Below are 123,252 nucleotides of genomic sequence, written 5' to 3'. Positions count from 1 at the left end.
GTCCAGGGTTTCGGGCAGGGGTCTCTCTCAGCCCTATATCTGGAGATTCTGGGGATTAAACCTGAGGCCTTCTGTATGTAAGGCTCTGCCACTGCACTACAGCCCTTGACCTAGCCATAACCAGATGTAAAGGTAAAGGGACCCCTGATCATTGGGTCCAGTTGTGGCCGACTCTGGGGTTGCGGCACTCATCTCACTTTATTGGCCGAGGGAGCCGGCGTACAGCTTCCAGGTCATGTGGCCAGCATGACTAAGCCGCTTCCGGCGAACCAGAGCAGCGCACAGAAACGCCGTTTACCTTCCCGCTGGAGCGGTACCTATTTATCTACTTGCACTTTGACGTGCTTTCGAACTGCTAGGTTGGCAGGAGCAGGGACCGAGCAACGGGAGCTCACCCCATTGCGGGGATTCGAACCGCCGACCTTCTGATCAGCAAGCCCTAGGCTCTGTGGTTTAACCCACAGCGCCACCCGCATCCCTATAACCAGATGTACCAGATGTTTACAGAGGGCAGCATTTGGCCTGCACATATGTCAGGATGCTGTCAGCGGCTCCTAGCTGGTTGCCCAGGAAAGTACAAAGACAAGGGAAAGTTTCTTACCGTTCTTTTTTTATTTCAATCTTTACAGCAGAGAGAGGCTATAGAGCCCAGCCTCTTGGATAATGGCATTGTCCTGAGTGAATCTCTGCTCTCCCACTTCCTCACTTGTCATTCTCATTGTCTTCTCTATGGGTGCTGCTATGTGCCCTGTCTTTGAGCTCTTTGCTCTCCTACTTTTAAAGCTCACCGGATTCTGAGAGATGGAGGGTCTGGAATGCCTTCTGAGGACAACGTTTCAGCTGAGTGTTGTTCTGGCTGTCCCATCATTTCCCAGCTTTCCCCCTCATGTGCCTCTGAGCTGCTACCTCCCTCAACCCCCTGTTTTAATTCTGAACTTCTTCTCTGGAAGGGTCAGGCTGGGGAGGCGGTCTCCACTATTCCTTCTCTGCCCAGTCCCTGACAACACCAGAGGTTCCCAGCCCCTCAGCTGCTCCTTGTGAGTGCAACCTGCTTCCCAAGCTTATTTGGAGTATAAAACGAGAGGCAGCCATCTTTGCTAACTTACTGACCTTTACGGGTACTAAGGGTGGGACAAAAAAATGAAATAAACACATAAATGTCTGTGGAGAGTCTGTTGGGTGTAGTGAAGGGTTAACCTTCTGTGTCTCGAGGCTGAGAGGAGGCGCTTACAAGGGAAGTAAGCCAGGATGTGACGAAAGCACCTTGGAATGCTGTGAGCTGAGTGAAAAGCGAAAGCAGTTTGTTCAGCTGCTGCACTGAGAGAGAAGGACGCAGAGAAAATGCAGCTACAATCTGATGGTCTTTATGAATTGTAAATATGCTACTTTTGAGCAAATAAAGAGATATTAGGACAGAAGAAACGTGTGGGGACTTAATTTACTGCTCTTTCGACACACACGACCGCTGTGCAACTTTGCTATTTGCTAATTGCTTTACGACCTGCAGAGGCTTGCAGGGGGAAGCGTGCTGGACGCCGAACAATAAAACAATAAATCTACCTAACAGAGTCCATTTGATTTTCTCTCCATCAACCCACATTTTGGAACTCTGAGCTCTTGTAAGCATACCATACACGAGGCGCTGCAACTCCTAGGGGACGAAGCAGTTTTGGCGCCCCCCCCCCAATATTTTTGGGAGGGGGCCAGGCCCCCTCAATCTTCAGAGGGTGCTTGGCGCCAGTCCCTGGCTCCTTGAACATCATCAGGACATCACGTGACGTGCGCTTGACATTGGGACATTGTGTTGGGCCTGCTCAATTGTCATGAGAAGATGGGGCCTCTGCCGTACCCAAACAGAAGAGTGTTTTACCATAACTGCACACGTGGACAGCACCAATGTCCTCATCTAGTGCTATTTTTATAGAAAAAGAGGTGTTGGAACTCTCCCTTGTCCTCTTACGATGGCAATGGAGCCCACCTGAGAGGTGCTGGAACTGAGATCTGGTGAGTTCTGGCTGAAATAAAGCCCTGCCTTCATCCGAGAGGAAATATAATCACTAACCGTAAGTCAGAGGAGCTGTGTGTGCCACCAACCCTGTGCTGTGAGCCAAAGACAACTCAGTCCATGCAAATTAACTGTCTGCAGACTGACAGTCAAGTGTTCCCTCCTATCAGCTTGTGGGAACTGGTGGGAGAGTATAAATTCCATCTCATTTAATGTTCCTCATTGCTTTTCTGCCTTCGTTCAGCAGCTCTCAGACGGAGCCTGCAAGAGGCAGTGGGTGCCTGCAGATTCCAGGAGCTTGGGTCTTCTGAAGCCAGAGCCCAGCCATGCTTGATGTGAACACGGTTGTGTCAGGGATATTGATCCTTCTCTACCACCTGGGGAAATTTTACAGCCCCTATTTTTGGCAGGACGTGGTCTCCTTCTTTCGCATCCTTCAATTAGGATACAAATGCCACAGGTGTGTCAGCCGCAAACCTCCCATCACCTTACTGGACTTCTTCTTGGCCAAAGTCCAGAAGCACCCAGAGAAGCCCCTGGTCCTCTTTGGAGACGAAAGCTATTCCTACCGAGATATCGACAGGCGCAGCAGTCAGCTGGCCAGAGTGCTCCTGGACCACGTGGGGCTGAAAGAAGGGGAAACGGTGGCTGTTTTCCTCAAGAACGTCCCTGCCTATCTCTGGGTCTGGATGGGACTGGAGAAGATTGGCAGTGTCATGGCGTGTATTAACTATAACATCCGAGCCAAGTCTCTCTTGCATGCCCTCAGCTCCTGCAAGGCCAAAGTGCTACTGACAACTCCAGGTGATGGTGACTGTTGGCTAGTGGGAAATAGCTGCACTTCAGGGGGAAATGAAAGCATGTCTGGACTGCACAGTTAGGCCAGTTTGACCACTGCTCTCCTCTGGGCAAGGAATCCTGGCAGCAGCCCCAGACAGCTGCTTTTGAGTGTCATGAAAGGGAGTGAATAGTTAAATTTGTTTAAATCGTATTTCTGCTTCCAGGGAAAGGGGTTTGTGTAGAATATGCTGCCTCAGGCGCCCCGAAAACTTGGCCAGTTTTCGGTGGGGAGCACCATTTGCAGCTCTTCTTCTTGCAGGAACATTTCTTGGGCTGGATCTGGAAGAGATTGCGACTAAGGGCTTGTCCACACTTACCTTTCCTTGGCTCTTTCCAGGCATGGTTGGTGATTTAAAGCTTCGTGTCTGGGTGCCCTTCTTTTTGCTCCAGGGTTTTCTCTGTGAAAACTTGCTCTTCAGTGCTCAATCTGAGCCAACGCCAATCCTGGGGAAATCTGAATTCAGCTTTAAAGAGGAGAAGGTTTTTGCAGGAAAATCTTGGGGGGGGGGGCGGGACGGCTCAATCACAGAGCCTGTAAACAGTGGGGCAAAAAGTACCGGTATATAAAGTGTATAAGCCCCTTTTATCCTCTCTTTCTTCCCTGCTCTCACTTTTGATGTTGCAGTCCCAGACAAAATGCATGGTCACATTGCTCGATTTTGCAAACTGTGCAAAAAAAAAAGGCTTGCTAACTTGGGGCTGATCCACACCCCCACCCCCACCAAGTCTTCCCTGCAAAAACCCATTCTTTAAAGCTGAATCAGAGCAAGCATCAATCAGGGTTTTCTGTGGGTTGACGTTTGCTCCCATTGAGCACTAAAGAGCAGGCTTTCACAGGAAAAGCTCTGGAGCAAAATGAATAAATAAATGGGGTGGGGAGGCACCTGGACACAGAGCTTCAAAGCACAGGCCTTGGCTGGAAAGAGTGGAGGAAAGGTAAGAGTGGATAAACCTTCAGCTGATGTTTGCAGAGCTCCCTGTTTTGTGCAAGTTCACTGACTGCCCAGGTGACTAGGGATCCACAGTGGCTTCTCAGCTCCAATTAGGTACATGGGTATACCTCAGGGGACCTTTGGCCTACAGATGTTCTGGACTCCAAATCCTATCTGCCCCAGACAGCATGGCCACTGATCAGAGATTATGGAATCTGTCATGGATGTTGGGAAGGGGTAAGAGACAAGGAGAAGCAGTTATCCTGTGGATGAACCATAATCCCAAGAGTCCATGCTTTCATTTTACAATAAAAAGTAAGTTTTGAGCATTTGTAGAACCTGAGAAATGAGGCCAGGCACTATACAGGCACTATTCTCATTTCTTTTGTGAGAAACTAGCGTGCCCCTGCCTTTCAATACAGTTTTCCGCTGAACAGTTACAGAAGTCATTGACATTTAGGAAAGGAGACCTAGCCAAGAAGACAAAGGGCACCTCCAGTCCATCAATATTTGGGGGGAGGAATTCAAGAACATACTGGAACTTTTAAGTTTGCACAATTAAAGTGGGTTAAAGGGCACTGTTCGCAAAGCGCAACAAATCAACTTTTAAAAAGATTCACGCTTTTTGCAGCTTGGAAAGCGATGGAGAAAAACATTGGAAAGTGTGGAATGAATTAGGGAATGGTTAAGGGGAAAATGTTAAAACACGTAACAAGAAAATCAGGATAAATGCAGAAGAACGCCATTGAAAACACAACTGGGAAAGCCCGCAAACACCCCATTCCGCCTCTTTTGGTGACCTTTTGGGTCACGTCCGGATGTGTGTATATATGGTTGCATGCATATTGAACATGCGTAAATGGGGAGTTGCCTGTATTTGAAGATATCCGTGCCTAAGGTTAGGAAGTAAGCGTCAATAAAAAACCTCACCTCTTTTCATGCTCTCTTGAAGATTTCAAGGCCACCATTGAGGATGTCCTTCCCGCTCTAAAGAATGAAGGAGTCCAAGTTTTCTGCCTAAGCGAAGACTCCCCAACCGAGGGTGTGGAAGCTTTGCTTGGGCAGATCCAATCCAGCTCAGCCGAGCCTGTGCCCATTTCCTTCAGAGCCAACGTAACTGCTGAATCTACATCCCTGTATATTTTCACCTCTGGGACTACAGGTGAGGAGAGAAAAGGTCACAGTGATGGGTGAGGGGGGCAATTATGTCTGGAAATCCCATCTTCCTTCTACCTGCCCTACTTGTGTATGGGGTCATTAAGGGAGGGGTAGTGCCTTTGATAAGGGACGCGGGTGGCGCTGTGGGTTAAACCACACAGCCTAGGACTTGCTGATCAGAAGGTCAGCAGTTCAAATCCCCGCAATGGGGTGAGCTCCCGTTGCTCGGTCTCAGCTCCTGCCAACCTAGCAGTTTGAAAGCACGTCAAAGTGCAAGTAGATAAATAGGTACTGCTCCGGCGGGAAGGTAAACTGCGTTTCCGTGCGCTGCTCTGGTTCGCCAGAAGCGGCTTAGTCATGCTGGCCACATGACCCAGAAGCTGTACGCCGGCTCCCTCGGCCAATAAAGCGAAATGAGCGCCGCAACCCCAGAGTCGGCCACGACTGGACCTAATGGTCAGGGGTCCCTTTACCTTTACCTTAGTGCCTGTGATGGGGAATCTGTTTGCTTCTTCTGGGGTAGTTTGTCCCACCTTTGGTCCCCATCTTGCACTCAGCTCTCACCTGTGGCTCCTAGAATCTGTCAACATGGGAAGGAATGTATTGGGATCCCAGCATGTTACGCTTTCCCACTGGATGGGAGGCGCAGATTGCAGCTATAACAAAGGCGGCATTTTTTCATCTCTGCCAAGCTAAGCAGTTGGCTCCTTACCTCTCTCGCCCTGACCTAGCCACTGTGATCCATGCGACGGTCACCTCCAGACTGGATTATTGTAACTCGCTCTACGTGGGGCTGCCCCTGAGACTGACCCAGAAACGCCAGCGGGTGCAGAATGCCGCAGCGAGACTCCTTACGGGGTCTTCGCTGCGGGATCACATTCATCCGGTGCTATACCAGCTGCACTGGCTCCCGGTGGAGTACAGGATCAGGTTTAAGGTGCTGGTTTTAACCTTCAAAGCCCTATACGGCCTAGGACCCTCGTACCTACAGGACCGCCTCTCCTGGTATGCCCCACAGAGGAACTTACGGTCTTCAAATAAAAACATCTTGACGGTCCCAGGCCTCAGAGAGGTTAGGCTGGCCTCAACTAGAGCCAGGGCTTTTTCGGCTGCGGCTCCATCCTGGTGGAACGCTCTGTCACAAGAGACAAGGGCCCTCCAGGACTTGACATCTTTCCGCAGGGCCTGCAAGACAGAGCTGTTCCACCAGGCCTTTGGTCAGGGCGCAGCCTGACTCCCTCCTTTGGCAATCTTTACAATACTTTAGTTTATGGTTGCCATCAATTTTGATTTTAATTAATTCTTTGATGTTTTTATAATGTTGCACTATTTTAGTGTTGTTAGCCGCCCTGAGCCCGGCTTCGGCTGGGGAGGGCGGGATATAAATAAAATTTATTATTATTATTATTATTATTATTTGTGGTTGTTAAATGAGCCCTTCTCTTTTTCCTCAAGGGCTACCGAAAGCTGCTATCCTTTCCCAGAGGAAGATGCTGATAGCATCCAACCTATCAGGCCACCTTGGGGCCGGCCCCAAGGACATCGTCTACATCCTGCTCCCTCTGTACCACTCAGTTGCACTCTTAGTTGGGGTTGGAGGATGCCTGGAAGCTGGTATGTATGGAATGTCCACTCACACGCCTCCTCTGCAAGAGGGTGATAGGCAGAGATGGGTTGATAAGTGCATAGACATACACACATCCATGAGTGCAGATGTACTCTCAAGTTAGACTGAGAGACTGGCCCAAGATCACCCAGTGATCTTCAGGGCGAGTGGGGACCAGAGCCCTGGTCTCCCGGGTCCTAGTCTGATGCTCTAACCACTACACAACGCAACCTCTCTCCACATAGGATCCTTCCTCACCACATATTTGGACTTTATACATTCAAAACACCTGCCACCATTTAATTCTGAACATTCTTTCATCCACCCATGGGAAGAAGCGGACCAGGAAACCTACGTGTGAAAGTCAAACATATTCAGGCTGTGTACATAACATGATTTTAAAGCGCACGGCTCCCCTGCGCCAAAGAACCATGAGAACTGTAGTTTACCCCTGACAGAGCTACAGTTCCCAACCTCCTTAACGAAATCCTCCAGCCCTGTTTCAGCTGCTGTCTGGCTCAAGAAGCAAGGAGGCTTTTGTATCTGTGAGGGTTCACTGCACATTTAGAGCAAATCCCTTAGTAGCTGCATTTTGCTCCAGCTGAAGTTTCCAGACACTTTCCAGAGGCAGCCCAACATATGACTTACATTGCAATAATATAATGCATGGCACTTAGAACTGCATCTGCCTATACCAGTGCTCACAACAAGGCCACACCTAAGCCACTCTCTCTTTATTCCCACAAGGGTCTACGTTTGTCTTGAAACCTAAGTTCTCCGTTTCTGAGTTCTGGAATGACTGCAGACGATATCGGGTCTCCCTGATCCTGTATGTGGGAGAAATGATGCGCTACCTGTGTAATGTGGAAAAGGTAATCGTTGACGAGAGAGGCCAGTTTTGTTGTTGCGGCAAAAATGTTGCCAAGTATTCAGATGGATTGTCCATTTGGATTCACAGCTGAATCCAAAAATATAGATGGGGGCTACACCTAGAGGTCAAAGTCAAGAGCCCCACACAGCCAGGAAGCTCGCAAATGACCACCTGGAGAGCAGCCATCTTCTTTTCTCATTGTTTTTAAAAAATCCATTTTATTGCAGAGGAACAGCTGGTGAAGCGGGTACACAGTTGCAGGCACGCATTTTATTATTATTATTATTATTATTATTATTATTATTATTATTTAACTTAAAAATATATTCCTCCTTTTCTAGGCAGCAGTGCCCCTGGTGAATGCCACCCCATCTCCAAAAAACAAACAAACAAACAAACAAAACCCTCAAATGCTCCAGAAGCTGCATCAATTTCCAGGGTAGTTTATGGCCCTGTCAGTTTTTTTTGCTTGGTTTTTAAAAGAAGGCCCATGGGCCCTGGCAGCTACCTGAGAACCAGAATTGGAAACCATGGTTTGGAAACCTTTGGTGACATTGGTTGCCTTCTATCTGTGGCACAGCACGTAAATTGTGAGATTTGTTCCTGCAAGAGCCAGTGAAGGCCGCCAACTTGGGTAGGCAAATTCTGCTGTTGCGTTCTCTTGCTGCTTGTTGGCTTCCCACAGGTATCTAACAGATCAAGATAATAATAATAATAATAATAATAATAATAATAATAATAATTTATTATTTATACCCCGCCCATCTGGCTGGGCCTCCCCAGCCACTCTGGGTGGCTTCCAAGAAAATATTAAAATACAGTAATGCATCAAACATTAAAAGCTTCCCTAAACAGGGGGTCTTCTAAAAGTCTGGTAGTTGTCGTTGTCTTTGACATCTGGTGGGAGGGCATTCCACAGGGCAGGTGCCACTACCGAGAAGGCCCTCTGCCTGGTTCCCTGTAACTTGGCTTCTCACAGTGAGGGAACCGCCAGAAGGCCCTCGGCACTGGACCTCAGTGTTTGGATAGAATGATGGGGGTGGAGACGCTCCTTCAGATATACTGGACTGAGGCCGTTTAGGTGTTGTACCAGGTGGGCCACTGCCCTGATTCAAGGCTATTATTATGGCATACTGTTTAAATAACAGCCCCTCAGCTGCAGTCTGAACCAGGTGAAGTTTCCAAAGAGCCTTCCTAGGAAGTCATTCACAGAGCACATTTCATTAACCTGACATGTTTGTTATCAGGAGGACAGGAAGCCGGCACTGGTCAGTGTGGCATCATTGTTAGAGTGTTGGACTATGACCTTGGAGACGGGGGTTCGAATCCTCACTCAGCCATGAAGCTAACTGGGTGACCTTGAGCCAGTCACGATCTCTTAGCCTAACCTACCCCACGAGGTTGTTGTGAAGATTAAATGGGGAGGAAGAGAACCATGTCCATCACCTTGAGATCCTTGGAAGATAAAGGTGGCATAGAAATGTATAATAATAATAAATACTAGCAAAGTTTATTTAGTTCAGCAGCGACCCCTCTGACATGCTGCTTTGCAGACAGACAGCGACCGAGACCACTGTGTGCGAATGGCAATAGGCAACGGCATGCGTGCGGAGGTCTGGAAGGAGTTCCTGCACCGATTTGGACCCATCCAAATCTATGAGATCTATGGAGCGACAGAGGGGAACATCGGGTTTTTTAACACCACAGGAAAAGTCGGAGCTGTGGGAAGGTCCCACTTCCTCTACAAGGTAATGAGAACTAAACTAGAATATCTCAGAAAACTCTGTTTAGATACACATTTTTATCTAGATTGGTTTCAGTGGGGAAAGAACCCTTCTCCTGGGTTTGGTACAGTCCAAATTTGTGCATTGCAGATGAAGCCATGAAGTCACTTCTTCAGAGTAGGCCTATGTTCATCACCGCTGTTTGTCCAGCCCTTTGCTGCCCGAAGCAGAGCTCAAATGATGCCCCCTCCCTGTGTGTTTTGGGGCTCTACGATCTTACATGAAATTGCAATTTCACACATGTTTGGGCACCATTCTGAGAGCACGGAGACCAAAACCAGGATATCCTGATTTAATCAAGGCAGTTGAGGCGTATGAAATAGGAGTCTCCTAACAACTCTCAGCACCCTTAATAAGCTAGAGTTTCTCCCAGGATTCTTTGGAAGTAAGCCATGTGTGTTCAAGTGGTATAATAATGCTTGAAATATATAAGGTAAAAGGTAAAGGTAAAGGACCCCTGGATGGTTAAGTCCAATCAAAGGCGACTATGGGGTGCAGCACTCACCGCGCTTTCCAGACTGAGGGAGACGCTGTTTCGGCTGCAGACAGCTTTCCAGGTCATGTGGTCAGCACGACTAAACCACTACTGGCACACAGATGAGTGCCAGTGCACAGGGAAATGCAGTTTACCCTCCCGCCACAGCGGTACCTATTTATCTACTCTCACTACTATGCTTTCAAACTGCTAGGTTGGCAGAAGCTGTGACAGAGCAATGGGAGCTCACCCCGTCGTGCAGATTCAAACTGCCAACTTTCCAATCGCAAGCTCAAGAGGCTCAGTGGCTTAGGCCACAGCGCCACCCACATCCCTCTCTTGAAATATATGGAGTGGATGTGGCCCAAGTCTTGCAGCACACAATCCAGAACTTGTTATTCCTGCTGCACTCTATTCACAGGGCATGTCAGGACTGACCACCTCTCCTCTCTCTCTCTCTTTTTTTTAAAAAAATGATATTTATTGAAAAATTTTTAGAATTACAAACGAAAACAAGATAGATAAAGAGAAAGAAAAAACAAAGAAAAAACAAATCACATCAAACAATACAAATTAATCAAAAGACAAAAATATACCACAAACATTTAAAAACAAATCCATTATTCTCAAATCCTTAACTGTCATTACCTTCTTTCTTTGACCTCCTCCTCCTCCCTTTTTTTGTATCCTAGTTATTAATTGTCGCAGCAAATCCTTTCCATATTTCATAATATTCTGTCATTACATTACCTTAATCTATTTTAACCTTATCTTACTATAGAAAACCTTAAAACCTAAAACTTAAATCTTATTTTTACCAACTTCTCATAACCATAATATTCTCACATAATTCTTTAAACATTTTTGCTAAAGCCAAATAATTTCGTTCCAACATTTTTCTAACATTCATCAGTTTTATAAAACAATCCTAATAATAAAAAAGAAATAAAAAGACAATCCAATCTTCATCCAGCGTCTCTTCCTCCTGGTCCCGGGTTTTCTCAGTCCTTTTTATCTCATCAATCTAGCCCATTAACCTGGTAATCTTATATCCGAGGCCCTTAAGTCCCTTCCATGTCCCTTCCGCGGCTCTTCTTCATATTTATAACTGTATTTTCCTTTGTCTCCTGCTCCTTTCACTCGTGGGAACTCCAGCTTAGCAATGTTTTTGACCCTTCTCGACAAATCAGCCCCTTTTCCATAGTCCACACTAAACTCAACATGTTTCAAAGTCTCTCCAAAATTAAGAGCCCCCACAACCCCAAACATCTCACGGCCCATTGCCAGACTTGAAAAGTTCAAACATCCCTGCATAGGGGGGTCTATCCAACCCCCCATTTCCAAACCAAACCAAACTTTATCTTTCCAAATCTGGCTTTTTCCAAGTTCATTTGTCAAATCCAAAAGCTCATGTTCCTGCTGGGCCACAGCTCCCTCCATCTCTGGCGCCTAAGATTCAGCAACATCCTCTTCCCTCATCTGTTCTGTCAGGGCACACTCCTGATTTAATTCCTGAGTGGGCTCCATGTAATTTCCCACTGCCTGTTCAAAATTTTTGATTGCATCAGTCATCAAGTCCGTCTTCTCATGTAGCTGTTCCAGTAGGGCACTTGTTTTACAGAGAGCACACAGCAGAGCTTCTGAATACATTGTCCTGCAAGGTCAGAAGTCTATTCCCAGGATCGTAATCTGTAACAGCTGCAAGCTCCCCGATTCAGAATTAGTTACAGTTTCACAGGCTCCCTCTAGGGGAAAAACTTCTATTTGTTCTTTTCTTTTAAAGACAAATCTAACAACAAAGTTTCCTTTTTCAGATATTTTGTCAATGTTTGTTCCTTTAAAATGCGAAGGGGAACAATGGAATCACGATGTTTCTCTTCTTTTAGCTATCTGTCAAAAACGTTTGTCTCTGGTCAATGAGCTTCAAAAAACGTCAGTCCTGACACCCCGCTCCAGGATCAAGACGGTGGAAAGTTACTTTACTTTACACTTACTTCTGCAGGTTTAGACAGTTCAGAAAAAATCCCCCCTCTTCTCCTGCTTCCGAAGGGGGCTCAGCAATCTTAAATGATGAAAGTTAGTCCTTTACAAGCAATTTTCTGAGCTCTAGTTTGCCATGTCTTTGCTTTAATCTATCTACAAAGAAACGGAAGGCTGACTTCCTGTTTAGACCTTCCCGTTTCAGTGCCAAATTGAAATAAACTTTTAAGTCCAATTTTCCTTTCTGCACGCAAGTCCTTATTTAGAGTCCAATTGTCCAAAATTTAAGTACTCACGGGTGATTGTTTTAGAAGCCAAATTGTCCCAGGAAAAAGGCAGCGCTCTCCGGCAACGGCTGTGTGGCTTCGCTCCACGGAAGAAGCAGTTGACTCTCAGCACCGTGCCACTTCCCCCTCTTCGCTCCGGAGCCCGTTAGTGGGTTCCTTTGTGGGTTGGGGGGGCGCTAAAGGTGCCCGCCGAGTCCCATGGTCACAGGCTTCATCCGCCTGTGATTTTTGAAAGGGTCCCCGCTTCGCCGTAGCGGAAAAGACCCGTTTCCCGTGGAGTTGGTCCCTCCAGATCAGAGGGAATCCGCCATTACCGATGGCGCCACCCCGGAAGTTTTGACCACCTCTCCTCTCAGACAGCTAGAAAGCAGTAGAGAGAATGCAACACGAAGGTGAAGCAAGATAAAAGCCCACAGCAGGGGAAAGTACAGGGAAAGGTACCAAGAATTTTGTCGACAACCCCCAAGCAAAAATGTAAGACTTGGAAAGATAGTTTGTTGGCATAGTGCAGCCTCCGCAGGTTGCCCACTGCCCAGCTGTTCTTGCTGAGGTTCAAGCCTGATCTCGTCCATTATGCCACTCAACGAATCAGTGGCAAAGAGGGGCATGGCTGCCAAGCCACACTGCCAACAGACAAAGAAGCAGCTCCAGTGGCACCTTGCTGCATTTCCTTACTGTGTGCCGAGAAAGGGAAACCCTTTTCTCAGAACTCCGCAAGGAAGCATGTCTGGTGAGGCATTTGGGCATATCTGGATTTGGGCCCGTCCACTTTGGGCTTTGCCCCCCAACAACAGCACATCATTAAACTCAAATGAGGCAATGCAGGCAAGAAAGGGGTTCTCTGCCCCTGAGCTTCAGCTGCTACCAGGGGAACTCTAACCAGTGAGGTACAGCAGCAATGTTGAGGGACCTTTGGCTCTCCAGATGTTGATGAAGTATAACTCCCATCAGTCCTGGCAAGCATGGTCAGTGGCCAGGGGTGATGGCTGCAGTTCATTCAGCGACACCTGGAGGACCAAAGGTTCTCGATACCTAGTTTAGATCAAGGAGACCAGACTAAAATCTCTGCTCAGCTGCAAAATATTAAATATTATTATTATTATTATTATTATTATTATTATTATTATTAGCTATAAGCTCCCTGTTCCCTTGGGTCATTCATAAAATATATTCCAGTCCATGTGTAGCCTTGAATTTCAGCCTTGTGGGATCATGTTTCCATTTCCTGCTTGTTCCACCTCAGAAACTGGCAAAGTACGAAATCATCAAATATGACGTTGAAAAGGATGAGCCTGTGAGAGACAAGAACGGACATTGCACCCCAGTGACTCCAGGTAAGCCAAAAAAGCTGGCATTCAGAGAGGAACTGGGCTTTGTATTGTCAGAGTCCTAACTCACAAGAAGGTACTGTACATGGCCTCTAGACTGTGGAAATTGCTCACATCTCTCCCAGCAAGAAAGATGGCAGAGTCCCTTCTTCACACATAGAACAGAAGAAGAATCATTGAAAGAGGAAGTGTGAGCCACTCCTGCTTTGTGTTAAATGTGAAGAGTCTTCATCCATCCCTTCAGGGGCACCAGAAGGGATGGATGCATCTGTCAGTTTCAACTTCAGTTTCTCATTTCTCCAGTCTTAGGTTGCTTCCTGTTTAATGAGTGTTCATCCAGTTTTGTTTGCAGGGAGATTAGATGCCATTGGTTATTTAATTCATCCTTATTTGTTTGCAGGGAGATTAGATGCCATTGGTTATTTAATTCATCCTTATTTATTTGCAGGGGTGTTAGATGACATTGCATCAAAGCCAGCTTAAATCTTCACTTTCTAGTCCATTTCCCCCATTCCTTTCCTTTGTGCAAAAAGTTCAATATTTGTGGAAAGCAGGTTTGTTGCACAAGACCTCCTATAATTCCACAGACTGAATTTGTTGGTATGTGATTGAATCCTACCTGAAAATAGGGTTCTATATCAGCTAAATTTTATTTTATTTTTCAAATTTTATTTTAATTTTAAAATTTTATTTTATTTTTTAAAAGCCGCACAAAAATTTGTTTCTTCTATTGTACACATGATTGTGTGGGATTTCCCCTAATATTCACATTTTGGAAAGTAATTTTTTGTAACATAATGAGTTTCTGGCCTGTCTTGAATCTACTGCTCAGGGATTTCACAGGGTGGCCCAACTGAGGCCAGCATCCTGCCAAATCAGTATATTCTGCAGCAATCAGGTGTGGCGATGTGCTTCACCCGATTTAGGGACTCATGCCTGAGGAAACAGTGTCCTAATGCAGAGTCACTCGCATGTGCTCCCTTGCTGTGCATTCTGACAGCTGCTAGAGATGCCAGCAGTGGCAGATATCAGTGGCAGCAAGGAGAACGGTAGGAAGGCTGGTCCCCAGTAGCATTGGCTGCCTCCCACCGGAAGCACCCAGAGGCAGTCGTCTTGCCCGTGGTTCTTTGTTGGAGGATGAATATTAGTTGGTTCAGCTTCATTTCCTTTTCTTTTCCCAGGTGAGACAGGCTTGTTTGTGTCCAAAATCACTGGGCTTGCCCCATTCTATGGCTACGCAGGAGACCGACAGAAGTCGGAGAAGAAGATTCTCCGGGATGTTTTCACCAAAGGAGACTGCTACTTCAATAGCGGCGACCTTCTGATGGAAGACCAAGAAGGCTTTCTATATTTCAAGGACCGGGTAGGAGATACTTTCCGGTGAGTCCCGCCACACAGGTTCTGCGGCTGATATTCTGACAAATGTAGAACAGGCAGTCAGCACCAGTGTTTCATTAGCATAGGTAGCATTCACAAATGCTGGCAAACACCTAAAGAGCTTGTGTAGGGCAGTGGCTCAGAGTGTCATGAAGCATCTAGTTCAAATCTCACCACCGTTGTCCCCAGGTGTAATTTGGGTATAATAAGGCTCACATATTTTATAGATGTTGTTGCAAGGTGGGGATGGGAAACCTGTAATCCTGCAGGTGTTGCTGTACTACAGTTCCCATCTTCCCTGACCACTGGCCACGCTGGTTGAGGTTGATGGGAGTTGAGGTCCAGCCAGATCTGGAAGGCCACAGGCTCCCTATTGTCGCCGTAAGGATCGCAACAAGATCTTGTAAGTGAAGAGCTCTGAATGAATGAAACCAGTATCCAAAAACTAGTAAGTAATTTTATCTCGTTATTGATAGCAAAACATCTAGCCCATCCTTCATCAATGGTTAGTCACTGCTTCAATGAATATGACTGGATCTACGTACTTTTGCTCTTTCTACTGATGCTTGTTCATTGTATTTTAGGGTTGGTTGTTTTGATACTGTTGTTAGTCGCCCAGGCTATTCTAAATAAATAGCAGGAAAGGAAGATGCACTTAAATAAGGAAGATCCCAGGGTGCGTTACAAGGCAATAATACAGTAAGGGCCCCTCTAGACCAGTGTTTCTTCGTGGATATATTCTGCACAATGCCATTGGTGTAATAATAGCGCATTAGTGGTGGATTTATACTGGACCATCCGCACATCATTTTGCTTTATGAGTTGTTCTGCGATGCTTCCCCGACATTAATGCATCACCTGGAAGGGATCCAGCAAAAAGCTGCACTCTGCCAAGCATTTGTGGCATTAAAGGTTACTGGATTAGAAGCAGGAAGTTACGGGAGCTTTAACAGTTGGGAACAAAGCCCTGTGTCCTCCCTGAAACTTTTGAAGGCACAAACAGTATTGAAAGAGGGAGCATGTATAACTGCCCTGATACCGTCATGAGCACAAAGTATGTATACAATTAAAAGGGTGTTTGGAGGGCCCCCAAAACAACCGCTATATCAAACCAACACAGCACAACTTACGGTATATAAGCAGGCAAGGAACCACAAACTGGCCTCCTCGCTTGCGCCAATGACAAAATTCCCGATTATGAACGAAAGGAGGGATGTTCACTTTTACCAAACCCATCTGGGAATAATCTGTTTTGTCCATGCAGCTGGAAAGGGGAAAACGTGGCCACTACAGAAGTGGAGAACACCCTGGCACCACTGAGATTCATCCAGGAAGTCAATGTCTATGGGGTACCAGTGCCAGGTGGGTCTGAAATTCCATTGGATCAAAACCCGTCTTTCTGCTGCCACATTTAGCGTCCAAATATATGGCAAGATTATCCGCTCACCAGCAACAAGGTTCAGTCGCTCACAAACGGCTGCAGCTCTTAGGTCATTTGGATTCTGTGAACCGATTTGTGAAAGGCTGGTAGCGGATATCCCCAGACTGCAACTGAATCACTCTTGCAAGATAGTGGTCACGCCCACAACATACATTTACAGAAGCCTATGTTTAAAGAGCCTGTGTGGTGTAGTGGCTAGAATGCTGGACTAGGAGCTGGGAGACCAGGGTTCAAATCCCCACTCAGTCATGAAGCTCACTGAAGTGACCTTGAGCCAGTCTCTCACTCTCAGCCTCACTTACCTCAAAGGGTTGCTGGGAGGATAAAATGGGGAGGAGGTGAAGCTTGTTCACCGCCTTGAGCTTCTTAGAGGAAAGGTGGGATAGAAATGAAACAAACAAAACATTTAACACACACTTAAAGCCCATGGCTTCCTCAAGGAATCCTGGGAAATGCAATCTCTTAGGGGTTCCAGGAATTGTAGTTCCCGGGATTCTTGGGAGGGGGAGGAATCATAGAATCAACAAATTGTAGAGTTGGAAGGGAACACGAGAGTCATCTAGTCCGACCCCCTGCAACGCAGGAAGCTTTTGCCCAACGTGGGGCTTGAACCCATGACCCTGAGATGAAGAGTCTCATGCTCTACCGAAGTGTGTTTTCAATGTACCGTGTGGGAATGTGACAATCTGGAGGCAGTCCTGCATTTCTGTGCTGGTTGTGAAGGAAAGGTTCTTGTTTTCCTCCACAGCTAGCTCAAAAACCAAAGTGGTCAATGTAGAAAATCCAAAAATTTTTTGGAAAAAGGAAAAGATCAGAAGAACAAGAAACTGGATCATTCATATGGCAGGGTAAGCCTGTGTGAATTGGAGTGTTTTTAGCTAGCCAGTCCACAGCTGTTCTAGGTGCATTCATTTACATGTGATATGGCTTTCCACACACACCGCCAACCGGTCCCTTCTGGTTTGTTCCAGGCCATGAAGGAAAGACTGGGATGGCTGCAATCTGCCTTAAGAAGGGGCACTCCTTTGATGGGCAGAAGCTGTATGCGCACGCCAAGGATTTCCTGCCAGCCTATGCCATACCTCGCTTCGTTCGCATCCAGGTACGATCCCTTCTTGTCACTTTCCTCTCTGTGCTTGCTGCCTTGAGAAACCCCATAGGTCAGCCTCCTACCCTGGGAATTCTTCCCTTCCCTGCCTCTCACACTTCATCAGCCATCCATCACCTTCTTGCTCAGCTGTTTCTCAATCAATGAAGCACCAGGGGGCTAGACTGTGCGGAGAGGAGGCTGGCTGGGTACAATATGTCTTTGTGAGCCTGTGCATGTGTGTTTGAGAGAGTGTGGGGCACGGATTCCTCTATAGTGTCCTTTCCTGACTTTTCGGCTGATTCCTAATCAGAGGAGCAGCAAGGGGAGGGGAAAGGGTGTGTGTGTGTGTTGCATGAATGTGTGAGTGTGAAAGGGTGTAGAATGACCTCATCCATGGCCAGCTCTGCATGCACACACACACACACACACACACACACACACACACACAAACAGCCAAGAGAATGAGACCCTCCAGCTGAAAATGCATTCCCTGCCTATAGACAAGCACTGACCCAGGGCAGGCCAAGTCAGAAGACATAGTCTCATCCAGACTTTCTTTTGTGCCACACTTTCCAAGTACAGGTCTGTGCTTTAAAACTCTGCGTCCAATAAGTTTTTTGTTTATTTTCTCTGGGGGCTCCCTCCCCCCCCCCGGGAAAACCTGTATTTTACCGCTGAATCAGAGCAAACATTAATCCATGGAAACAGGGGTGCTAATTTGAATAAAATATGGGGGGCAGGAATTGTATGAGAGGGAAGGACGCTGGCCCCTAGGAGTTGGCTCCTATGCTTGGAAGCCCCGATTGTCATTTCCTCCGAGCTTTCCCAGGGAAAGTGCCAGGATAAAAACAACAACAACACTCAAAGACAGACAGCACAAAAGGAAATCTGGATGAGCCCTGAGTCATAGATCCATGTTGTTTGGCCTTCAGCAACCGGGTGTAAATGAACAGAGTGAAATCCACTCTCTTTATCTCTAATGAGATGCTTAGGATGCCAGCTCCCCTAGCAGAGCTCAGAGCCTGTTCTTGTACATCTGTCTGCCACTGCTCAAAACACTGACTCCCTTGGCCTGCTCTAGGAATGTCTTGGAGCGGGGTGTCGTTGGTTGTTCTCTACTCACTGCACTGCTCTTTCCCATGCAGGACACCCTGGAGATCACGGGCACTTTCAAGCAGATCAAAAGCCAGTTGGTAAAGGAAGGATTTGACCCTGCTGTCATCAGTGACCCCCTCTTCTTCCTCGATGACTCTGAAGAATGTTACATGCCCTTGACTCCACAGATCTTCAGCACCATTGCAGAGAGGAAGCTGAAGCTGTGAAAAGGAGCAATTGTCTCTTTAACTGCCCTAGTGGCAACCTAGGAACAACTATAGTGTTGAGCTACTTGGCTTCTGCCTAGGAAAGAGGGGATAATCTATTGCCACTGCAAAGCTTTCCAAACTTTTCATGTTGGTGACACACTTTTTAGACATGCATCATTTCATGACACAGTAATTTAGTTCTACTAGCAAACCAGAGGTTAGCGAGGGAAGCATTCACGTGACATACCTACACACTGCAGCCGACACACAAATGTGTCACGACACATGGTTTGGAAAGCTCTGTGCCATGGTTCTCAAAGTGGGCAGTGAGCCATCCCGGGTTGTGGTGAAGGGATTACACAGTGGGTGCTAAGAGACAAGTGGGGGTGGCCCTGGAGGTGTAAATGACTATTGGATTTTGAACAAATGTGGGGGGGAAATTTCCCCAAAATTTTATTAGTTTTCCACATTTATGACAAATATAACATATGAAACACACAAAACACATTACAATACTAAAAAAAGGGGGGGGGGGACACATATTCTTTCTTATTTTAATTTCCATTGTTAAGTGACTTCCTCAAATCCCCCCAACTGAATTTCATTATATCACCTTGTAACAGTTCTCCCAAACATCTTTCTAGATAATTAGTTCCTTCAATTGACTATATTCAACTCTTTTCTTATTGTCTTAAATCCATATTGCTATGCCACATTCTTATTGTTATCTTAGGCCTGTTTAGTACTTTCAAGAACCTTCTCAATTATCTTATATTACAATATTATAGTCTTTAACTTCCATCCAGTCTTCTTGTTATTCCTCCTCTTTCTGTTCACGAATTCTTCCAGTCAGGTCAGCCAGCTCCAGAAACTCCAACATCTTCATCTGCCGTTCTTCTACCGTTGGTTTTTCTTGAGATTTCCAATTTTTTGCTAATAGCAGTCTTGCCGCTGTAGTGGCATACAAAAATAACCTAACATCTTTTTTGGGCAATTCCAATCCTATTATTCCAAGTAAAAAGGCTTCTGGTTTCTTTACAAATGTATATTTGAACATTTTAAAAAACTCATTATAAATCTTTTCCCAGAAGTCTTTAACCTTAGGACACGTCCACCACATATGGTAAAAGGTGCCTTCCTTTTCTTAACACTTCCAGCATGAGTTATCATACGTATGATAAATCTTTGCTAGTTTTACCAGGGTTAAGTACCACCTATAAATCATTTTCATAATATTTTGTTTTAGTACCGTACATGCCGTGAACTTAACCCCTTTCTTCCACAACCTTTCCCAATCTTCCAATATTATATTGTGTCCCACGTCTCTTGCCCAATCCATCATAACAGATTTGACTTGTTCATCCTTTGTATGCCACTCCAACAGCAAATTATACATTTTAGATGGATTTTTAACATCCATATCTAACAACTCTGTTTCCAATTTGTTTTTTTCCATTGCAAAACCATTTTTCTTATCAAACATATACAACTCATTGATCTGGTAATATTGTAACCAACCATCCAGTTTATCTTTAATTTGATCAAATGGTCTCAATTTAAATCCTTCATTATCTTCCAACAATAAATCAGCATATTTCAACCATTTAGTCTTCATATTTAGTTTTTTCTGGGCCTTAGCTTCCATTGGTGAAAGCCACATTTCCTTTCTAAGAGATCTTTATATCTTATTCAAACATTATACAGAGATTTTTTAATTACATGATTTTTAAAACCTTTGTGGGCCTTTATCTTGTTGTACTGTAGATATGCATGCCAACCAAATACATTGTCAAATCCCTCCAGATCCAGCACATCAACATTGTCTAATTGAATCCATTCCTTTATCCAGCAGAAAGCTGCAGCTTCAAAATATATCTTCAGGTCTGGCAGGGAGAATCCCCCTCTTTCTTTAGTCTCTGTTAGTAACTTATATTTAATTCTGGGTTTTTCCCCCTGCCAGATAAATTGAGACAATGCTTTCTGCCATTCTTTAAAACACTTAACATTATCAATAATTGGTATGGCTTGAAATAAGAACAACATCTTTGGCAATACATTCATCTTTACCACTGAAATTAATTGTTACCGTTTGGAATTTTATTGTGTTATTATCTTCCTTAGTGGGTGGTGCAGACTGCTATTCTGAATAATGCTTCTTATAGATTAGAAGGCACTGGGGATGAGTTTATGGAACCAAGGGGGCTGTGGCCCAAAATGGTTTGGGAGCCCCTGATCTAGTGTTTATTTCTTATCTGCTAACTCCAGGGTGTGAGCATGCATATATATGCATATGCTCTTGAGTGCATAGGATTAAAAAACAAAACAGCACCTTTTCCTTTAATGTCCTCAATCAGGCAATATCTTTATTAGGGCCAAGCAACATGCCACTAAAGAGTTGTAGGCTTTGGAGTGCTGCAGAACTCTTCATCAAGCAAGATATCATACAAAGCAAGTCATGGGGTGAGGAGTGAGGAGAAACAAAGAAGTAAAATATAGGCTTGATGTTGCAGTCACTAGGTCAGTTTCTAGATTTAGGGTGTGCACAAATTACCACTTTAGAGCACAGTGAAGTCCCATTTCACAACTCCCTTCTTGTATACACACTATGTGTAGTGTACTAGCAGCACACTGTCTTCTGACTAATAGCATATTGATGCTTCCCTTAAGAAATGCTGCATTGAGGCACACACACACACACCCCAACCAGACTGCAGTTTAAGTTACTAATGCATACACTGTCATAGAATGCCATGTTTCTATGTAGGAACGCTGCTACATTTAAATTGGTACAATGGAGTATTAAGAGCTTCACAATCATGGATCATGCATACTGAGGTGCAACATTACATGCTGATGATCGCAAATGTATGCATATGTAAATCTAGATATTACATACACATTAAATGCAAAACTCCAAAGGGAGATAAGAAAGTTTGAATTCTGTTTCTTCTTATTTGAATCAATTTCCCTTTTCTTTACAAGTGAAACTGTGGAAATAAATTTTGTTAGACGTTCATCTTTTTTCTTTTCTTTTCAAAAACCGTAATTACAGCAACAATCGCTGGGTGAGCAGGACTTTTGATCGTGAAATGACTTCCTGATGTCCCAAGAAGTTCAGAAACCACCTCATATGTTGCTGGCACATGGAAACCCAACAGTCCTTCTGATCACATCTCTGATTTCTTTGTTTCTCAGAGAATAGATGATGGGGTTGAAGAGAGGGATAAAAAAGGCGTAGATGACTGCAACGATCTTGTCATAATGTCCCGATCCCATCCATGTCAAGTGCATGTACATGAAGCCAGTCGTTCCAAAAAAAGTAAAGACCGCAATGAGGTGGGAGGCGCAGGTGGAAAAAGCCTTCTGGCGCCCCTCCGAGCTATTGATCTTAACAATGACTTTCAATATCTTCATGTATGAGAGGAGGATGAGGAAGATGAGGGCCAGGATGGCGATGGTGTGGAGGGCAAAATCCAACATGATGCTGGTTGATATGTCTGTGCAAGCAAGACTGATCACCTGGGGGAAGTCACAGAATATATGATCTATATGACTAGGCCCACAGAAGGGCAACCTGGAAGTCAGAACAATCTCCGGCAAAGGACATGCAAAACCACATGCACAGCATCCCAGCACAAGCTGAATGCAAAGTTGGGGCGTCATCTTGGTCATATAGTTTAACGGGGCACAGATGGCTAAGTACCGGTCGTAAGCCATCACTGCGAGCAAGCAGGCCTCTGAGATACCCACACTGTGGAAGAAATAGATTTGCAGAAGACAGCTCCTGAAGGAAATGGACTTCTTGCTCCTCAGAAGGTCCACGAGCACCCTGGGCATGGTAACGGTGGTATAGAACACCTCCAAGGTGTCCAGCACAGCAATGAAGAAATACATGGGGACGTGAAGGCGAGGAGTGGCAGAGATGAGGCTTAAGATGAGAGCATTGGCACTGAGGATGAGCAGGTAGGTCACCAAGAAGATGGCAAAGAGGAGTATGCCGTAGTCGCCCAAGTTGAGGAACCCATCAAGCTCAAACTCAGACACTGAAGTGCCATTGATAGATTCTACCTGCATCATAGGTAGGCTAATCTAGAATAGGAAATAAAATCTATGAAGATGAGAGGCTGGCGAATAGAAGGTCATGGAGTTCATGTCTGCCTCATACTTTCACAGCATTTCCCTGTAACTTGAAAGATACCATTCCCTGAAGTTTGCAAGGATTATTATGACCACACAAATAGTATAGTACAGTTCAATCTTTTTAACAAAAGCTCCAGAATTTTTTTGGGAATCTGTGTGTCAATTACATAAAACCACATACTTCCATTCTCAGATATGATTGGAAAAAACAGTGGGTTGGGGGTGGGAGGGGAAAAGGAACATTTCTTTTACTTGGTGCTTTCTGGGTCATGTGGCCAGCAGGACTAAACCAAGAGGTTCAGTGGTTTAGACCCCAGTGCCACCAGTGTCCTAGTATTAGAAGCGATGGTTAATAAAGGCTGTGCACTGCTGTGCTCCCTCCCTGCTGAAAGTGATGGGCACAGTCACTGAAGGCAAACGTAGTGCACAATAATAGAATGGGGTGCAGCTGGCCAGCTCCCACCAATCACAAGAGACAGGAAAGTAGAAATTGCACATGGTACCTAGGACTGAAATGGGTTCATCTCTTTTCTACAAAGGGAGCTGTGTGTTTACTCTGCTTTCCATGCCAGGACTCTATAGCATCTGGGGAGTGATGACAGTGCCTCTGAGTGTATACAGCTTGTCTTTCTTTCCACCTCTAACAAACCACAGCCAGTTCTCAAACAGTCAAGATTAAGAAGAAGAGACTGGAGGCCAGATGAATTATTTCCTCAACGCTTTCAGAAGATATAATAATAATAATAATAATAATAGTAATACTAATAATAATAATAATAACATCTCACCCATGAATTGCATCCCATGAGGCACCCCAAAGTGATTTACAATGTAATAAAAACATACATAAAATAATGTATATATAAATTATTGTGTGTGTGTGGATACATAGATAGATAATTAGGTAAGTTGAAAATTTAAAACAGCAGCAGGACATACGTAACATACCAATTATATCCAATACAGATACCAACATTAACAAATACCTTAATTTAGAAGACTTGTTGAAAGAAGAACATCTTTGGCTGGTGACGAGAAAACAACAGTGATGCTGCCTCTCTGATGTTTAATGGGAGTTCCAAGGAGTAGATGCTCCAATGGCAAAGGCTCAATTCTGATATTGTGCAGAATGTTCAAACAGTACCTACAGGGTGCCTTCTCCTGCAGAATGCAGTGATTTTGGTTCGGCGTGTACAGAAGTGAGACAATCTTTTAGATGTATCAATCCCCTCGTCCACAATGGGAAAATATAATTCATATCCAAGACCCCTGTGGACATCCCTTGTTTATTATTCCTCAGACTATAGCTCTTGAGAACAAAACCGTTTCCCCAGGAAATCAACATACCCTATTGAGTATAAATATAAATATATCCTAAAGTCCAACTATACCTAGAAGATTTTTGACTGCAAGAAATTGGATCCAAAAACTCTGGAGGCACCAAACATTAGGCTGACTCTTTTTCACACACCACAGGAGCCTCTGGGCTGCAATTCACACAACACACCCATCAGGGAGCAGTAATTCCCACTGAGTTTATTTGTGAGTAAATGCGCTGAAGAGTTCAGAGAAAAGAAATGCCATGGTGCACCTGTTGTCTCTCCCATATTGGTCTCTACAGCCACAGCTGGCGCTGTAGCTCTCCAATGGTTTGACTTTATCCCAGAAGGCACACTATTCACTTGTCTCCCGAGATGCCAACACAAAAATCAAGTTAGGAGTGGGCTGCATATCACTTGAAAGGGAAGGAATGTCTCTCATCCGAAAAGGTTTGCTCTTATAATTAATGAGGGAGCTTTAAAAATAGTCAATTTGGGTAGTTGTCATGCACCTTACTTTAAGGATGTTTTTTAAAAAGCAAAGAAAGCAGGAAACAAATGAATAATCAAAACAAATATCCCAAAAGAGCAATGTAAGCTAATGTTTCCTACCCCACCCCTTCCAATAGATCAGCATCCACTTAAGTCTGGGTGTTAAAAGCAATCCTCCTTTAACAAACACACACACACTACATAATTTTCATAATTTTAAGAACATCAAGCTTCCACCTTACTAAGCATTATGGATGGATAGTCCATAACTAGACTGCTTCTCTTGAATACCCACAGCAAAGACTCCACACTTCCCTGGCCTTTTCGACTAGCATTGCTATAATCCAAAAATATATCCTGATGTTGATAATCATAGACCCTTGTTTGGAGCCTCCAAGAGGGAAGAGGAAACTGTTCCCCCCCATAGGGCCAACTAGTCCGAATCAAACAGCCAATCCAGCAGCCTTGAACTCATCCCACATTGCCACACCTGGAGGATTTTTGACTGCAAGAAATTGGATCCAAAAACTCGGGAGGCACCAAACGTTAGGCTGACTCTTTTTCACACACCACAGGAGCCTCTGGGCTGCAATTCACACAACACACCCATCAGGGAGCAGTAATTCCCACTGAGTTTATTTGTGAGTAAATGCACTGAAGAGTTCAGAGAAAAGAAACGCAATGGTGCACCTGTATGGTGCACACTACGTAATTTTCATAATTTTCAGATCTTAGGATTTCTCCTTACTAAGCACTGTGGATGAATATTCCATAACTAGACTGGTTCTCTTGAATACCCACAGAAAAGACTCCACACCTCCCTGGCCTTTTCGCCTAGGATTGCTGTAATCCAAAAATATATCCTGATGTTGATAATCAGGGACCCTTGTTTGGAGCTTCTGAGAGGGAAGAGGAAACTGTTGCCCCCCATAGGGCCAACTAGTCCTTATCATACAGCTAATCCAGCTGCCTTGAATTCATCCCACATTGCCATGCCTTCAACCAGTCCTGTTTCCTGCTAGGACTTGATGCTCAATTGAGTACCATAAGGGAGAACAGAAAGATCTTATTTCAAAAATCCTCATTGGCTACCAGTCCGTTTCCAGGCACCATTCAAAGCTTTGGTTATGATCTACAAAGCCCTATACAGCTTGTGTTCAGGCTATCTGAAAGACCATCTCTCCCTATATGATTCTCCTCGGCTTTGAGATATTCCAAGGAAGTCTTTCTCTCAGTCCCATCTCACTCACAGGCACGTTTGGTGAAGATAAGAGGGGGCCTTCTTGGTGGCTGCTCCCAGATTGTGGAACTACCTTCGAAGGGAGACTAGACTGGCCCTAGTCAGCTTTCCTGTCACCAGCAAGCAAACTTTTTTGTTCTGACAGGCCTTTTTCTTTGGCCACTAACTGGCTGTTGTGGCAGCATTGGTGTTGTTGTTCTCTCTCTCTCTCTCTTTTTGTGTGTGTGTTTTCAAATGATTTTCAGAGATTCTCTGTGCTGTATCTATAATACCAACTCACAAAACAGAGAAATTAAATTCTTATTTTTAATAATAAATAAATAATATAAGCCAATCATTAAAAACATTTTATATTTATTATTTAATATCTCTCCTTTGTTAGTCAATGTAATAAATGCAGGGTTTTAATGATTTCGCATCTTATTACATTCCACATGTACATTATTACATGTCTTTGTGAGCCTGTGAATAAAGGGGCATGTGTGTTTGAGAAGGGTGTGTGTCATGACACACAGTTTGGAAAGCTCTTTGGCATGGTTCTCAAAGTGGGCACTTAACCACCCCGGGTTGTGGTGATGGGATTACACAGTGGGTGCTAAGAGACAAGTTGGGGTGGCATTGGAGGTGTAAATGACTATCAGACTTTGAAAAGCTGGTATCACTGGATTGAGTCCGTCAAATTGGTTTAATCAGTTGAACTAAATATTTTAATTGTTTTTGAACAAATGTGAAATTAATTGTTACCCTTTTGAATTTTATTGTGTTATTATCTTCCTTAGTGGGTGGTGCAGACTGCTATTCTGAATAATGCTTTTTTATAGATTAGAAGGCACTGTGGATGAGTTTATGGAACCAAGAGGGCTGTGGCCCAAAAAGGTTTGGGAGCCACCGATCTAATGTTTATTTCTTATCTGCTAATTCCAGGGTGTGAGCATGCATATATATATATATGCTCTTGAGTGCATTGGGATTTAAAAACAATGGGCCAATAAATCATGGCATATGCCCACTACGCTCAGCAGACGGTATCACTCTTCTGAAAGATAAAGAAGCTATTGCACTGCGCTGGAAAGAACATTACCAACATCTCCTTAACCACAACTCCCCCAGAGCTGCTGAGGTCCTCTCACAAATTCTGCAAAAACAGGTTCAAGAAGAGCTTGCATTACCTCCAAATCTGGGAGAGTTGTGTACAGCTATTAACCAAATTAAAAACAACAAAACCAGTGGACCTGATGGGATACCTGCCGAAATCTTCAAAGTCGGTAGAATTGAACTTGTACAACAACTTCACAAGCTCATCGAAAAAGTTTGGGAAAGAGAAGAAATCCCAGTAGACTTTAGGGATGCCAAAATTATCAATCTCTTTAAAAAGGTGACAGAAATGATTGTGGAAACTATCTAGGCATCTCTCTATTAGCTGCGGCCGGCAAAATTCTTGCAAGGATCCTGGCAAACCGTCTCGTAACAACATCCGAGCTGACCCTTCCTGAATCCCAAAATGGTTTTCGGTCTTCTAGGGGGACAGTGGACATGATTTTCACCGCTTGACAGCTTCAAGAAAAATGAATAGAGCAAAACCGACCCCTGTATATGGCATTTATTGACCTGACTAAGGCTTTCGACACTGTAAATCATAATGCCCTGTGGACTGTCCTTCTATAATTGGCTGTCCAGATAAATTTGTAAACATCATTCGGCTCCTCCATGATAATATGACAGCAACAATCTCAGGTAACAATCGCTCTCAAAGTGAACCATTCACAGTGGGAGCAGGTGTTAAACAGGGTTTTGTTATTGCCACAACTCTATTCATTATTTTCCTTGCCATAATCCTACACTTTGTCGAAGGGAAACTCCCCACCAGAGTAGAAATCATATATCGAACAGATGCAAAGCTCTTCAATCTGAGCAGGCTGAAAGCAAAGAGTAAGGTTACCATAACTTCCGTCATAGAGCTTCAGTATGCTGATGACAACGTAGTATGCGCAAGCTCAGAAGATGACCTCCAAACCATCCTAAACATCTTTGCAGAAGCTTACAAAAAGCTTGGCCTATCACTCAACATCCAAAAAACATGGTGTAATGTTGTAAAATGTTGATCGCTTCTCCTACCTAGGCAGTTATCTTTCCACAAGGGCCAACATTGATACCGAAATCCAGCATTGCCTGAGCTCTGCAACTGCGGCTTTCTCCCGATTGAAATGCAGAGTGTCTGAGGAGTGGGACATTCGCAGGGAAACCAAAATGCTTGTTTACAAAGCTATTGTACTGCCAACCTTAATATATGCTTGTGAAACATGGACCACTTATAAACGCCATATCCAACTCCTCGAAAGATTCAGTCAACGGTGTTTCCGAAAATTTTTACACATCACTTGGGAAGACAGGCAAACTAATATCAGTCTACTGGAAGAAGCAAAGTGTTGAAGCAATGATTCTCCAACATCAACTTCGTTGGATTGGTCATGTTGTGTGGATGCCTGATGATCGTCTTCCAAAGCAACTACTCTATACCAAACTTAAAAATGGAAAGTGTAATGCTGGTGGTCAACAAAAGAGGTTTAAAGACTGTCTCAAGGCAAATATAAACAATGTAGTATAAACACTGACAACTGGGAAACACTGGCCTGCGAGCGCTCCAGTTGGAGAACAGCCTTTACTAAAGGTGTCATGGGCTTTGAAGACACTCAAGCTCAGGACGCAAGGGAGAAATGTGCTAAGGGGAAGGCACACCGTGATCAACTCCCACCCGGAAACCAATGTCCCCACTGTGGAAGGACATGTTGATCCAGAATTGGCCTCCACAGTCACCTACGGACTCACTGTTAAAACCGTGTCTATGGAAGACAATCTTACTCGGCTACGAGTGATCGCCAAAGAAGAGGAAGAAGGCATTTAAAAACAAAACAGCACTTTTTCCTTTAAAGTCCTCAATCGGGTAATACAGTGGTGCCTCGCAAGACGAAATTAATCCGTTCCGCGAGTCTCTTCGATTGCGGTTTTTTCGTCTTGCGAAGCACGGCTATTAGCGGCTTAGCGGCTATTAGCGGCTTAGCGGCTTAGCGGCTATTAACGGCTTAGCGGCTATTAACGGCTTAGCGGCTTAGCAGCTTTAAGAAAAAGGAAACAAACTCGCAAGAACTCACAAGACGTTTCATCTTGCAAAGCAAGCCCATAGGGAAATTCGTCTTGCGGAACGACTCAAAAAACGGAAAACTCTTTCGTCTTGCGCGTTTTTCGTCTTGCGAGGCATTCGTCTTGCGAGGCACCACTGTACCTTTATTAGGACCAAGCAATGTGTCATTAAAGAGTTGCAGGCTTTTCAGTGTCTTATAAAACTTTTGCAGGTCCAAACAGTAATGAAGGCGGAATCACTTTCTTTCTTTCTCCCCCACCCCTCCCCAAACAGGATGCACAATTGCCTTGAGGTCTAAGTTTTCTGTTTCCCATTTCTGGGACGACTGCAGGCGAGACGGCGTCACTGTGATCCAATATGTTGGAGAAATGATGCGCTACCTCTGTAATGCACCAAAGGTAAATGAGAGACAGGTTGGGGGGGGAGGATGAATGTTGCCAAGAAGCAAAATGGGTTCTCCTGCTCAGTACTGAATCCCTTGCAGCAGGTGGGTGCATGTCCACCTGCCGTACACCTGATGCTGCAGAAAGCAGGGGGTTCAATGCTTCTCAGTTTAGATGTGTCAATCAGTTGCCATGCTTAGTTTTTGGTGAGCCAAAACCCTGCAGAAAGTGTCAGTTGGTGTGGTATTTGTGCATTGAGTTACAAGGCTATTGAGACCAAAAGGTTTCTTTTTTTTTTTTATAAGATATTTATTAGGATTTTTTTTTAAATATTACAATAAAAAATGAAAAAAAACCCCAAAATAAAAATGATTAAAAACACTCAAATTTTCCATTGCTTATTTTTCCTTAGCTTGTTTCCCGGACCTCGCCATACCTCCCTTTTTTGTATTCCAGTTCAGTAAATCCTTACCCTCTTTATTTATCCTAATCTTTGGTCTTAAAATAGTAACATTAGTTTTTACCTCTTAACAACCCCTTTTTCATATTCCCTTAAAGCATTACAGCTAGAAACCACTTAATTTCTATCCAACATCGTCCTAACATTCATTAATTTTACAATATTTCTGTAGATAATCTTTGAACTTCTTCCAATCTTCTTCCACCGACTCTTCTCCCTGGTCTCGGATTCTGCCAGTCATTTCTGCCAGTTCCATATAGTCCATCAGAGACCAAAAGGTTTCATGGACTTCCAGGTATAGGGCGGTATATAAATCTAATAATAATAATAATAATAATAATAATAATAATGGAGGGTGATTGTAATTTAAAGTATGTTGCTTTTGGACTCTGTTATACAGCTGCAAATATAACATTTAAGCTCATTTTGAGTTCACTTTACAATTATGACACTAGATGGCGATGGTGAGCTTATGTCAAATTGTTCTGCAGCCGTGCTTTGCAAAAAAAAAAATACTGAATCTTATCTGGTGAATTGAAGTTCGGTTAAGCAAAATCTCTCTTCAGATTTTCTGCACATCTAATGAAATTCATTGGGTAGGATTGGAGGCACAACCATGGATCAGTGAGAAAAGCTCTCCAACCCGGGGAAATTAACCGGTACACAATATGATCAAACTATAGCTCAGTCGAAAGTGTGGGTGAGCCCTTTGTCCTATTCTCTACAAGTTGCAGCCTCTCCGTTGTATCTTCTGAACCGGCTGAAGTTTCTGAACCGTCTTCCTAGGCAGCCCCACATTGCAGCAATCTAGTCAGAAACTTACAGGGCATGACAAGTTGTTCTTTTTTGTGAAAGTTCGTTAGTGTAACCACTTGGAACAATTCCTACTCATTGCCAGTGAAATGGCTATCCATACAGCTTATTTCGAACCGCAATGATCACCTCGATGTGTTTCTTTGCAGATGGACAGCGACCGAGACCACTGCGTGCGACTGGCAATAGGCAACGGCATGCGTGTGGAAGTCTGGAAGGAGTTCCTGCGTCAATTCAAACCTATCCAAATCCACGAATTCTATGGTGCCACAGAGGGGAATGTTGGATTTATTAACTACATCGGGAAGGTTGGAGCCATGGGAAAGACAAACTTCCTCCACAAGGTAATAAGGGCTAAGCAGGAATTTCCAGGGTGTGTTGATCACAAATGTCTAAATAAATAATGTCTTATCTTCTTCTTCTTTGGCGATCACTTGTAGCAGAGTAGGATTGTCTTCCATAAACACAGTTTTAACAGTGAGTCCGTAAGTGACTGTGGAGGCCAATTCTGGACCCACACGTCCTTCCACAGTGTTGGGTTGGGTTTTTGGAAGACGCCTGTGCGTGAATTTGTTTTATGTGTGTAGATCAGTGTACGCTGATCAACGCACAGTCTTCGCAGTAGGGCTCTGTTCCAATGGCATGAGTAGTCACGATGAACCGGTAGATCCTATCTGCTGCAGCCTTCATCCGCCTTCACAGCCATGATAACCGCTTGTTATCACCTGCCTGTTCTACCGTTGAGGACTTCTTGGGTCATTCTTTGTCTCACTTGCTGGATCATCACCTTGTGGCGGTGAGTGGGTTTGCACATTCCTATGACCCTTGTGAGCGAAGCCGTCAGGAATCTCGTACTTGCAACAGGGTCACCCAAGGCGGTAAGATCAAAGGGAAGGAGCTAGACAAAGAATGTCTTATATAATTCCAAGGTCCCAGTTAAACATCCCCAAACACTCCACTCTAATTTCACACCTCATCTTCTGGTCTCTTAAAGCTGCCTTCAGTTCTCTCTTCAATAGCCACCTTTTCTGTGTAGACTTTGGCCCTATACTTCAGTCTAGGAATAACCAAAGTGGTATTCTCCAGATATTGGACTGGATTCCTGACTAGGGCTGAGCGATAGCTGGTTTTCAACATTGTTATATATCGACAGCTAAACAAATAGCGAAATACCGATATATCACAATGTCCGAAATAAGGATGGAACTATTTAGAGGCATTTGCTTCACGGTTTTGCCTGCATCGTGATTTTTGCTGGCACCTGCTCTTGTGATTCGCTGCCTCCTGCATGAGGTGGGGGAGAGTTGAGTTAACTGAGTTAACAGGAGCTGTAGGAATCAAGAGAAGCATTGGCTGGCTTCACTGTTTTGCCCACATTGTGATTCTTGCATAGCACACACACACACACCCGTGCTCTCCCCGCTGGTGTCCGGTGAAGAGTCCTGGAGCCCTCTCGCCGATTCCCCCATCTGCCCCCCTTTATCCCTGGTGTTGCGCTGATTTGCTTCCCCATCTGCTGAGCTGCCTCTCTCCCTGCTGGGCCCTTCTCCAGCATCATTTGAGAGCCTTCCCTCCGCCTCTAGCTCCGATGTCAGTTCCCTGACAGCGAGATATGGGTATTTTTTAAATGGGGGGTGGGGGTTGCTTCTAGAAACCTTTGACCTTTGCCTGGCTGGAATGCAGCCTCGTGTGCAAAGGTAAGAGTCCCATGAGATATTCCGAGATGAGGGCTTTTGTCCTTTGAAGAGTTGTGCAGTAAACAAGAACCCTGGAGGTGAAGCTGTTCTTGGCATGTCTGACGCAGGGATGGGAATAACGTCACCCCATGCCATGTCTGTTTGAGATGCAGGGCTTAAGTCACAGGAGTCCTATGAGAAAGAGAGAGAGAGAGAGAGAGAGAGAGAGAGAGAGAGAGAAGAAAATAACCATTGAGCCGAACTTGGCCCTGCATCATGATGTTGTTAAATCATGTTTTGGCACCTGGGATTTCTAAGTGCGTTTAAAAAAAAAATTTGATCAAGCACATTTCACAATAAAGCGTTTCAAAGTGTGCCAGTAAATATTCCTAATTAATACAGTCATACTTCATGTTATGTTTGCTTCATGACATGTTTCTTCAGGTTGCATCCTGCGGCAACCCGGAAGTACCGGAAAGGGTAGTTCCAGGTTTCGCCACTCGTGCATGCATAGACGCGCAAAATGATGTCACGTGCATGCACAGAAGTGGTGAATCGCAACCTGCATGTGTGCAGACGCGCCGCTGCGGATTGCGTTCTATTAATGTTGTGAATGGGCCTCCGGAACGGATCCCGTTTGCAACCAGAGGTACCACTGTATATGAATTTAGCAACAGGAAAACGCCAGCCAATTCAATATGGATGGATCAAGGGTGGGGGGGAGATAATGCAAGACAGCTGCAAAGTTAGCGAACTCCTTTCTCTGTTACATTATATCATGTCTTGTAAATGCTGCCATCATAATTCCCTCTATTGTTGATGTTCAGGCTGCCAGTGCCATTGGTTATGTTGCTAAAATGTCACCCCTCACATAGAAGAGGGAAGGTGTCACTATCTTGGGGAAATGGAGAGCAGTGACTGGAATCCTGAACAGGGAGCAACCCGTGCTGCAAGATTTTGTTATGGATCCTACTTGTCTACACAGTCGTACCTTGGTTTTCAAACAGCTTAGTTCTCGAACATTTTGGCTCCCAAACGACGCATATCCGGAAGTGACTGTTCCGGTTTGCGAACAATTTTTGGAAGGCGAATATCCGACGGGACTTCCACAGCTTCTGATTGGAGCTTCCTGCAGCCAATTGGAAGCCGTGCCTTGGTTTCCGTTCCGGAATGGATTCCGTTCGACTTCCAGGGTACGACTGTAGTAATAGTAAACTCAATTTTCTAAGTGTGGTTCCTTCTGAAGCCAAAGTGGCAGTACTCACACAAACAAGGAAGATGTATCAGCAGGTACCCAGGAACTCCAAGGTTTGTAGAAGTACAAAAAAAAAAGAGAAACATTTTTTGGGGGGGAAAGAGTCCAATGAGGGCTCTGCATACACTTCGGGCAGAGAATTATGACAGGTTGTTTTTGAGAGTGGAGTGGGGAGAATCGTAAACCAGCAGGGAGAGGGAATGGAATGGAATGCCCTGAAAAAGGGCATGGCTGGCTGGAGTCCTAAACTTCACGTTGCAACATTTTGCTGGAGCGCCCGCTCAGATAAACTAAAATCAAAGAGCAGGTTCCAAAGTCCAGGTCAACAAAATGAAAAATCTGCTGACACCCACAAGCTTTATATAACTGTGTAAAGTTAATCCATTCAGTCCTGAACTTTGAACTATTTTCAATTGAAAACCTTACAACCTTACAGTGATTTATTACCTCGATTGAAAGGCAAATAAATGTGCATAAGGTGACTTAGTTTAATAATCACCCCTCCCAAGAGGAACTCTGGGAACTGTAGTTCTGTGAGTGGTGGAATGCGGCTAGGTTCCTCTTAACAAATAAACCCCAGCACTCTCACCAAACTACAATTCCCAGAATTCCGGGGGGGGGAGTCATGATAGCTAAAGTGACGTAGGCTTGTAGAAAGATCCAAGAGCTTTCCCAGGTGACATCTTGAGGGATGTTTTTGAGAGAAGGGCAGAAAATGCAGCTTTACCCAACACCGGCCAAAGATGTTGAGCACACCTTTGCCCAGTTTACCAGAACCAGTTACTCTCCCTCTGGCCTCTTGGTTTCAGAAAATAATGCCAACATACCATATTTTTCTGTGTATGACATGCCCCTGTGTATAAGACACTATTTTGGGGGACTCAAAATTAAGAAAATGGGGGGAGATGGTCCAGAGTTGTTGAGGTTTTTTTGGGGGGGAGGATTGACCAGAGTTGTGGAGATTTTTAGGGGGTGGGGATTGCAGTAAATCACTAACCCAGAAATTCGCTCACATCGCAGAAACCTGCAAGCGTCTGCCCAAGCCACGCCCTTCCACCCTGTTTGCTGCTCGCAAACAGCAGCCAGCATTCAAACGCCGAATTGCCGCAGCGGCAGCCAATCCACAGCAGCCCTTGCCGCAGCAACCAATCTCCCGCCCAATTAACGCAGCACCAGCCAAACCAAAGCCACCCTTGCCGCAGCCACCAATCACCCACCAAATTGCCACTGACAAGCTGCAGCTCACGGCTGCAACCAATCGCTCATCCCCCCTATGCACTATCCGTTTATGAGACGCACCCCGTTTTTACACCTTATTTTACAGAACGAAAAGTCTTATACATGGGAAAGTACGGTGTTTCACATCTGGCAACCGATATGCCCTTTTGGTTTCAGAAAGTTCATAGGTAGATGAGTCTAAAAAGCGCAGGACACAAACTAAGCTCTCTTACCACACTCTTTGGGGGAAGTTGGTGTTGCTGGTCGAAGGAGCTTGAGGTGGCTCTGTCCGGATCTGTGCAACCCTCGCTTTCCAGGGGCAGTGCTGAGGAGAGCAGCGGTGCCAAGGAGGAGAAGCCACAGTCCAGGTGCCAAGGAACTGGCTCTGGCCTGGGGGCCACTGGTTATCTTTGCTTGAGGTCAATGATCCTAGCTGTGGTTACGGCACTGCAGGGCGTTGGACTCAATGACCCTTTGAGGCAATGACCCTGTAGAGTAGTTCTATGGTTCCATCAAATGCTTTATGATCCTGGTGTTATAACATGCTTGCCTTGAATTTACGCCTTATCCTCTCATGCTTCCCTTTCTATCTGTTCCACTTTAGAAACTGGCAAAATTCGAACTGGTTCAATATAACGTTGACCAGGATGAGCCGGTGAGGGACGAGAAAGGATATTGCATCCCAGTGGCCACAGGTAATAAAACAAGCATACATTTACATCCACACCATAGGTTTAAAGCACTCTTATGCCACGGCTTGCCCCCAAAGAATTGCAGGAACTGTAGTTTTGCAAGGGTGCAAAACTGTAGCTCTGTATGGGGTCTCCTAACATCTCTCAGCACTCTTGACTTGAGAATTTTGGTTTCTCACTTCAGCATGCGTGTGTGTTTGGGTCCAGCATCACATACAAGCACTAATTTTACATATGAATTGCCCAGTCCACAAAACTCTTAGGCGCATTACGGGAAGATTTTTTTTTTTAAGATTGTCTATAGAATTTCTGGAATGTCTTTTTCCCAAGAGAACTCAAGGTCAATTACAAATGATTAAATATAAAATACATGGGGCTACCTTTGAAAGTGACCCGGAAACTACAATTAATCCAGAATGAAGCAGCTAGACTGGTGACTGGGAGTGGCTGCTGAGGCCATATAACACCGGTCCTGAAAGACCTACATTGGCTCCCAGAACGTTTCTGAACACAATTCAAAGTGTTGGTGCTGACCTTTAATGCCCTAAACAGCCTTGGCCCAGTATACCTGAAGGAACATCTCCACCCTTATCACTCAGCCTGGACACTGAGGTCCTTCTTCAAGGGTCTTCTGGTGGTTCCCTCACTGCGAGAAGTAAGGTTACAGGGAACCAGGCAGAGAGCCTTCTTGGTAGTGGCACCTGCCCTGTGGAATGCCCTCTCAGCACATGTCAAGGAAATAAACCACTGTCTGACTTTTAGAAGAAATCTGAAGGCAGCCCTGTTTAGGGAAGTTTTTAATGTTTGATGTTTGATTGTGTTTTTAATATTCTGTTGGGAACCGCCCAGAGTGGCTGGGGAAACCCACCCACCTAGATGGGTGGGGTATAAATTATTTATTATTATTATTATTATTATTATTATTCTGAAATAACTCAGAAATAAATTAAGATTTAAAGGGTTTTGTTCTTTTTAAGGAACTATCCAGTTTATTTTAAGACCAGTAATGTTCCAAAGGGGTAAAAGCACCTTTGTGTATGCACTATACTTTTAAAGAACATTCAAAATGCATTCCTTCCCTAAAATAATTCTAGGTATTGTAGTTAGTTGGGGGATGCTGGGAATGGTAGCTCTGTGAGGGGTAAACTTCAAGGGGAAGGCATGCAAAGCTACCTTTTCCATTCAGCTCCTGTACTCTAAAAGCATTGTCCTTTATGAGTGAAATTGTTTAGAGTAGTCTGGTCCAGTCAATTTCACCACTGTGTTGGTTTGTTATGGGGCATGGGGAAATAGAACAGAATTACCAAGGTTCTCCTTCCTTCCCTTCCAAGGCGAGACAGGATTACTGGTGGCCAAGATCACTAGCCATACCCCGTTCTCTGGCTATGCAGGAGACCAACAGAAGTCGGAGAAGAAGATTCTCCGGGATGTTTTTACCAAAGGAGACTGCTACTTCAACAGTGGTGACCTCCTGATGCAAGACCATGATGGCTTTCTATATTTTCAGGACCGGGTAGGAGACACTTTCCGGTGAGTCCCACCTCTCCAGGTGAGGTGGGATCTGCTGCACTTGGTCTGCCAAGGTTGCAATTTCAGATGATATACACCGTATTTTTCCGTGTATAAGACGCTCCCATGTCTAAGATGCCCCCTTTTTGGGGGGGACTCCAAATTAAGAAAACACCCCTCAGCACTACCCGTGTATGAGACGAGCCCCAATTTTAAACCCAATTTTTTAGTTAAAAACCCCTAGTCTTATACACGGAAAAATACGGTATATCTGTTGTTGGCATTATGCCAGGTATAGCATATAACACAGTGCAAATTTATGCAAGGTATATTTAGAAGCAGGGGTAGTAAAATGTCTCGGGGACAGGCCCCTGACAGAAGCCTGCATGAGATTTGCATTTGCTCATTTATATTCATAGATGCAAATTTCTGCTTGGCTGCAGTCTCACTGCCCCTTTGCTTTGCAATATACCCAGCAGCCCTCAAAGCAAATGGTTGAGGGGGAAACAACAGGAGATCTGGCTGTCGATGCAAAAAGACCCACAATTAGATTTTCAGGGTTTGTCCTTGCCTCTGTTTGCCCCGCTTCTGTCTGCTTCTACCCCTTGCAGAAACTCGCTATTTAGCACCAAATGCAACTGGATTTTCCATGATTGCTGTTTATTCCAATTTATCACTAAAGAGTGGGTTTTCCAGGAGGAAATGACAGGGCAAAGGCAAAATCACTCAAACCCATGCCCAGAAAGCATGACAGAAGTTGAAAACTGCTGAGCCCTGTGCTTTCAAGTGGAAGTGTGGACGAGCCCTTAGCAAACACCTCAGGAAGAAAGATGACAGAAACTCATGTACTGTAAATGTCCTTATTCTGTACAGAGATCATTCGTATTGTGATGTTGAAAGGAGGCAGGAAAACAAGCAATGTGCCAGGAAGTTTCTGGTTTTGCTCTGCAATGAACACTATCAGATTGTTGCTGAGACCCACACCTCATGTAAAGCCCCATTGCCGATCCTGGTAGCATCCTTAGTGGGGTAGGAGAGCTGAAAAGAATGCCAGTATATTTCACATCTGGCCACCAATGAACCCCTTTGGTTTCAGATAGTACATGGGTAGACAAATCTAAAATGCCTGGGACACAAATTTTCACGGCCCTCTAGCAGCTATTACCAGAGGTAATGTATTTAGCGTTAGCAAAATACACACCAGGAGATTTATTTTGGTCAGAATCGAGTATAAACTTCCAGAGTGAACATTAAATATATTACTTCTGGTAAATGAGCCTCTGCAGCCACAAGAGGGCTGTGGAAATTTGGGTCCTGGCTTTTTAGACTCTCCTGCCCATGTCGTATCTGAAACCAAAGGGGCACATTGGTTGCCGGATGTGAATTCCTCCCCCCAGCTCTCCTACCCCACTACCTGGTCCTATTCTTCCTCCTTCTTGCTGTTGCTGCTTGCTCTCTTGCTGACTCTGAGGTAGCAGAAGGTTAGGAAGAAGCAGGAATGTGTTCCTGCTTTGGTTTATTCTGATGTTTTATTATGGGGTGTAAATGGACAGACATTGAGGGGCGAGCACACAGGAGTGTGCCAACTCTGCCCCCACCTTCCTGCCACCCTCCACAGATTTAAAGACTATGGCACAATATTGTACACAAAGCACTTTGAACACTCAAGAGCGGCAAAGAAATGCTGTGGTAGTTGCTCTTAACATAATAGGCATGCTCTTCTCCCCAAACGGTAACTGTTCCCCTCTCTCTGCAGCTGGAAAGGGGAGAATGTGGCCACCACGGAGGTTGAGACGACCTTGGCAATGCTGGAGTCGGTTCAGGAAGCCAGTGTCTATGGTGTGCCGGTGCCAGGTGGGTCCTGAAGTGCCATTCTTAAATGCAACTTTGGGCAGCCAGAGTTAGCATCTGTGGCAGCAGAAGATCTGCTCCACAGCAGCAGGCTAAGGGAAGAGGTATTGAGGATAGTCCATTGTACCCACCATCTTTGCACACTGGCACCATTTCCAGTCACGGTTTGAAGTGCCTGTGAGTCCCACGGTCTATAGAGCACAAGGTGCCTAAACCAGAGGTGGGGAACCTATGCTGCCCCAAATGTCACTGGACTCCAGCTCCCATCTGCCCCGGAAGGTATGGCCGGCAGCTCACTCCCATTCCCCCTCCACTGAAAAAATGTCCTTCACCCACAATGCTTCCATACTGGGCATTCATTGTGGAATAGCCGCACTTCGTTCTCTCTCCTTATGATGGATCTGCAGAACGTGCTGAACAGAGATTTAGAATCGCAGAGTTGGAAAGGACCCCAGCGGTCATCTAGTCCAAACCTCTGCAATGCAGGAATCACAGTTAGATCCATTAGGTCAACAGTGTTTATTTTGAAATGCTGCTTTATTTTTATATGCTGCTTCTCCACTGAAGAGATACAAGACAGTGAATGTAATATGCAACACTTTCACATCGATAGATTGCATCAGCTTGTAACACGAACAGAAAACCTATCCTGGCCACAAACTATACCACTTCTTCTTCCTTTTCCTAATGGCCCTTCTCCCTTTCTATTAGTCCCACATTAATGCCGTCAGTGGCGCAAACAGTGCAAGAGAAGCTGGAAGGCAGGTCTCTGGTGACATGTGTAAAATGCGTTTTGCTAGCTACAGTGGGAAGGAAAGCTGGAAAAAACACACATCTGGCAACCAATGGGCCCCTTGGGTTTCAGATAGCACATGGTAGACAAATCTACAAAGCCCGCAACACAAATTTTCATGGCCCTCTAGCGGCTATGGTGGCTCATTTGCCAGAAGTAGTGTATTTTGCGTTAACTCTGGAAGCGTAGACTTGATTCTGACCAAACTAAGCCTCCTAGGGCAAAATATAGATCAGAAGGCTTAGTCTGGTCAGAATTGAGTCTACTCTTCCAGAGTTAACATGAAATACCGTATTTTTTGCACCATAACACTCACTTTTTTCCTCCTAGAAAGTAAGGGGAAATGTCTGTGCGTGTTATGGAGGGAATGCCTATGGGTGGCGGGGAAGATCTGCTGCAGTCGTGAGCAGAGGATCCATGGTTCCCCTTCCTTCCCTCCTCTGTGGCTCGCTTTGAAACAGCAAAGCGGGAGAAGAGCCGCTGCCGGGGATGAGTGGGGAGGAGGGAGAAAAGCAGAGCCTGCTTGCTTTAAAGGAGCAAAGTGGGAGAGGAGAGGAGCCTTCTCCCCTTATACCCCTCTTCTTCATTATTAGCAGCATCCTTCTCCACACACCCCACACGTGCTCCTTCTCCCCTTATACCCCTCTTCTTCATTATTAGCAGCATCCTTCTCCACACACCCCGCACGTGCTCCTTGTCCCTTGAGTGCTTTTCCTTCCCTCCCCACTTAAAACGTGGTTACAAAGCATGGATCCACATGGATCCTCAGGATTTTTGCATTGGGCTACTCCAAACTCACTGTCAGATCACATGTCTGTGGCCACAGCATGAACCACAAAAATCATACATCCACTGTTTCATTTAGAATATTTTTTTTCTTGTTTTCCTCCTCTAAAAACTATGTGTGTGTTATGGTCGGGTGCGTGTTATAGAGCGAAAAATACGGGTACCTCACTTCTGGTAAATGAGCCACCATAGCCACTAGAGGGCTGTGAAAATTTGTGTCCTGGGCTTTTTAGATTCATCTACCCCTGTAATATCTGAAACCAAAGGGGTGCATTGGTTGCCAGATATGAAATACGTTGGCACTATTTCCAGCTTTCCTACTCCACTACTTAGAAGGGCTCCCACAACGATCAGAGCAAAGTCACAAACCATGACATTGCACCACTGTCTCCGGCAAATATGCTAGCACAAATATTTGAGATCAAGATGCCAGTTAGGTTAATCTTTCTCTCTAGTCCACACACTGCCTTGTGCTACAGGCAGACATATTCAAATGCAACCCTTTTATCTATTCTGAGTTGTACTGTGGACAATGAAAATGTTTGCGGGAGCAAAAATCCATTCACCTCCTAGGGTGCAAGATGGACTGATCATTTCCCCTCTAATGTAGAGAATGTGGTTATTTGTGACATAGCTAAAAGCCAGAAAGACCAGAACCAACTTCTTTGCTATTTACAACATGATCTCTACTTGGTTGCCAACAAGCAATTTTTACTGTCCCACCGGCAAGCCCAGGCCAGTGGCTATTTACAAGCCTATTTAATTAATTATTTCATGGCATGTATATTGTGCTTTTAAAAAAATCATTTCTAAGCGGTGTATGTAAAGATCAGCCATACAAAGTACAATGAAAAATTCATCATAAAACTGAACATGAATCCCAAGCCTACGATGCAAACCATAACTTCCAGGCTCCCTCTAAATACAATAAAAGAAAAGCAGCCTGGAAAGCAGGTGTCTAAGCTAGCTTCTGAAATAGCAGAAGGAGATGATAGTAATAATTTCACAACTACAAAATCTATATGCCTAAGGGAGGGTGGAAACATATGAAGAAGGAGAAAAGCAATCTGAAAAAGAAAATTCACTTGGCAAGAAAAAGAATGAGCCACACTGGGTTCTCCATATAGTCTAGGAGTAGGTCAAGGAACAATATTCACAGAATACAATTTCCCCAAAGCGACATTAACATGTTTTATTATTTACTGCTGAAGGAGGGTCCATCCATTTGCACATCCAGGTACAGGACAAATGTCTGCAACTGTTATACGTCTAGAGCAGTTAGTTGTGACAAGTGAAGCACCAGGACACAAGCACTTTTTTTAATGTGATAAGTTTTATATTGCAGCTTCCTGCAACACCCACCCTCTTGTTTGTTCCCTGTCCAGCTTCCATTTTTCTTTCAAATCTCAGAAAATCTGACTTAAAAACAAATAAGAAAATTCCATAGAATAGCTGTGCAGGAGAGAAGAAACTGAGAGCAAAACCAAAGTCACAGGAGATTCTGAAAGAGATAAAGTTATATCAAGTACAGTGGTATCTCGCAAGACAAATGCCTCGCAAGACGAAAAACGCGCAAGACGAAAGAGTTTTTCGTTTTTTGAGTTGCTTCACAAGACGAATTTCCCTATGGGCTTGCTTCGCAAGACGAAAAATGAAAACGTCTTGCAAGTTTGTTTCCTTTTTCTTAAAACCGTTAATACCCTATGGGAAACCGTGCTTCGCAAGACGAAAAAACTCACAGAACGAATTAATTTCATCTTGCGAGGCACCACTGTACAATACGTGAAGCTGATGAATCAGGAAATAGAATGGAAGATTAAACAGATGAGGCAAAAGACATTTGAATTGGCAAATAAGTGTGGAAAATTGTTGGCCTGGCAAATGAAAAAAAGACAAAAACTTAATACTATTACGAATTTGGAAGTGGAAGGAAAGAATATACAGAACCCAGTGGAGATCAGGAAGTGCTTCCAGAGGTATTTTAAACAACTTTATACACAGGAGAAGCAGAAAGAAATGGACATTGATCGATTTTTGAAAATAAATGGATTACACAAAATTTCTCAGGAAAAACAGCTAATGTTGAATCACAAAATAACGGATCAGGAGGTGGAAGGGGCCATCCAGAATATGCAATTAGGTAAATCTCCAGGGCCAGATGGTTTGACTTCAAGATATTACAGATCCTTGAAAGAATGGTTAATACAACCATTGAAGGAAGTCTGCAACGAAATATTGGAAGGGAGAAAGGCACCAGAGTCGTGGAAAGAAGCCTACATAACACTTATACCAAAAACAGAGACTGAAAAGACACAGCTTAAGAACTACCGCCCCATATCGCTGCTTAATGTGGATTACAAAATTTTTGCAGATATTTTGGCTAAAAGATTAAAAAAGGTGTTGGCAGAAGAAATTCATAAAGACCAAGCGGGCTTTCTCCCGGGCAGACATTTGTCTGATAACATGAGGAATATAATTAATATTCTATAAAAACTACAAGTGAATATCAACACTAAGGCAGTTTTGATATTTGTGGATGCAGAGAAAGCCTTTGACAATATTTCTTGGAGTTTTATGAAGAAGAATCTACAGGGGATGGGGGTAGGTCAAGGGTCTGAAAACGGTATAGGTGCAATTTATTCAGAACAAAAGGCAAAATTAATTGTGAACAATGTAGTGACAGAAGAGTTTAAGATTGAGAAAGGGACACGGCAAGGCTGCCCAATTTCTCCATTGCTCTTTATATCGGTCCTTGAGGTTTTGTTAAACATGATAAGGAAGGACCAAGAGGTTAAAGGTATACAAGTGGGAGCTAAACAGTACAAATTGAAAGCATTTGCTGATGATTTAGTATTGACTTTACAGGAGCCAGAATCCAGTACTAAAAGGGTATTGGAACTGATTCAGGAATTCGGACAGATAGCAGGTTTTAAGCTGAATAAAATGAAAACTAAGGTTTTAGAGAAAAACTTAACTGTGAATGAGAGAGAGAAGTTTCAGGAGGAGACAGGATTAACACTGGTTAAGAAAGTGAAATATTTAGGGGTTAACATGACTGCCAAAAATGTGAATTTATTTAAGGATAATTATGAAAAATGTTGGATTGAAGTGAAAAAGGATTTAGAAATATGGACAAATTTGAAGTTATCATTGTTAGGTCGAATTGCTGCGATAAAAATGAATGTGCTGCCAAGGATGTTGTTTCTGTTCCAAACATTACAAATTTTGGATAAGATGGATTGGTTCAAGAAGTGGCAGAAAGATATTTCTAGATTTGTCTGGCAGGGCAAGAAGCCTCGAATAAAATTTAAGATATTAACTGATGCTAAAGAAAGAGGCGGATGTGCCCTGCCAGACCTTAAACTTTACTATGAATCAGCTGCTTTTTGTTGGCTGAGAGAATGGCTGCTACTTGAAAACACTGACGTGTTGGACCTAGAAGGTTTCAATAATGTATTTGGTTGGCATGCATATTTGTGGTACGATAAGGTAAAAGTACATAAAGCGTTTAAAAATCATATTGTTAGAAAAGCATTGTTTAATGTTTGGATAAGATATAAAGATTTGCTAGAAAAGAAAACCCCAAGATGGTTGTCACCGATGGAAGCGAAGGCACAGAAAAAACTCAATATGGAGGCCAAATGGCCAAAATATTGGGAAATTCTGGAACAAGATGGAGACAGACTAAAACTGCAGAGTTTTGAAAAACTGAAAAATAAAGTGCGAGATTGGCTCCATTATTACCAAATAATGGAGGCATACAATTTGGACAAAAAAAATGGTTTCTAGGTGGAAAAATCAAAATTGGAAACAGAACTGTTAGATCCAAAAATCAAGAATTTGTCAAGAATGTATAACTTGCTGTTGAAATGGAACACTCAGGATGAAACGGTGAAATCAGCTATGATTAAATGGGCACAAGATGTTGGACATAATATAATGATGGCTGGCTGGGAACAGTTATGGACCACAGGTATGAAATTCACGGCATGTAATGCCTTAAGAGAAAATTTAATGAAAATGATTTATAGGTGGTACATGACACCAGCCAAGCTTGCAAAAATTTATCATTTGCCCGACAATAAATGTTGGAAATGTAATGAGACTGAAGGTACATTCTTTCACCTTTGGTGGACATGCCCAAGGATTAAGACATACTGGGAGATGATTTATAATGAAATGAAAAAGGTACTTAAATATACCTTCCTGAAGAAACCAGAGGCCTTTCTCCTGGGCATGGTCAGCCAACTGGTGCCAAAGAAGGATAGAACCTTTTTTATGTATGCAACAACAGCAGCAAGAATACTCATCGCGAAGTATTGGAAGACGCAAGATTTACCCACCCGGGAAGAATGGCAGATGAAGTTGATGGACTATATGGAACTGGCAGAAATGACTGGCAGAATCCGAGACCAGGGAGAAGAGTTGGTGGAAGAAGACTGGAAAAAGTTTAAAGACTATTTACAGAAACACTGTAAAATTAATGAATGTTAGAAAAATGTTGGAATGAAATTATATGGCTTTAGTAGAAATGTTACAAGGAATTAAGTATAAATAGATTAATAGAGTATTAAAGGAAAAAATAAGGTTAGAATGTGTTAAGATAATTATAGGATAGAAAACAGAGGAAGATGGAAAGGAATTGCTTAAACAATTAACAGAAGTGGAATACAAAAAGGGAGGTGGGAGGAGGTCGTGGAAATAAGTGAATGAAAGATAAGATATTGAAATTGTTTGATTTATTTTAAACTGTCTTTGTTTTGTTTTGTTAGTTTAATGTATTTAATGTGTTTTATGTATTAATGTTATGTAGTGTTTTTCTATTGTGTTGTATTGTGTTGTATTGTTTTTGTAGGGTTTAAATTGTCAGAAAAGTAATAAATATTAATTAAAAAAAAAAAGAATAGCTGTGCAATTTTCCCCAGGTGTAGATGGCCTGTAATGCTGCTGTTCTACCGGGTTATGGCTTGCATAGATTGTTGTAGCCATTTCCTGGCTTATGCCACTCTCCAGTGGGTGCCCAGTCCTAGAAGATATCAAATAGCAAAGCACTCACCAGCAGGGACAGGGTTGCAGATGGCGCACAGTGCAAACAAACCAAGGTCAAGCATGGAGAGTCAGCCAAGGTCCAAGGTATAAACCAGAAGCAACATCAGGCAACAATCCAAGACTAATAGCGCAGGGAGTTCAGGCAAGCTGCAGGAACTAGAATCAGGAGCCAGAGACCTGTGCTGTTGCGTGGCGAATTCCCGTCCCCCCCAAGTGGAAATAATGACACAATTATTAAGGTTAATGGGCTAAAAAAGGCCACAACTTTATTGGTTACAGGTGATGAGTGGTATTGGCTTAGGCATTCGTCCTAACCGCCTATATCTGACTTCAGCCCGTCCGCTTGAAGTACGAGAAGGGTTAACCAACAGTAGAGGGAGTCCTGCTGAGGCACATCAACTAGGAACTTCCCCGGGGTCACCGATAGGGGGCGTGCCTTAGGCCCTCACCTCCCCAGGCTTCGGACAGGGCCACGCCCCTCGGAATCCTTTATTGGACTACCCTTCAATATGCGGGGCAGGTGATGGCATTACCTCCCCTTCCATCTACAGAAATATACCAATGCCTAACCGCCAGTACCCAGAAACTTATGACGATTTGCCACGAGGTAGGCAAAAACCAAGTGGCTGGTGCCAATTTGCCAAGTGGAAAAATTCCTACCAGGCTCCTCAATGGCAACCAACCAAGGTCCATAGCAAGGTCAAAGAACAAAACCTTATAGGGCGGGAGGGTGGGAAAACCGAACAGCTGATGAGCGTCAAAGAGGGAGATCCCCGGCCGCGTCCTGCCTTTATAGTGCAGGCCACGTCCCCTGAACCAGCCGATTGGCCGGCCAGGGGGTGACACAGCCAGGAATCCCCCCCAATCGTGTGGGGGCTGGCCTCCACCCACCGCGCTCATGGTGGGGCCGTGAAGCCCACAACCCCACCTCCTCCGAAGGGTGGAAGTGGCTTTTCCGGCAACTGAAAGGCTCGGGAGACTCTTTACTCATGAGCTGTGTGTTGACTCTGAGTCTGTAGCAGAGGTGCATTTAGGGGAGCGAGACTGGTTCGCCCGCACTGGGCACTGAATCAAGAGGGTGCCTGTAGGGGGCACCACAACAACAACAAACAACAGAAGTGGAGAGGTGAAGGGGTGCTGAATTTTTATGTCACACACATGCTACGTCATTGCTCTTCAGCCACAGACCTGGATCTTACACACACACACACACACACACACAATTTTTCTGTTTTACAATTTAAAGTACTCATTTATATATCCTTAACATACCAATGACTTCCCTTCCTCTCTTTCCATGGTTCATTTTACATATGATAAATTCCTGCATATTTTACAGAAACTATACCATTCAGTATTCCATTATTACATGCATCATAACTTATTTACACTGTTGAATTTATCTTAATGCTGCCAGTGTTTTCAGCTGTACACAGTTATTTCCCATATATTCAATAAAAGTTTTCCAGTCTTCTCTATGTTCTTCTTGTTCGCTTCTTCTGTATGTTAAATCTGCAAGCTGCGCATATTCTGTCAACTTAAGCTGCCACTCTTCTTTAGTTGGGACTTTGCTCATTTTCCATTTTTGGGCTAACAAAACATGGGCCGCAGTACTGGCCTACATAAATAACCTTTTTTGACACCTGGGAATTTCAGTCTGAATTATCCCCAACAGAAAGGACTTGGGGGGGTTCTTGGGGGGGGGAGTACTTTTAAACATATTTTTCAGTTTGTTATGGATCATTTCCCAATACACTTTTACTCTTTTACAAGTCCACCAAAAATGTTCCCTCAGACCCAGATCTTTCAATGCTGGTGTTCTTGAGGACTGGGGTGGTGGTGGCTCCCACCCTTCCTTTGATACCACCAAGGGTTTTTCAGCAGGCCCTCCCTGAGAAGACCCCTCAAGGGGATCCTCAGTGCTAGTTCTAAGAGACCCTGTGTGCTCCTCAAAGTCCTTGGAGTTCACCCTCTGAGGACTCTACATTTACCAGGTCAGGGCTAGGCATGGCAGTAGAACCATTTCCTTCTCTATTGTCTATTTCCTCTCTAGGAATTAATTCTACTGCTTTCATCCTGAGATGGTGAACCTGCAGCCCTCCAGATTCTATTGGACTCTAACCCATCAGCCCCAGTCAGCATGGCCAGTGATCAGGGATGATAGGAGCAGCAGCCCCCTGCCCCTACTTTAGCCCTCTTCTTTAACACTGCCTTTGGATCCTTTCTTTTTCTCCCTCCGCACGCAAAAATAATTGTGTGCGCGTGTGTGAAGTGCAGTGGGGGCAGGGAGACGTAGTATTTCACCCTTTTTCACACAAATAATGGTCCCAGTGAAAACTGTCCCCCTCCAACATTTGGGGCAGAGGAAATGAAGGCTGCACACTTGGCCACAGAGTGTTAGTTTTCTGGAAGCAGAGCTCTGCTTCCGCTTCCAGTTTAAGACAGAACAGCTGTGATGGGGATGCTGCCACATCTGGAAGCCCCCCTAGAAGAAGCCCCCATTGGGGTTGTCTTTTATCCTCGTTTGTGTGCAACGTGTGGCAATGCCCTTAAAACATTCCTCTTTTTGGTTTGTTCCAGGACACGAAGGAAAGATCGGGATGGCATCCATATGCCTGAAGGATGGGCTGCCCTTTGATGGGAAGGAGGTCTATGCCCATGCCAAGGACTGCTTGCCAAACTATGCTATACCTCGCTTCATTCGCATCCGGGTAAGGTGCTGCTCTTTAGTCTGTATTATTAATGTTGTTAGCTGTCAGGAGTGAGCCTTCAGTAAATCACATGGAGTATGTGAAGTTAACTCTTTGGTACAAAAAACAGGATCTGCGCAGGAGCGCCAGGCCTAATAAGCACACCAACTCTTCTTCAGTAGGTCTTGCCTCCGTGAGGCAGTGGCGGAGAATGAAGGTCCCTGCCTTCCCACAGCTGTCTATGTCACCTCCTCTTCCAGCAAGCAATATGAGACTGTGCCTGCCTGCCTGTCTCTGCTCCTCCCGCTTCATGCCTCTCCTGGTTCTGAGATACTAGTGAGGAAAGGAACGGGTCGCAGCAGGAGGGGGAGACACCTGTGCTTCTTCACCAGCCTGTCCCATCTCTGCTTCTTGGCCTCCCTCCTCTCCTGCTTCTGATTCCGGACTTCTCTCCCGCCGCCTCTTCCTGCTCACTAAACCCTGTTACCTGTTAGCTCTCAAGAAGCAGGAGAGTTAGGAGGCAGCCAGAGTGTTGCTAGGCAATCAGCAGATAAGCAGAGGACTGAGAGTGTGTTGAGTGGAAGGGGGAAGGCCAGCCTCTCATTCCCTGTTCTAGGAGAATGGATAAGGTCAGAGGACAACGGATGGGCAAGAGGGGAAGGGCTGGAATTTGACGTCCTTCCTGCTGTGAAAGGGGCGGAGATTCAGACTGACCAACTATCATCAATGCGAGCAGGCGAGAAGCCGTGCTCTGCATGTGTTTTTTATAAATAAACGTAACATAAAACTGCCGGAGAGTCATTACTTCTTATCAGGACTTGCCTGCCTGCCTGAGATGATTACAGGTGGGGCGTCATTCATGCTTCTGTACTCACCCCAGTGCCCCTTTTCACACAGGACATGCTGGAGACCACAGGCACTTTTAAGCAGCTCAAAAGTCAACTGGTGAAGGAAGGATTTGACCCTGTCATCATCAGGGACCCTCTCTTCTTCCTAGATGACTTGGAAAAAAGTTACGTGCCAATGACTCAGCAGATCTTCAGTGCCATTGCAGAGAAGAAACTGAAGCTGTGAATGCCTCTTTAGCTGTCCTTAGTAGCACAGGAAACCCAAGAACAACTAGAGCACTGAACACTTTGGCTTTTGTCTGGGAAGGGCATGCATGCATCTCCATGAATTCTTGTGAATCCTGCACAAGTTAGTTCGGAGGACCTTTTTTTTTTAACATTAGTTTGTGTTCTCCTTTTGTATTTTTATGTTATGAACCACCTTGTGAACGTCGAATGGATTTAATAAATAATATTAATGATACGACCAGATCATTGCGCATCTGGAATAACAAAAGAACTAGGATCGGTGCTTCATTTCAGTAGGGTTCCAGACATGGCATGGTCTTGGAATGTGGTCCAAAAGTGATGGTTTTCCAGAGATGCTGGAAAAGGCCACTGTCATCTCAGAGCATTCTTCTGAGTCAGTGCACAGAGGATTTCAGCCACACCCAGTCATCGGTAGATAGAGCTAGATAGATATAGGATGGGTGTAAAAACGTAGGCTGGAGGGCTTTAGGAAGAAAGGGCAGGGGGATGAAGGAATATACTGAAAGGGGGACTGGGTGGTTTTTTTTCAGGGGGTGTACATGTGACAGGAGCTGTAGCTGGGGCTGCTGCACTGAGCTGGAGCTTGCAAGGAGCAGATCAGAAGCTGCTTTATACCAAATCAGACAACTGGTCCATCTAGCTCAATATTGCCTACCATACACAGACTGCAGGAGCTGTCCAGGATTTTGGGCAGGTGTCTCTCACAGCCGTATATCTGGAGATTTTGGGGAATAAACCTGAGGCCTTCTGTATGTAAGGCTCTGCCACTGCACTACAGCCCTTGACCTAGCCATAACCAGATGTAAAGGTAAAGGGACCCCTGATCATTGGGTCCAGTTGTGGCCCACTCTGGGGTTGTGGCACTCATCTCACTTTATTGGCCGAGGGAGCCGGCGTACAGCTTCCAGGTCATGTGGCCAGCATGACTAAGCTGCTTCTGGCGAACCAGAGCAGCGCACAGAAATGCCGTTTACCTTCCCGCTGGAGCGGTACCTATTTATCTACTTGCACTTTGACGTGCTTTCGAACTGCTAGGTTGGCAGGAGCAGGGACCGAGCAACGGGAGCTCACCCCATTGCGGGGATTCGAACCGCCGACCTTCTGATCAGCAAGCCCTAGGCTCTGTGGTTTAACCCACAGCGCCACCCGCATCCCTATAACCAGATGTACCAGATGTTTACAGAGGGCAGCATTTGGCCTGCACATATGTCAGGATGCTGTCAGCGGCTCCTAGCTGGTTGCCCAGGAAAGTACAAAGACAAGGGAAAGTTTCTTACTGTTCTTTTTTTATTTCAATCTTTACAGCAGAGAGAGGCTATAGAGCCCAGCCTCTTGGATAATGGCATTGTCCTGAGTGAATCTCTGCCCCCCCCCCGTCTCTCCCACTTCCTCACTCGTCATTCTCATTGTCTTCTCTACGGGTGCTGCTACGTGCCCTCTGTCTTTGAGCTCTTTGCTATGCTACTTTGAAAGCTCACCGGATTCTGAGAGATGGAGGGTCTGGAATGCCTTCTGAGGACGTTTCAGCTGGGTGTTGTTCTGGCTGTCCCATGATTTCCCAGCTTTCCCCCTCATGTGCCTCTGAGCTGCTACCTCCCTCAACCCCCTGTTTTAATTCTGAACTTCTTCTCTGGAAGGGTCAGGCTGGGGAGGCGGTCCCCACTATTCCTTCTCTGCCCAGTCCCTGACAACACCAGAGGTTCCCAGCCCCTCAGCTGCTCCTTGTGAGTGCAGCCTGCTCCCCAAGCTTATTGGAGTATAAAACGAGAGGCAGCCATCTTTGCTAACTTACTGACCTTCACGGGTACCAAGGGTGGGACAAAAAATTGAAATAAATGCATAAATGTCTGTGGAGAGTCCATTTGATTTTCTCTCCATCAACCCACATTTTGGAACACAGAGCTCTTGTAAGCATACCATACACGAGGCGCTGCAACTCCTGGGGGACGAAGCAGTTTTGGCGCCCCCCCCAATATTTTTGGGAGGGGGCCAGGCCCTCTCAATCTTCAGAGGGTGCTTGGCTTCACTCCTTGGCTCCTTGAACATCATCAGGACATCACGTGACGTGCGCTTGACATTGGGACATTGCGTTGGGCCTGCTCAATTGTCTTGAGAAGATGGCGCCTCTGCCGTATCCAAACAGAAAAGTGTTTTACCATAACTGCACATGTGGACAGAACCAATGTCCTCATCTAGTGCTATTTTTATAGAAAAAGAGGTGTTGGAACTCTCCCTCGTCCTCTTACGATGGCAATGGAGCCCACCTGAGAGGTGCTAGAACTGAGATCTGGTGAGTTCTGGCTGAAATAAAGCCCTGCCTTCATCCGAGAGGAAATATAATCACTAACCGTAAGTCAGAGGAGCTGTGTGTGCCACCAACCCTGTGCTGTGAGCCAAAGACAACTCAGTCCATGCAAATTAACTGTCTGCAGACTGACAGTCAAGTGTTCCCTCCTATCAGCTTGTGGGAACTGGTGGGAGAGTATAAATTCCATCTCATTTAATGTTCCTCATTGCTTTTCTGCCTTCGTTCAGCAGCTCTCAGACGGAGCCTGCAAGAGGCAGTGGGTGCCTGCAGCTTCCAGGAGCTTGGGTCTTCTGAAGCCAGACCCCAGCCATGCTTGATGTGAGCGTGGTTGTGGCAGGGATATTGATCCTTCTCTACCACCTGGGGAAATTTTACAGCCCCTATTTTTGGCAGGACGTGGTCTCCTTCTTTCGCATCCTTCAATTAGGATACAAATGCCACATGTGTCTCTGGCGCAAACCTCCCATCACCTTACTGGAATTCTTCTTGGCCAAAGTCCAGAAGCACCCAGAGAAGCCCCTGGTCCTCTTTGGAGACGAAACCTATTCCTACCGAGATATCGACAGGCGCAGCAGTCAGCTGGCCAGAGTGCTCCTGGACCACGTGGGGCTGAAAGAAGGGGAAACGGTGGCTGTTTTCCTCAAGAACGTCCCTGCCTATCTCTGGGTCTGGATGGGACTGGAGAAGATTGGCAGTGTCATGGCGTGTATCAACTATAACATCCGAGCCAAGTCTCTCTTGCATGCCCTCAGCTCCTGCAAGGCCAAAGTGCTACTGACAACTCCAGGTGATGGTGACTGTTGGCTAGTGGGAAATAGCTGCACCTCAGGGGGGAAATGAAAGCATGTCTGGACTGCACAGTTAGGCGAGTTTGACCACTGCTCTCCTCTGGGCAAGGAATCCTGGCAGCAGCCCCAGACAGCTGCTTTTGAGTGTCATGAGTGAATAGTTAAATTTGTTTAAATCACATTTCTGCTTCCAGGGAAAGGGGTTTGTGTAGAAAGGGGTTTGTGGCCAGTTTTCGGTGGGGAGCACCATTTGCAACTCTTCTTCTTGCAGCGACGTTTCTTGGGCTGGATCCGGAAGAGATTGCGACTAAGAGCTTGTCCACACTTACCTTTCCTCGGCTCTTTCCAGGCATGGTTGGTGATTTAAAGCTTCGTGTCTGGGTGCCCTTCTTTTTGCTCCAGGGCTTTCTCTGTGAAAACTTGCTCTTCAGTGCTCAATCTGAGCCAACGCCAATCCAGGGAAAATCTGAATTCAGCTTTAAAGAGGAGAAGGTTTTTGCAGGAAAATCTTGGGGGGGGGGGGACGGCTCAAACACAGAGCCTGTAAAGAGTGAGGCAAAAGGTATCTAAAGTGTATAAGGCCCTTTTATCCTCTCTTTCTTCCCCGCTCTCACTTTTGATGTTGCAGTCCCAGACAAAATGCATGGTCACATTGCTTGATTTTGCAAATTGTGCAAAAAACAAACAAACAAAAAGGCTTGCTAACTTGGGGCTGATCCACACACTCCCATCCTCACCAAGTCTTCCCTGCAAAAACCTGTTCTTTAAAGCTGAATCAGAACAAGCATCAATCAGGGTTTTCTGTGGGTTGACGTTTGCTCCCATTGAGCACTAAAGACCAGGTTTTCACAGGAAAAGCTCTAGAGCAAAATAAATAAATAAATGGGGTGGGGAGGCACCTGGACACAGAGCTTCAAAGCACAGGCCATGGCTGGAAAGAGTGGAGGAAAGGTAAGAGTGGATAAACCTTCAGCTGATGTTTGCAGAGCTCCCTGTTTTGTGCCAGTTCACTGACTGCTCAGGTGACTAGGGATCCACAGTGGCTTCTCAGCTCCAATTAGGTACATGGCTATACCTCAGGGCTGGGGGAGCTCTGGCCTACAGATGTTCTGGACTCCAAATCCCATCTGCCCCAGACAGCATGGCCACTGATCAGAGATTATGGAATCTGTCATGGATGTCGGGAAGGGGTAAGAGGCAAGGAGAAGCAGTTATCCTGTGGATGAACCTTAATCCCAAGAGTCCATGTTTTCATTTAACAATAAAAAGTAAGTTTTGAGCATTTGTAGAACCTGAGATATGAGGTCAGGCACTATGCAGGCACTATTCTCATTTCTTTTGTGAGAAACTAGCGTGCCCCTGCCTTTCAATACAGTTTTCCGCTGAACAGTTACAGAAGTCATTGACATTTAGGAAAGGAGACCTAGCCAAGAAGACAAAGGGCACCTCCAGTCCATCAATATTTGGGGGGAGGAATTCAAGAACATACTGGAACTTTTAAGTTTGCACAATTAAAGTGGGTTAAAGGGCGCTGCTCGCAAAGCGCAACAAATCAACTTTTAAAAAGATTCACGCTTTTTGCAGCTTGGAAAGCAATGGAGAAAAACATTGGAAAGTGTGGAATGAATTAGGGAATGGTTAATGGGAAAATGTTAAAACACGTAACAAGAAAATCAGGATAAATGCAGAAGAACACCTTTGAAAACACAACTGGGAAAGCCTGCAAACACCCCATGCCGCCTCTTTTGGTGACCTTTTGGGTAACGTCTGGATTTGACACAATGTGTGTATATACGGTTGCATGCATATTGAACATGCGTAAATGGGGAGTTGCCTGTATTTGAAGATATCCGTGCCTAAGGTTAGGAAGTAAGCGTCAATAAAAAACCTCACCTCTTTTCATGCTCTCTTGAAGATTTCAAGGCCGCCATTGAGGATGTCCTTCCCGCTCTAAAGAATGAAGGAGTCCAAGTTTTCTTCCTAAGCGAAGACTCCCCAACCGAGGGTGTGGAAGCTTTGCTTGGGCAGATCCAATCCAGCTCAGCCGAGCCTGTGCCCATTTCCTTCAGAGCCAACGTAACTGCTGAATCTACATCCCTATATATTTTCACCTCTGGGACTACAGGTGAGGAGGGGAAAGGTCACAGTGATGGGTGAGGGGGGCAATTATGTCTGGAAATCCCATCTTCCTTCTACCTGCCCTACTTGTGTATGGGGTCATTAAGGGAGGGGTAGTGCCTTTGATAAGGGACGCGGGTGGCGCTGTGGGTTAAACCACACAGCCTAGGACTTGCTGATCAGACGGTTGGCAGTTCGAATCCCTGCAATGGGGTGAGCTCCCCTTGCTCAGTCTCAGCTCCTGCCAACCTAGCAGTTTGAAAGCACGTCAAAGTAGATAAATAGGTACTGCTCCGGCGGAAAGGTAAACGGTGTTTCCGTGCGCTGCTCTGGTTCGCCAGAAGCGGCTTAGTCATGCTGGCCACATGACCCGGAAGCTGTACGCCGGCTCCCTCGGCCAATAAAGCGAAATGAGCGCCGCAACCCCAGAGTCGGCCACAACTGGACCTAATGGTCAGGGGTCCCTTTACCTTTACCTTAGTGCCTGTGATGGGGAATCTGTTTGCTTCTTCTGGGGTAGTTTGTCCCACCTTTGGTCCCCATCTTGCACTCAGCTCTCACCTGTGGCTCCTAGAATCTGTCAACATGGGAAGGAATGTATTGGGATCCCAGCATGTTACGTTTTCCCACTGGACGGAGTCATTTGTGGTTGTTAAATGAGCCCTTCCCTTTTTCCTCAAGGGCTACCGAAAGCTGCTATCCTTTCCCAGAGGAAGATGCTGATAGCATCCAACCTATCAGGCCACCTTGGGGCCGGCCCCAAGGACATCGTCTACATCCTGCTCCCTCTGTACCACTCAGTTGCACTCTTAGTTGGGGTTGGAGGATGCCTGGAAGCTGGTATGTATGGAATGTCCACTCACACGCCTCCTCTGCAAGAGGGTGATAGGCAGAGATGGGTTGATAAGTGCATAGACATACACACATCCATGAGTGCAGATATACTCTCAAGTTAGACTGAGAGACTGGCCCAAGATCACCCAGTGATCTTCAGGGCGAGTGGGGACCAGAGCCCTGGTCTCCCGGGTCCTAGTCTGATGCTCTAACCACTACACAACGCAACCTCTCTCCACATAGGATCCTTCCTCACCACATATTTGGACTTTATACATTGAAAACACCTGCCGCCATTTAATTCTGAACATTCTTTCATCCACCCATGGGAAGAAGCGGACCAGGAAACCTACATGTGAAAGTCAAACATATTCAGGCTGTGTACATAACATGATTTTAAAGCGCACTGCTCCCCTGCGCCAAAGAACCATGAGAACTGTAGTTTACCCCTGACAGAGCTACAGTTCCCAACCTCCTTAACGAAATCCTCCAGCCCTGTTTCAGCTGCTGTCTGGCTCAAGAAGCAAGGAGGCTTTTGTATCTGTGAGGGTTCACTGCACATTTAGAGCAAATCCCTTAGTAGCTGCATTTTGCTCCAGCTGAAGTTTCCAGACACTTTCCAGAGGCAGCCCAACATATGACTTACATTGCAATAATATAATGCATGGCACTTAGAACTGCATCTGCCTATACCAGTGCTCACAACAAGGCCACACCTAAGCCACTCTCTCTTTATTCCCACAAGGGTCTACGTTTGTCTTGAAACCTAAGTTCTCCGTTTCTGAGTTCTGGAATGACTGCAGACGATATCGGGTCTCCCTGATCCTGTATGTGGGAGAAATGATGCGCTACCTGTGTAATGTGGAAAAGGTAATCGTTGACGAGAGAGGCCAGTTTTGTTGTTGCGGCAAAAATGTTGCCAAGTATTCAGATGGATTGTCCATTTGGATTCACAGCTGAATCCAAAAATATAGATGGGGGCTGCACCTAGAGGTCAAAGTCAAGAGCCCCACACAGCCAGGAAGCTCGCAAATGACCACCTGGAGAGCAGCCATCTTCTTTTCTCATTGTTTTTTAAAAATCCATTTTATTGCAGAGGAACAGCTGGTGAAGCGGGTACACAGTTGCAGGCACGCATTTTATTTTTATTATTATTATTATTATTATTATTATTATTATTATTTAACTTAAAAATATATTCCTCCTTTTCTAGGCAGCAGTGCCCTTGGTGAATGCCACCCCATCTCCAAAAAACAAACAAACAAACAAACAAAACCCTCAAATGCTCCAGAAGCTGCATCAATTTCCAGGGTAGTTTATGGCCCTGTCAGTTTCTTTTGCTTGGTTTTTAAAAGAAGGCCCATGGGCCCTGGCAGCTACCTGAGAACCAGAATTGGAAACCATGGTTTGGAAACCTTTGGTGACATTGGTTGCCTTCTATCTGTGGCACAGCATGTAAATTGTGAGATTTGTTCCTGCAAGAGCCAGTGAAGGCCGCCAACTTGGGTAGGCAAATTCTGCTGTTGTGCTCTGTTGCTGCTTGTTGGCTTCCCACAGGTATCTAACAGATCAAGATAATAATCATAATAATCATAATAATAATTTATTATTTATACCCTGCCCATCTGGCTGGGCCTCCCCAGCCACTCTGGGTGGCTTCCAAGAAAATATTAAAATACAGTAATGCATCAAACATTAAAAGCTTCCTTAAACAGGGCTGCCTTCAGATGTCTTCTAAAAGTCTGGAAGTTGTCGTTCTCTTTGACATCTGGTGGGAGGGCATTCCACAGGGCAGGTGCCACTACCGAGAAGGCCCTTTGCCTGGTTCCCTGTAACTTGGCTTCTCACAGTGAGGGAACCGCCAGAAGGCCCTCGGCACTGGACCTCAGTGTCCGGATAGAATTATGGGGATGGAGACGCTCCTTCAGATATACTGGACTGAGGCCGTTTAGGTGTTGTACCAGGTGGGCCACTGCCCTGATTCAAGGCTATTATTATGGCATACTGTTTAAATAACAGCCCCTCAGCTGCAGTCTGAACCAGGTGAAGTTTCCAAAGAGCCTTCCTAGGAAGCCATTCACAGAGCACATTTCATTAACCTGACATGTTTGTTATCAGGAGGACAGGAAGCCGGCACTGGTCAGTGTGGCATCATTGTTAGAGTGTTGGACTATGACCTTGGGACGGGGGTTCGAATCCTCACTCAGCCATGAAGCTAACTGGGTGACCTTGAGCCAGTCACGATCTCTTAGCCTAACCTACCCCACGAGGTTGTTGTGAAGATTAAATGGGGAGGAAGAGAACCATGTCCATCACCTTGAGATCCTTGGAAGATAAAGGTGGCATAGAAATGTATAATAATAATAAATACTAGCAAAGTTTATTTAGTTCAGCAGCGACCCCTCTGACATGCTGCTTTGCAGACAGACAGCGACCGAGACCACTGTGTGCGAATGGCAATAGGCAACGGCATGCGTGCGGAGGTCTGGAAGGAGTTCCTGCACCGATTTGGACCCATCCAAATCTATGAGATCTATGGAGCGACAGAGGGGAACATCGGGTTTTTTAACACCACAGGAAAAGTCGGAGCTGTGGGAAGGTCCCACTTCCTCTACAAGGTAATGAGAACTAAACTAGAATATCTCAGCAAACCCATAGCTACCTGAAACCCTGTTTATATATACATTCTTATCTAGATATACATTCTTATCTAGATCTTACCTAACCCCTGGATGGTTAAGTCCAATCAAAGGTGACTATGGGGTGCAGCACTCACCTCGCTTTCCAGACTGAGGGAGACGCTGTTTCGGCTGCAGACAGCTTTCCAGGTCATGTGGTCAGCATGACTAAACCACTACTGGCACACAGATGTGTGCCAGTGCACAGGGAAATGCAGTTTACCCTCCCACCACAGTGGTACCTATTTATCTACTCGTACTGCTATGCTTTCAAACTGCTAGGTTGGCAGAAGCTGCGACAGAGCAATGGGAGCTCACCCTGTCGTGCAGATTCAAACTGCCAACTTTCCGATCGCAAGCCCAAGAGGCTCAGTGGCTTAGGCCACAGCGCCACCCACATCCCTCTCTTGAAATATATGGAGTGGACGTGGCCCAAGTCTTACTGCACACAATCCAGAACTTGTTATTCCTGCTGCACTCTATTCACAGGGCATGTCAGGACTGACCACCTCTCCTCTCAGACAGCTAGAAAGCAGCAGAGAGAATGCAACACGAAGGTGAAGCAAGATAAAAGCCCACAGCAGGGGAAAGTACAGGGAAAGGTACCAAGAATTTTGTCGACAACCCCCAAGCAAAAATGTAAGACTTGGAAAGATAGTTTGTTGGCATAGTGCAGCCTCCGCAGGTTGCCCACTGCCTAGCTGTTCTTGCTGAGGTTCAAGCCTGATCTCGTCCATTATGCCACTCAACGAATCAGTGGCAAAGAGGGGCATGGCTGCCAAGCCACACTGCCAACAGACAAAGAAGCAGCTCCCTTCTTCCAGTGGCACCTTGCTGCATTTCCTTACTATGTGCCGAGAAAGGGAAACCCTTTTCTCAGAACTCCGCAAGGAAGCATGTCTGGTGAGGCATTTGGGCATATCTGGATTTGGGCCCGTCCACTTTGGGCTTTGCCCCCCAACAACAGCACATCATTAAACTCAAATGAGGCAATGCAGGCAAGAAAGGGGTTCTCTGCCCCTGAGCTTCAGCTGCTACTAGGGGAACTCTAACCAGTGAGGTACAGCAGCAATGTTGAGGGACCTTTGGCTCTCCAGATGTTGATGAAGTATAACTCCCATCAGTCCTGGCAAACATGGTCAGTGGCCAGGGGTGATGGCTGCAGTTCATTCAGCGACACCTGGAGGACCAAAGGTTCTCGATACCTAGTTTAGATCAAGGAGACCAGACTAAAATCTCTGCTCAGCTGCAAAATATTAAATATTATTATTATTATTATTATTATTATTATTATTATTATTATTAGCTATAAGCTCCCTGTTCCCTTGGGTCATTCATAAAATATATTCCAGTCCATGTGTAGCCTTGAATTTCAGCCTTGTGGGATCATGTTTCCATTTCCTGCTTGTTCCACCTCAGAAACTGGCAAAGTACGAAATCATCAAATATGACGTTGAAAAGGATGAGCCTGTGAGAGACAAGAACGGACATTGCATCCCAGTGACTCCAGGTAAGCCAAAAAAGCTGGCATTCAGAGAGGAACTGGGCTTTGTATTGTCAGAGTCCTAACTCACAAGAAGGTACTGTACATGGCCTCTAGACTGTGGAAATTGCTCACATCTCTCCCAGCAAGAAAGATGGCAGAGTCCCTTCTTCACACATAGAACAGAAGAAGAATCATTGAAAGAGGAAGTGTGAGCTACTCCTGCTTTGTGTTAAATGTGAAGAGTCTTCATCCATCCCTTCAGGGGCACCAGAAGGGATGGATTCATCTGTCAGTTTCAACTTCAGTTTCTCATTTCTCCAGTCTTAGGTTGCTTCCTGTTTAATGAGCGTTCATCCAGTTTTGTTTGCAGGGAAATTAGATGTCATTGGTTGTTTAATTCATCCTGATTTATTTGCAGGGACGTTAGACGACATTGATTCAAAGCAAGCTTTAATCTTCACTTTCTAGTCCATTTCCCCCATTCCATTCCTTTGTGCAAAAAGTTCAATATTTGGGGGAAGGTTTGTTGCACAGGACCTCCTATAATTCCACAGACTGAATTTGTTGGTATGTGATTGAATCCTACCTGAAAATAGGATTCTATATCAGCTAATTTTTATTTAATTTATTTAATTTAATTTAATTTAATTTTTTTAATTTAATTTAATTTTTTAATTTAATTTTATTTTTTTAATTTTAATTTTATTTTTTAATTTTTTTAATTTAATTTAATTTTTTTAATTTAATTTTATTTTTTTTAAAGCCACACAAAAATTTGTTTCTTCTATTGTACACATGATCCTGTGGGATTTTCCCTAATATTCGCATTTTGGAAAGTAATTTTTTGTAAAATAATGTGTTTCTGGCCTGTCTTGAATCTACTGCTCAGGGATTTCACAGGGTGGCCCAACTGAGGCCAGCATCCTGCCAAATCAGCACTGTCTGCAGCAATCAGGTGTGGTGATGTGCTTCACCCAATTTAGGGACGAATGCCTGAGGAAACAGTGTCCTAAAGCAGAGTCACTCGCATGTGCTCCCTTGCTGTGCATTCTGACAGCTGCTAGAGATGCCAGCAGTGGCAGATGTCAGTGGCAGCAAGGAGAACGGTAGGAAGGCTGGTCCCCAGTAGCATTGGCTGCCTCCCACCGGAAGCACCAGAGGCAGTCGTCTTGCCCGTGGTTCTTTGTTGGAGGATGAGTATTAGTTGGTTCAGCTTCATTTCCTTTTCTTTTCCCAGGTGAGACAGGCTTGTTTGTGTCCAAAATCACTGGGCTTGCCCCATTCTATGGCTACGCAGGAGACCGACAGAAGTCGGAGAAGAAGATTCTCCGGGATGTTTTCACCAAAGGAGACTGCTACTTCAATAGCGGCGACCTTCTGATGGAAGACCAAGAAGGCTTTCTATATTTCAAGGACCGGGTAGGAGATACTTTCCGGTGAGTCCCGCCACACAGGTTCTGCGGCTGATATTCTGACAAATGTAGAACAGGCAGTCAGCACCAGTGTTTCATTAGCATAGGTAGCATTCACAAATGCTGGCAAACACCTAAAGAGCTTGTGTAGGGCAGTGGCTCAGAGTGTCATGAAGCATCTAGTTCAAATCTCACCACCGTTGTCCCCAGGTGTAATTTGGGTATAATAAGGCTCACATATTTTATAGATGTTGTTGCAAGGTGGGGATGGGAAACCTGTAATCCTGCAGGTGTTGCTGTACTACAGTTCCCATCTTCCCTGACCACTGGCCACGCTGGTTGAGGTTGATGGGAGCTGAGGTCCAGCCAGATCTGGAAGGCCACAGGCTCCCTATTGTCGCCGTAAGGATCGCAACAAGATCTTGTAAGTGAAGAGCTCTGAATGATTACCGTAAAACCAGTATCCAAATACTAATAAGTAATTTTATCTCATTACTGATAACAAAACATCTAGCCCATCCTTTGTCAATGGTTAGTCACTGCTTCAATGAATATGACTGGATCTACGTACTTTTGCTCTTTCTACTGATCGTTCATTGGTTTTTTTAGATGCTTGTTCATTGTATTTTAGGGTTGGTTGTTTTGATACTGTTGTTAGTCGCCCAGGCTATTCTAAATAAATAGCAGGAAAGGAAGATGCACTTAAATAAGGAAGATCCCAGGGTGCGTTACAAGGCAATAATACAGTAAGGGCCCCTCTAGACCGGTGTTTCTTCGTGGATATATTCTGCACAATGCCATTGGTGTAATAATAGCGCATTAGTGGTGGATTTATACTGGACCATCCGCACATCATTTTGCTTTATGAGTTGTTCTGCGATGCTTCCCCGACGTTAATGCATCATCTGGAAGGGATCCAGCAAAAGCTGCACTCTGCCAAGCATTTGTGGCATTAAAGGTTACTGGAATAGAAGCAGGAAGTTACGGGAGCTTTAACAGTTGGGAACAAAGCCCTGTGTCCTCCCTGAAACTTTTGAAGGCACAAACAGTATTGAAAGAGGGAGCATGTATAACTGCCCTGATACCGTCATGAGCACAAAGTATGTATACAATTAAAAGGGTGTTTGGAGGGCCCCCAAAACAACCGCTATATCAAACCAACACAGCACAACTTACGGTATATAAGCAGGCAAGGAACCACAAACTGGCCTCCTCGCTTGCGCCAATGACAAAATTCCCGATTATGAACGAAAGGAGGGATGTTCACTTTTACCAAACCCATCTGGGAATAATCTGTTTTGTCCATGCAGCTGGAAAGGGGAAAACGTGGCCACTACAGAAGTGGAGAACACCCTGGCACCACTGAGATTCATCCAGGAAGTCAATGTCTATGGGGTACCAGTGCCAGGTGGGTCTGAAATTCCATTGGATCAAAACCCATCTTTCTGCTGCCACATTTAGCGTCCAAATATATGGCAAGATTATCCGCTCACCAGCAACAAGGTTCAGTCGCTCACGAACGGCTGCAACTCTTGGCTCATTTGGATTCTGTGAACCGATTTGTGAAAGGCTGGTAGCGGATATCCCCAGACTGCAACTGAATCACTCTTGCAAGATAGTGGTCACGCCCACAACATACATTTACAGAAGCCTATGTTTAAAGAGTCCGTGTGGTGTAGTGGCTAGAATGCTGGACTAGGAGCTGGGAGACCAGGGTTCAAATCCCCACTCAGTCATGAAGCTCACTGAAGTGACCTTGAGCCAGTCTCTCACTCTCAGCCTCACTTACCTCAAAGGGTTGCTGGGAGGATAAAATGGGGAGGAGGTGAAGCTTGTTCACCGCCTTGAGCTTCTTAGAGGAAAGGTGGGCTAAAAATGAAACAAACAAAACATTTAACACACACTTAAAGCCCATGGCTTCCTCAAGGAATCCTGGGAAATGCAATCTGTTAGGGGTTCTAGGAATTGTAGTTCCCGGGATTTTTGGGAGGGGGAGGAATCATAGAATCAACAAATTGTCTCATGCTCTACCGAAGTGTGTTTTCAATGTACCGTGTGGGAATGTGACAATCTGGAGGCAGTCCTACATTTCTGTGCTGGTTGTGAAGGAAAGGTTCTTGTTTTCCTCCACGGCTAGCTCAAAAACCAAAATGGTCAATGTAGAAAATCCAAAAAAAAAATTGGAAAAAGGAAAAGATCAGAAGAACAAGAAACTGGATCATTCATATGGCAGGGTAAGCCTGTGTGAATTGGAGTGTTTTTAGCTAGCCAGTCCACAGCTGTTCTAGGTGCATTCATTTACATGTGACATGGCTTTCCACACACACCGCCAACCGGTCCCTTCTGGTTTGTTCCAGGCCATGAAGGAAAGACTGGGATGGCTGCAATCTGCCTTAAGAAGGGGCACTCCTTTGATGGGCAGAAGCTGTATGCGCACGCCAAGGATTTCCTGCCAGCCTATGCCATACCTCGCTTCGTTCGCATCCAGGTAAGATCCCTTCTTGTCACTTTCCTCTCTGTGCTTGCTGCCTTGAGAAACCCCATAGGTCAGCCTCCTACCCTGGGAATTCTTCCCTTCCCTGCCTCTCACACTTCATCAGCCATCCATCACCTTCTTGCTCAGCTGTTTCTCAATCAATGAAGCACCAGCGGGCAAGACCATGCGGAGAGGAGGCTGGCTGGGTACAATATGTCTTTGTGAGCCTGTGCATGAATGGGCATGTGTGTTTGAGAGAGTGTGGGGCACGGATTCCGCTCTAGTGTCCTTTCCTGACTTTTCGGCTGATTCCTAATCAGAGGAGCAGCAAGGGGAGGGGAAAGGTTGTGTGTGTGTGTTGCATGAATGTGTGAGTGTGAAAGGGTGTAGAATGACCTCATCCATGGCCAGCTCTGCATGCACGCGCACACACACACACACACACACACACAGCCAAAAGAATGACACCCTCAAGCTGAAAATGCATTCCCTGCCTATAGACAAGCACTGACCCAGGGCAGGCCAAGTCAGAAGACATAGTCTCATCCAGACTTTCTTTTGTGCCACACTTTCCAAGTACAGGTCTGTGCTTTAAAACTCTGCGTCCAATAAGTTTTTTGTTTATTTGTTTATTTTCTCTGGGGGCTCCCTCCCCCCCCCCGGGAAAACCTGTATTTTACCGCTGAATCAGAGCAAACATTAATCCATGGAAACAGGGGTGCTAATTTGAATAAAATATGGGGGGCAGGAATTGTATGAGAGGGAAGGACGTTGGCCCCTAGGAGTTGGCTCCTATGCTTGGAAGCCCCGATTGTCATTTCCTCCGAGCTTTCCCAGGGAAAGTGCCAGGATAAAAACAACAACAACACTCAAAGACAGACAGCACAAAAGGAAGTCTGGATGAGCCCTGAGTCATAGATCCATGTTGTTTGGCCTTCAGCAACCGGGTGTAAATGAACAGAGTGAAATCCACTCTCGTTATCTCTAATGAGATGCTTAGGATGCCAGCTCCCCTAGCAGAGTTCAGAGCCTGTTCTTGTACATCTGTCTGCCACTGCTCAAAACACTGACTCCCTTGGCCTGCTCTAGGAATGTCTTGGAGCGGGGTGTCGTTGGTTGTTCTCTACTCACTGCACTGCTCTTTCCCATGCAGGACACCCTGGAGATCACAGGCACTTTCAAGCAGATCAAAAGCCAGTTGGTAAAGGAAGGATTTGACCCTGCTGTCATCAGTGACCCCCTCTTCTTCCTTGATGACTCTGAAGAATGTTACATGCCCTTGACTCCACAGATCTTCAGCACCATTGCAGAGAGGAAGCTGAAGCTGTGAAAAGGAGCAATTGTCTCTTTAACGGCCCTAGTGGCAACCTAGGAACAACTATAGTGTTGAGCTACTTGGCTTCTGCCTGGGAAAGGGGGGGGGTAATCTATTGCTACGGCAGAGCTTTCCAAACTTTTCATGTTGGTTGATGGGAAGTTCTGCTTCTGCACATGAGTCTGGCAAACCGCTCTAAGCTGAAGCATTCCTTCCTCACCCACCCTAGAATGTTTAGTTCACATTGAGTTCATGAAACATCGTACCCTGACCTGTTCTTAATGCATGGTTGACCACATCTACGGAATGCGATAGTTATGCTCTTTTAATTTTTGCAATATCAATCACTAGTAATAGTTTAATAAGGAGGTTTTCATACCTGTCCAACCATGTGTTCCCTTTCCCAACCTTTAATCTATTGATGATTAATGCCTATATGCAACCCTTGCATTGTATTTGTGTTAACCAATCAGCAACAAGCACATATGTGGCAATGCTGTAATATTCAATAAAAGGGACTCCCCGAGACATGCTCAAGAGATGCCTCCCATATGACACTTGTCATTCGTCTGTCGTTTATTTCAACCCAACAGTTGGTGACACACTTTTTAGACATACATCATTTCATGACACGGTAATTTAGTTCTACTAGCAAACCAGAGGTTAAACGAGCCCTTTCCAGCCCCGGGAGGAGCGAGGGGAGCATTCACGTGACATACCTACACTGCAGCCGACACACAAATGTGTCACGACACATGGTTTGGAAAGCTCTGTGCCATGGTTCTCAAAGTGGGCAGTTAGCCACCCCGGGTTGTGGTGAAGGGATTACACGGTGGGTGCTAAGAGACAAGTGGGGGTGGCACTGAAGGTGTAAATGACTATTGGATTTTGAACAAATGTGAAAAAAAATTCCCCAAAAATTTTATTAGTTTTCCACATTTATGACAAATATAACATATGAAACAAAACACATTACAATACTAAAAAAAGGGAAAAAAACATATTCTTTCTTATTTTCATTTTAATTTCCATTGTTAAGTGACTTCCTCAAATCCCCCCTAACTGAATTTCATTATATAACCTTGTAACAGTTCTCCCAAACATCTTTCTAGATAATTAGTTCCTTCAATTGACTATATTCAACTCTTTTCTTATTGTCTTAAATCCATATTGCTATGCCACATTCTTATTGTTATCTTAGGCCTGTTTAGTAATTTCAAGAACCTTCTCAATTATCTTATATTACAATATCATAGTCTTTAACTTTCATCCAGTCTTCTTGGTTTTCCTCCTCTTTCTGTTTACGAATTCTTCCAGTCAGGTCAGCCAGCTCCAGAAACTCCAACATCTTCATCTGCCGTTCTTCTACCATTGTTTTTTCTTGAGATTTCCAATTTTCTGCTAATAGCAGTCTTGCCGCTGTAGTGGCATACAAAAATGACCTAACATCTTTTTTGGGCAATTCCAATCCTATTATTCCCAGTAAAAAGGCTTCTGGTTTCTTTACAAATGTATATTTCAACATTTTAACTCATTATAAATCTTTTCCCAGAAGTCCTTAACCTTAGGACACGTCCATCACATATGGTAAAAGGTGCCTTCCTTTTCTTAACACTTCCAGCATGAGTTATCATACGTATGATAAATCTTTGCTAGTTTTACCAGGTTTAAGTACCACCTATACATCATTTTCATATTTTCTTTTAGTACCGTAGATGCCGTGAACTTAACCCCTTTCTTTCACAACCTTTCCCAATCTTCCAACATTATATTGTATCCCACGTCTCTTGCCCAATCTATCATAACAGATTTGACTTATTCATCCTTTGTATGCCAATCCAACAGCAACTTATACATTTTAGATAGATTTTTAACATCCGTATCTAACAACACCGTTTCCAATTTGGTTTTTTCCGTTGCAAAACCATTTTTCTTATCAAGCTTATACAACTCATTGATCTGGTAATATTGTAACCAACCATCCAGTTTATCTTTAATTTGATCAAATGGTCTCAATTTAAATCCTTCATTATCTTCCAACAATAAATCAGCATATTTCAACCATTTAGTCTCCATGTTTAGTTTTTTCTGGGCCTTAGCTTCCATTGGTGAAAGCTACCTGGGTGTTTTCCTTCTAAGAGATCTTTGTATCTTATCCAAACATTATATAGAGATTATCTAATTACATGATTTTTAAAAATTTTGTGGGCCTTTACCTTGTCGTACCATAGATATGCATGCCAACCAAATACATTGTCAAATCCCTCCAGAATCAACACATCAACATTGTCTAATTGTATCCATTCCTTTATCCGGCAGAAAGCTGCAGCTTCAAAATATATCTTCAGGTCTGGCAGGGATAATCCCCCTCTTTCTTTAGTATCTGTTAGTAACTTACTGGTATATTTAATTCTGGGTTTTCCGCCCTGCCAGATAAATTTAGACAATGCTTTCTGCCATTCTTTAAAACACAACATTATCAATAATTGGTATGGCTTGAAATAAGAACAACATATTTGGAAATACATTCAACTTTACCACTGAAATTAATTGTTACCGTTTTGAATTTTATTGTGTTATTATCTTCCTTAGTGGGTGGTGCAGACTGCTATTCTGAATAATGCTTTTTATAGATTAGAAGGCACTGGGGATGAGTATATGGAACTATGGGGGCTGTGGCCCAAAAAGGTTTGGGAGCCACTGATCTAATGTTTATTTCTTATCTGCTAACTCCAGGGTGTGAGCATGCATATATATGTATATGCTTTTGAGTGCATAGGGATTAAAAAACAAAACAGCACCTTTTCCTTTAACGTCCTCAATCGGGCAATACCTTTATTAGGGCCAAGCAACATGCCACTAAAGAGTTGCAGGCTTTGGAGTGCTGCAGAACTCTTCGTCAAGCAAGATATCATACAAAGCAAGTCACGGGGTGGGGAGTGAGGACAAACAAAGAAGTAAAATATAGGCTTGAGTTGCAGACATGTAGTCAGTTTCTAGATTTAGGGTGTGCACAAATTATCACTTTAGAACGCAGTGAAGTCCTATACCCCCTTGCAATTCATAACTCCGTCCCCTTCAGCTGTTCACACCAGCACAACTTTGTTAAGTCTTCAGATTTGTTTCTGCTTGTATACACACTATGTGTAGTGTACTAACTAACAGCACACTGTCTTCTGACTAATAGCGTATTGATGCTTCCCTTAAGAAATGATGCATTTTGAGGCATCCCCCCCCCACACACATACACACACACACACACCGCAGCGAGCTTGCATCCAGACTGCATTTTAAGCTGGTAATGCATACCGTGTCATAGAATGCCATGTTTCTTTGTAGGAACGGTGCTACATTTAAATTGGTACAATAGAGTATTAAGAGCTTCACAATTGTGGACCATGCATGCTGAGGTGCAACATTACATGCTGACGTTCGCAAATGTATGCATATGTAAATCTAGATATTACATACATGTTACATGCAAAATTCCAAAGGGAGATAAGAAAGTTTGAATTCTGTTTCTTCTTATTTGAATCGCTCTCCCTTTTCCTTACAAGTGAAACTGTGGAAATATATTTTGTTAGACATTCATCTTTTTTCTTTTATTTTCAAAAATAGTAATTACAGCAACAATCGCTGGGTGAGCAGGGCTTTTGATCGTGAAATGACTTCCTGATGTCCCAAGAAGTTCAGAAACCACCTCATATGTTGCTGGCACATGGAAACCCAACAGTCTTTCTGATCACATCTCTGATTTCTTTGTTTCTCAGAGAATAGATGATGGGGTTGAAGAGAGGGATAAAAAAGGCGTAGATGACTGCAACGATCTTGTCATAACGTCCCGATCCCATCCATGTCAAGTGCATGTACATGAAGCCAGTCCTTCCAAAAAAAGTAAAGACCACAATGAGGTGGGAGGCACAGGTGGAAAAAGCCTTCTGGCACCCCTCCGAGCTATTGATCTTAACAATGACTTTCAGTATCTTCATGTATGAGAGGAGGATGAGGAAGATGAGGGCCAGGATGGCGATGGTGTGGAGGGCAAAATCCAACATGATGCTGGTTGATATGTCTGTGCAAGCAAGACTGATCACCTGGGGGAAGTCACAGAATATATGATCTATATGACTAGGCCCACAGAAGGGCAACTTGGAAGTCAGAACAATCTCCGGCAAAGGGCATGCAAAACCACACGCACAGCATCCCAGCACAAGCTGAATGCAAAGTTGGGGCGTCATCTTGGTCATATAGTTTAACGGGGCACAGATGGCTAAGTACCTGTCGTAAGCCATCACTGCGAGCAAGCAGGCCTCTGAGATACCCACACTGTGGAAGAAATAGATTTGCAGAAGGCAGCTCCTGAAGGAAATGGACTTCTTGCTCCTCAGAAGGTCCACCAGCACCCTGGGCATGGTAATGGTAGTATAGAACACCTCCAAGGTGGCCAGGACAGCAATGAAGAAATACATGGGGACATGAAGGCGAGGAGTGGCAGAGATGAGGCATAAGATAAGAGTATTGGCACTGAGGATGAGCAGGTAGGTCACCAAGAAGATGGCAAAGAGGAGTATGCCGTAGTCGCCCAAGTTGAGGAACCCATCAAGCTCAAACTCAGACACTGAAGTGCCATTCATAGCTTCGAACTGCATCATAGGTAGGCTAATCTAGAATAGGAAATAAAATCTATGAAGATGAGAGGCTGGCGAATAGAAGGGCATGGAGTTCATGTCTGCCTCAGACTTTCACAGCATTTCCCTGTAACTTGAAAGATACCATTCCCTGAAGTTTGCAAGGATTATTATGACCACACAAATAGTATAGTACAGTTCAATCTTTTTAACAAAAGCTCCAGAATCTTTTGGGGGATCTGTGTGTCAATTACATAAAACCACATACTTCTATTCTCAGATATGATTGGAAAAAACAGTGGGTTGGGGGTGGGAGGGGAAAAGGAACATTTCTTTTACTTGGTGCTTTCCGGGTCATGTGGCCAGCAGGACTAAACCAAGAGGTTCAGTGGTTTAGACCCCAGTGCCACCAGTGTCCTAGTATTAGAAGCGATGGTTAATAAAGGCTGTGCACTGCTGTGCTCCCTCCCTGCTGAAAGTGATGGGCACAGTCACTGAAGGCAAACGTAGTGCACAAGAATAGGATGGGGTGCAGCTGGCCACCTCCCACCAATCACAAGAGACAGGAAAGTAGAAATTGCACATGGTACCTGGGACTGAAATGGGTTCATCTCTTTTCTACAAAGGGAGCTGTGTGTTTACTCTGCTTTCCATGCCAGGACTCTATAGCATCTGGGGAGTGATAACAGTGCCTCTGAGTGTATACAGCTTGTCTTTCTTTCCACCTCTAACAAACCACAGCCAGTTCTCAAACAGTCAAGATTAAGAAGCAGAGACTGGAGGCCAGATGAATTATTTCCTAAACGCTTTCAGAAGATATAATAATAATAATAATAATAATAATAATAATAATGTCTCACCCATGAATTGCATCCCATGAGGCACCCCAAAGTGATTTACAATGTAATAAAAACATACATAAAATAATGTATATATAAATTATTGTGTGTGTGTGGATACATAGATAGATAATTAGGTAAGTTGAAAATTTAAAACAGCAACAGGACATACATAACATACCAATTATATCCAATACAGATACCAACATTGACAAATACCTTAATTTAGAAGACTTGTTGAAAGAAGAACATCTTTGGCTGGTGACGAGAAAACAACAGTGATGCTGCCTCTCTGATGTTTAATGGGAGTTCCAAGGAGTAGATGCTCCAATGGCAAAGGCTCAATTCTGATATTGTGCAGAATGTTCAGACAGTACCTACAGGGTGCCTTCTCCTGCAGAATGCAGTGATTTTGGTTCGGCGTGTACAGAAGTGAGACAATCTTTTAGGTGTACCAATCCCCTCGTCCACAATGGTAAAATATAATTCATATCCAAGACCCCTGTGGACATCCCTTGTTTATTATTCCTCAGACTATAGCTCTTGAGAACAAAACCATTTCCCCAGGAAATCAACATACCCTATTGAGTATAAAAATAAATAAATAAATAAATAAATAAATAAATAAATAAATAAATAAATATCTCCTAAAATGCAACTATACCTTGAGGATTTTTGACTGCAAGAAATTGGATCCAAAAACTCTGGAGGCACCAAACATTAGGCTGACTCTTTTTCACACACCACAGGAGCCTCTGGGCTGCAATTCACACAACAGACTCATCAGGGAGTAGTAAATCCCATTGAGTTTATTTGTGAGTAAATGCGCTGAAGAGTTCAGAGAAAAGAAATGCCATGGTGCACCTTTTGTCTCTCCCATATTGGTCTCTACAGCCACAACTGGCGCTGTAACTCTCCATTGGTTTGACTTTATCCCAGAAGGCACACTATTCACTTGTCTCCCGAGATGCCAACACAAAAATTTACTTAGGAGTGGGCTGCTAATCACTTGAAAGGAATGTCTCTCATCCGAAAAGGTTTGCTCTTATAATTAATGAGGGAGCTTTAAAAATAGTCAATTTGGGTAGTTGTCATGCACCTTACTTGAAGGATGTTTTTTAAAAAGCAAAGAAAGCAGGAAACAAATGAATAATCAAAACAAATATCCCAAAAGAGCAATGTAAGCTAATGTTTCCTACCCCACCCCTTCCAATAGATCAGCATCAACTTAAGTCTGGGTGTTAAAAACGATCCTCCTTTAACAAACACACACACTACGTAATTTTCATAACTTTCAGAACTTCAATCTTCCCCCTTACTAAGCATTATGGATGGATATTCCATAACTAGACTGCTTCTCTTGAATACTCACAGCAAAGATTCCACACTTCCTTGGTTTTTTCAACTAGCATTGCTGAAATCAAAAAATATATCCTGATGTTGAATCAGAGACCCTTTTTTGGAGCTTCCGAGAGGGGAGAGGAAACTGTTCCCCTCCACAGGGCCAACTCCTTATCATACAGCCAATCCAGCAGCCTTGAACTCATCCCACATTGCCATGCCTCCAGCCTGTCCTGTTTCCTGCTAGGACTTGATGCTCAATTGAGTACCATAATGGAGAACAGAAAGCTCTTGTTTCAAAAATCTCCACTGGCTTCTGGTCCATTTCCAGGCACCATTCAACGCTTTGGTTATAACCTACAAAGCCCTATACAGATTGAGTTCAGGCTGTCTGAATGAGCATCTCTCTCTCTATATGATTCTGCTCGGCTTTGAGAGAGTTACATTGGGGAGTTACAGCGCCAGCATCAGAGAGTTACAGCGCCAGCTGTGGCTGTAGAGACCAATATGGGAGAGACTTTCTCTCAGTCCCATCTCACTCACAGGTACTTTTGGTGAAGATAAGAGGGGGCCTTCTTGGTGGCTGTTCCCAGATTGTGGAACTACCTTCCAAGGGAGACTAGACTGGCCCTAGTCTGCTTTCCTGTCACCAGCAAGCAATTTTTTTTGTTCTGACAGGCCTTTTTCTTTGGCCACTAAATGGATGTTGTGGCAGCATTGATGTTGTTCTCTCTCTCTCTCTCTCTCTCTCTCTGTGTGTGTGTGTGTGTGTGTGTGTGTGTGTTTGTGTGTATGTTTTCAAATGATTTTCAGAGATTCTCTGTGCTGTATCTATAATACCAACTAACAAAACAGACATTAAATTCTTATTTTAAATAATAAACAAATATGAGCCAATCAATAAAAAACATTTTATATTTATAATTTAATATCTCTCCTTTGTTAGTCACTGTAATAAATACAGGGTTTTAGTGATTTCGCCAGTGTGGTGTAGTGGTTAAGAGCGGTAGTCTCGTAATCTGGGGAACCGGGTTCGCGTCTCCGCTCCTCCACATGCAGCTGCTGGGTGACCTTCGGCCAGTCACACTTCTTTGAAGTCTCTCAGCCTCACTCACCTCACAGAGTGTTTGTTGTGGGGGAGGAAGGGAAAGGAGAATGTTAGCCGCTTTGAGACTCCTGAAGGGGAGTGAAAGGCGGGATATCAAATCCAAACTCTTCTTCTTCTTCTTACATTCCACATGTACATTGTTACATGTCTTTGTGAGCCTGTGCATGAATGGGCATGTGTGTTTGAGATGGGTTTGTGTGTCATGACACACGGTTTGGAAAGCTCTTTGCCATGCTTCTCAAAGTGGGCACTTATCCACCCCAGGTTGTGGTGATGGGATTACACAGTGGGTGCTACGAGACAAGTGGGGGTGGCATTGGAGGTGTAAATGACTATCAGACTTCGAAAAGCTGGTATCACTAGACTGAGTCCATCAAATTGGTTTAATCAGTTGAACGAAATATTTTAATTGGATTTTGAACAAATGTGAAATTAATTGTTACCGTGGTGCAAACCGCTATTCTGAATAATGCTTTTTATAGATTAGAAGGCACTGGGGATGAGTTTATGGGACCAAGGGGGCTGTGGCCCAAAGTGGTTTGGGAGCCCCTGATCTAGTGTTTATTTCTTATCTGCTAACTCCAGGGTGTGAGCATGCATATATATGCATATGCTCTTGAGTGCATAGGGATTAAAAAACAAAACAGCACCTTTTCCTTTAACGTCCTCAATCGGGCAATACCTTTATTAGGACCAAGCAACATGCCACTAAAGAGTTGCAGGCTTTGGAGTGCTGCAGAACTCTTCGTCAAGCAAGATATCATACAAAGCAAGTCACGGGGTGGGGAGTGAGGACAAACAAAGAAGTAAAATATAGGCTTGAGTTGCAGACATGTAGTCAGTTTCTAGATTTAGGGTGTGCACAAATTACCACTTTAGAACGCAGTGAAGTCCTATACCCCCTTGCAATTCATAACTCCGTCCCCTTCAGCTGTTCACACCAGCACAACTTTGTTAAGTGTTCAGATTTGTTTCTGCTTGTATACACACTATGTGTAGTGTACTAACTAACAGCACACTGTCTTCTGACTAATAGCGTATTGATGCTTCCCTTAAGAAATGATGCATTTTGAGGCATCCCCCCCCCCCCACACACCGCAGCGAGCTTGCATCCAGACTGCATTTTAAGCTGGTAATGCATACCGTGTCATAGAATGCCATGTTTCTTTGTAGGAACGGTGCTACATTTAAATTGGTACAATAGAGTATTAAGAGCTTCACAATTGTGGACCATGCATGCTGAGGTGCAACATTACATGCTGACGTTCGCAAATGTATGCATATGTAAATCTAGATATTACATACATGTTACATGCAAAATTCCAAAGGGAGATAAGAAAGTTTGAATTCTGTTTCTTCTTATTTGAATCGCTCTCCCTTTTCCTTACAAGTGAAACTGTGGAAATATATTTTGTTAGACATTCATCTTTTTTCTTTTATTTTCAAAAATAGTAATTACAGCAACAATCGCTGGGTGAGCAGGGCTTTTGATCGTGAAATGACTTCCTGATGTCCCAAGAAGTTCAGAAACCACCTCATATGTTGCTGGCACATGGAAACCCAACAGTCTTTCTGATCACATCTCTGATTTCTTTGTTTCTCAGAGAATAGATGATGGGGTTGAAGAGAGGGATAAAAAAGGCGCAGATGACTGCAACGATCTTGTCATAACGTCCCGATCCCATCCATGTCAAGTGCATGTACATGAAGCCAGTCGTTCCAAAAAAAGTAAAGACCACAATGAGGTGGGAGGCACAGGTGGAAAAAGCCTTCTGGCGCCCCTCCGAGCTATTGATCTTAACAATGACTTTCAGTATCTTCATGTATGAGAGGAGGATGAGGAAGATGAGGGCCAGGATGGCGATGGTGTGGAGGGCAAAATCCAACATGATGCTGGTTGATATGTCTGTGCAAGCAAGACTGATCACCTGGGGGAAGTCACAGAATATATGATCTATATGACTAGGCCCACAGAAGGGCAACTTGGAAGTCAGAACAATCTCCGGCAAAGGGCATGCAAAACCACACGCACAGCATCCCAGCACAAGCTGAATGCAAAGTTGGGGCGTCATCTTGGTCAAATAGTTTAACGGGGCACAGATGGCTAAGTACCTGTCGTAAGCCATCACTGCGAGCAAGCAGGCCTCTGAGATACCCACACCGTGGAAGAAATAGATTTGCAGAAGGCAGCTCCTGAAGGAAATGGACTTCTTGCTCCTCAGAAGGTCCACCAGCACCCTGGGCATGGTAATGGTAGTATAGAACACCTCCAAGGTGGCCAGGACAGCAATGAAGAAATACATGGGGACATGAAGGCGAGGAGTGGCAGAGATGAGGCTTAAGATAAGAGTATTGGCACTGAGGATGAGCAGGTAGGTCACCAAGAAGATGGCAAAGAGGTGTATGCCGTAGTCGCCCAAGTTGAGGAACCCATCAAGCTCAAACTCAGACACTGAAGTGCCATTCATAGCTTCGAACTGCATCATAGGTAGGCTAATCTAGAATAGGAAATAAAATCTATGAAGATGAGAGGCTGGCGAATAGAAGGGCATGGAGTTCATGTCTGCCTCAGACTTTCACAGCATTTCCCTGTAACTTGAAAGATACCATTCCCTGAAGTTTGCAAGGATTATTATGACCACACAAATAGTATAGTACAGTTCAATCTTTTTAACAAAAGCTCCAGAATCTTTTGGGGGATCTGTGTGTCAATTACATAAAACCACATACTTCCATTCTCAGATATGATTGGAAAAAACAGTGGGTTGGGGGTGGGAGGGGAAAAGGAACATTTCTTTTACTTGGTGCTTTCCGGGTCATGTGGCCAGCAGGACTAAACCAAGAGGTTCAGTGGTTTAGACCGCAGTGCCACCAGTGTCCTAGTATTAGAAGCGATGGTTAATAAAGGCTGTGCACTGCTGTGCTCCCTCCCTGCTGAAAGTGATGGGCACAGTCACTGAAGGCAAACGTAGTGCACAAGAATAGGATGGGGTGCAGCTGGCCACCTCCCACCAATCACAAGAGACAGGAAAGTAGAAATTGCACATGGTACCTGGGACTGAAATGGGTTCATCTCTTTTCTACAAAGGGAGCTGTGTGTTTACTCTGCTTTCAGTGCCAGGACTCTATAGCATCTGGGGAGTGATAACAGTGCCTCTGAGTGTATACAGCTTGTCTTTCTTTCCACCTCTAACAAACCACAGCCAGTTCTCAAACATTCCAGATTAAGAAGCAGAGACTGGAGGCCAGATGAATTATTTCCTAAACGCTTTCAGAAGATATAATAATAATAATGGTAATAATAATAATAATAATAATAATGTCTCACCCATGAATTGCATCCCATGAGGCACCCCAAAGTGATTTACAATGTAATAAAAACATACATAAAATAATGTAAATATAAAATATTGTGTGTGTGTGGATACATAGATAGATAATTAGGTAAGTTGAAAATTTAAAACAGCAACAGGACATACATAACATACCAATTATATCCAATACAGATACCAACATTGACAAATACCTTAATTTAGAAGACTTGTTGAAAGAAGAACATCTTTGGATGGTGACGAGAAAACAACAGTGATGCTGCCTCTCTGATGTTTAATGGGAGTTCCAAGGAGTAGATGCTCCAATGGCAAAGGCTCAATTCTGATATTGTGCAGAATGTTCAAACAGTACCTACAGGGTGCCTTCTCCTGCAGAATGCAGTGATTTTGGTTCGGCGTGTACAGAAGTGAGACAATCTTTTAGGTGTACCAATCCCCTCGTCCACAATGGGAAAATATAATTCATATCCAAGACCCCTGTGGACATCCCTTGTTTATTATTCCTCAGACTATAGCTCTTGAGAACAAAACCGTTTCCCCAGGAAATCAACATACCCTATTGAGTATAAAAATAAATAAATAAATAAATAAATAAATAAATAAATAAATAAATAAATATCTCCTAAAATGCAACTATACCTTGAGGATTTTTGACTGCAAGAAATTGGATCCAAAAACTCTGGAGGCACCAAACATTAGGCTGACTCTTTTTCACACACCACAGGAGCCTCTGGGCTGCAATTCACACAACAGACTCATCAGGGAGTAGTAAATCCCATTGAGTTTATTTGTGAGTAAATGCGCTGAAGAGTTCAGAGAAAAGAAATGCCATGGTGCACCTTTTGTCTCTCCCATATTGGTCTCTACAGCCACAACTGGCGCTGTAACTCTCCATTGGTTTGACTTTATCCCAGAAGGCACACTATTCACTTGTCTCCCGAGATGCCAACACAAAAATTTACTTAGGAGTGGGCTGCTAATCACTTGAAAGGAATGTCTCTCATCCGAAAAGGTTTGCTCTTATAATTAATGAGGGAGCTTTAAAAATAGTCAATTTGGGTAGTTGTCATGCACCTTACTTGAAGGATGTTTTTTAAAAAGCAAAGAAAGCAGGAAACAAATGAATAATCAAAACAAATATCCCAAAAGAGCAATGTAAGCTAATGTTTCCTACCCCACCCCTTCCAATAGATCAGCATCAACTTAAGTCTGGGTGTTAAAAACGATCCTCCTTTAACAAACACACACACTACGTAATTTTCATAACTTTCAGAACTTCAATCTTCCCCCTTACTAAGCATTATGGATGGATATTCCATAACTAGACTGCTTCTCTTGAATACTCACAGCAAAGATTCCACACTTCCCTGGTCTTTTCAACTAGCATTGCTGAAATCAAAAAATATATCCTGATGTTGAATCAGAGACCCTTTTTTGGAGCTTCCGAGAGGGGAGAGGAAACTGTTCCCCTCCACAGGGCCAACTCCTTATCATACAGCCAATCCAGCAGCCTTGAACTCATCCCACATTGCCATGCCTCCAGCCTGTCCTGTTTCCTGCTAGGACTTGATGCTCAATTGAGTACCATAATGGAGAACAGAAAGCTCTTGTTTCAAAAATCTCCACTGGCTTCTGGTCCATTTCCAGGCACCATTCAACGCTTTGGTTATAACCTACAAAGCCCTATACAGATTGAGTTCAGGCTGTCTGAATGAGCATCTCTCTCTCTATATGATTCTGCTCGGCTTTGAGAGAGTTACATTGGGGAGTTACAGCGCCAGCATCAGAGAGTTACAGCGCCAGCTGTGGCTGTAGAGACCAATATGGGAGAGACTTTCTCTCAGTCCCATCTCACTCACAGGTACTTTTGGTGAAGATAAGAGGGGGCCTTCTTGGTGGCTGTTCCCAGATTGTGGAACTACCTTCCAAGGGAGACTAGACTGGCCCTAGTCTGCTTTCCTGTCACCAGCAAGCAATTTTTTTTGTTCTGACAGGCCTTTTTCTTTGGCCACTAAATGGATGTTGTGGCAGCATTGATGTTGTTCTCTCTCTCTCTCTCTCTCTCTCTCTCTCTCTCTGTGTGTGTGTGTGTTTGTGTGTATGTTTTCAAATGATTTTCAGAGATTCTCTGTGCTGTATCTATAATACCAACTAACAAAACAGACATTAAATTCTTATTTTAAATAATAAACAAATATGAGCCAATCAATAAAAAACATTTTATATTTATAATTTAATATCTCTCCTTTGTTAGTCACTGTAATAAATACAGGGTTTTAGTGATTTCACCAGTGTGGTGTAGTGGTTAAGAGCGGTAGTCTCGTAATCTGGGGAACCGGGTTCGCGTCTCCGCTCCTCCACATGCAGCTGCTGGGTGACCTTCGGCCAGTCACACTTCTTTGAAGTCTCTCAGCCTCACTCACCTCACAGAGTGTTTGTTGTGGGGGAGGAAGGGAAAGGAGAATGTTAGCCGCTTTGAGACTCCTGAAGGGGAGTGAAAGGCGGGATATCAAATCCAAACTCTTCTTCTTCTTCTTACATTCCACATGTACATTGTTACATGTCTTTGTGAGCCTGTGCATGAATGGGCATGTGTGTTTGAGATGGGTTTGTGTGTCATGACACACGGTTTGGAAAGCTCTTTGCCATGCTTCTCAAAGTGGGCACTTATCCACCCCGGGTTGTGGTGATGGGATTACACAGTGGGTGCTACGAGACAAGTGGGGGTGGCATTGGAGGTGTAAATGACTATCAGACTTCGAAAAGCTGGTATCACTAGACTGAGTCCATCAAATTGGTTTAATCAGTTGAACGAAATATTTTAATTGGATTTTGAACAAATGTGAAATTAATTGTTACCGTGGTGCAAACCGCTATTCTGAATAATGCTTTTTATAGATTAGAAGGCACTGGGGATGAGTTTATGGGACCAAGGGGGCTGTGGCCCAAAGTGGTTTGGGAGCCCCTGATCTAGTGTTTATTTCTTATCTGCTAACTCCAGGGTGTGAGCATGCATATATATGCATATGCTCTTGAGTGCATAGGGATTAAAAAACAAAACAGCACCTTTTCCTTTAACGTCCTCAATCGGGCAATACCTTTATTAGGACCAAGCAACATGCCACTAAAGAGTTGCAGGCTTTGGAGTGCTGCAGAACTCTTCGTCAAGCAAGATATCATACAAAGCAAGTCACGGGGTGGGGAGTGAGGACAAACAAAGAAGTAAAATATAGGCTTGAGTTGCAGACATGTAGTCAGTTTCTAGACTTAGGGTGTGCACAAATTATCACTTTAGAACGCAGTGAAGTCCTATACCCCCTTGCAATTCATAACTCCGTCCCCTTCAGCTGTTCACACCAGCACAACTTTGTTAAGTGTTCAGATTTGTTTCTGCTTGTATACACACTATGTGTAGTGTACTAACTAACAGCACACTGTCTTCTGACTAATAGCGTATTGATGCTTCCCTTAAGAAATGATGCATTTTGAGGCATCCCCCCCCCCCCCACACACCGCAGCGAGCTTGCATCCAGACTGCATTTTAAGCTGGTAATGCATACCGTGTCATAGAATGCCATGTTTCTTTGTAGGAACGGTGCTACATTTAAATTGGTACAATAGAGTATTAAGAGCTTCACAATTGTGGACCATGCATGCTGAGGTGCAACATTACATGCTGACGTTCACAAATGTATGCATATGTAAATCTAGATATTACATACATGTTACATGCAAAATTCCAAAGGGAGATAAGAAAGTTTGAATTCTGTTTCTTCTTATTTGAATCGCTCTCCCTTTTCCTTACAAGTGAAACTGTGGAAATATATTTTGTTAGACATTCATCTTTTTTCTTTTATTTTCAAAAATAGGAATTACAGCAACAATCGCTGGGTGAGCAGGACTTTTGATCGTGGATGACTTCCTGATGTCCCAGGAAGTTCATATACCAACTCACATGTTGCTGATGCATGCCAAAGCAGGGAAACTAACAATCTTTCTGATCACATCCCTGATTTCTTTGTTTCTCAGAGAGTAGATGATGGGGTTGAAGAGAGGAATAATAAAGGCATAGATGACTGCAACGATCTTGTCATAACGTCCCGATCCCATCCATGTCAAGTGCATGTACATGAAGCCAGTCGTTCCAAAAAAAGTAAGGACCACAATGAGGTGGGAGGCACAGGTGGAAAAAGCCTTCTGGCGCCCCTCCGAGCTATTGATCTTAACAATGACTTTCAGTATCTTCATGTATGAGAGGAGGATGAGGAAGATGGGGCCCAGGATGACAATGGCATGGAGGGAGAAATCCAACACAATGCTGGTTGATATGTCTGTGCAAGCAAGACTAATCACCTGGGGGAAGTCACAGAATATATGATCTATATGACTAGGCCCACAGAAGGGCAATCTGGAAGTCAGAACAATCTCCGGCAAAGGACACACAAAACCACACGCACAGCATCCCAGCATGAGCTGAACACAAAGTTTGGGCGTCATCTTGGTCATATAAGTTAATGGGGCACAGATGGCTAAGAACCGGTCGTAAGCCATCACTGCAAGCAAGCAGGCCTCTGAGATACCCAAGCTGTGGAAGAAATAGATTTGCAGAAGACAGCTGCTCAAGGAAATGGACTTCTTGCTCCTCAGAAAGTCCACCAGCACCCTGGGCATGGTAACGGTGGTATAGAATATCTCCAAGGTGGCCAGGACAGCAATGAAGAAATACATGGGGACGTGAAGACGAGGAGTGGCAGAGATGAGGCTTAAGATGAGAGCATTGGCACTGAGGATGAGCAGGTAGGTCACCAAGAAGATGGCAAAGAAGAGTATGCCATAGTCGCCCAAGTTGAGGAACCCATCAAGCTCAAACTCAGACACTGAAGTGCCATTCATAGCTTCGACCTGCATCATAGGTAGGCTAATCTAGAATAGGAAATAAAATCTATGAAGACGGGAGGCTGGCAAATGGAAGGTCATGGAGTTCTTGTATGCCTCAGACTTTCACTGCATTTCCCTGTAACTTGAAAGATACCATTCCCCGAAGCTTGCAAGGATCATTATGACCACACAAATAGTATAGTACGGGTCAATCTTTTTAACAAAAGTTCCAGAATTTTGGGGGGGATCTGTGTGTCAATTACATAAAACCACATACTTCCATTCTCAGATACGATTGGAAAGAACAGTGGGTTGGGGATAGGAGGAGAAAAGGAACATTTCTTTTACTTGGTGCTTTCCGGGTCATGTGGCCAGCAGGACTAAACAACTGTGACAGAAACCAGAGTGCATGGAAACGCCGTTTACCTTTCCGCCACACTTGCAATGGCGTGCTTTCGAACCGCTAGGTTGGCAGGAGCTGGGACAGAGCAACGTGAGCTCACCCCGTCACAGGGATTTGAACCGCCGACCTTCTTATTAGCAAACCCAAGAAGCTCAGTGGTTTACACCGCAGTGCCACCAGTGTCCTAGTATTAGAAGCGATGGTTAATAAAGGCTGTGCACTGCTGTGCTCCCTCCCTGCTGAAAGTGATGGGCACAGTCACTGAAGGCAAACGTAGTGCACAAGAATAGGATGGGGCGCAGCTGGCCACCTCCCACCAATCACAAGAGACAGGAAAGTAGAAATTGCACATGGTACCTGGAACTGAAATGGGTTCATCTCTTTTCTTCAAAGGGAGCTGTGTGTTTACTCTGCTTTCAATGCCAGGACTCTATAGCATCTGGGGAGTGATGACAGTGCCTCTGAGTGTATACAGCTTGTCTTTCTTTCCACCTCTAACAAACCACAGCCAGTTCTCAAACATTCCAGATTAAGAAGCAGAGACTGGAGGCCTGATGAATTATTTCCTCAATGCTTTCAGAAGATATAATACTAATAATGTCTCACCCATAAATTGCATCCCAACGTGCTTTACAATGTTACAAAAACATACATAAAATAATGTAAATATAAAATATTGTGTGTGTGGATATATAGGTAGATAATTAGGTAAGTTGAAAATTTAAAACAGCAACAGGACTTACGTAACATACCAATTACATCCAATACAGATACCAACATTGACAAATACCTTAATTTAGAAGAGTTGTTGAAAGAAGAACATCTTTGGCAGGTGCCGAGAAAACAACAGTGATGGTGCCTCTCTGATGTTTAATGTTTAATGTTCCAAGGAGTAGATGCTCCAATGGCAAAGGCTCAATTCTGATATTGTGCAGAAAGTTCAGACAGTGCTGCAGGATAACATCTCCTGCAGAATGCAGTGATTTTGATTCGGCGTGTAGAGAAGTAAGACAATCCTTTAGGTGTACCAATCCCCTCGTCCACAATGGGAAAATATTATACCTTTCCAAGACCCCTGTGGCCATCCCTTGTTTATTATTACTCCCTTGTTTTTTATTATTCTTCAGAACAAAACTGTTTCCCCAGGAAATAAACATACCCTATTGAGTATAAATTTAAATATCTCCTAAAGTCCAACTATACCTGGAGGATTTTTGACTGCAAGAAATTGGATCCAAAAACTCTGGAGGCACCAAACATTAGGCTGACTCTTTTTCACACACCACAGGAGCCTCTGGGCTGCAATTCACACAACACAAACATCAGGGAGTAGTAATTCCCACTGAGTTTGTGAGTAAATGCGCTGAAGAGTTCAGAGAAAAGAAATGCCATGGTGCACCTGTAGTCTCTCCCATATTGGTCTCTACAGCCACAGCTGGCGCTGTAACTCTCCAATGGTTTGACAAGTAGATCAGTATCAACTTAAGTCTGGGTGTTAAAAAGCGATCCTCCTTCAACAAACAAATACACACTACGTAATTTTTATAATTTTCAGAACTTCAAGCTTCCACCTTACTAAGCATTGTGGATGGATATTCCATAACTAAACTTCTCTTGAATACCCACAGCAAAGACTCCATACTTCCCTGGCCTTTTCGCCTAGCATTGCTGTAATCCAAAAATATATCCTGATGTTGATAATCAGAGACCCTGTGGCCTCCAAGAGGGAAGAGGAAACTGTCCCCCCCCCCATAGGGCCAACTAGTCCTTATCATACAGCTAATCCAGCTGCCTTGAACTCATCCCACATTGCCATGCCTTCAACCAGTCCTGTTTCCTGCTAGGACTTGATGCTCAATTGAGTACCATAAGGGAGAACAGAAACACCTTGTTTCAAAAACCCCACTGGCTACCAGTCCGTTTCCAGGTGCCATTCAAAGCTTTGGTTATGACCTACAAAGCTCTATACAAATTGCGTTCATGCTATCTGAATGACCATCTCTCTCTGTATGATTCTTCTCGGCTTTGAGATATTCTGGGAAAGTCTTTCTCTCAGTCCCATCTCACTCACAGGTACTTTTGGTGAAGATAAGAGGGGGCCTTCTTGGTGGCTGTTCCCAGATTGTGGAACTACCTTCCAAGGGAGACTAGACTGGCCCTAGTCTGCTTTCCTGTCACCAGCAAGCAAACTTTTTTGTTCTGACAGGCCTTTTTCTTTGGCCACTAAATGGCTGTCGGGGCAGCATTGGTGTTGCGCTGTCTCTCTCTCTCTCTCTCTCTCTCTCTCTCTCTCTCTCCCCCTCTCTCTGTTTTCACCAGCAAGCAAACTTTTTTTTTCTTCCAACAGGCTTTTTTCTTTGGCAGGCTTCCTCAAACTCGGCCCTTCAGATGTTTTTGCCCTACAACTCCCATGATCCCTAGCTAGCAGGACCAGTGGTCAGGGATGATTAGAACTGTAGTCTCAAAACATCTGGAGGGCCGAGTTTGAGGGTAGGTGCTATGTACGGAGTTGAATAGGATCCAAAATGCAGCAGTCTGATTGGTCCTAGAACAATAGGATCCAAAATACAGCAGTCTGATTGGTCCCAGAACAATAGGATTCAGAATGCAGCAGTCTGATTGGTCCTAGAACAATGCAGCAGTACGATTGGTCTGCAGGAGCCACCCAATCCAGCTCCAGATGGAAGTGTATCCACAACCTGATTGGCCTACAGGAGAATTCCGGAATTAGCCAATCACGTGCAGCCCATTGTGTAAATAATAATAATAATAATAATAATAATAATTTTTATTTATACCCCGCCCTCCCCAGCCAAGGCCGGGCTCAGAGCGGCTTACAAGCAATAATAAAAACAAGATGAATGATTACAACTTAAAAACAAAAATAAAATACAACATTAAAATAATGGAACATTAAAATATTAAAATGAAGCCTCATTGCAGGAGGAGAAGGAAAAGAAAAAAGAGAGGGAGGGAGGGAATCAAACTGGCTCCAAGCCAAAGGCCAGACGGAACAACTCTGTCTTACAGGCCCTGCGGAAAGAAATCAGATCCTGCAGGGCCCTGGTCTCATGAGGCAGAGCGTTCCACCAGGCCGGAGCCAGAGTTGAAAAGGCCCTGGCTCTGGTTGAAGCCAATCTAACTTCCTTAGGGCCTGGGACCACTAGGGTGTTGTTATTTATGGACCTTGAGGCTCTCCGTGGGGCATACCAGGAGAGGCGGTCCCGTAGGTACGAGGGTCCTAGGCCGTGAAGGGCTTTAAAGGTCAAAAGCAGCACCTTAAATCTGACCCTGTACTCCACCGGGAGCCAGTGCAGCTTGAAAAGCACTGGGTGAATATGCTCCCATGGCAGAGACCCCGTGAGGAGCCTCGCTGCAGCATTCTGTACCCGCTGGAGTTTCTGGGACAGCTTCAAGGGCAGCCCCGCGTAGAGCGAATTACAGTAGTCAAGTCTGGAGATGACCGTCGCATGGATCACTGTGGCCAGGTCGGGGCAGGAAAGGTAAGGGACCAACTGCTTGATGCGGCGAAGGTGGAAAAAAGTTGCCATGGCTGTTGCTGTAACTTGCGCCTCCATGGAAAGGGAGGCGTCAAGGATTACACCCGAACTCTTAACGGAAGGCAATGGCACTAATTGGGCCTCCACAAGAGAAGGGAGTTGGTCCCTCATCCCCATGCCATCCCGACCTAGCCATAGGACCTCTGTCTTCGAAGGATTTAGTTTCAATCGGCTCCCACGAAACCATCAGCCACAGCTTCCAAGCATCTGGTCAGTGTGTTCGGGGCCGAGTCGGTGTGGCCATCCATCAGCAGGTAGAGCTGAGTGTCATCAGCATATTGGGGGGACTTTCATTTTCCTCCTCACCACTATGAGCTGAATAAAGAGCATGAAATCCACTCTCGACTCTGAGTATATTTCAGTAGGTGTTGTTCTTTGTGTTTGGAGACCATGTTGGCCCTAGTCTGCTTTCCTGTCACCAGCAAGCAAACTTTCTTCTTTGGCCTTTTTCTTTGGCCACTAACTGGCTGTCGTGGAAGCATAGGTGTTGTTCTGTGTGTGTGTGTGTGTGTGTGTGTGTGTGTGTTTCAAATGATTTTCAGATATTCTCAGTGCTGTATTTATCATAGCAACTAACAAAACAGATACATTAATTTATTATTTGTAATAATAAATAAATATAATCCAATCAATAAAAACATTTTATATTTATAATTTAATATCTCTTGTTAGTCACTGTAATAAAAACAGGGTTTAAGTGATTTGGTATTTTATTACATTCCACAGAAAACTTGTCTGAAACGCTGTTTGATGCTCCAAAACCTGTCTCTCTATTTGTACATCCTTGTGTGGAATCTCTTAATTAAAATAACAATGGGGGAAATAAACCGAAAGTTAACTTTCCTAAATATTTCTGTTGTTTTCTGCTCACCTGAAGCAACCTAACAGACAAGTAAATGGTGAAGCAAGGTAAAGAAAACACCAGGTAGGCTACCCGCCTAGGTGGACCAGGGTGCCCTGTCCCCACTAAAGACCTTCTGTGGGTTTTCACTTTGCTTCCCCATTTGAAGAAGGCTTGGTTCAGAAAAGCCAGGAATCTGCACTGCAAAAGTAAAAAATAACAAATCGCTGGCCTAGATCATGTTTACATCTCTTGATGAGATTAGCTCGGCAAACGGTTCAGAAGATCACAATCCAATTAGGGTACGAGAGTGACCGAAAAAGAAAAAGGAACCCCGGCAACGACCCTAAGCAAGGGAGCATGGGGAGGAATCCCCACCCCACGCCCTCATTGAGCAAAGCACGCAGATCGCAAAGCGGCGCCTTTCGGGAGAAGGAGGAGGGATCGCGCTTGCGCACTTCCCTCGGAACGCAGGTAAGGAAAGGGGGGATCTCCTTGAACCCGCGAATCCTTCGGCGGGATTAGGTGAAGGCGAGCCTTGGTTAGAGAAGAGCCCAAATTTCAAAGGTCCTCCGGAAGACCCGCCCTTCGCCGCGGCAGTCTGGGGCGTTGAGCGGGATCCGCTGTGATGCTTCTGTCTGGGGTGCTTTTTTGGGGTTGTCGCCATCCCGTTTTTCGAGCTGGGGCGGGGTAAAGTGGTGCCTGCTGTCCAAAAGAGAAATGGATCCCGATATTGGGGGATGAGAGAAGCGGGGAGGGGGCGTGCCGGATCCTTGAAGCGATCCTTACCCAATGCATTAAAAAAGAAATAACTTTTGCAAGCGTTTGTGTGTGCAGACAAATGCTCCCTCGTTGGATCAGCAACAGCGATGGCAGACGCAGGCGGAAGAGCAGTGCAGATTTGGAGGGGGGGAGTGTGGGGAGTCAGGCAGCTGCCTCCCTCCCTCCAAGCCTAACAGTGAGTGTGGGGAGGGGGGGTCTGATCTCGATCTCTCTTTCTCCCGCCTCCCTTCCAATTTATTATGATGGAGGAGAGTGGGAAGGTCAAGCCGCGGTTGCCACTGAACTGGGAAGAAAGTTGCCGCGCAGCAGCAGAAAAGGGCGCCGGGGTAGCGCTGGTCCAAAGAGCCAAAATCCTGTGTTTTGGTATTTTTCTTATTTACACACACACACACACACACACACAAATAAAAAAAAACATGGGCGTAGCCAGGATTTATTTAAGGGTGGGTGGGCAGGGTTTATGTTGGGCGGGGGGCAGAACCAAGCTATTTGCGATGCAATTGGTCAGTTAAGCACTTTTATTTATTTACTTGATTTAGGCTGGGAGCCGCTGATCCCCACCCACCCCCAACTACGCCCATGCACACAAACCCAGTCCTGGAACTTGGTATTGCTTCTTGATCACAAGACAGCAGGGGTTGAGGAGTCCCTCTCTGGGGACAGGATCAATTCCTCACCTTCCCCCCTGGCAGCTCTTTAAACGGCCTAAGGTCCTGCCAGCGCTGAGGGAGATTGTAGCCTACCCACCGCCTGCCTTGACACACTCCTGGAGAAATAGGAAGGGGAGGTTTCCCGCTTCCTGTTCCTTCTGGAATCATCGCTCCATCCCCTGTACTCTATATGTTGTAACTGAGCCAAAAAGTAGGCATAGCGGAAATAATCACGCAATCTTCCTCTTCCTGCTTCTTATAACCAACTTGCTGGCTCCCATTTCCTCTGTTGATGGCCGTGTCTGTATTTAAGTGCCTCCAGACTCTCTGTGTGTCACAGGAGGGGTTCCTGCGTAAATTTAGGTACACTGTTGTCCTAGTGCAAGAAACCCCGCTTAAAAATGAATAAAAATGGATCTTCTGCAGTTAGGGAACTGACAGTGTAATGCACAGAGAAGTGTGGGGTGAGCAAATGATGAATGGGAAGGCATGTAAACACACCAGGAGTAAATCAGGATGAATGCTCTTTGTTGTGTAAGTGCCCCATAAGTAAATCCAAAGGAAAGCACAGTAAATAGTTAGCCGCAGGGTAAAGCAAATCAGGAAGGATGCTGAATTGTCCACAGGAAGCGTTAGACTGTAAGCCTCTTCTGCAAGTGCAGCTAACTTGATGTTGCTAGGCTACGGTTCTCATCACTCCCAGCCAGCATGCCCAGTGGTCAGGGGTTATGGGAATCCAACAACATCTGGAGGAGACAGTGCTACATAAGGCCTCATTCTCCTTGTCATCAGTGTGTAGAAGGCGTCAGTCTGGTTCACACATAACACTAAACCTTAATTTGTGGAACTGTGTTTTATTACATGATGGTGTGGCATTACATGTGAACCATGTCCTATGGCTTAACTATGGTTTCTTTATTGCCATCAAGCCATCATCTGAAGCCACAGCTTGTTGGCTTATAAATCTTGGCTTGTTTTAATTATGACTTGATGCATGTTTGTTTTTGGTTTTTTGGTTGTAATTCAGAAAAGTGAACAAGGAATAAAAAAAAATTAAGAAAGCAAAGGTATGGGGCAAGAGTAGCTGGAAAATAAAGCAAACTGGAGAAGCAAACTGGTTTGTTTGATCATCTGTGAGACAACTTGTGGTTTGTGAAACAAACCGTGGCTTAGCATTAAGACAGACCGATATGCTCCTTTATAATGTGTTTTTGCTAACATTTTACCATATGCTATCCACACCAGTGGGCAAAGTTGGATGAGAAGTAGCCAGGTTTCACCTTGATATACCATTGCCCACATAATTTGTTTTACAGCAGAAGTGTGCAATTCTTAGACTCACAGAATTGTAGAGTTGGGTCATCTAGGACTCATCTACATTAGTAAAAAAAACTGCTATGAATGCGTTATAAACATGCAACACTAGATGGTGCTGTAGAGCAAAAAATTATCTTCGCGATTTTCCATTGCGAGGTCCCCCCCTTTTTTTTTGTTATAATGATTTAATTTCTGACATATATTGCGGGGGGTTTTCCCCTTTGTGTAGATCCACCCCTGTTTTAACCCGCTGCAATGCAGGAATCTCAACTGAAGCATCCATGACAGAAGGTCACTCAACCTCTACTCAAAAACCTCCTTCGTTCAACATTGCTCCTGTGACTTCCAACACCGTTCCACTCCTTGCGCAGCATGGAAACTCATGTGTTGCTCCAGCTGCTGAAGTTACACCTTGAGGTGTTGGTTGCGGTGCTCCACTCAGCCATCAGCCGATGCAACGCCTATCTTATGAGTATCAGAAGGCGGCAGAGGAGGAGAGTGCTGATAGGGCGGGCGATTCAGAACCACATCTTGAGGACTAGGCGCATCATTCAGAGGAGGAGGAGCTGCAGACATATGGTTCCTATCGTCACCTTGTTGGAAAGCGGGCCGAAATTGCGGCGCTGGTGGGTCTGCCCCACCAAGCAGCATTGGTGGGAGCGTTCCATGCTGGGGACCCGGGACGACGAAACGTGGATTGAGAGCTTCCAGATGAGCAGGGGGACCCTCTTCGAAATTGCGGATGTCCTCCGACCCCAGCTCCAGAGGCAGAGAACTATCATGCGGGAAGCCATCCCCGTCGAGAAGCGGGTCGCTATCGCCGTGTGGTGGCTCTCTAATCTGAAGTGCTACCGCGAAGTTGCTGCTCAGTTTGGAGTCGGGAGGTCGACGGTGGGAGAGATCGTTCTGGAGGTGTGCTTTGCCATCAAGCACCTGCTCGTCCAGAAGACAATCTATTTGGGCGACTACTGGAAGGTAAAGATTTTCTAAAATGTGTTTTTAAAAAAGTTGCTGCAGTTTCACAGGTTCAAACTAACACTGCTGTGCCACACTGCTGCATTTTCTGGAGGGTGTGTGAGTGTGTTGAGTTGCACAATGCAAAGGAAAAATAGCTATAGATAGATAGATAGATAGATAGATAATTTTTCTGTTTTACAATTTCAAATACTCATTTTACATCCTTAAGATATCAACGACTTCCCTTTTTCTCTTTCCACGCTTCATTTTACATATCTTAAATCCCTGTATACTTTAACAAAAACTATACCAATCAGTATTCCATTACTGCATCCATCAAAACTTATTTATTGCATCCGTCAAAACTTACTGTTGAATTTATCTTAACGCTGCCAGCGTTTTCAGCTATACAGTGGTACCTCGGATTACATACGCTTCAGGTTACATACGCTTCAGGTTACAGACTGCGCTAACCCAGAAATAATACGTCGGGTTAAGAACTTTGCTTCGAGATGAGAACAGAAATTATGCTCCAACGGCAGCAGGAGGCGCCATTAGCTAAAGTGGTGCTTCAGGTTAAGAACAGTTTCAGGTTAAGAACGGACCTCCAGAACGAATTAAGTACTTAACCCGAGGTACCACTGTACACTATTATTTTCCATATATTCAATAAACGTTTTCCAATCTTCTTTAAACGTATGTTTATAGTTATAGCTAAAAAGTTGGACAGATGGCAAGAATAAGATCGATAGCGTAAGAACATATGCTAATTGATATTATTCTTGCCATCTGTCCAACCTTTTACCTTTAACTATATGCGGCAATTGCCATTGTATCTGTGGGCACTTATGGAGTAGTCAGTGTAGCAAAATGTTCCCTGGGCAGCTTACTATCATCATCACCATCATCATCATCCCACCTTTTCCTCAGACTGGGACTCAATTCAGCTTACAGATAATATAGTTATACAGATAAAATTTCAATGTACATTAATAAAACTAATATAAGCATGAAAACATAACAGTTGCGGTGTCAGAATACCACTTGCTGAAATCCTATTGCCATGTTTTATATTATGTGGAAGAGATTTCCCATACAAAACGACTGAATTGTTCAAAACTGCATGGATTGATGCAGTGGGACAGAATAATTTGGGAACATGGGGCAGAAACTCACATATATTTGCATTGTAGTTTATATGGAATGTACCTGTTTCCTGAACAGTGTTTTACTGTTTTGCACTTGCAATGCAAAATTAGTAAAAAATACTTACACAGCACAAAAAAGAACACAGCTTGCTACTATGCCATATTACTGTGACTTTTTTTTGACGTGGTGGGTGTGCCGCGTGGACATTTTTTGGGGGTGAAATTGTTGGCACAACCACAAAACAACCGTTTTTAAATTTACTACTTCTTTGTTGCCGCTTACAGATCATGGATGGTTTCAGGAAGATGGGATTCCCTCACTGCGTTGGCGCGATGGACTTGACGCATCTGTCCATAATAGCCGCTACGGGTCCGGGAGACGAGTGCAACAAGCCAAAGAACTTCTGTTCCATTCTGCTTCAAGGGACAACCGACCACACCGGCCGTTTTACTAACATCGAAGTGGGATGGAGCGGGAAGAAACACGACGACGTGCAGATCTTCCGCAAATCTGCACTGTGCCAGGCTATGGACGAGGGCACCTTTGTCCCGGGGAACCCAACTATCAACATACAGGGTGTGGAAATCCCACCTCTAATACTCGCCCATAGCACCTACCCTATGCGGAAGTGGCTCATGAAGCCCTACGGAGGCCCCTTGGACCAGAGGAAGACCATCTACAATAGGACCTTCAACCACTGCCACAGCGTGGTCCAGCAGGCCTTTGGCAGGCTCAAGGCAAGGTGGCGTTGCCTCACTGCGAGGCTGCCAGTAGCAGAGGAGAACGTTTTGGCGGTGGTCACCGCGTGTGTCGTGCTGCACAATATTTGTGAGACCAAGGGGCATGCTGTTCCTGAAGGTGTGGACATCTCTGAGCACGTACTGTTGGCAGCATATAACGAGGACTGTCATTCCTACGAAACCAGCAGTGAGTCGGGAGGCGAGGAGGTGCGCAATGCCATCTCACGTTACCTGGCAGGAAATACTGAATGCTGAGATCTGGACTTTGCATTTCTGTGTGTTTGGCATTTATTTTGTAAATATAATTGCCTTGGTTATGCTGATGCGTTTCATTTGTGTGTACGCCATCTACACTCGTTGAGTAAAGCTCAGGTTAATGAAGCCAGATCCCCTTCCCTTCATTCCTAAAATTCCATATTTTGCATTTTTCTGTTTTTAAAAAATCATTACAGTTCATACCATTTGCACAAGTTGAATTAACGTGTTGCTGCCATAAAGATGAATGTTAAGTGCACATACAACCTGCTTCGCCCCCACCCTAAAACTCGTAATACTACCTCCCCACAAGAGCAAGACATCTGCCCCCAGATGTACAAACAAACAACAACAGCTTCCCTGTGAAAAAATAACAGACAAGTTAACGAAGGTATTGAAACACACTGCCCCTTCCTCCTGCTCTAGGGAAGGGCTCTGATTAAGCCATCTCCTCTGACCCCTTAGCACCATGGTGACTGAAACACAACTAGCTGGAGGAAGGAGAGGAGTTGCTTTAATTCCTCACTCCAAATCACAGTTTTTAAGGCGAATGATTCCTTAGAATGTAGCCCTCTTTAGGTGTTAATGGTCCTTGGAATGACTCAGGATAGCTCTGTGAGCGTAATGGTAGTGTGGGGATTGGAACTCGGGTTTCTCTGGTCCAAGTACCACACACTGGCTAGCCATGCATTTGTTTTCCGTTTAATCAAGCAATCTAAAGACTTGAGGGGGAAAAGGCAGGTTCTTGAATTCCAAAGTTGGGTATGTGAGGGGTGAGACAACCCAAAACCTAATTACAGTGGTACCTTCGTTTAAGACCAGCTTAGTTTATGAACAACTTGGATTAAGAACGCTGCAAACCCGGAAGTAGGTGTTTTGGTTTGTGAACTTTGCCTTGGAAGCAGAACATGTTGAGTGTGTTGCATTTGTAAATTGAGTCCCCCGCTGCTATGGGAAAGCACGCCTTGGTTTAAGAACGCTTTGGTTTAAGAACGGACTTCCGGAATGGATTAAGTCCATAAACCAAGGTACCACTGTATGTGGAAACCACTGCCTCCTTGGAGGAAGTTCCGTTACTAGGGAGCTATAACCAAGAAGGTTCTGCAAAAAAGGTGCCTGGTCATTGAGGCCACCCAGGGATGCTGCCAGGGATCAGTAACTACAGGTAACATGTAAGCCCCATCTTGCATGCAGCCAGTTATCAAGGCCAATTAATCTTCCACCAGTGTCCTCCAACCACACACTACTTAAGTCTTTTCGTTGGGCTCTATTCACATCTGACTTGTCACTAAGGACATTGTTCAATGTAAAAGAACAAAAGGGTGGTTTGGGAGGAAGTGGGATGACTTTGGTGTGGGTGTGGCAAGGTTAGGTCTGAAGTGTTACATCCACCTGAAAAGGAACCTCTTCCTGAAGAGAATTAGGATGGCATTCCACCCTTATCCTAAACCAAGCACTGATTCCCAGCCCTGTATAAGGAAGCCTTTTAATGTGTAATGTTTTTTTATGTTTTTATATGTGTTGGAAGCCACCCAAAGTGGCTGGGGCAATCCAGACAGGTGGGCGGGGTACATATAATAAAATTATTATTATAATAATAATACACACATTGGCATATGGCATCATGGAGTCCTGGAGTCCAGCAGTGACAAAGACAGCAAGTCAGAGACTACAGAGTCATCAGCTAGGAAGGAAGCCTGAGTTCCCAACTGACACTGATAAGACATTCCTATTTTCATCAACGTTCTCCTATTTTTCTTGGAGAAATGTTGGAGGGTAGGTAATGTTGGTGATGCAAGAGACGACTGAACCTGAAGGCTGGTAGACAGGAGTCCCCTGAACCATAACCACACAAGAATATCCTTGCTGGATCATGCCAGTGGCCCACCTACTTGCTTGTTCCGAAGTTGGAGCCCCTGTGTGTGTGTCGACAGCAAGCATATACTGTATAGTCTCCAAAATCAGGAATTTTGGCTAATAGCTGGTGCTAGAAAGAGGACGGTGTCTTGGGGTGCAGCAAACGCCTCATGGCATCCTTCACTTCTTTGTTCCTCAGGCAATATATGATAGGGTTGAGCATTGGTGTCACAACATTGTAAAGCACAGTCGCCAAGGTGTCAAAATATACAGAACGGCTGGCACTGGGCCTGTTATAATTGAACATGCAGGTAACATAGAATAAGGTGACCACCGTGAGGTGCGAAGTGCAGGTGGAGAACGCCTTGCGGCGGCCTCGGTTGGTACGGATTCTCAAGATGGCCGCCACGATGTGGACGTAGGAAACCACGATGCAAAGGAAAGGACTGACGCCGAGCAGCAGGGTGACTGCCAGCAAGGTGATTTGGTTGGGGAATGTGTCCGCGCAAGACAGCCTGAGTAGCTGGGGGACGTCGCAGAACAAATGGTCCAGGTTGTGAGAGGCACAGAAGGGCAGGAGAGCGGTCATGGCCGTGTGCAGGACTGAATTGAGGAAGCCACAGGCCCAGGAGGCTGCCACCAGCCGGGTACACAGCTTTCTGTTCATGAAGATGGTGTACGTAAGTGGGTGGCAGATGGCGACGTATCGGTCATACGCCATCACGGCCAGGAGGAGGCACTCAACCCCTACAAAAGTCACCAAGAAGTAAAGCTGAGCCAGGCAGCCCAGGATAGAGATGGTCTTTGTCTCCGTCAACAGATTCTTGAGCATGTGGGGCAGAGTGACGGAGGAATAGCAAATGTCCAGGAACGACAGGTGCTGGATGAAATAGTACATGGGCGTACGAAGGCCAGAATCTAGCCCTGCGGTCACCAGGATAAGAGCATTGCCCAGCAAGGTGGTGATATACATGGTCAGAAACAGGAGGAAGAACAGGGCTTGGGGTTCCGGGAAGCTGGAGAAGCCCAGGAACACAAATGATGTTGTCGCGGTTTGGTTTCCCATCTGCCTCACCTCCTGTACCTGAAATGTGGGAGAGATTTAGAAGACCAAACGGAGGGACCACACCCATAACTGAAAATCATGCTTATTCCCAGCACACACAAAGCCCCATTCACTTGGTTGTATTTATTTCATCTGTGATCTCCCAAGCACACCATGAGTTACAGCAAGAGCTGGGATAGCTCAAGGGGTAGAGCATGAGACTCTTAATCTCTTCGTCTTGGGATTGAGCCCCACCTTGGGCAAAAAATAATAATAATCCTGTATTGCAGGGAGTTGGACTAGATGACCCATGTGGTCCCTTCTGACTCTACAATTCTGATTCTATGTAATCTGCCCTTTCCTCCCTATTTGTTTCCTGATCAATAAGATACCCGATTATTCATTTCTGTCTCTCTGTCTCTCCCTTGCACCTTCAGCACCTGTTTCTTTCTTTCCCTCTTTTTCTTCTTTTGCAGCTTGTGATTCGAGCCCAGCCTTTGTCCACTAGATGCCCTGAAGATGTTGCTGGATTATAGCTCCCATCTTCCATGACCATCGGCCATGCTGGCTGGGTCTGATGGGAGTTGAAGTCCCATGACATCTGCAGATGTGGGGCAAGCCTGGTTGAGGCAAGCTGCTCTGCCATCTCTACTGGTTTGTTAGTGACTTCCTCTTCTCTCTCCTTCCTAAACCTCACTTCAACTGCTGCTGCCTCACCAGTGTGCATCACAGCAGAGATTTCTCATCCTTTGCTTCCTCTGTTAGCTTTGCAGTCTCTGCTTCACTTCATACTTCTGCTCTATTGACAAAGCTGCATGAATCCCACAGTGCAGGGCTATGAAAGCCAATCTGGTGCCCACCTGACGTTTCTAGACTACAACGCCCATCGGCCTCAGCCAACACGGGCAGTGGTCAGGAATGGTAGGAGTTCTAGTCCAGAAACATCTGGATGTTGTTGACTGTTTCGGGTGTAGAATGCTATGAGAAAGTAGTTTCTGCCCCTGTAAATACAGATATTTCTGTAATAATGTAACTGGGATAGGATTAACATAACACAACTCTCTTAGATGCAGGATGTGTCATATTGGACACCTGGGACCTTGGCTCAAATATTTGTTTGACCATGAAGTTTAGTAACAGTGACCGTAGGCAGTCTTTCAGCCTAAGCTGCCTCAAAGGGTTTTTCTGAGGGGAACTGGGATAGCCCAGTTTTATCAACAGCCATTTAAAAAAATAAAAGCATTTCTTGTAGTGAGTAAGCACTGCTTCAGGTGGGGAAATGCTTGCAAACTGGATGGGAATGAGCTCCATTCCCCACCCAATCGCAGGCACTTGAATTTTGAGTACAAGCAACGTTCATGGGTTTTCTTTTCTTTTTTCCAAGATAGAGATGGGAGGAAAGCTGAGGAACAAGCTGTGAAGTCAATACATTCCACAGTGCCCTGTTTAGTCAGTGGACTCATGTCAGAGTTTTGGAAGCGGGCTATCGTTCTTGGTGGGCAACAGTAAAGTTGCCAAAGGGATCAAAGAGGAATATAAAAAATTTCCCAGCCTTTCCCCCATCCATTTCCTCTGCTTGGTGTTTATAGATGCTACAATCACAGCAAAATCAGAGAAGACAATGCTAAACTAAATTTGTTGGAAGACCAGTGAAGCAAGGCAATTGACAGCAAGAGAGATGCTGGCAATCACTGTTCCAGATGAATCTTCCTGTGTGATTTTCAGCTACTCTGAATTCAAGGTTGCAATGGTTTTTGAGTCTGCAAACCAATTTAGTTGAAACAGTTCTATGTGATCTTTGCCCCATTGACTTGCCTGGCTTCAATTGCCTTCACATTTATAGACTCAGGCTTTCCTGAAGCTGCTTTAAGTTGAGTGAGGTCAATGGCCCATGTTAGTAAAGTATTTACTCTGACAGGTACATAGGAACATATGGATCTGCCTTCTACTGAGACTGGCCAGTGGGCCACAGAGCTCACTATTGTCACACAGACAACAGCACTCAAGGATTCCTGGCCAGAGTTTCTCCCCATCCCTAGATCATCCTAACAACCCACAAAACATTCTAGAGTCTCACCTCAAAACACAAAAGTATGTTGCATTACAGAGGTAGCCAACATGGTGCCCTTGGGATGTGGTTAGACTGAGCTCCATCCTAAGCAGTGACAACAAAATGAAGATGCAAAGCCAGAGAGTGAGAACAAGAGATGAATAGCTAGGTAGACCAACAGATGGACAGGGAGCCGGGAAATAAGTTGCATTAAGGACCATAAATATATTTACCAGTGCAGAAGGGTCTCTTTTGTATTATCTCCAGTAAACACCCATTTCTTGTAATCACACCCCATGAATAAGCCCATGTATATCTTAGTTCTTTGAATACACAAAGCATTTTAAAAAATATCCCAGTGTATTTGCTGCAGATCTGAGGAGCAAACATATCTCAATGCCTTTGGGATTGATTAACTCAAAGGAATTGGTACTCTTAGAGAATTGTTTACTTGCTATAAGAAGTTCCGTCCCCCTTGAGCATTATGTTCCTTGATTGGACCCAGAAGACTTCAAGATCAGCCCAGTACAGCCTATTCTTACAGTGAATAGTAATAATAATAATAATAATAATAATAATAATAATAATAATATTTATATGCTGGCCATCTGACTAGGTTGCCCCAGCCACTCTGGGCAGCTCCCCCCAAAATATTAAAAACACAATAAAGCTGACTGCACAGGATACAGACTGTACTGTTACATTTCTCCATTTGCAATAGCACTTACTTGAGTTTGGTTTCCTTTGAAAGGAGGCTTATTGCCATTTTGTAATATTTGCATTTATTTACAGATAGACAGGATGAGCATAGGTGGAGGCACAACTTCAGTACTCCAAAAGTCCATCACAGTTCACTGTTCCTGCATCAGATCCATTTTGAAAATCATTGCCACTGGTGTTACCCAATGAATGGCTTGAAAGCATCAGACTATTCCGCAACATAAACAGATGTGAATCTGATCGGCATCTGGGCATAAGCTGCTATGAGCAGGCCATATCAGACAATCTGACTCCAGTTTTGTGGGGAGAAAAACAGATATAAACCTTCCATGTGGGAGAATTGGCTTGATCCCTAGATCTAAAGTGCGGGGCTAAACATACGCTCCAGCAAGAGAGAGCCTGCAGCAGAGTTTAAAAACACAGAATTGTGCAGCAAGTGAGTGAAGCATTAGAATAAAAGTCTGTGGGACCTTTTAAATATTCTTAACACAGAGAAATCCCTTGTTAAACTCAAATGTCTTTCACCCTTTATCTGCGTATGTGTGCACAAGAGAGGGAAATGGTAATATTTCGCTTTCCAGTTCCCAAGGAAAAGGTTACTGGGAGGGTAGACTTTTCTCCTAGGAAGAGTTTACACCAGGCATAGGCAAACTCGGCCCTCCAGATGTTTTGGGACTACAGTTCCCATCATCCCTGACCACTGGTCCTGCTAGCTAGGGATCATGGGAGTTGTAGGTCAAAAACATCTGGCGGGCCAAGTTTGCAAATGCCCGGTTTACACTTTGGTTCTTTCTGCTCACATAGCAAAAAGAGCTCAGAGGGAAAAGGAGAGACTGACACATTTGCAGAGGCGTGCAACATTTTTATTTAAGATATTGAAAACCAAATAAACATGACTGTGCACAACTGGTTCCACACATTTCAAAGCATGTTTTGATTTCATGCCAGGATTTCAAAATCTTGCTTCCCAGTTCCAGATCTTTAGGTTACACAGGGCAGCACATAAGCCAGGGATGCCATCTTCATTTCAACATCAGGAAATGGCATTGCATGCAGAGTTGGGTGGGACATGTCCTCTGGCTCACCCATAACTCTATTCTGGACCTTCTGCTTGTGGAAGTCGCACAGCTCAGTTGGTTAGATCGTGGTGCTGATGACGCCAAGGTTGCAGGTTCGATTCCCCTATGGGACTGCTGCCTATTCCTGCATTGTAGGGGTTGGACTAGATGATCCTCAGAGTCCCTTCCAACTCTACAATTCTGTGATTCTGAGGGAGCTGCTGAATTGAGACAATTGTGTTTCCATAACACTTGCCTTTGTGCTGCATTTCCAGGCACAGAATTGGGCTTTCCAGTCCATTTCCAAGCATTTATTTATTTTTGCCCCACCACTTTCCCCATGAAAACCCGCTCTTTGACACTGAATTGGAGCAAATGGCAATTTGTGGAAAACCTGAATTGCTGTTTGTTCCAATTCAGCAGTAGAGACTGGGTTTTCCCGGGGAATGTGGAGGGACAAAAAATGGAAAGTGAATGGACACGGGCCAGGGAAGTGCAGACCTGTGGCATAATCTTTAATGGACTTTAGCCCATATCATCAGACATCTGAAAATGAAGGAATATATGGAAACCTAAGAAGAAATCAGCTAAAGTGCCACAGGAGTATTTGATGTTTTTGTTGTGGCAGACTAAAACAGGTTCCCTTCTGGAATTTGTTTGCTCAGGTCCTTCATGCTGTGACTACATTTCTCCAGGGCAAACATTCAAAATTCCACAACAGCTGAATTCCCAAGCTCAAAAGTCAGTGCTCGACATCAGAAATGTTTGTGTTTCATTATTTCACTATCCATAAACCTCGCTTTCCTATTTTGCAAGACTTTAGGTGACAAATTATAGCTTTTTCTAGACACAGAAGTATTAGTTGAAAAGACACTTGCGGGGACCAGTACAAATGTGTGCCTATACAAAAATATACATCAAAAGAAAAGGCCAGCATTTCTGATATTAAAGGGAGGGGGCTGGTAGGTATCAGAGGTCTCTCTTCCTCCCTGTCACTTTCCGGAAAGCTTGTTTCACATCCTTATTCCTTAAGCTATAGATCAGTGGATTCAACATGGGTGTGACGGTGCCATAGAATAAGGAAACGTATTTGTCTAGATCTGAGGATGTCTTGGTTTGAGGCTGTAAGTACATTGACATGGCTGTTCCATAGAATATGGTGACCACCATGAGATGTGAACTACAGGTTGAGAAGGCCTTGGCCCTGTTCTCTGTGGATTGCATTTTCAACACGGTGGTGATAATACGGGCGTAGGTGACCAAGATGAAGCCAAAAGGAAGAAGCAGAGTAAGGATACTGGTGGCAAACATTGACACCTGGTTTCCACTAGTATCTGAGCAGGCCAACTTGAGCATAGCCTGGACCTCACACGTGATGTGGTTGATAACATTATGCCCACATAGAGAGGCCTGTGAGGTGAGAGAAGGTACCAGGATCAACAGGAAGGAGCTGCCCCATGAAATGGTTGCCATAGCAATGCAAACATTATTGCTCATGATGATATTATAGCGCAGGGGGTTGCAAACAGCCACCCAGCGGTCATAGGACATCATTGCCAGCAGGAAGCATTCTGTCATCCCCAAGAAGAGGGAGATGTACATTTGGGCGTAACAGCCAGAATGGGAAATGGTGGTCTTGGCTGACAGGCAATGAGCCAACATCTGGGGGATGGTGCTGGTAGTATAGCAGATGTCAAGGAAAGACAGGTTGCCAAGGAAGAAGTACATGGGAGTGTGCAGGCGGGGGTCCACCACAGCAAGCAGCAGGAGGAGACCGTTGCCCACCACAGTGATGAGATAGATGAGGAGAAAGAGGCCAAAGAGGGCGATCTTCGTCTGAGGGTTACTAGAGAGGCCCAGCAGGATGAATTCTGTCGTGGTAGTCTCATTCTCTCTTCTGCCCATGTTATCTCCCTCTAAGGGCTTAGCTGGAACTGAAACAGGAAAACAGATTGGAAGTAAATAGCCTCACCCGACCCAAGAGTGTTGCATTAATTTATATTGAGGCTTACATCTTGTATTATTGCTGAAGCCCCAAGGCTGCTAAGCAATAATGAGGAAAATAAGAATCAGGAAAACCCCCCACAATATTAGAAGCAAACTAAAAACTGCAAGGAGTGGGAATTGAAGAATTCAGGGAGTGGGAAGAGAGGAATGAGTCTATGAAGCCATCAAATTTCATTAAACGCTTGAGAAGGGCAGAAGGGATGCAATGAGTAATTGTGTAGGAGACACAAAAGTGAGAGGCAGCATCAAAAAAACCCACCACCACCCACTCAACAAAACAATCCAGATTTAGTCATGCTTATAGTAAGGTAAAAGGACCCCTGACCATTAGGTCCAGTCGTGACTGACTCTGGGGTTGCGGTGCTCATCTCGCTTTATTGGCCGAGGGAGCCGGCATACAGCTTCCGGGTCATGTGGCCAGCATGACTAAGCCACTTCTGGAGAACCAGAGCAGCGCACGGAAATGCCAAACGCCGTTTACCTTCCCGCTGGAGCGGTACCTATTTATCTACTTGCACTTTGACGTGCTTTCGAACTGCTAGGTTGGCAGGAGCAGGGACCGAGCAAAGGGGGCTCACCCCCTTAAGGGGATTCGACCCGCCGATCTTCTGATCAACAAAACCTAGGCTCTGTGGTTTAACCCACAGCGCCACCCGTGTCCCTATGCTTATAGTAGACACACACACACACACATATATATATACATACATACAGTATATACAATTATTGTGTTTTTTAATGTGGCCCACTGTGGGTAGCTCAGCCCATCCATACATACCTTTGAAACTAGCACCAAAATCCATGGAACTTATATTAATCATAATGTCAGCAGAAGTCTGGAAAATGCAACTTAGTCAGACTGCACTTCTCCAGCGATTTACTTCTGTCTGATCAGATAGAATTAGGATTGCAACTTGAATTCAGATTGAAGTCAGTATATTTACAACAAAGGAAAGGAAGTCCTCTAACACCCCACCACCATGAAAAACATAATTAACGCGTATACCTAATTTTATTGTCACAAGGCGACACAATGGCCATTAGGCAACTTTAAAGGGAGTTAGAAAATAAGAGAACAAGCAGAATATTCATTGAAAGAAGACTAGAAACTGTTTCCTGATTATATCGGTGAAAATTGTGTACATTTAAAAACACTGGTAGCATTAAGATAACTTCAACAATGTAAACAAGTTTTGATGGTGTAACAATGGATTGCTGAATGGTTTAGTTCATTTAAAATATGCAGGGATGTACAGTATGCAAAATGAACCACAGAAAGAGAGAAAGGGAAGTCATTGATTTAAGGTTTCTTAAATGAATATTTTGAAGTGTAAATTAGAAAAATCTAATAAAAACTATATATATAAAAAATAAAATAGGGAATTACATTAGAAACCTCCCCACACACTGTGGATCAAAATATCCCCAACTATAAGCTAGAATAGATAAAAATGAAACATTAACATGCAGAAGGGGTATGACTCTGTATACCAGAAGCTGTGGACAAATTACAAGGCAAGGGAAATGCCATCAGTTTCATGGCTGCATCAGGGAGCCGGTCCATGACGGGCGACCATTGTTTGAAACAAAGAGTATCGGACGAGATGGACCGCTAGTCTGAGCTATCAAGACATTTATTATATTATTACAGGAGACAAAGTAATAACTCATCTTGTCCTAAATTCTCACTTAACATCCTTAGAAGGAAAAGGAAAGACAGTAACTCACCATAGCAATGCCTTAATCTTCCAGAGTTTTTGGCACCTGTTCACAAATTTTCCCTCACTTGTGAAAAATGAAAGACATGCAAAATACCTACAAATATTAGAGAATAGGATACTGTGTGCCATAGTCTGGGCATTTTAAATAAGTCCACAACTATCCCATACATTAATGAAATTTAAAAAATTCATTGCCTCCATCTAGAGTGAGGGAAGAAAGAAGCTGCAGCCAGGAACAGGACATGTTTGTGGTAGTTTTCACAACTGACTAAAAACTCCAGATTCATTGAAGGTTTAGATAACAACATTCTCTAACTTGGTCATTTTCCAGGACTGTCATCTTATCCACAGGGAGATAATCCACCCTGTACTGTAGTTCATTAGCGAGCACTTGCACATTAGCAATTAAAAAGTTTTTTCTTTCTCCTCAGTGACAAATGTACCCAAAGATCAGGAAAAAACTGTTTATGTATGCAACAACAGCTGCCCAGATGATTTATGCCAGGTGCAGGCAAACACAGCCTTCCAGATGTTTTGGGACTACAATTCCCATCATCCCTGACCACTGGTCCTGCTAGCTAGGGATCATGGGAGTTGTAGGTCAAAAACATCTGGCGGGCCAAGTTTGCAAATGCCTGGTTTACACTTTTGTTCTCCCTGCTCACATGGCAAAAAGAGCTCAGAGGGAAAAGGAGAGACTGACACATTTGCAGAGGCGTGCAACATTTTTATTTAAGATATTGAAAACCAAATAAACATGACTGTGCACAACTGGTTCTACACATTTCAAAACATGTTTTGATTTCATGCCAGGATTTCAAAATCTTGCTACCCAGTTCCAGATCTTTAGGTTACACAGGGCAGCACATAAGCCGGGGATGCCATCTTCATTTCAACATCAGGAAATGGCATTGCATGCAGAGTTGGGTGGGACATGTCCTCTGGCTCACCCATAGCTCTATTCTGGACCTTCTGCTTGTGGAAGTCGCACAGCTCAGTTGGTTAGATCGTGGTGCTGATGACGCCAAGGTTGCAGGTTCGATTCCCCTATGGGACCGCTGCCTATTCCTGCATTGTAGGGGTTGGACTAGGTGATCCTCAGAGTCCCTTCCAACTCTACAATTATGGGATTCTGAGGGAGCTGCTCAATTGAGACAATTGTGTTTCCATAACACTTGCCTTTGTGCTGCATTTCTAGGCACAGATTTGGGCTTTCCAGTCCATGTCCAAGCATTTATTTATTTTTGCCCCACCACTTTCCCTATGAAAACCCACTCTTTGACACTGAATTGGAGCAAATGGCAATTTGTGGAAAACCTGAATTGCTGTTTGTTCCAATTCAGCAGTAGAGACTGGGTTTTCCCGGGGAATGTGGAGGGACAAAAAATGGAAAGTGCGTGGACACGGGCCAGGGAAGTGCAGACCAGTGGCATAATCTTTAATGTACTTTAGCCCATATCATAAGACATCTGAAAATGAAGGAATATATGGAAACCTAAGAAGAAATCAGCTAAAGTGCCACAGGAGTCTTTGATGTTTTTGTTCTGGCAGACTAAAATAGGTTCCCTTCTGGAATTTGTTTGCTCAGGTCCTTCATGCTGTGACTACATTTCTCCAGGGCAAACATTCAAAATTCCACAACAGCTGAATTCCCAAGCTAAAAAGTCAGGGCTCGACATCAGAAATATTTGTGTTTCGTTATTTCACCATCCATAAACCTCGCTTTCCTATTTTTCAAGACTTTAGGTGACAAATTATAGGTTTTTCTAGACACAAAAGTATTAGTTGAAAAGGCACTTGCGGGGACCAGTACAAATGTGTGCCTATACAAAAATATACATCAAAAGAAAAGGCCACCTAAGCAAATTTAATAAAACAGAAAAAAAAGAAAAAAGAAAAGGCCAGCATTTCTGATATTAAAGGGAGGAGGCTGGTAGGTATCAGAGGTCTCTCTTCCTCCCTGTCACTTTCCTGAAAGCTTGTTTCACATCCTTATTCCTTAAGCTATAGATCAGTGGATTCAACATGGGTGTGATGGTGACATAGAATATGGCAATGTATTTGTCTAGATCTGAGGATGTTTTGGTCTGAGGCTGTAAGTACATTGACATGGCTGTTCCATAGAATATGGTGACCACCATGAGATGTGAACTACAGGTTGAGAAGGCCTTGGCCCTGTTCTCTGTGGATTGCATTTTCAACACGGTGGTGATAATACGGGCGTAGGTGACCAAGATGAAGCCAAAAGGAAGAAGCAGAGTAAGGATGCTGGTGGCAAACATTGACACCTGGTTTCCACTAGTATCTGAGCAGGCCAACTTGAGCATAGCCTGGATCTCACACAGAAAGTGGTTGATAACATTATGCCCACATAGAGAGGCCTGTGAGGTGAGAGAAGGTACCAGGATCAGCAGGAAGGAGCTGCCCCATGAAATGGTTGCCATAGCAGTGCAAACCTTATTGCTCATGATGATATTATAGCGCAGGGGGTTGCAAACAGCCACCCAGCGGTCATAGGACATCATTGCCAGCAGGAGGCATTCTGTCATCCCCAAGAAGAGGGAGATGTACATTTGGGCGTAACAGCCGGAATGGGAAATGGTGGTCTTGGCTGACAGGCAATGAGCCAACATCTGGGGGATGGTGCTGGTAGTATAGCAGATGTCAAGGAAAGACAGGTTGCCAAGGAAGAAGTACATGGGGGTGTGCAGGCGGGGGTCCACCACAGCAAGCAGCAGGAGGAGACCGTTGCCCACCACAGTGATGAGATAGATGAGGAGAAAGAGGCCAAAGAGGGCGATCTTTGCCTGAGGGTTACTAGAGAGGCCCAGCAGGATGAATTCTGTGGTGGTAGTCTCATTCTCTCTTCTGCCCATGTTATCTCCCTCTAAGAGCTTAGCTGGAACTGAAACAGGAAAACAGATTGGAAGTAAATAGCCTCACCCGACCCAAGAGTGTTGCATTAATTTATATTGAGGCTTACATCTTGTATTATTGCTGAAGCCTCAAGGCTGCTAAGCAATAATGAGGAAAATAAGAATCAGGAAAACCCCCCACAATATTAGAAGCAAACTAAAAACTGCAAGGAGTGGGAATTGAAGAAGTCAGGGAGTGGGAAGAGAGGAATGAGTCTATGAAGCCATCAAATTTCATTAAACGCTTGAGAAGGGCAGAAGGGATGCAATGAGTAATTGCGTAGGAGACACAAAAGTGAGAGGCAGCATCAAAAAAACCACCACCACCCATTCGAGAGCCAGTGTGGTGTAGTGGTTAAGAGTGGTAGATTCGTAATCTGAGGACCCAGTTCACGTCTCCACTCCTCTACATACAGCTGCTGGGTGACCTTGGGCTATTCACACTTCTCTGAAGTCTCTCAGCCCCACTCACCTCACAGAGTGTTTGTTGTGGGGGAGGAAAGGAAAGGGGAATGTTAGTCGCTTTGAGACTCCTTTAGGTAGTGATAAAGCGGGATATCAAATCCAAACTCCTCCTCCTCCTCCACTCAACAAAACAATCCAGATTTAGTCATGCTTATAGTACACCCAATACACACACACACACACACACACACACACACACACACACAGTACATACAATTATTGTGTTTTTTTATGTAGCCCACTGTGGGTAGCTCTCAGTATCATCAGCCCATACATACATACCTCTGAAACTAGCACCAAAATCCATGGAACTTATATTAATCATAATGTCAGCAGAAGTCTGGAAAATGCAACTTAGTCAGACTGCACTTCTCCAGCAATTTACTTCTGTCTGATCAGATAGAATTAGGATTGCAACTTGAATTCAGACTGAACTCAATATATTTACAACAAAGGAAAGGAAGTCCTCTAACACCCCACCACCATGAAAAACATAATTAACGTGTATAATTTTATTGTCGCAAGGCGACACAATGGCCATTAGACTACTTTAAAAGGGAGTTAGAAAATAAGAGAAGAAGAAGAATATTCCTTGAAAGAAGACTGGAAACTGTTTCCTGATTATATGGGTGAAAATTGTGTACATTTAAAAACGCTGGTAGCATTAAGATAAATTCAACAGTGTAAACCAATTTTGATGGTGTAACAATGGATTACTGAATGGTTTAGTTCATTTAAAATATGCAGGGATGTACGGTATGCAAAATGAACCACAGAAAGAGAGGAAGGGAAGTCATTGATTTAAGCTTGTTTAAATGAATATTTTGAAATGTAAATTAGAAAAATCTAATAAAAACTATATCTAAAAAATAAAATAAAAGGGAATTAGGAAAAAAAAACCCCACAGTGGATCAAAGTATCCCCAACTGTAAGCCAGGATAGATAAAAATGAAACATCAACATGCAGAGGAGGTATGACTCTGTATACCAGATGCTGAGGACAAATTACAAGGCAAGGGAAATGCCATCAGTTTCATGGCGGCATCAGGGAGTCGGTCCATGACGGGCGACCATTGTTTGAAACAAAGAGTATCGGACGAGATGGACCGTTGGCCTGATCTATCAAGACATTTATTATATTATTACAGGAGACAAAGTAATAACTGATCTTGTCCTAAATTCTCATTTAACATCCTTAGAAGGAAAAGGAAAGACAGTAACTCACCATAGCAATGCCTTAATCTTCCAGAGTTTTTGGCACCCGTTCACAAATTTTCCCTCACTTGTGAAAAATGAAAGAAATGCAAATTACTTACAAATATTAGAGAATAGGATACTGTGTGCCATAGTTTGGGCATTTTAAATAAGTCCACAACTATCCCATAGATCAATGAAATTTAAAAAATGCATTGCCTCCATCTAGGCTGGGGGAAGAGAGAAGCTGCAGCCAGGAACAGGACACGTTTGTGGTAGTTTTCACAACTGACGAAAAACTCCTGATTCATTCAATGTTTAGATAACAACATTCTCTGACTTGGTCATTTTCCAGGATTGCCATCTCATCCACAGAGAGATAATCCACTCTGTACTGTAGTTCATTAGGGAGCACTTGCACATTAGCAATTAAAAAGTTTTTTCTTTTTCCTCAGTGACAAATGTACCCAAAGATCAGGAAAAAACTGTTTATGTATGCAACAACAGCTGATCAGATGATTTATGCCAGGCGCAAGCAAACTTGGCCCTCCAGATGTTTTGGGACTACAGTTCCCATCATGCCTGACCACTGGTCCTGCTAGCTAGGGATCATGGGAGTTGAAGGTCAAAAACATCTGGAGGGCTGAGTTTGCCTATGCCTGGTTTACAATTTTGTTCTTTCTGCTCACATGGCAAAAAGAGCTCAGAGAGAAAAAGGAGAGACTGACACAGTGGCAGAGACGTGCAACATTTTTATTTATTTTATTTAAGATATTGAAAACCAAATAAACATGACTGTGCACAACTGGTTCCACACATTTCAAAGAATGTTTTGATTTCATGCCAGGATTTCAAAATCTTGCTTCCCAGTTCCAGATCTTTAGGTTACACAGGGCAGCACATAAGCCAGGGATGCCATCTTCATTTCAACATCAGGAAATGGCATTGCATGCAGAGTTGGGTGGGACATGTCCTCTGGCTCACCCATAACTCTATTCTGGACCTTCTGCTTGTGGAAGTCGCACAGCTCAGTTGGTTAGATCGTGGTGCTGATGACGCCAAGGTTGCAGGTTCGATTCCCCTATGGGACCGCTGCCTATTCCTGCATTGTAGGGGTTGGACTAGGTGATCCTCAGAGTCCCTTCCAACTCTACAATTCTGTGATTCTGAGGGAGCTGCTCTATTGAGACAATTGTGTTTCCATAACACTTGCCTTTGTGCTGCATTTCCAGGCACAGAATTGGGCTTTCCAGTCCATGCGCAAGCCTTTATTTATTTTTGCCCCACCACTTTCCCCATGAAAACCCGCTCTTTGACACTGAATTGGAGCAAATGGCAATTTGTGGAAAACCTGAATTGCTGTTTGTTCCAATTCAGCAGTAGAGACTGGGTTTTCCTGGGGAATGTGGAGGGACAAAAAATGGAAAGTGAATGGACACGGGCCAGGGAAGTGCAGACCTGTGGCATAATCTTTAATGGACTTTAGCCCATATCATAAGACATCTGAAAATGAAGGAATATATGGAAACCTAAGAAGAAATCAGCTAAAGTGCCACAGGAGTATTTGATGTTTTTGTTCTGGCAGACTAAAACAGGTTCCTTCTACAATTTGTTGCTCAGGTCCTTCATGCTGTTACTACATTTCTCCAGGTCAAACATTCAAAATTCCACAACAGCTGAATTCCCAAGCTAGAAAGTCAGTGCTCGACATCAGAAATATTTGTGTTTCGTTATTTCACTATCCATAAACCTCGCTTTCCTATTTTTCAAGACTTTAGGTGACAAATTATAGCTTTTTCTAGACACAAAAGTATTAGTTGAAAAGACACTTGCGGGGACCAGTACAAATGTGCACCTATACAAAAATATACATCAAAAGAAAAGGCCAGCATTTCTGATATTAAAGGGAGGAGGCTGGTAGGTATCAGAGGTCTCTCTTCCTCCCTGTCACTTTCCAGAAAGCTTGTTTCACATCCTTGTTCCTTAAGCTATAGATCAGTGGATTCAACATGGGTGTGATGGTGCCATAGAATATGGCAATGTATTTGTCTAGATCTGAGGATGTTTTGGTCTGAGGCTGTAAGTACATTGACATGGCTGTTCCATAGAATATGGTGACCACCATGAGATGTGAACTACAGGTTGAGAAGGCCTTGGCCCTGTTCTCTGTGGATTGCATTTTCAACACGGTGGTGATAATACGGGCATAGGTGACCAAGATGAAGCCAAAAGGAAGAAGCAGAGTAAGGATGCTGGTGGCAAACATTGACACCTGGTTTCCACTAGTATCTGAGCAGGCCAACTTGAGCATTACCTGGACCTCACACAGAAAGTGGTTGATAACATTATGCCCACATAGAGAGGCCTGTGAGGTGAGAGAAGGTACCAGAATCAGGAGGAAGGAGCTGCCCCATGAAATGGTTGCCATAGCAGTGCAAACCTTATTGCTCATGATGATATTATAGCGCAGGGGGTTGCAAACAGCCACCCAGCGGTCGTAGGACATCATTGCCAGCAGGAGGCATTCTGTCATCCCCAAGAAGAGGGAGATGTACATTTGGGCGTAACAGCCAGAATGGGAAATGGTAGTCTTGGCTGACAGGCAATGAGCCAACATCTGGGGGATGGTGCTGGTAGTATAGCAGATGTCAAGGAAAGACAGGTTGCCAAGGAAGAAGTACATGGGGGTGTGCAGGCGGGGGTCCACCACAGCAAGCAGCAGGAGGAGACCGTTGCCCACCACAGTGATGAGGTAGATGAGGAGAAAGAGGCCAAAGAGGGCGATCTTCGTCTGAGGGTTACTAGAGAGGCCCAGCAGGATGAATTCTGTCGTGGTAGTCTCATTCTCTCTTCTGCCCATGTTATCTCCCTCTAAGGGCTTAGCTGGAACTGAAACAGGAAAACAGATTGGAAGTAAATAGCCTCACCCGACCCAAGAGTGTTGCATTAATTTATATTGAGGCTTACATCTTGTATTATTGCTGAAGCTTCAAGGCTGCTAAGCAATAATGAGGAAAATAAGAATAAGGAAAACCATCCACAATATTAAGCACCATTAAGCCCAGCCGTGCCCGACTCTGGGGTTGCGGCGCTCATCTCACTTTATTGGCCGAGGGAGCCGGCGTACAGCTTCCAGGTCATGTGGCCAGCATGACTAAGCTGCTTCTGGTGAACCAGAGCAGTGCATGGAAACGCCGTTTACCTTCCCGCTGGAGTGGTACCTATTTATCTACTTGAACTTTGATGTGCTTTTGAACTGCTAGGTTGGCAGAAGCAAACTAAAAATTGCAAGGAGCGGGAGTTGAAGAAGTCAGGGAGTGGGAAGAGGGGAATGAGTCTTGGAAGCCATCAAATTTCATTAAGAGCTTGAGAAGGCAGAAGGTATGCAACGAGTAATTGTGTAGGAGACACAAAATGAGCGGCAGCATCAAAAAACCCCACCACCTCCAACTCAACAATACAACCAGATTTAGTCATGCTTATAGTACACCCAATACACACACACATACAGAGTACATACAATTATTGTGTTTTTTAATGTAGCCCACTGTGGGTAGCTCTCAGTATCATCAGCCCATACATACATACCTCTGAAACTAGCACTGAAATCCACGAAACTTATATTAATCATAATGTGAGCAGAAGTCTGGAAAATGCAACTTAGTCAGACTGCACTTCTCCAGCAATTTACTTCTGTCTGATCAGATAGAATTAGGATTGCAACTTGAATTCAGATTGAACTCAGTATATTTACAACAAAGGAAAGGAAGTCCTCTAACACCCCACCACCATGAAAAACATAATTAACGTGTATAATCTTATTGTCACAAGGTGACACAATGGCCATTAGACTACTTTAAAAGGGAGTTAGAAAATAAGAGAAGAAGAAGAATATTCCTTGAAAGAAGACTGGAAACTGTTTCCTGATTATATGGGTGAAAATTGTGTACATTTAAAAACGCTGGTAGCATTAAGATAAATTCAACAGTGTAAACAAGTTTTGATGGTGTAACAATGGATTACTGAATGGTTTAGTTCATTTAAAATATGCAGGGATGTACGGTATGCAAAATGAACCACAGAAAGAGAGGAAGGGAAGTCATTGATTTAAGCTTGTTTAAATGAATATTTTGAAATGTAAATTAGAAAAATCTAATAAAAACTATACATAAAAAAATAAAATAAAAGGGAATTACATTAGAAACCTCCCCCCCCCCCGCCCAGTGGATCAAAGTATCCCCAACTGTAAGCCAGGATAGATAAAAATGAAACATCAACATGCAGAGGAGGTATGACTCTGTATACCAGATGCTGAGGACAAATTACAAGGCAAGGGAAATGCCATCAGTTTCATGGCTGCATCAGGGAGCCGGTCCATGACGGGCGACCATTGTTTGAAACAAAGAGTATCGGACGAGATGGACCGTTGGCCTGATCTATCAAGACATTTATTATATTATTACAGGAGACAAAGTTATAACTGGTTCTGTCCTAAATTCTCATTTAACATGCCTAGAAGCAAAAGGAAAGACAGCAACTCACCATAGTAATGCCTTAATCTTCCAGAGTTTTTGGCACCTGTTCACAAATTTTCCCTCACTTGTGAAAAATGAAAGACATGCAAAATACCTACAAATATTAGAGAATAGGGTAGTGTGTGCCATAGTTTGGGCATTTTAAATAAGTCCACAACTATCCCATAAATCAATGAAATTTAAAAAATGCATTGCCTCCATCTAGGGTGAGGGAAGAAATAAAGCCAGGAACAGGACATGTTTGTGGTAGTTTTCACAACTGACTAAAAACTCCAGATTCATTGAAGGTTTAGATAACAACATTCTCTAACTTGGTCATTTTCCAGGATTGCCATCTCACCCACAGGGAAATAATCCACTCTGTACTGTAGTTCATTAGAGAGCACCTGCACATTAGCAATTAAATAGTTTTTTTCCCCTCCTCAGTGACAAATGTACCCAAAGATCAGGAAAAAATTGTTTATGTATGCAACAACAGCTGCCCAGATGATTTATGCCAGGTGCAGGCAAACTCGGCCCTCCAGATGTTTTGGGACTACAGTTCCCATCATCCCTGACCACTGGTCCTGCTAGCTAGGGATCATGGGAGTTGAAGGTCAAAAACATCTGGAGGGCTGAGTTTGCCTATGCTTGGTTTACACTTTGGTTCTTTCTGCTCACATGGCAAAAAGAGCTCAGAGGGAAAAGGAGAGACTGACACATTTGCAGAGACGTGCAACATTTTTATTTGAGATATTGAAAACCAAATAAACATGACTGTGCACAACTGGTTCCACACATTTCAAAGCATGTTTTGATTTCATGCCAGGATTTCAAAATCTTGCTTCCCAGTTCCAGATCTTTAGGTTACACAGGGTGGCACATAAGCCAAGGATGCCATCTTCATTTCAACATCAGGAAATGGCATTGCATGCAAAGTTGGGTGGGACATGTCCTCCAGCTCACCCATAGATCTATTCTAGACCTTCTGCTTGTGGAAGTTGCATAGCTCAGTTGGTTAGATCGTGGTGCTGATGACGCCAAGTTTGCAGGCTTGATCCCCCAATGGGAGCGCTGCCTATTCCTGCGTTGTAGGGGGTTGGACTACATGATCCTCAGAGTCCCTTCCAACTCTACAATTCTGTGATTCTGAGGGAGCTGCTGAATTGAGACAATTGTGTTTCCATAACACTTGCCTTTGTGCTGCATTTCTAGGCACAGAATTGGGCTTTCCAGTCCATGTCCAAGCATTTACAGTATTTTTCGCTCCATAAGATGCACCAGACCATAAGACGCACCTAGTTTTTGGAGGAGGAAAACAAGAAAAAAAATATTCTGAATCTCAGAAGCCAGAACAACAAGAGGGATCACTGCACAGTGAAAGCAGCGATACGTCTTGCTGTTCTAGCTTCTGGGATAGCCTGCGCAGCCTGCATTCGCTCCATAAGACGAACACACATTTCCCCTTAATTTTTAGGAGGGGAAAAATGAGTCTTATAGAGCAAAAAATACGGTATTTATTTTTGCCCCACCACTTTCCCCATGAAAACCCGCTCTTTGACACTGAATTGGAGCAAGTGGCAATTCGTGGAAAACCCGAATTGCTGTTTGTTCCAATTCAGCAGTAGAGACTGGGTTTTCCCAGTAGAACATCGTTTATGCCCTTGCCTTATGAAAATTAAAGAGGATCTTACACATTACCTCCTCTATTGCCCCATCTACTCGGGCTTTAGAGACGCATTGCTGCAAATTATACCCAACTCTATAACCAATCCTGAAGATAGAGTAAAATTTTTGTTAGTTGATGCAAACCCACGTATTACCCATGTGGTAGCGGTTTTTGTGATGAAGGCCATGAAAGCCAGGGAAAGATTTATGGATGACAATGTAAAGACCCCTTCATCGTCTGTTTAACTCGTTGCTTGTTTTCCCTCTCTTTCTATTTTGTGGGATGAAGGTTTTGTTGGCGTAGTATGTAATGAATTTTAATATTTTTTAACTATTGTTGTGTTGATGTTTGTGTACAGGCATGGTCCTCACAATAAACGGATTTGATTTGACTGGGTTTTCCTGGGGAATGTGGATGGACAAAAAATGGAAATGCGTGGACACGGGCCAGGGAAGTGCAGACCTGTGGCATAATCTTTAATGGACTTTAGGCCATATCATCAGATATCTGAAAATGAAGGAATATATGGAAACCTAAGAAGAAATGAGCTAGTCTTTAAAGTGCCACAGGAGTCTTTGATGTTTTTGTTGTAGCAGACTAAAACAGGTTCCCTTCTAGAATTTGTTTGCTCAGGTCCTTCATGCTGTTACTACATTTCTCCAGGTCAAACATTCAAAATTCCACAACAGCTGAATTCCCAAGCTCAAAAGTCAGTGCTCGACATCAGAAATGTTTGTGTTTCATTATTTCACTATCCTTAAACCTCGCTTTCCTATTTTTCAAGACTTTAGGTGACAAATTATAGGTTTTTCTAGACACAAAAGTATTAGTTGAAAAGACACTTGGGGGACCAGTACAAATGTGCACCTATACAAAAATATACATCAAAAGAAAAGGCCAGCATTTCTGATATTAAAGGGAGGAGGCTGGTAGGTATCAGAGGTCTCTCTTCCTCCCTGTCACTTTCCGGAAAGCTTGTTTCACATCCTTGTTCCTTAAGCTATAGATCAGTGGATTCAACATGGGTGTGATGGTGCCATAGAATATGGCAATGTATTTGTCTAGATCTGAGGATGTTTTGGTCTGAGGCTGTAAGTACATTGACATGGCTGTTCCATAGAATATGGTGACCACCATGAGATGTGAACTACAGGTTGAGAAGGCCTTGGCCCTGTTCTCTGTGGATTGCATTTTCAACACAGTGGTGATAATACGGGCATAGGTGACCAATATGAAGCCGAAGGGAAGAAGCAGAGTAAGGATACTGGTGGCAAACATTGTCACCTGGTTTCCACTAGTGTCTGAGCAGGCCAACTTGAGCATAGCCTGGACCTCACACGAAAAGTGGTTGATAACATTATGCCCACATAGAGAGGCCTGTGAGGTGACAGAAGGTACCAGGATCAGGAGGAAGGAGCTGCCCCATGAAATGGTTGCCATAGCAATGCAAACCTTATTGCTCATGATGATATTATAGCGCAGGGGGTTGCAAACAGCCACCCAGCGGTCGTAGGACATCATTGCCAGCAGGAGGCATTCTGTCATCCCCAAGAAGAGGGAGATGTACATTTGGGCGTAACAGCCAGAATGGGAAATGGTGGTCTTGGCTGACAGGCAATGAGCCAACATCTGGGGGATGCTACTGGTAGTATAGCAGATGTCAAGGAAAGACAGGTTGCCAAGGAAGAAGTACATGGGAGTGTGCAGGCGGGGGTCCACCACAGCAAGCAGCAGGAGGAGACCGTTGCCCACCACAGTGATGAGGTAGATGAGGAGAAAAAGGCCAAAGAGGGCGATCTTCATCTGAGGGTTACTAGAGAGGCCCAGCAGGATGAATTCTGTCGTGGTAGTCTCATTCTCTCTTCTGCCCATGTTATCTCCCTCTAAGGGCTTACCTGGAACTGAAACAGGAAAACAGATTGGAAGTAAATAGCCTCACCTGACATAATAGTTTTGCGTTAATTTATATAGAGGCTTACATCTTGTATTATTGCTGAAGCCTCAAGGCTGCTAAGCAATAATGAGGAAAATAAGAATCAGGAAAACCCCACAATATTAGAAGCAAACTAAAAACTGCAAGGATGGGGAGTTGAAGAAGTCAGGGAGTGGGGAATGAGTCTTGGAAGCCATCAAATTTCATTAAGAGCTTGAGAAGGCAGAAGGTATGCAATGAGTAATTGTGTAAGAGACACAAAATGAGAGGCCGCATCAAAAAACCCCACCACCTCCCACTCAACAAAACAACCAGATTTAGTCATGCTTATAGTAGACCCATTATACACACACACACACACACACACACACACACACACACACAGTACATACACTTATTGTGTTTTTTTATGTAGCCCACTGTGGGTAGCTCTCAGTATCATCAGCCCATACATACATACCTCTGAAACTAGCACTGAAATCCATGGAACTTATTTTAATCATAATGTCAGCAGAAGTCTGGAAAATGCAACTTAGTCAGACTGCACTTCTCCAGCAATTTACTTCTGTCTGATCAGATAGAATTAGGATTGCAACTTGAATTCAGATTGAACTCAGTATATTTACAACAAAGGAAAGGAAGTCCTCTAACACCCCACCACCATGAAAAACATAATTAACGTGTTTAATTTTATTGACACAAGGTGACACAATGGCCGTTAGACTACTTTAAAAGGGAGTTAGAAAATAAGAGAACAAGAAGAATATTCATTGAAAGAAGACTGGAAACTGTTTCCTGATTATATGGGTGAAAATTGTGTACATTTAAAAACGCTGGTAGCATTAAGATAAATTCAACAGTGTAAACCAATTTTGATGGTGTAACAATGGATTACTGAATGGTTTAGTTCATTTAAAATATGCAGGGATGTACGGTATGCAAAATGAACCACAGAAAGAGAAGAAGGGAAGTCATTGATTTAAGCTTGTTTAAATAAATATTTTGAAATGTAAATTAGAAAAATCTAATAAAAACTATACATAAAAAAATAAAATAAAAGGGAATTACATTAGAAACCTCCCCCCCCCCCCGCCCAGTGGATCAAAGTATCCCCAACTGTAAGCCAGGATAGATAAAAATGAAACATCAACATGCAGAGGAGGTATGACTCTGTATACCAGATGCTGAGGACAAATTACAAGGCAAGGGAAATGCCATCAGTTTCATGGCGGCATCAGGGAGCCGGTCCATGACGGGCGACCATTGTTTGAAACAAAGAGTATCGGACGAGATGGACCGTTGGCCTGATCTATCAAGACATTTATTATATTATTACAGGAGACAAAGTTATAACTGGTTCTGTCCTAAATTCTCATTTAACATGCCTAGAAGCAAAAGGAAAGACAGCAACTCACCATAGCAATGCCTTAGTCTTCCAGAGTTTTTGGCACCCGTTCACAAATTTTCCCTCACTTGTGAAAAATGAAAGACATGCAAATTACCTACAAATATTAGAGAATAGGATACTGTGTGCCATAGTTTAGGCATTTTAAATAAGTCCACAACTATCCCATAGATCAATGAAATTTAAAAAATGCATTGCCTCCATCTAGGCTGGGGGAAGAGAGAAACTGCAGCCAGGAACAGGACATGTTTGTGGTAGTTTTCACAACTGACTAAAAACTCCTGATTCATTCAAGGTTTAGATAACAACATTCTCTAACTTGGTCACTTTCCAGGATTGTCATCTTATCCACAGGGAGATAATCCACTCTGTACTGTAGTTCATTAGAGAGCACTTGCACATTAGCAATTAATTTTTTTTTTCTCCTCAGTGACAAATGTACCCAAAGATCAGGAAAAAACCTGTTTATTTGTGCAACAATAGCTGCCCAGACAATTTATGCCAGGCACAGGCAAACACGGCCCTCCAGATGTTTTGGGACTACAATTCCCATCATCCTTGACCACTGGTCCTGCTAACTAGGGATCATGGAAGTTGTAGGCCAAAAACATCTGGAGGACCGAGTTTGCAAATGCCTGATTTATGCACAAGGATGGAAATAGAAACAGTCCCAACCAAGGAGGATTGGCAGATGAAATTGATGGACTATGCAGGGATGGCTAAACTCACATAAGGAACCAGGAAGAAAAAAAAATATTCAGTAAAGAATGGGAAAATTTGTGGACTATTTGAAAAATTATTGTGAACAACTTAAAAGAATAGCAGGCTTAGCATAAATTGAGTAGTTAAGATATAAATGAAATAGAATTTTAGGAGAAAAACAAATAAATAAGGAATTAATTTGGATATGTAGCAGTAAAGTTAAAATGTAAGGAGCCAAAGAGAGGAAATAGAATCAAATTGTAGGTTTGTTTTCTTTCTTTCTTCTTTAATTAAACTTGTATGTTTGTTGTAAAACTGAAAAACTATTTAAAGAAAATACACTGAGAAATGAAGAGGAGGACACAGAGCAGCAGAGAAGGGGTATATTTTCAGCTATATTGGAAACCTAATATTGGAGTCATCCTCTTAAAAAGTATAACAGTAGGGATTTTCATCCATTTTTATTCATTCAGAATCAAATCAAATTCTGCTTTATCTTGGGGTAGGGTATGTGGCTTCCCACCACTATCTCCAGTGCCCCAGAATGACACAAGTTCTAGTGGCATTCTGGGAAAGACCTTCTCAGCCATTATGTCATTTTTGTTAAGGTTCTGATCATGCCCATTGGGTACCATAGGTTGTGACCAATATTAATCATTTTCAGAATAGACCTATTGAAATGAATGCCGATCATTAATCTAGGTACATTATTTTCAATCAGTCTACTCTGAGGAGAACTTAGTTTAAGACAACCCCAAGTTATAGAAAACTATAATTATTGTTTTCCTCAATCACTGTGCATTTTTTATTTTATATTATTTTTTAATTTTGTTTCTCAAGCAGTTGCTTGAGGTTGCTATTATGTTTCCAGTGGTACATAAACTCACAATCACAACTGCTTTTCATACTTAACACATTTCAACATGGTATAAATACAACTATTATTTCACTAAAGGAATAAGTTGGTTTATTATTTTAACCAACAGAAGTTAGAATCCAGACTCAAGTATCAAAATGAATACATGCGATCACCAATAAACAGAGGATTAAAATGCTAAAGCCATAAACGAACACAAAGCATTATTGTATTTTGGCATACTTTGAAAACTAATATGATGTACAACTGTGCTAAACAATTGGATGTTGCTTTAGTAATGCAGTAGGTACCAGAAGGCACAATTTCAACAAGTGCTTGTTCAAGTTAATTTTTCCGTAAGAGATCTAACTAGATTTGAAAGATGTGCTCTAGAAGCCATTTTATGCCAAGTCTTAAAAGCATCTTCAATCTGTCAGTGTGTATCTTTTGGTGAAGAAAGTATTGATTTGATGTGTAAAGATCTTTCCTATTCTAATTGATTCAAGAGGGTTCTGGAAGCTTCCCTGTGTGATACAAACTGGTGCAAGCTGGAAGTTTCTAGCTGACACATAAGTTTCTATTCTGCCTAGAAACAAGCAGAAGGTTCCTGATGTTTGGGTTCTTCCTTCAGAGAAGCTGAACAGCTGGTTTAAACGGATTCTATTATCTCTTCCACTCATGGTCATGCTGACTATAATAAAAGGCCAGAAAGATCCTGAATTTCGCTGTCTATCTTTCTCTTTCCTTCTGGTGTGGTGTTCTGTACATAGTATGCTTAGTGTTAAGGTTTTAGTCTTATTAGAAGTTGTTGTAAGTTTAGGTTAAGTCTGCTGCAACTGGATTTCTTATCAACAGTGCCAATCCTGAATGTATGGATTTGTGACCATTAGGTGCATTTACCTTCAGTAGCAGTAGTAAAACTCTGCTGGATGGAATATTAATTGCCTGTGGTCTATTTTGGGGGAATCCTGCAAAGTGCTATGTCTTTTTTACATTGGAGTTCTGCTCTGGATCAATATGAGCAGAATTCATGACACAATCTTGACATTAAAGCTATGGAGGTGGCCTAAGAGCAAGATATTTTTTGTTGGAAGAGAGGACTTAGCTAATGTTGCAGTGGACAAGCAACATTGTGAATGACCTTAACTTGTAACAATAAAAACAAAACTAAATTTTAAACAATACCTTGCAATCATTTTGTGAATAATAATAATAATAATTTATTATTTGTATCCCGCCCGTCTGGCTGGGTTTCCCCAGCCACTCTGGGCGGCTTCCAACAAAGATTAAAAATACATTAAAATGTTACACATTAAAAACTTCCCTGAACAGGGCTGCCTTCAGATATCTTCTAAATGTCAGGTAGTTGTTTATTTCTTTGACATCTGATGGGAGGGCATTCCACAGGGTGGGTGCCACTACTGATAAGGCCCTCTGCCTGGTTCCCTGTAGCTTTGCTTCTTGCAGTGAGGGAACCACCAGAAGGCCCTCAGAGGTGGACCTCAGTGTCTGGGCTGAATGATGGGGGTGGAGACGTTCATTCAGGTATACTGGGCCAAGGCCGTTTAGGGCTTTAAAGGTCAACACCAACACTCTGAATTGTGCTCAGAAGCACAATTCTTTACCTCTCAGTAGCTGCCTGGTGTTTACATCCAGTCTCATAACGATAATCTAGCATTTGGGAAGAAAAATGAAGCCCGGTAATGCAATATTGGAGACTAAGGTGGAGAAGATCTCCACAGTCACCATATATTTTCCTTTGGCGCTCAAGTAGCAATGCAGAAATCACACACAGACACACTGGCGGAGGAAGGGGTGTGTGGTGAGTGTGGTCCACCCCTGGTGTCATCACTGAGGGGGGATGACATCGCCGCCCCGCCCCCCTCCTGGGACACTTACCCTGCCCCGGGTGCGCAGCTAGCTCCACCTCTGCATGGACATAGGAAAAAACAACCCCAACCACTCCCCCCCAAAAGACCCACATGCTGAAGGAGATAAACTTGAATCCCGATTGAGTCATACTTTGAACCAGTGCTTGGAAAGTTAATTTTTAAAATGAATTTTTTCCCGTTCCCATTCTTCCCTCCGAAAAGGAATTCATTCCAGTTCACGTTCACCCCCTCCAAAAAGGAACTAATCCTGCTCCAGTTCAATTCACAATTCAATTCACAATTCATCCATGTGGTCCTTGGCAGGTTTTTTTTCAGGCTTCAGAATTTTGCTAGCTGCTCTGCTAAATTACAAAATATACTTAAGAATATCAAGAAAGCATCAACACACACACACACACACACACAGTATAACGTGAACAATGGTTTTATTTGTTTTCCCCAACAATTGATCTTTAAGCTTAAAAATAATCACTTTTCAGAGAGATGATAATAATAATAATAATAATAATAATAATAATAATAATAATACCACCCCACCCATCTGGCTGGGTTTCTCCAGCCACTCTAGGCAGCTTACAGCATATATAAAGAATTGTAAAGCATCAGACATTAAAAATTTCCTGATACAGGGCTGCCTTCAGATGGCTTATAAAAGTCAGACAGTTGTTTATTTGGGAGGGTGTTCCACAGGGCAGGCACCACTACCGAAAAGGCCCTCCCTCGTTCCTTGTAACCTCATTTTTCACAGTGAAGGAACCGCCAGAATGCCATTGGAGCTGGACATCAGTGAACTGAACGATGGGGCTAGAGACGCTCCTTCAGGTATACAGGGCCAAGGCCGTATTAAATCGTAAATACAATGGTCACAATCAAACACAGAGCTAAATCCGATGAAATTTTCTTAAGTTTTAACAAATTAAAACTTAAATTGCATTGAATTAAAAATTGCCCAAAGTTCCACTGCTAAAGGAATTTAATTCTTGTTCAGTTCACCAGGAAATTATAAGGTACTTTCAGGTGTAATTAATTTTGAATTATTCAGTTATTAGTTAATCTGCATTAGTTAATTCCTAGGACTAACTTGAATTCAGTGGGGCTAACTACTGAGTAGACATGTATGGGAATGTTCCATAACACAGGAGTAACATAATCTGGATCCAGCCCAATGAAATGTTTACATATGCATCATAAACTGTATATGTAAAAGGATATTTAACAGTTTATGTAAAAGTTTAAAAGATAAACCAAATAAAGGAATGGATAAGTAAGATCCCACAAGGTATCACAATGTCTTCAGGGGCTAAGGCTGCTGTGGTTTCTAACTTTTAAAACCCAAGATGCTTCATAGATAATTGCTCAGTGGGGAATAGGAAGGGCTCAATATAGCTCAAACATGAGAACCTGAACTTAAGTAACTTTTATCCAAAGTTCTTAAACGTTTCCCATGACTAAACGTTTTCTTACTTTTTGCAGGAAGATTACACAGCAGTGGAGGTAAGATGCATGGAAGAGATGGAATCCAATTTAGAAAACATCAGTCTTGTAGGGGGTTTTTTAGGATTATTTTTCTCTATGTTTTTAGCTTGGAAGGACAAATAAAAGAGTCTCTCATGGTGAAAATGCTCCTAATTTTGAGAGCTAATTCCGAGAGCAGTAAGCTTCATTAGGCACCTGCCAAGGCCCACAGTCATTTTATTTCAATATGTATTTTTTTAATAACTGCTGGTTTTACTTGCATTTTGAAAAATGTTTAGGTTGCCTTGTTTTAAACATCTGATTTATAAATCATTGTCATTTTCTTTGTAAACTGCTTAGGTTTTTTTAAAAAATAATTAAGCAGTATATAATTCCTGTTTAATAAAGAAAAAAACCACTCTCTTATCTTTTAAAACTGCCCTGGAAATCCTGATGAAGGCATGTATATAAATCTTTTAAAATAAAGCAAACATCTTGATTTCAGTGGGAGTTAAATATGCCTAAATCTAGATCCAGCCAACTGCATTTTTGTGAAACTTTGTGAATTGCTGTTGCATAGTTATATATTTTTTTTAAAACAATTTATTGGGTTTTACAATAGAAATAAACATAATAAACAATATAACATTTGTCTTAACATAGTTTCACATTTTCTTTGGACTTCCTCGCATCTCCCGCTCCCACTTTCATCGTTATAACATTTTGTCAGCAATTTATCATCTTATTTAGAATCTTATGTCCCTTCTATGTTTCATAATCTTATAGTTCTCGAAAGGAGTTAAGTTTTCACAATCTTACTTATTTTCTTAAGAACCTCTAAGTTTAGTGGTGCTCAGTTATTTTAGTCTAGCATCTTATTTAGCATTCACTCACATTATAATATTTTTGTAAATAAATCTTAAATTTCTTCCAGTCCTCCTCAGTCCTCTCTTCTCCCAGGTCACGAATTCTGCCGGTCATTTCAGCCAGTTCCATGTAGTCTATCAGTTGCATCTGCCATTCTTCCAGTGTGGGTAGATCTTGAGTTTTCCAGTGTTTTGCGAGAAGTATCCTTGCTGCTGTTGTTGCATACATAAAAAATGTCTGGTCCTTCTTTACCACCCCTTGGCCGACAATACCCAAAAGGAAAGCCTCTGGTTTCTTAGTGAAGGTATATTTAAATACCTTTTTCAATTCATTATAAATCATTTCCCAGAACGCCTTCACTTTAGGGCAAGTCCACCAGAGGTGGAAGAACGTTCCCTCACACTCTTTACATTTCCAACACTTATTATCAGACAGGTGGTAAATTTTTGCAAGTTTGACTGGGGTCATATACCATCTATAAATCATTTTCTTTACATTTTCTTTCAAAGCATTACATGCAGTAAATTTCAATCCATTACTCCACAACCTTTCCCAGTCCTCAAACATGATATTATACCCAATGTCCTGTGCCCACCTTATCATAGCTGATTTAACCGTTTCATCTTGTGTATTCCACTTTAACAGCAAGTTATACATCCTTGAAAGTACCTTAATCTTTGGTTCTAACAATTCTATTTCTAGTTTCGATTTCTCCACCTGGAACCCTAGTTTCTTATCATTTTTAAAAACTTCTTTAATCTGAGCGTAGTGTAACCAGTCTCGCACTTTGTCTTTCATTTTCTCCAAACTCTGCAATTTCCAATTATCTCCATCCTTTTCTAATATTTCCCAATATTTTGGCCATTTAGCCTCCATATTGGGTCTTTTTCGGGCCTTAGCTTCCAAAGGTGAAAGCCACCTTGGTGTTTTATTTTCCAGCAAGTCTTTATATTTTGTCCAGACATTAAACAGTGATTTTCTGACAATATGGTTCTTAAAGGCCTTATTTGCTTTAACCTTGTCATACCATAAATATGCATGCCATCCAAAAGTATTGTTAAACCCTTCCAGATCTAACACATCAGTGTCTTCAAGAAGTAGCCAGTCTTTTAGCCAGCAGAACGCTGCGGCTTCATAATACAACTTTAGGTCTGGCAGGGCAAAGCCCCCTCTTTGTTTTGCGTCAGTTAATATCTTAAACTTAATTCTGGGCTTTTTGCCCTGCCAGACAAACTTAGAAATATCTCTCTGCCACTTCTGAAAGCACTCCTTTTTGTCCAAAACCTGAAGTGTTTGAAATAAAAACAACATCCTTGGCAATACATTCATCTTGATAGCAGCAATTCGGCCTAACAAAGAGAGTTTCAATTTTGACCAACTATCTAAGTCTCTCTTAATTTCTGTCCAGCATTTTTCATAGTTATCCTTAAATAGACTTAGATTTTTTGCTGTTATGTTTACCCCTAGGTATTTTACTTTTTTAACCACATTAAGTTCCGTCTCATTCTGAAACCGTTCTGACTCTGTATCAGTCAAATTTTTTCCCAAGACCTTAGTTTTCTGTTTATTTAATTTAAATCCAGCCACCCGACCAAAGTCATTAATCAGTTGTAATACTCTTTTCGTACTAGGCTCTGGCTTCTGCAGGGTC

At 43.8% G+C, this 123,252-nt stretch overlaps 11 protein-coding genes across 12 annotated transcripts; 3 read left to right on the top strand and 8 right to left on the bottom strand.

The window, feature by feature from the left end:
• Positions 1-2,237: 2,237 nt before the first annotated feature.
• LOC308461460 (long-chain fatty acid transport protein 2-like) lies at positions 2,238-21,412 on the top strand. Its single transcript, XM_080978419.1, has 10 exons — positions 2,238-2,809; positions 4,730-4,939; positions 6,391-6,549; positions 7,289-7,413; positions 8,966-9,160; positions 13,182-13,272; positions 14,448-14,646; positions 15,908-16,005; positions 17,056-17,186; positions 18,320-21,412. Exons 1-10 carry the CDS (start codon positions 2,332-2,334, stop codon positions 18,494-18,496), a joined length of 1,863 nt encoding a protein of 620 aa, XP_080834545.1. The 5' UTR covers positions 2,238-2,331; the 3' UTR covers positions 18,497-21,412.
• Positions 21,413-21,594: 182 nt separating this feature from the next.
• On the bottom strand, positions 21,595-22,868 carry LOC308461510 (olfactory receptor 6N2-like). Its single transcript, XM_080978506.1, has one exon. It carries the CDS (start codon positions 22,553-22,555, stop codon positions 21,605-21,607), a length of 951 nt encoding a protein of 316 aa, XP_080834632.1. The 5' UTR covers positions 22,556-22,868; the 3' UTR covers positions 21,595-21,604.
• A 6,217-nt stretch (positions 22,869-29,085) lies between these two features.
• LOC308461814 (long-chain fatty acid transport protein 2-like) lies at positions 29,086-64,510 on the top strand (the record flags this gene model as incomplete). Its single annotated transcript, XM_080978979.1, has 17 exons — positions 29,086-29,206; positions 30,614-30,808; positions 35,218-35,308; positions 36,637-36,835; positions 38,571-38,668; positions 47,874-48,004; positions 48,881-49,056; positions 51,685-52,175; positions 54,092-54,301; positions 54,976-55,134; positions 55,874-55,998; positions 57,552-57,746; positions 59,226-59,316; positions 60,530-60,728; positions 62,015-62,112; positions 63,062-63,192; positions 64,334-64,510. Exons 1-17 carry the CDS (start codon positions 29,177-29,179, stop codon positions 64,508-64,510), a joined length of 2,796 nt encoding a protein of 931 aa, XP_080835105.1. The 5' UTR covers positions 29,086-29,176.
• A 3,561-nt stretch (positions 64,511-68,071) lies between these two features.
• On the bottom strand, positions 68,072-70,804 carry LOC308461479 (olfactory receptor 6N1-like). Its single transcript, XM_080978470.1, has 2 exons — positions 70,627-70,804; positions 68,072-69,159 (listed from the first exon to the last, which is right to left on the bottom strand). The coding sequence occupies exons 1-2, from the start codon at positions 70,681-70,683 to the stop codon at positions 68,197-68,199; spliced, it is 1,020 nt and encodes a 339-aa protein (XP_080834596.1). The 5' UTR covers positions 70,684-70,804; the 3' UTR covers positions 68,072-68,196.
• A 3,073-nt stretch (positions 70,805-73,877) lies between these two features.
• Positions 73,878-76,584, bottom strand: LOC308461480 (olfactory receptor 6N2-like). Its single transcript, XM_080978471.1, has 2 exons — positions 76,383-76,584; positions 73,878-74,909 (listed from the first exon to the last, which is right to left on the bottom strand). Exons 1-2 carry the CDS (start codon positions 76,437-76,439, stop codon positions 73,947-73,949), a joined length of 1,020 nt encoding a protein of 339 aa, XP_080834597.1. The 5' UTR covers positions 76,440-76,584; the 3' UTR covers positions 73,878-73,946.
• Positions 76,585-79,694: 3,110 nt separating this feature from the next.
• LOC308461958 (olfactory receptor 6N2-like) lies at positions 79,695-82,297 on the bottom strand (the record flags this gene model as incomplete). Its single annotated transcript, XM_080979128.1, has 2 exons — positions 82,228-82,297; positions 79,695-80,666 (listed from the first exon to the last, which is right to left on the bottom strand). Exons 1-2 carry the CDS (start codon positions 82,282-82,284, stop codon positions 79,695-79,697), a joined length of 1,029 nt encoding a protein of 342 aa, XP_080835254.1. The 5' UTR covers positions 82,285-82,297.
• A 3,470-nt stretch (positions 82,298-85,767) lies between these two features.
• LOC308461470 (uncharacterized protein) lies at positions 85,768-91,338 on the top strand. 2 transcript variants are annotated; one of them, XM_080978442.1, is made up of 3 exons: positions 85,768-85,899; positions 88,405-89,150; positions 90,566-91,338. In XM_080978442.1, the coding sequence occupies exons 2-3, from the start codon at positions 88,548-88,550 to the stop codon at positions 91,274-91,276; spliced, it is 1,314 nt and encodes a 437-aa protein (XP_080834568.1). In that variant the 5' UTR covers positions 85,768-85,899; positions 88,405-88,547; the 3' UTR covers positions 91,277-91,338. The 2 variants fall into 2 exon arrangements, with proteins under 2 accessions (XP_080834568.1, XP_080834567.1); XM_080978441.1 differs by lacking the exon at positions 85,768-85,899 and having other exon boundaries at positions 86,725-89,150.
• A 1,925-nt stretch (positions 91,339-93,263) lies between these two features.
• Positions 93,264-99,914, bottom strand: LOC308461957 (uncharacterized protein; the record flags this gene model as incomplete). Its single annotated transcript, XM_080979127.1, has 2 exons — positions 99,003-99,914; positions 93,264-94,217 (listed from the first exon to the last, which is right to left on the bottom strand). Exons 1-2 carry the CDS (start codon positions 99,909-99,911, stop codon positions 93,264-93,266), a joined length of 1,863 nt encoding a protein of 620 aa, XP_080835253.1. The 5' UTR covers positions 99,912-99,914.
• Positions 99,915-103,238: 3,324 nt separating this feature from the next.
• On the bottom strand, positions 103,239-106,393 carry LOC308461532 (olfactory receptor 13H1-like). Its single transcript, XM_080978529.1, has 2 exons — positions 106,340-106,393; positions 103,239-104,639 (listed from the first exon to the last, which is right to left on the bottom strand). The coding sequence occupies exon 2, from the start codon at positions 104,608-104,610 to the stop codon at positions 103,675-103,677; it is 936 nt and encodes a 311-aa protein (XP_080834655.1). The 5' UTR covers positions 104,611-104,639; positions 106,340-106,393; the 3' UTR covers positions 103,239-103,674.
• Positions 106,394-107,958: 1,565 nt separating this feature from the next.
• On the bottom strand, positions 107,959-109,171 carry LOC308461535 (olfactory receptor 13H1-like). Its single transcript, XM_080978532.1, has one exon. It carries the CDS (start codon positions 109,166-109,168, stop codon positions 108,233-108,235), a length of 936 nt encoding a protein of 311 aa, XP_080834658.1. The 5' UTR covers positions 109,169-109,171; the 3' UTR covers positions 107,959-108,232.
• A 3,889-nt stretch (positions 109,172-113,060) lies between these two features.
• Positions 113,061-115,874, bottom strand: LOC308461533 (olfactory receptor 13H1-like). The gene is made up of 2 exons (XM_080978530.1): positions 115,840-115,874; positions 113,061-114,392 (listed from the first exon to the last, which is right to left on the bottom strand). Exon 2 carries the CDS (start codon positions 114,361-114,363, stop codon positions 113,428-113,430), a length of 936 nt encoding a protein of 311 aa, XP_080834656.1. The 5' UTR covers positions 114,364-114,392; positions 115,840-115,874; the 3' UTR covers positions 113,061-113,427.
• Positions 115,875-123,252: the final 7,378 nt, after the last annotated feature.

This window comes from Podarcis pityusensis (genome assembly GCF_964106645.2).
Source record: "Podarcis pityusensis genome assembly, chromosome: 13".
Taxonomy (NCBI): domain Eukaryota; kingdom Metazoa; phylum Chordata; class Lepidosauria; order Squamata; family Lacertidae; genus Podarcis; species Podarcis pityusensis.
Note: the sequence above shows the minus strand (reverse complement) of the source record. Positions and strands in the feature narration are given on the sequence as shown.

Excerpts from the sequence above, each read along its gene's own strand:
- LOC308461460 (XM_080978419.1), top strand. The coding sequence starts at position 2,332 with ATGCTTGATGTGAACACGGTTGTGTCAGGGATATTGATCCTTCTCTAC. Across the intron at positions 13,273-14,447 it reads TTGCACCCCAGTGACTCCAG|GTGAGACAGGCTTGTTTGTG; the intron begins GTAAGCCAAAAA and ends TTCTTTTCCCAG. Across the intron at positions 17,187-18,319 it reads CTCGCTTCGTTCGCATCCAG|GACACCCTGGAGATCACGGG; the intron begins GTACGATCCCTT and ends TTTCCCATGCAG.
- LOC308461510 (XM_080978506.1), bottom strand. The coding sequence starts at position 22,555 with ATGATGCAGGTAGAATCTATCAATGGCACTTCAGTGTCTGAGTTTGAG.
- LOC308461479 (XM_080978470.1), bottom strand. The coding sequence starts at position 70,683 with ATGTTTGGTGCCTCCAGAGTTTTTGGATCCAATTTCTTGCAGTCAAAA. Across the intron at positions 69,160-70,626 it reads TGCAGTCAAAAATCCTCAAG|ATTAGCCTACCTATGATGCA; the intron begins GTATAGTTGCAT and ends TTCCTATTCTAG.
- LOC308461480 (XM_080978471.1), bottom strand. The coding sequence starts at position 76,439 with ATGTTTGGTGCCTCCAGAGTTTTTGGATCCAATTTCTTGCAGTCAAAA. Across the intron at positions 74,910-76,382 it reads TGCAGTCAAAAATCCTCAAG|ATTAGCCTACCTATGATGCA; the intron begins GTATAGTTGCAT and ends TTCCTATTCTAG.
- LOC308461470 (XM_080978442.1), top strand. The coding sequence starts at position 88,548 with ATGGAAACTCATGTGTTGCTCCAGCTGCTGAAGTTACACCTTGAGGTG. Across the intron at positions 89,151-90,565 it reads ATTTGGGCGACTACTGGAAG|ATCATGGATGGTTTCAGGAA; the intron begins GTAAAGATTTTC and ends TGCCGCTTACAG.
- LOC308461532 (XM_080978529.1), bottom strand. The coding sequence starts at position 104,610 with ATGGGCAGAAGAGAGAATGAGACTACCACCACAGAATTCATCCTGCTG.
- LOC308461535 (XM_080978532.1), bottom strand. The coding sequence starts at position 109,168 with ATGGGCAGAAGAGAGAATGAGACTACCACGACAGAATTCATCCTGCTG.
- LOC308461533 (XM_080978530.1), bottom strand. The coding sequence starts at position 114,363 with ATGGGCAGAAGAGAGAATGAGACTACCACGACAGAATTCATCCTGCTG.